The 140,353-nt window shown below is 43.2% G+C and overlaps 4 protein-coding genes and 1 pseudogene across 8 annotated transcripts in view; 3 read left to right on the top strand and 2 right to left on the bottom strand.

Moving 5' to 3' along the window:
* The window catches only part of NIPAL2 (NIPA like domain containing 2), a 114,868-nt gene extending 108,070 nt beyond the window's left edge, over positions 1-6,798 (top strand). Inside the window, exons 9-11 of one of the 2 annotated variants that reach the window (XM_058444162.1) lie at positions 1,440-1,503; positions 2,666-2,721; positions 4,354-6,798. In XM_058444162.1, coding sequence (XP_058300145.1) covers positions 1,440-1,503; positions 2,666-2,721; positions 4,354-4,466 — 233 coding nt within the window. In that variant the 3' untranslated portion in view covers positions 4,467-6,798. Of the gene's footprint in view, positions 1-1,439; positions 1,504-2,626; positions 2,722-4,353 lie in introns of both variants that reach the window. The other variant, XM_032760114.2, reaches the window with a different exon arrangement.
* On the top strand, positions 5,138-5,259 carry LOC116813960 (U6 spliceosomal RNA; annotated as a pseudogene).
* Positions 6,799-45,029: 38,231 nt separating the features above from the next.
* Positions 45,030-86,245, bottom strand: POP1 (POP1 homolog, ribonuclease P/MRP subunit). Of its 3 annotated transcripts, none has more exons than XM_032760111.2 (16): positions 86,140-86,245; positions 80,022-80,165; positions 76,104-76,271; positions 75,326-75,501; positions 73,339-73,587; positions 69,668-69,755; positions 69,045-69,232; positions 66,973-67,229; positions 66,751-66,850; positions 63,522-63,633; positions 62,824-62,943; positions 57,062-57,177; positions 54,737-54,928; positions 53,098-53,252; positions 47,036-47,398; positions 45,030-45,825 (listed from the first exon to the last, which is right to left on the bottom strand). In XM_032760111.2, the coding sequence occupies exons 2-16, from the start codon at positions 80,161-80,163 to the stop codon at positions 45,171-45,173; spliced, it is 3,081 nt and encodes a 1,026-aa protein (XP_032616002.1). In that variant the 5' UTR covers positions 80,164-80,165; positions 86,140-86,245; the 3' UTR covers positions 45,030-45,170. The 3 variants fall into 3 exon arrangements, with proteins under 3 accessions (XP_032616002.1, XP_032616003.1, XP_058300287.1); XM_032760112.2 differs by having other exon boundaries at positions 66,757-66,850; XM_058444304.1 differs by lacking the exon at positions 86,140-86,245 and adding an exon at positions 84,951-85,370.
* An 83-nt stretch (positions 86,246-86,328) lies between these two features.
* Positions 86,329-101,142, top strand: RIDA (reactive intermediate imine deaminase A homolog). The gene is made up of 6 exons (XM_032760113.2): positions 86,329-86,498; positions 94,759-94,864; positions 97,165-97,219; positions 97,485-97,553; positions 98,941-98,996; positions 100,578-101,142. The coding sequence occupies exons 1-6, from the start codon at positions 86,434-86,436 to the stop codon at positions 100,638-100,640; spliced, it is 414 nt and encodes a 137-aa protein (XP_032616004.1). The 5' UTR covers positions 86,329-86,433; the 3' UTR covers positions 100,641-101,142.
* Positions 101,143-108,315: 7,173 nt separating this feature from the next.
* ERICH5 (glutamate rich 5) lies at positions 108,316-137,186 on the bottom strand. 2 transcript variants are annotated; one of them, XM_032760109.2, is made up of 3 exons: positions 137,023-137,186; positions 111,729-112,682; positions 108,316-108,704 (listed from the first exon to the last, which is right to left on the bottom strand). In XM_032760109.2, the coding sequence occupies exons 1-3, from the start codon at positions 137,078-137,080 to the stop codon at positions 108,592-108,594; spliced, it is 1,125 nt and encodes a 374-aa protein (XP_032616000.1). In that variant the 5' UTR covers positions 137,081-137,186; the 3' UTR covers positions 108,316-108,591. The 2 variants fall into 2 exon arrangements, with proteins under 2 accessions (XP_032616000.1, XP_032616001.1); XM_032760110.2 differs by lacking the exon at positions 111,729-112,682.
* Positions 137,187-140,353: the final 3,167 nt, after the last annotated feature.

Raw genomic sequence — 140,353 nt, 5'->3', positions numbered from 1 at the left:
CATTAGATAGGACTCGCTGCAGGCTCAGATGATCATTAGATAGGACTCGCTGCAGGCTCAGATGATCATTAGATAGGACTCGCTGCAGGCTCAGATGATCGTTAGCATTTTTAGCAAGAAAGTAGTTTAAGGTATGTACTTTTTTAAGACATAATGCTATTGCACATTTGATAAACTATAGTATAGTGTAAACATAAATTTTATGTACACTGGGAAACCAAAAATTTAGTGTGACTTGCTTTATTGAGAGATTAGCTTTATTGTGATGTGATCTGGAACCAAATCCACGTATCTCCAAGATACGCCTGTACAAAGAAGTACATTGCTACTTTACTAAAGAAAAAAAATTGAAAAAATAAAAAGAGAAAAAAGATGTAGAACCAACTTGAAATGCTCTTAGAGAAATGAATATTATGGTATATCAGTTTAAAATAACATGAAAACATTAAAATGATTATAAGAAAGTATGTAATAACCTGGAGTGTGCTTCAGAAAGTTTCATTCATTCAACAAATATTCATTAGAACTGGACATGGCTTCTTCCTGTAAGAAGTTCATTCCCTAGGTAAGGAGATAAGGTGAAGATTGAGAAAGCTCCAAGAGGATAGGTCTCTGTCTTGTCATTTCTCCAAGACCTAGAGTAGTGGCTGACACACAGCAGATGTTCAATAAATATTTGTTGGCTGGCTAGCAAGGATAACACCACACACAACAAAATTTAATTCCAGGCAACATATAACTTAAAGATATCTTAACAAAAACTCTATGAAGGCTTTGGAACTTTACAGAAGAAATCATTGAGGCCAACAGGGAGAGAAGCAAAGTTCATCAAAGTAGATGATGCATCCTTGTTTACCTTTGGAAGACCAGAAGAAGATGAGAGGGGGCTTGGCAGTGGGAAGTGGAGCTAAGGTAGCACTTCGGCTGCTAGAGTGTGCTTCAGCACTTGAGTCGCCATGTGGCCAGACCAACAGATCACTGGGCATCGCCACAAGTGACAGCATGGGTGGCAGCAGCTGGCCCGAGGTGGACCTGCCATGTCAGAAGCCCCAGAGTCCACCCAGACTCTCAGGCCAGGCTGGCTGACCCCTGAGCTAAAACTCCAGATGGGGAATAGTCGTTAGATTGTTGTTTTCTTGTATGTTCCAGTTGGGTAATCCTGGACTGGATGAGAAATTTCTGCTTGCAAATATATATCAATTATGTTGATTTTATAATAATAATAATTATATCAGGTCTACAAACCGATGTTCTTTTTGGAATAATTCAGAATGTGTGGCATGCAAATTTTCTTAAACTAAACTGCTGAATGTGCATTTTAAGGATGACTAAATTTACTTTGAAAAAATAACATATTAACATAATTTTACAAACAATATTTAGCTATTATAAATAACTTTACTTCAAAATCAATTTTGTCTTCTTTTCCTGTGTTACAGGTATCATATTTTATCAGGAATTCCTTGGTGCTGCTTTTCTCACTGTATTTATATATCTTTTTGGGTGAGTAAATGTCTCAGAGGTAAAGTATGTGAAATTCTATTACTTTTACATAGGATTTTTGGCATTGTACCAGAGGTATAGAAAATTGGAAAATAATATAAGAAACATCAGTTTCCTGACTTCCTAAAAGAAACATATTTTTAAACTTAAGGCCCTACACAGGGCTCAGTGTCTTCGGCTTTGTGACTTAGGTATCCCTCTGCAGTTCTGAAACATTGGGGATTTTCAATTCCAGGCCAAAGACAAGGTACATCCACTGGCCCTTGTAGTTGCTCCACGACATTTCTGTACTGTATCAGACCTACTTCGCTCTTGGGAACCCCTAGATTAGATCTAAATTAGAGAATCATGATCCTCTAGGATCGCCCAAAATAAAAGGGCAAGATGGGCAGATCCCTTGCTTAGTCATGATAGTATCAGGTTGGTAGCATCCCTTTCTTGTGTTAGAGTGTGCAGCTTGAGCTCTCCCTAGAGATTTGGTGGGCATCATTGCTAGCATTGCTTGCAAACAGAGAGCAGAACTTTGACAATATATCGCCAGTGTATAGGAGCTTCCATGACTCCATGAGGCACTTCATTAAATGTTTAACTGCTCCTTGATCTAGTAGTAGTCAGCATGATCATTGTTATGCAAACTTGAGCCTAGGCTATTTTCGGTGGAGGAAGCCATCTATCTTGAAAATTCAATTTCATAAGATAATTGGGCAAGGCCAAACTTCTGAGGTCTGGAAATTTTGACTACTCTTACGGCCAAGGACAACTAGATTTCTTAGAAAATTAAAGAATAAATTATTTTTTCTCTTGTGTCACATGCCGGAAATGGATCTAGGCGTGCATGGGCAGAAAATGAGACAGGGTGTCTACCCAAAGGGTTTTGAGCCTGAATTAGCCCTCAGATGGTAAAAACCTGGGGCAGAGATCTACTGGAATCTGCCCAAGTCTTGGTTCTGGGTAGAACTATTGGCTGTGCTAATTAAGACAAATACTAGGAAGCTTACCATGAGAAACTGGATGAACAAAACCAATGGGATTTATGTCATCATGTAGAATATGGAGCTCAGTTATTTAATACCATGCATCTGTTTCAGTGTTCTTGTATTCTTTATTAATATTATTCTTACAGGTGTTTTCTGTCATTCCTTGGTGTATTTTTGGTCACAAGAAATCGAGAAAAGGAACATCTGCAAGAGTCTTATATTGATTTTGGAAACATTCCAGGTAAAATCACATATTCTTTATAGTGGAAAATTTGATCCTTATAAATGAATAATTATTGGTATTATTTTGGGTGGTAAGTTAATATAAAACATAATTCTTACCCTAAAAAATGTACATTTAATAATGAAACCAAAGGTGCTATTTTCAGTGTAAATGTTACTAATAATTTATTGAATGTCAGTTTTGCACAGAACTGGGTATATAAAAGAACTGACCATGTTTCCTCGATTTGGGTGATTTGGAGGATTTCCTTTTTGGGTTTCCTTAAATTGGAAAAGGTAGAGAAAAGAGTAGCAATGACTACCAGCAGCAGACCCCTGCCACTCTGAGAGCCTTGAAGGAATATCCAAGGACAAAGGGTAGGCAGCTAAGGAACATGTCTTGGGGGAAGCCTGGGGTGGCCTGTGCACTGTGGCTCAGGACAGTCGCCAAAACATGAGTAGTTTCTTCCCCGTTCCTCACTCTGCCTACCCAGAGAGGAAACACTCTTTCCCGTTCTCACTCTCACTGAGAAATAGCTCGCCTAGTCATGTAGACAACAAAAGCCAAGTCCAGGACAAAGGAAACTGTCTGCTGTGTCACCTCCTCCCCTGTCCACCCGCCCTCAGCACTCTCCAGCCTTACTGGGGATGTAGGGGACCTATAGCTTTCCAGGCAGGAGTGGAGATATTCTCACAGCTTTCTCCACCATTCTGTTAGCATCATGCCTGTGAAGCAAAAACTAGGGAAGCCTCATCCCTAAGACTGAGAAATATGGCCCCATGAATGAATTCTGTGTTCTGTTTGCCATTCAAGCCATCTTATCTGCTGGGAGCAGTCAATGAAAGAATTGGCATCAGTGGCAAAGGTGCGTGTGATAGAAGCCTTATATGGTTAGAGGTTCTTTGATAGGAAATAAAGTTTGATTTTTTTTTTTTTTGAGACAGAGTCTTGCTCTGTTGCCCAGGCTGGAGTGCAGTGGCACAATCTCAGCTTACTGCAGCCTCCCCCTCCCGGGTCCAAGTGATTCTCGTGTCTCAGCCTCCCAGGTAGGCACCACCATGCCTGGCTAATTTTTGTATTTTTAGCAGAGATGGGTTTTCACCATGTTGGCCAGGCTGGTCTCGAACTCCTGACCTCAAGTGATTCGCCTGCCTCGGCCTCCCAACGTACTGGGATTATAGGTGTGAGCCACTGCGCCCAGCCTGATTATTTTTAACTCTATTTTTTATTTCACAAAGCCCAATGCATAGACTCCACAGCAGCTTTAGAAGTCACTATCAAAGGCTATTTTTCTATGTTGTTAATATGCATTCGACATGGAAAAGAAGACACAACCCCGGAGAGAAAGGCTTGGAGATGAGTGAATGCTTCACGTGAATCTCCAGACTAAACCCACCTGATTTCCATGCCCAGCATGTAGATCCTGTGGGGTGGGGATAGTGGCTCTGACACAGACAGCTCGCTATCACATAGCTAGAGACATGGCGTTCCAAGGGCCTTTTCTTCCTTGACATTCATCTCTTCTGTTTAGAGAGTGCCCACATAATATAAAAGAGAGGTGATAAAATGTGGCCTAGATTGAGGAGAAATTATTAAGACTTATTTTTCTGTAAGACCTCAAAAGATTCTCTATGATTATTATCTCCACAGGGAAACAAACGTTGGACAAAATACAACCAGATTCAAATAGCTTATCCTATGGAACTTTGCCTGATGGAAGTGACTCAACAAAGAGCCAAGGTGGAGAGAAGAAAGAGGTCTAAATGCTGAGAGGGATGGCTGTTGGCCTGTTATTCCATACCACCTTTTTAAAAAATTGCACATGTTCAATTTGTATCAGCAGCTCTTTTATAAGCTGACATGTGCTAGCATTCACTTCAGTCCTTTCCCTCACCTCAGCGTCTATGGACAATCGGGGACTTCCTAAGCTCTGACAGTCTAATATTTCCATGGAATGTGATTTGGAGTGTTCCTCACACCCTGGACCTCTCCCTAGTGATTATCTAGCCAGCTGCACCTTACTCAGAGCCCGGCTGCTCTAGCAGGAATGTTGCACAGAAACGTACATTTGCGGTTTGGCCACAGGTCGCATAGGTGGCTTCTCCCACGGGTAGTGTCAGTTGCTTCACTTTAAAAAATCACTTCAGCCCCACAACCTGACTCCCAAAAGAAAGGTTTGAGAGTGCTCATTTTTTTTCTAAGACACCTTTTATAACCCTCCCTATAAAAATCTCACCTTTCAAGTCCTAAATTAGAATTGCAAGTCATCTTTTCTGAAAACTAATGCTATCAAAGTCCTCCTTTGAAAATTAAGGGTCTCTTCAAAATTAGAATTTATAAATGACATTCAGTGATGGTGTATACCAAAATTAAAAGACCTTGACTGGTGGGCTTTTTAAATGTAAGAAAGAGGAAGTTTAAGAAGTAGGACTCTGCTTGTTTCGGTAGCCCATGTACTAAAATAGGAACAATGCAGAGAAGATTAGCACAGCCGCCACACAAGGCTGACACATAAATTCACGAAGCATTAGAGACAAAAAGTAGGACCAATTTTTTTTTTATTTTTTAATAAAAATATAGAATGGTGACGTTTTCTTCAGCTGTATGATTCTATTATACTTGAAACTGAAGAAAAATTTAATATCCTATGTCTTTGTTTTTATAGATCTTATAATTTATCAAGTGGATTTATATGTCTTATTCTCCATATAAGTCTAAAACATCATATTTAAATTCTTAGTGATAGTTTCACTACACATCATTTCTTCCCAAAGTCATTATCTCAAGCTTTGTAAATTCTTCTAGATAAAAGGAGAGTTGTGATTAGAGAACTGAATTTCAGCCATTTAAATCTGTAGACATAGAAAACAACCCAGTGGTCAAACCTGAGCTTCAAGAGGAAGCCCAAGTCCTCCTGTTTCCTGAATGGCTTTTCCACTCCAATTCATCACATATCTACTAAGACATATTTGCAGGTAGAATCCATAATAATATCTGTTATTTATGATCTACCTAATATTTAAAGGAGAAGAAAAGAGGTAGCCTTTGTTGTAGCCAACATCCAATAATAAGTCCCACCCTTAATGACATTTCAAAGCCTTCAGATCACTTCTGACATGTCTGTCCAATATCATTCCAATCAATAGTCTTGCATTTAAATAGGTTGTTTAACTCGGTGGTATTGAGACTGTAACCTTAATGGCTCAGGTCTTTTAGCTTTGTTCTTTGTCATAATCTGCACTCCTGGCCAGACTGACCAAACCTGGCTGCAAAGGAAAGAGATTTGAATTGATCACCAATGTATGAAAAATACAGAACCCATGTCTGGCTCCTAAACTCCTGGTAATAATTCCCGCCATTGTAGCAAATGTCCCATGCATTCAGATAAAGCAGTCATAATTTATGGCGTATTTTACCGAATTGGTCCAGCATATTGGTACTACAAGGCTCAGCCGAGAAATGTATCTGGTGCCTTAAACTACAGATTTCTGGTGACTCTTAAAACTGGTTTCAAAGATTGAGAAAACAATTAGACTGAAGAGTTTTGCTTCAAGTAGACCTGCATTCATAGCTAGAGTGCATGAGGTTTTCAGCACTGTAGAATTTCACACAGGCACAAGCATAACACCAGTACTTTAGCAGCTGCCAACAGTTGCATCTATTAAACGTTTTGAGAAATGACATTGACTTATGCACATTTAAGCAATCAACAATGTTTTAGAAGTCCAGGTAACATATAAAATATATTCAGACCTAGTTTTACTTTCCCTATTGTTGCTCCAAAGTAAGGTAAATAGGAGTTTTAGTTGTACTGGCTTGTAGGATTTTTTAAATCACACAGTGCATGACAACAACTAAAGCCAACTCAGTCCTTCTCTTGGCATTGTGAGTTGAGGACCTTTAGCCAACTGTTAGCTCATCTGACTATTTGTCTAGACCAAGGGTCGGCAAAGTTTTCAGTAAAGACCCACAGAGTACATATTTTGGAGTTTGTGTTGTCTGTCCCAACAGACAGACATGGTGTCTGTCCCAACTACCCAACTCTGCCATTGTAGCACTAAAGCAGCCATAGACAAGATGTAAACAGAAGAGCATGGCTATACAAGATGTAAACAGAAGAGCATGGCTATGTTCCAGTAAAACTTTATTTACAGGCCAGGCATGGTGGCTCATGCCTGTAATCCCAGCACTCTGGGAGGCTGAGGCCAACAGATCATCTGAGGTTAGGAGTTTGGGACCAGCCTGGTCAACATAGTGAAACTCCATCTCTACTAAAAGTACAAAAATTAGCCAGGCGTGACAGTGGGTGCCTGGAGTCCCAGCTACTCGGGAGGCTGAGGCAGGAGAATCGCTTGAACCCAGGAGGTAGAGGTTGCAGTGAGCCGAGATCACGTCATTGCACTCCAGCCGGGGTGACAGAGTAAGACTGTCTCAAAAAAAAAAAAACCAAAAACAAGTGGCCAGTCTATGAGCTATAGTTCCCAACACCTGGTCTAGATTCTTCTGCCCTTGCTCTGCAGCTTCTTTCCTGTTGATTGGGCATTCAGGGAAGGAGTTGAAAAAGTGACACTCATGGCTCATGACAAATGAGATACTTGGGGAGTGTGGAACCATGGCTTGATATTTGCCTTCAGATATTTTTGCTTATATAAGTTCTAAATGGAAGTGATAAGTTCATTCTTAGGGTCCAAGTTGAAAGGCAGTGGTTCTTTTGTGAACACCACTAACTAAATTCGAAAAGCCTCTCCAATTCCACATTCCAAGTCTGTAACAGCTTTGGAAATGAGTAACAATGACCTCTCACGTGGTAGATTAAAGCAGAGGCCTTTGCCATATGATTGTTTTTTGGCTTAAATGTTTGCTTGCCCTGTAACTGCAATACTTTGATTACCAGAATCACTTGAAAACAAATACAATAAAAAAATTTCTCAAGCAGTGACCCAGAATGTATTCTTCCTCCTCTTCAATACCCCACACACTCCTAGAGATTCTGTTCTGTGGCAACGTAAGAAAGAGAAAGGCAGATTTCATAGATGAGTACAGTTTCGATGCTATGAAAGAGTAATGGTGGTAATGTGTAAGTTTGGCTCCGAAGGACGCAGGTGTAATGGTGGACATGACTCAAAGAGATAGAAATGTCGAGCCAAGTTCCCTAAGCCAAGCACCCTCTTTGTGCTCCTGTTTCCAAGCATGCAACTCATCCAGGAATGGTGAGTGTACACACTCAGCCACGCTGAAGGCTGCCTCAGTGCTTGCCAATTTAACAAACAGTGATATGATGGACATAAATATAGCAGTTACTAACATGAACCTTACCAACACTCTTCCAGACTGCTTTACTTAAACTCTATGGCTGGTTATAGAGGCAGTCTTTGCACCGGGCGGCTGCAAGGCTAATGCACATGTTTGGCACCAGTGAATGTGAGTCCTTTAGTGAGGCTGCTAGATAAACACCACACATTTTGAACTATTAGAACAAAATCTCAAAATTGAGCCCAACATGATTGTATGGGGAATTTAGAGGCTGCTTCTAATCGTTAGACTCATCAACAGTCTGGCTCTTATTATGACCATCTTGAAGTAAAAAAATAAAATAAAAGTCCACACATACACAGTTTCCATGCAAATATAGACCAGCCTTGGGCTATTAAACCTAGCATTTTAGCAATTGTGGTAAATGCAAGGAAGAGCCTTCCCACCCAGGAATTTTTGAGTCTGTTCCCTTTCTCACCAGCCTCAGGGTACCACACAACATGATGTCCTGTGCCAGGAGAGCAAATCAGTTACAGGAGCTGTGGCCCATCCAAGGAAGCTTTTTTTTTTTCCTGAGAGGGAGGAAACTCCTCCTTTAATGTTGGTCCTTATTGAGAGTTAATGAGTCCCAACCACAATGTAAAAGAGAAATATCAATCCCAATATCAAATAAATGTGGTGTTTCGGGGTGCACCCTGCTGGGCCAGGTGCTGCCAAGAGTTTCATGGAGTTCCAGACAAGATGTAAGATAGTCTCCATGTTCCAGGAAAGAATCTCCTTCCCAGGGAGCTGATAAATGCGTAGCCAAGAAAGAGCCCTCCATTCCTGGTAGGACCAGCATGCATGGACCGAAGCCACTTTGCACATTTGAGCTGCTGCTATCCAAACATGAGCAAATCCGTCCAGTGTGCACGCATCCCACTTTCAAGCCTTTCCCTCATGGTTCTAATTTGAAAACCAACCTCAGAAATGTTCTGAGGCTTGGGCTCTACTCCCTCTATCCAAAGCACCTCACCTAAACCTTCTAAACACTGTGCATGAACAAGGAGACGAATCAACTCAAGAACTCTTGACCCAGGGACTCAAAGCCTGGGTTATTTGCCTGATTATAGACTACTAGCTCAATTACCACATGCCTCAATCTTAGCAAATGTTCATTAATTCACTCAAACATAATTGATCACCTACAATTTTCAATGTAATGTGCATTTTTTTAATAGACTTTATTTTGTAGAGCAGCTTTAGGTCACAGCAAAATTGAGCAGAAGGTACAGAGAATTGCCATCTGCTTCCTGCGCCTTCACATGCGTAGCCTCTCCTATTAGCAACATCCCCCACCAGAGTGGTACATTTGTTACAATCAGTGAGCCTACATTGGCACGTCATTATCACCCAAACTCCCTAGTTGACATTAGGGTTCACTCTTGCTGTTATACATTCTATGGGTTTGGAAAAGTGTTTGATGACATGTACCCATCATTATAGTATCATACAGATCAGTTTCAAAAACCCTCTGTGCTCTGCCTAGTCATCCCTCCCTCCCTGCAGGCCCTGGCAACCACTGATCTTTTTACTGTCTCCAAAGTTTTGCCTTTTCCAGAATGTCATATGTTGAAATCATATAGTATGTAGCTTTTTCAAATTGGCTTCTTTCACTTAGTAACATGGATTTAAGGCTCCTCCATGGCTATTTACACTTAGTTGGTCATTTCTTTTGAGTGCTGAATAGTATTCCATTGCCTGGATGTACCACAGTTTATTCGCCTATTCACCTACTTGGTTGGATAAGTAGATAAATAGCTGTCATCTTGGAAGGACATCTTGCAATTGCAAAAACCTTCCAAGTTTTTGCAATTTAAAGTTATTGGGAATATGATGGTGAATTAGACCAGCTCTTTGGGAGTTGTCTGTCTAGTTAGAGAAACCATAGCTATCATTTATTGAGCCCTTACTGCTAATATTTTACTTGTGTTACTCATTTAATCCTTAAAATTCTCTATTAGAGAGGTCCTGATCCCCACTTTACAGATTAGAAAACTATGATAAGAGGCAGGGCAGGGACTAGGGTAAGTCAAGAGAGGCCCAAGGCACACAATTTAAGGAAGCTTATGAAAATCTGACTTGCAGGGTGGTGAGAGGACCCCGAGAGTGAGTGCCTCTTTAAATGTTGTGCCCTAGGTGCCTCACTGTGTCCCAGTCCTGGCAAAAGGAGTTAAGTGACTTGACCAATGTCATTCAGCTGGCAAGTGGCGGAGCTGGGATTTGAACCCAGGACATCTAGCTCTGTAACCCACACTCTTAGCACAAGTGGCCAAAGTACCTACACTCTGCAATTGAATGTCAAAAATGCCTTAAGAGACTTAAAGGGCATGGGAGCTCGGAGGAGAGAAAGGTCTAGGGCACAGTCTTCAAAGGGATTCAGGATTGTAGTGGGTTAAATGGTGGCCCCTGAAACAATATGTCCATGTCCTAAACCCTACAACCTGTGAATGTGACCATATTTGGAAACAAGTTATTTGCAAAAGGAATTCAGGATCTTGAGATGAAAGCAACCGGGATTACCTGGGTGGCACCTAAATCCAGTGACAAGTGTCCTTAGACAGAAGAAAAGGCAAAACACAGAGAGGGCCCTGTGAAGATAGAAGCAGAGACTGGAGTCCTGGAATCACAAGCCAAAGCAGACCTAGAGCCATCAGAAACTAGAGGAGACAGGGCAGGACTCTCCCCTAGCGCCTTCCGAGGGAGCACAGCCCTGACTACTTGATTTCAGACTTCTGACCTCCTTAGTGGTGATTTATTGTGGAAACTCTAGGAAACTAAAACAGGGATTGACCTGGTCTTTGAAGTGCACGTAGAATTTGGACATAAGGGGAAGCCCCATGAGCAAAGAAGAAACTGAATAGTTTAAGCCTGGTAAACATCTACAACGTGGCATCACACGAAGAGGAAGGCAACTCGGTAAGGCTAGAAAAGCAAGAAGGCCCTGAGTGGCCAGCTATAACACAGATTTAAGAGTTCAGGCTTGATTTGGGAAGTAAACGATTGCATTAACTTCATTTCCGGGGATGCAGACTGAACTTAACGAACATAATCAGTATCTTTCCAAAAACTCACCTATCCATGCACACTGGCAAATAACACTCAAAAACAACAACAATAAAACTCACCTATCAGAATTTAAGGGCCAGGCGTGGTGGCTCATGCCTGTAATCCCAGCACTTTGGGAGGCCGAGGTGTGCGCATCACGAGGTCAGGAGATTGAGACCATCCTGGCTAACATGGTGAAACCCCGTCTCTACTAAAAATGCAAAAAATAAGCTGGGCGTGGTGGTGGGCGCCTGTAGTTCCAGCTACTCGGGAGGCTGAGGCAGGAGAGTGGCATGAACTTGGGAAGCAGAGCTTGCAGTGAGCCGAAATCTCACCACTGCACTCCAGCCTGGGCGACAGAGTGAGACTCCGTCTGAAAAAAAAAAAAAAAAAAAGAATTTAAGGACATTCCTCCGTATCTTCCTTAGGCAGTCACTCTCAGTATAAGATGGTATAAAAGATAGTCAAGAAATAATGACTGAACTCTACCTTTGCATTTGTGGCTCATCACATCCTACCAGAAACAATCAAGCATAACGAGGCCATGAGCTGGACAGTGACCTCTGAGTTGGCCTTGAGCAAAACAGCTGTCTCCAGAGAAGAATGGGCTGGGCCATCCAGAATCTCACTCTCCAGAACTTGGGTTGAGAGGCATGGAGACAGTCAAGGAGGTAGGAGTGGGAGCTGATACTGGAAGGCTTCCCAGAGAGATATAAAGGTACAAGGGGACCAGAGAGGGCCTTGGCAAGCCAAGGTTAATAGTATACAAGGAAGAGGGAATCATGAGTGTAAATGAGCTAAGAGCCAAATCTGTTGGCAGAGACAGGGGAAGTAAGAAAATACTGCAAGGAAAACAAAGACTCTGAGAGAGGTGACCAGGAGAGCAAAGCCCAGGACCTGTTGCAGGTGTATAAAGTTCATGGCACACTTACAGTAACAGCCAACTCCCTCCAGCTGGCTGGAGAGACTCTTCTGAGCCACCAAAGGGCCTGAGTTCCATGGGAGTCATTGGGTTTCCAGAAGACAATAGACAGGTCACGCTGTTGGCACCAGACAGGGAAGGAATGAGTTCATTTGAGAAATACTTCATGAAAACCAGGAGGCCATCATTTCCAGTATTCACACTATGGTGCAGGACTGTTCAGCGAGAGTCCATAGTGGTAGGGGACAACCTTCGGATAGAAGATGGAAGAAAGTGGGCCGAAGAAAATGGTCAGGAGTCCCTGGTGGATCCCAGGCCTAATCTTAATGAGCAGTATACCCTTATTTTTTAAAGGTATGTAGAGTAATCTCAATGCATGGTCACTGGATGACGGCTGAGGCATCTGCTGAGTGAGTGTGTGTGTGTGTGTGTGTGTGTGTGTGTGTGTGTGTGTGTGTTGGGAGTGGGGCGCGGTGATGCATAAAAAGACGTTGAGGGAGCAGGGGACATAATGGGAACCCTTTTCAGTGTGGAGAGAAAGATCAACTCCCTCAGTCACAGACAGGATAAAAACAGGGAGCACAACAGCAAAAGAGCCCTTTAAACACCTCCTTCCTTGACTCTCTGTCCACCTAGGAATGCAAATCTGAGCAGGTGGCTCTTAGGGCAAAACCAGAGAAATGAACCGGGTCGCGGGAGGAGAGGCGCCTCCAAGTAGAACAACCCCATCCCCCGGGCTCTCACCACCCCAAGCTAGGAACTCCTGCACCAGGTTGCGGCTCCACTGCTGTGCCTTGGAACAGGGTGGGCACCCACATGGAGCCTGGTATGCAATGGCCACCTTTCTCCTTTGGCTTGGGGGTCTCGGGGTGGCAACCTGGGACACTGCTGCCCAGAACATGACAGGGCCCACCCTGCTTCTCAGTCGCTAACAGGAAAACAGGATTCTGCAGGGGAGGACAGAAATCTGTCACCCGGGGCACAGGGCTTGCCTTGCTGGCCTTTCCATGGGCCTTCTCTAAAGCAAACCACCTGTTTCCTGCCCAGCATGGGCCTGAGCCTTCCAAGATGTCCGCAAAAAAGAAACGTGTCCAAACCACTGCTGAGGAATGACAGTCTTGGCACTGCCTCCGGTTATATTTGTTGTTCACTAAGGAGTTTTGTGGAATCCAGACTCATTTTCCACTGAAACAAGGGAAAGTAAAGACGGCACCAAATAAAAATAGCTTCCCAGCGTTTCCTGTTTACTCAGCTCTGTGGGCTTCCCACGGCCTGGGGGCTTCACTGGACGTCTGCACAGAAAGCCCCTCTCCAAAGAGCACTGCAAGTGACGATTTGCTTTCTTCTTCTGTGTTTCTATTTCTCTTCCTTGTGTTCCATGGAAGTTGAGTTTGGGGGTCTGTTGAGTTAACTCCCAAGTCTCCTTTTCCCAGCCCTCTTTAGAGGGAGACAAGGTTGCAGGGTGTTTCTCTGCTTTCCACGGCCCCGTTCTCTCACAAAGTAGAGCTAATTATGTCCGGCCTGCTGGGCCCCAGAAGGAAGATGTAGGAGAAAGAGTAGGTGACACAAATATAAACGGACTGTGGAGAGAGCAGACCTGGCCAGGCACAGTGGCTCATGCCTATAATCCCAGCACTTTGGGAGGCCAAGGTAGGAGGATCACTTGAGCCAAGGAGTTCCAGACCAGCCTGGGCAACACAGGGAGACCCCGTTTGTGCAAAAAAAAAAAAAAAAAAATTAATTAGCCAGGTATGGTGGCACATGTGTGCCTGTGGTCCCAGCTACTTAGGAGGCTGAGGTGGGAGGATCCCTTAAGCCTGGGAGGTCGAGGCTGCAGAGAGCTATGATCTCGCCACTGCACTCCAGCCTGGGCAACAAAGCAAGACTCTGTCTCAAAAAACAAAACACAACAAAAAAAGAGGAGGTTTAGGCCTGGCACAAAGATTTCACATCCTCCTTCAGAATAATGTGCAGGAGAGAACAGAATTGACAGCAAAGACACAGGTGACAAGACAGGAAAAGCTCGTCCAACAGAAGAGCAGAGGTGTCCCAGACATCAAGCCTAATGGAGCTGTGTGCGACTCTAAGCTTTTGCTTAAAACCACGGAGACATCAAACATGTTTGGGGAGAGTTCCGTCTGAGGAGCAAGCAACTCCTGGGTGGGCCAGGAGTGACGGGTCTGTGCTGCAAATTGGTGTTTGGCCCCTGCACACAGCCCACGTGCTGAACATGTTTTTTCGGTCCAAAAGCAATGGGAGCAGCCTCACTTTCCCTACTGATTTTTGCACCACAACAATAAAGTTAATAATGGAAAAAACATACCTCATGGCCAGGAACACTCTCAGCGAGCACAGCAGAGTGTTGGATCTACCATCTATCAACAGAAACTGCTGAGAGCAAACCAAAGCTTGTTAACTGATTTTTATGAGTGATCGAAACAGCAAAGCAGATTTATTTGATTTCCATCATATAAAAATTGACAGTTATATAAATATATCTCTAAAACTATCAGGATGAAAACCATCCTGTTCTTGACAGGAAGCAAAGTCACAGAAAAAGCTAAACTGACACGGCTGTCGGGGACCTCTTGTGGATTGAACTGGGGCCCCCACCCAAAATAAACACTAAAGTCATAACCCCACTACCTCAGAATGTGACATTATTTGGAAATAGAGTCTTGACAGAGGTAAGCAAGTTAAAAATGAGGCCATTAGGGACTGAGCCCTGACCAGTTCAGCTGGTGTCCATAGAAAAAGGGGAAACGTGCTTACAGAGACACACAGAGTGAAGCCAAGGCTAGGACACAGTGAGACACCGTCAACAAGCCCCAGGGACACCTGTGACCACCTGAAGCCAGCAGAGAGGCATGAAACAGAATCTTCCTCGCAGACCTCAAAAGGAACCAACCCTACCAACACCTTGATTTTGGACATGTAGGCTCCAGACTGTGAGACAATAAATTTCTGTTAAGTCCCCCAGTTGATGGTACTTTATTACAGCTGATGTAGCAAACTCATACAAGGACTTTCATCTCCTTTGCTCCCAGACGCTGACACTCTGCTCTGTTCGGAGAATCTGCCACGGTGCAAACCTTGCTGGGAAGCACAGCCACCCCGCACCTCGCTATAAAAGCTGAAAGCCAAGATTTCCCTCTCCCCAACCCCTGGCAGATGATGCCCCGTTCCAGGGCACTGGGGCTAGAGTACTGGGCAGTTTAGAATGGATTCTTTCATTGCCTGCAGTGATGGCTCCTAACCTCCAGTTGTAATGATGCCAGGATGCCACCCAGCGTTTGCCAGAAACCTGACCTTGGCCGTTTGTCCGGCCATTTGGTTTCACTTGGTTCCTTCCCCTTTTCCAAGCCCAATCCTGCAGACTTCCCATGGATTCTGTAAGCACCTCAGCAAACGAGGACATCAGTGCAGATCAATAAAAAGCCGAGCATCCCACACACCTGTTCTGGCATTTTCCACCCCTGCTTGACCATGGTCTGTGGGACATCCTAATCTCAGTGCAAACAAAGGCAAACTCCCCACATTTACCCTCCGTCCTTTCTCCAGCCGCCACCAAACTACCTCTGTTCACAGCACCCCTGTGCTCCCCTGACCACCATGAGATAGGTCCCATACAACACACGCTTCCCCTTTTTCCCAGGCTCCCAGCAGCCACCCTCATGTCAGGTCCTCCCACCTGAAACACCACCCCAGCCCACACACTGGTCTGAGCCATTGTCTGTGTCTCAGATTCCCATGCATGCTGGTGGGGGCAGTGAGTCCTGGAGAGAGAGAAAGACCTGATCCTACCCCCAGCATGCATTTCCCCTGCTACTGCTCCTGGCCTCATCATCTGCTCACCTGCACTCCACTGGAGTCCAGCTCTCCTTCAAAGCCCATCTCTAATATGGATAAAGAATTTTACAATTTTTCTTCTTGAAACAAGATCTGGGCCTGTCACCCAGGCTGGAGTGCAGTGTCACAATCTCGGCTCACTCCAGCCTCAACCTCCTGGGCTCAAGCGATCCTCCTACTTCAGGCTCCCAAGCAGCTGAGACCACAGGTGAAGGCCACCGTGTTCTGCTAATCTTTGTATTTTTTGTAGAGACGGGGTTTTGCCGTGTTTCCCAGGCTGGTCTCAAATTCTTGGGCTCAAGCAATCCACCTGCCTTGGCCTCCCAAGGTGCTGGGATTACAGGTGGGAGCTACTATGCCTGGCCAATTTTATGATCCTTATCAGCCAGAGGTGCTCCTTCCCACCTTCAAATCCCCTTTACGTTCTTGGATGCAACTCAATGTCTTCCTCATTGCGTTACAGTCATCTACATGCTCATCTAGTTCCTGCTATTCAATTGCCACTATCTATGGGACAGGATTTGCCCTGGACTCCTCTCCAGCTCCACTACCACCACTGTCACTTCTCAGTGATGATCACTCACAGCCCCCTAACTGATCATTCAGTAGAAAAGCCCCAGTCAAAAGACTAGACGTGATCCAACCTCCATGACCTCTCTGCCCAGAAAGCCTCCTCCTTGCTCCATCCTTCCCTACTCTCCAGCTTCACTGCTTCCTCCCTGTTCGCTGAACACACCAGGCACACTCCTGCCTCAGGGCCTTTGCACAGAGTAAGTCCCTCAGCTTTTTTAAGTTTTTGACCAAATGTCACCTTCTTGAGGAGGTCAGCCCTGACCTCCTTATTTATAATCTTGCAACCCACCCCACCTCCAACCAGTACCCTTAGTCCTGTTGCCCTGCTTTCTTTCTCTCTGTAGCAGGGATAACCTGCTAGAATAATGAATAAATTTTTATTATGTTTATTGATCATTGTCTGCCTCCCTATCCCCACCTGCCACAAAGTGAGCCCCTCAAGAACAGGGATCTTGATCTGTTATGCTCACTGATGTATCCTGGGTGCCTGGTACGTGGGAGAGACCCAATAAATATTTGTTACATAAACAAATCTCTGAATTCTGCATACTCCTGACTATGACAGTCACTAGGTTCCCAAATCATGCTACTTTTCTTTTTAAGCCTAGCTGCCTGGTTGCTTGGCTGCTCTTCCCTGCGCTGCCATGGAAACCAACAGCCTAGGGACAGGTTACTTTTCATGAAGCCAGGCAACGTGCATCACACCCCGCAGAACACACGGACCTGCACCATGTCCTCCACAGCCAGAGGACGGGACGCTCTGGCCAGTCAGCTGGAAGTGTAGGGGTGCAAATGGCCCTGGGGCCAGCACCACCCCAGCTCAGGCAGTCTCGGGTCCCCATGCAGTGAGCGGTGGAGGCTTCCCAGGAGGACTCACCCCTGACTGATGGATGCCCACACAGACCACACATTCTGTTCTCAGGAGAGGCTCAAGTCAGAATGTTCCCATTGCCACCCACAGGCACTTTCTTTCTATCCCCAATAATAGCAGGTATTTATGGGGCACCTACTATGGACGAGGCACTTTGCATATATTACCTCCAATCCTGGTGACACTGAAAATTCATAGTTATTATGACTTTCACACTTGAGGGAACTGAGGCTCAGGGAGACTAATCAGCTTTGCCTTGGGTCACAGCAAGTCAGTGAAGGAGGTAGATTGGAATCCAGGCGCGGAAATGTGTAGCCTCTTCCCACGCCACGAGCTCCCACCTGCGCTGCTATCTGCAGGCTCCTCTGCTGTGATTGTCTCAGACCCTGTGCCTGAAGAAGGGCGGACAGAGAGCAAGTGGTGGGGGCAGAAATCACTGTAGAAACCCAGCGTGTACACATCACATGCATGCACACACACACACACACGCACACACACAGATCAATGACATGGCCCCAGCAACATTGTAACGCCAGAGTAGGTTTCTGAAGAAGGGGGAGCTCTAAGCTCTCTCTGGAGCCCTTTAAAAAATAACAACAAATAAAAGATAAATCCATCTCATTGGAATGACGTAGGTGTGGTTGTGTCTAAAAGCAGAGATCAGCTGACCCCTAACAGTCCCATTTAGCTTTATGACTATGATAAACCATTACTGAGCAGGCGGACTAACTACTTGGAGCATTGCTAAATCTGTTTTTAATAATGTCACCATCCCAGGACCAAACGCTGCCCTGTTGCTGCAATAAAGGTTCATCATCGCTGGAGAAAGAGCACTGGGTCACAGAGGGCAGAGGCGGGGAAGAGGGGACAGCCTGTTTGTTCTCAAGCATGGGGCTTCATGAGTCATAGGCTCACTCAGGCGGTGGGGGAAGAGCTTGAAGATTTATCTCAGCTGAGGTCTGAAGAATAAAGATGAAAACAATAGCAAGGAGACCATATCAGAGCAGCAAGGACAACAGCCCTGCTTGAAAACTGCTCAGCAATGGGACATGCGGGCTTTGTCGGTGTTAGCATGCACACAACTGTGTAACGTGCACATTGCAAACACACGAAGACACCCCTCGAAGCTGTCTAAGATTGTCACGTAACATTTGTCTCAGGCTGTCTCCAGAAGTGGCCAAGCACCTACTACGTGACTCAGGTGGTAAACATTACACTGAAGTGCCATCAAGGGCAAAAACTCTGGTCAGCGCTGGAGAAGCAGAAGGGGCCCGCAGAGGAGAAGAGGGCCTGGCAGCCACCCGCAAGGAGTTGCCAAACCAAACGTGGTGACATGAGAAGTGACCAGAGAAGATGAGTGTGAAGGGATCTCAGAAAGCAGTGACACCAGTGTCCAAATGTGAGCATCCTAGGCATTTGGCCACCTGGCCCGGGCCCACAGATCCTACTAGTGTTGACAGCTCTCATCGCCTTCTGCACCCACCAGAATCCAGGCCTTTGTATCACATGAGGAGGGTGGAGTTCATGCTGGGCAAAAGAATAGCAAGAATGAGCAGGGGACGCCCTGGCTTCTGTGCCTGTGTGGGCTCACAGGTGGATGAGAGCCATCTCTGGAGGTGCTTCTTGGTGGAAAGATGGGGTTAGCCGGGTCCCACAGCAGTGTCCATGGGCACAGAGGTGACACAGGTGTCCCAGAGATGGGGGGAGATGGTCTCTTTGCTGCCCCTGCACAGAATCTACACTTTGCCAGCTCCCTGGGAGAAGGCGACTTAGGAGCACCCATGTGGGCTCCAGCACAAGGGGTTCCAGCAGCGAGGCTCTGGTAAGGCTGCTCCATATGGCTCTCAGAGGGTGGATGTCAGGGATTAGAAAGCCCAACCTGGCACACCTGCACATCTGAGTGCCCACACACTTGCATATCTGCTACCTGCAACCTTTGCCAAGGTCCTACTGTATAAATACACCTGAGACTCCATGGGCAGGGGAAGGGTGGAAGGCCCGGCATGAGCAGATGAGAACTGAAACTTTAGGTCCCTGTCTGCATCTAACAGGAAACATTAGGGTAAACAAGACACAGGCAGAATGTGTTCTGCCACAAAACGCTGCTGCCAAGACTCTGCACTCCTCCCAGCTCACTGCAAGTAAACGCCCACGTACCACATCTTACCCCCCCGCCACCCTGTGACCCCAGCCCCTGCTACTCTGACAGTCGCTCACAGGGCTCCAGCCACAGAGGCCTTTCACCAGCTCTGGAAAACTTCTGGGTGCTCCCACCTCAGGGCTTCTGCACGAACTGCTCCTCTGCCTGGATTCCCTCAGGAATCACAGGACTTTCAGGCCTCACCACGGTCAGCCTGTCCTCGATGTCACCTGCCCAAAGAGGACTTCCCGGCTCACTCACTAACACGGCAGCCACCCCCTGACACTTGCTCTCCACCTTCTCTTCTTTATTTTTCTTCGCAGTATGCTTTGCCAGCAAATATTCAACTTGAGTATATTTTACTTATTTTTTTGTCTATTGTAAGTTCCCCCAAGGACAGAAACTATTAGCCGTTGCTGTCTCTCCAGTGTTTATCATTGTGCCTGATAGCTAGTACTTGCATGCACATTGTTGAATGAATGAATGAATGAATGAATGAATGAATGAATGAATGAACAGGTGGACAAATGAGTGAACGAACGAGAGAAAGGGAGAAGACACACAGTGCCTGCCCTCAAGGCCTTTGCTCTCTGGTTGAGTACGTCTTTTTGCTTAGAATAACTTAGGAGCAAAATAAGTTCATTGGTCATATAAGATTTAAAAATTTTTTCAGCATTTTCAGCTCTTCTTCCCTCCAGATTCCAGCAGGAAATTATACCTAACCTGGTTTTTTTGTTTTTTTGTTTTTTGTTTTTTTTTTTTTTTCAAAATAATCATGGAAACTGTGACTGAGAATCTGAAGGGATTCGGGAGGAAACTCATCTGTTGCACTGTGGTCCTCACCCAAACCAGCCTGGCCTGGGGGCTAGGAAGAATGTTGACAGCAAGCAGAGACAACCATGCTGACAGCGCCAAGTGCTGGGGCAGAGCCTGAGGAATCCAGGCACAGGGAGTGGAGAGCAATGCCAAGGCTGCCGAAGCAGGGGGCAGGTAGGGGGGCACCGATACAGAGCACATACAGCAGCAAGATGACTGTAGCCCACTCTCAGACCACACAGCCCCTGCCTTACTCTGGAAGCGGGCAGTTCGATTCTGGGAAGGGTCTTTATATCTGAAATTTTACTGTTAGAGTTCCTGTCTGTCTTAGCTAATGTTGCATAACAAATCACACCAATATTCAGAGACTTACACAATAACCACTGATGATCTCTCATGATTTCTGTAGGTCAGGAATTCAGGGACAGCTTGGCTGGGCAGTTCTGGCTCAAAGTCACTCATTAAGTTGTAGTTGGATGTCAGTTGAGGTTGCAGTCATCTGAAGGCTGGACCGGGACTGGAGGTTCCGCTCCCAAGGTGGCTCACTCATGGCTGGCAGATTGGTGCCCGCTGTTGATCCGTGCCTGGTGTCCCTGGGGCTCCTCCACAGGGCTACTTGAGCATCCTCATGGGATGGCAGCTGGCTTCCTGCAGAGCAGCTGATCCAAGGGCCATGTCAGAAGCTGCAATGCCTTTTTGACTTTGCCTTGGAGGTCACCACTTTCACTTCCATCATATTCTATTCATCACGCAGGCCAGCCCGGATTCCATGTGGAAAGGGGCTACACGGGGTGTGAATCCCCAGAAGTGAGGATCACTGGGAAAGTGTGTGTATGGGGGCCCATTATCACACACTGTCTTTTGTGACATCAAGTCACTGACACAGTTGGGGTGCAAGGGCCTCTGGGAGACATAGCTGCTAAATCTTATCAATCCAATTCACATCTTATTGGGACTAACTTCATGACACCATCCTTTCCAACTAGGTTTTGCCTCCCTTCCCCCATCCCACTCCAGCCCCCCACCCCTTACCCCGACCCCCACCCCCACCACAGGCAGCAGAGGAAATCAAAGAGGAGAGTGAAATGACATAGCAGTAAGAGTGAGGTGGGGGCTGGGAAGGGAAGTGAGAAGAAAAGCCAAACGAGGGTCTTCTTCCCTCCACACTCAGGACCCCCTGTTGAATTCACCTATTGAATAAATATTAATTGCATTAACAATGTGCTAGGGACCCAGCAGTAACCCAGACCTCCTGCCCAAAATTGATTCTGTATGGCATACGTCCTCATGGAGGTATGTTCTAAGGTCCACCAGGAGCACAGAGGAAGAAGCGCATGAAGTCTGTGCTGGGGAAGATTGGGAGGGCTTCACAGAGGAGGTGTCACTCCACACCCCCATGAAGTAAAGCTTCCCAGCCCTTGCACAGTCAGAGACAGAAAGAGGCTGAATATCTTATTCCTTGTCACAGATAGGAGCATCACAGCCTGATCTTCTGCCCTCAGCGCCCAAACAGCACATCCCACAGACTATCATGTTCGACACAGCTCTCATGCTGTGGCAAGGAGACGAGGCTGGAGCTGCGTGGCCACCACCGCCATTTACCAACAGTAGGCCCAGGACTACAGGCTGGCGGCTTTCTATCCTATCACAAAAATAACCAGGGAGAGAAACCCTGGCAGTATGCCCACCCAACTTCGTCTAGGCAAGCAGCCGCCACTCACAGGAAATCCTCGCAAAGGCTCAAGTCCAGTCTCTCCAGCTAGATGTTCAAGGCGGTTCCTTTTACCATGAGAATTCTAAGAGTTATTACACAGCGTTTGTCTTTTTGACTGACTTATTTCATCTTGACTTGCATCCTCCAGGTTCATGCATGTGGCAGCAGGCATCAGAATGTCCTTTCTTTTTAAAGTCAAGTAATATTCTATTACATGTATATACCACGTTTTGCTTCTCCATCGATCTGTCAGACAGACACGTGAGTTATTTTCACCTGTTGGCTATTAAAAATAATGCTATGAACATGGGTATACAAATACCTCTTTGAGACTCTGCTTTCAATTCTTTTGAGTGTATACCCAGAAATGGAATTTCTGGATCAGATGATAATTCTGTTTCTTTTTTGAAGGACCATCATACTGTTTTCTGTAATCGTTATTATATAATAGTTATTAATAATTTAATGATTTGTGAACAGCAGCCATCCTGCAAAGCCCTGTCATTCATTCTGGGTCTTTCTCATCCAATCTCGTTGTCTAAGGCAATACCCCAACAGACAGCCTTCATTTGCTGGTACTCAGTGTTGTTGTTACACATTAACCTTCCCAAATTACGCATATTTCACAGATGAAAATCCTGAGTTGCACTGATGAAAGGGAACTTGCCAAGGCCAACAGAGTGAAATGTCAGAACTCCAGACTTGAAAACAAGCAGCCAAGCTTCTCATCTCCCCCCAGGAGGCGTGTTTCAAAGCCTGGAATGGAACTGGGGCTTACAGACTAGGCGTGGTGGCTCACGCCTATAATCCCAACACTTTAGGAGGCCGAGGCGGGCAGATCACCTGAAGTCAGGAGTTCAAGACCAGCCTGGCCAACATGGTGAAACCCCTTCCCTACTAAAAATACAAAATTACCCAGGCATGGTGGTGGGTGCCTGTAGTCTCAGCTACTTGGGAGGCTGAGGCAGGAGAATTGCCTGAACCTGGGAGGTAGAGGTGGCAGTGAGCCAAGATCATGCCACTGCACTCCAGCCTGGGTGACAGAGCAAGACTCCATCTCAAAAAAAAAAAAACAAGAATTGTGACTTGGATACCTGTGTCACCTATATCATGTGACTTAAACTCCCTTTGCCTCAGTTTCTCATCTTGAATATGGGTCTAATGACGATGATCTGGGAGTCATTTAAGGATTGAGTTAGGTAACTGCCAGTCGGCCTGGGATGCCATAATTAAATACCACAGGCTGGGTGGCTTAAACAAAAGAAATTTATTTCTCACAGTTCTGGAGGCTGAGAAGTCCAAGATTAAGATCAAGGTGTCAGCAAGGTAGGTTTCATTCTGAGGCCTCTTGCCTTGGCTTGCAGGACGCCACCATCGGGCTATGTGCTCACATGACCTTTTCTTTGTGCTTACACTGGGGGTGGGGGACACAGCAAGCTCTCTGGTGTCTTTTCTTATAAGGGCACTAATCCCATCATGAGGGCCCCACCCTCACGATATCATCTAACCCTACTGCCCTCCCAAAGGCCCTACCTTCAAATACAAATACCATCACTTTGGGAGCTGGGCTTCCTATGAATTCTTGGGGGCATACTGAGTCCACAACAGTCCATAACTTACCAGAGGAGTCTCCATGTGCCAGACTATGCTAACTGCTTTACCCCTAGCCCAGGCTCACAGGGCAGCGTTAGGGAGCAGAGCTTTGTGACTAACAGCACAGGCTCAGAAACCAACTGCCTGACATATGGTAAGTGCTTAACGAACAGTTGCTATTACTTGCTCCACTTTGCAGATGAAGAAACTGAGCTTTAAAAACATCAAGAAACTTGCTGGAGGGGTAAGCTGGGCTCCCTGATCCTCGGCTCCCTTGGGAGAGCCTTTGGTACAGTTCCTCACACAAGGTAGACACTCTGAGGGGCAAGCCTGGCTGCTGCTGCCAGTCATGATGTTTCCTTCTCATTCAAGCAGCTGCCCCTGCTGCTGCTGCCTGGATTCCAAGGGAAGACCCCAGACGGATGAACCCCTGTCCCCATCAATCCCCACTGCAGCCACGCCCACTTCCCCTCTTAAATTCTTGTCTCAGCTTCTGATCCTTCCTCGCTCCAGTCAGCCATGGCCCCACTACAAGATGCAGCTTCCTAAACAGCTGATGTGGGGGCTTCTGATGGTACAGGGGACGTTGAATGTCATGGCAGGCAGAGCCGCCAAGGTGTGGCTCCAGCCTCCCTCCCAACCTTTTCATTGACTTCTGGAGTCAGCTGCACCCTGCAGCACTCCCTGGACAACTCCTGGATGCCTTCATGTATGTTATTCTCAGGTCCAGAGGAGTGAATCCTACCCACTTTCCAAGACCTCCTTTGGAGACTTCTGAATCACTCCCCATTAACTCCGCCTCCCCTCGCCCAACTCTGCGGAATTCCCCACTTTCTTCTGGCTTACAGATATTAAAGCACATGTGTTCTCTCTCTTGCCAAACCGCAAGCTCCCTGCAGGCAGAAACTACAAGAACACTGGTGGCTGAGCACCCAGAGAGGTACCAGGCCCACAGGAGTCACTCCACGAATATTGATCAAATTGGGTTGAACTGTTGAAGTGAAATCCAAAACTCCCAGGGAACCTCATTCTCCCTGAGCAGGACCAGAAATGCCCCAGCAAAAGAATGCCTTTGTCCCCCACACTCACTCTAGATCTCCTGGAGAGAGAGAACGCGAGATCAATCAATGCCAGGGGCTGCCAATCTTTGCTGTTTTTCCTCCTTTTAAGTCATGTTTATTGATATAATTGGTCCAAATATTTTAATTCCCACACAAATGTGTCACCTCCAGTCTCCACAATGTCAAAATGTCATCAAGTAACCTTCCCAAAGTCGCGTTTAACCTCTGTGGCGGCATCAACACCCACACAGCTGCGGCGCCACAAAGCGGCGGTGAGGCAGTGGGTGTATCATCCCCTCTGCCTGCCTCTCTTGTTTCTATATATATATATATATATGCAAAATAGTTATAAGAAATAAAACAATTGTCTCTGGCTCTCAAGCTAAATCTTGCAAAGATTATGTCTCACTGCTCTCTATGTGAACCGCCCAAGAACTGCTTGCCTCCGGAACTCTATTATCCTCAAAAACAGAGAGAACATTATCATCTCTTCTTTGTTGCCATTGCTTTTGCCTGCTGTTCTTTAAGTTTTCTCTCAAAACATCTTTTTTTTTTTTTTTCAGTCCTAAGCATACAACTTTGCCAGTAATCGTGAAAAGAAAATCTTCTTTAAGAAATGCAGCCCTTCTCACATGGGGATTATTTTGTATGTGCTTTTTGTTGGACACATGATGTTCTGCAGGCTCTGTGTGTCTATGTAGGTCATTGTAATATTTATTACATGTGTTTGGGCATGATTGATAGGTATATACCCTTGTGTATGCACATGTATGTGGATATGTGTGCATTTGTGGATACAGGCAGGTATGCACAGGTGTGTGTGGCTTCGTGGCAGAGTTGGATGGTGCCCACCCACTATGCCTGTGCTTCTTATGTTTCTCAGCCCCCTTGGTCTTTATATTAGGGCAGTATGGCTAGTTTTGGCCAATGAATTGTGAACAGAAGTGACTTCTGGCCAGGGCAACTTAGTGCCCACATGCCCTTGTAGTGGCAGCTGTCATGAACTAAATGTTTGTGTCCCCTAAGATTCACACACTGAAGCCCTGACCTGCAATGTGATGGTATTTGGAGGTGGGGCCTTTGGAAGGTAATTAGGTGTAGATGAGGTCATGAGGGTAGGGCCCCATGATGAGATTAGCGGGTAGGGCCCATGACCGGATTAGTGCCCTTGTAAGACGAGAAAGAAAGACCAGAGTCTTCTCTCATTCAGCCATGTGAGGACACATGCAACCCAGGAAGAGGGCCCTCACTAAGAATTAAATTCACTGGCACCTTGATCTTGGACTTCCCAGCCTCCAGAACTGTGAGAAATAAATGTCTGTTGTTTAAGCCACCCAGTCCGTAGTATTTTGTTACAGCAGCTCAAGCAGACTAAACCAGGAGCCTTGGAGACATGCATGCTGGATGAATTAGCATGAAGATGGAAGAAGGTGCCCAACTCACGCAGGCTGTGATGTGAGATAGAGTGTGTTAAGCCATTGAGATTTCAGGCTTTCTCTTTTGCAGCAACTAGCATTGCCTCATCTATAAAATAATGCAGATAATCTTCCAGGATTACAAAAATATCAATAATAATGTAGATAATACCAAGTACATAGGGTTTTTGTTAGAACTGAATTAGGTAATAACTTAAAAATCATGCGTGCATTCTCCAAGTAGTGTGGGGTAACTGCAGTAAACAACAATGTATTCTATATTTATTTCAAAAGAGCTAGAAGTAAGGACTTGAAATGTTCTCAACACATTGAAATGATAAATACTCGAGGTGATGGATAGCCCAGATACCCCGACTTGATCATTACACATTCTATGCATGTAGCAAAATAGCATATGTATCCCACAAATATGCAAAAATACTATGTATCAATTTTTAAAATTGGACAAGTGCCTAATAAGCACGCTCTACTAGCCTGGCCCTGTGCCAGGTGCTGGGGATACAAGCCCAGGGACCCTGTCCTCAGGGACATTTTATTCTTGCAGGGCAGATGTGGAAACTGACCTACATGGTAAATGCACACTTCCAGGAGCGGGAGCATATACAACACCAAGGAGGCAGCAGTTCATTCCGAAGGATTCAGGGAACGCAACACTATAAAAGGGTGGGATGAGCAGCATTTTGAGGAAGAAGTAGAGCTTGCCAGGTTAAATGAGCCAGGGTGCCCCAGGGGAGATCGGGGGAATTGGTTATGAATGGTGGGATGTGTGTAGCAGGGCCCTTTGCTGGTTTTTGGAACCTTCAAGGAAGGCCTGGGATTCTCAGATGCCACATTCTGTTGAGGCTCCGTCACTCCGAGTGGCTCCAGGGATAGGGTGAGGGTCTGGGAAAGCGTGAAGGTGTCATTTACTCTCGGTACAGAAAATGCGAGCTTCCTTTTCTTTTTTAAGGCTATGGCAAAATGCCCTGCTTTCTTCGTATTCATCTAGAAGGGAGCGTGTGTGGGGGCGTCTGCCACCGTCCCCCAAGCGAATGTGCGCTCCCAGAGGCAGAAACAGACCTGGTCATGTAGCACCCTGGGTTTCCTGAGCCGAGGGCCTGGGCCGCGCCTGGAGCCCCCACAAACGCCTGTTGGATGGAAAGGAACACAGATCTCATGCTGGGCTGCAGTTTGGAACAAAGAAAACTGAATACCCACCTCAGGGTGGCATCCACGTCAGCCCCAGGGCTTCACAGAGGTTTCTCTCCCGGGAAGTCTGCAAGCGCCGGCGCCGGTGCACCGCGCCACCCCGCGGTCACACCTGGGAACTGCACCTTCTCGGACTGCGCCGGGGAGCCCTGCTCTCCCGCCATTGTCACCCCTTACGGGGCTGGCATCCTCAGCCCACCTCCTTCCCTCTATAAAGTCTCCGACAATGTCCAGGCACTGCTTCACCACGGTTACTGGGGTCCTGACATCCTAAGCCCCGCTTGTCAGATTATGAGTGGGAGGTGACAATGAGAATTCAAGGCACATGTGAGAGAAAGGGACAAAGACAGGACGTGGTAATCCCTTACTGAAGAGCATGCTGGTGAAGAATGCTGGCAGAGAGGGGTTTGAGCCCAACCCAACCACTTCCTAGCTCGGACCCTGCAGAGCTACTTCACCTCACCGGGCCTCAGTTTCCCTCTCTATAAAATGGGGATGATAGAACCCAGAATCGCTGTATTAAAAGACACGATTCATATAAAATAAGCTAAGGCTCCATGGCTGGCACATAGCAAGTGTTCAACAAATACAAATTCAAAGCAGCTATGCTTCTGTTACTCCATCAGAGTGTTGCTTCAGGTTAGTGAGGTGAACATTAATATTTCCATTTTATTGACAAGTACACTGAGGCTCAGAGAGTGGAAGGGACTGGCCCGAGGTCTTTCAGCCAGGGAACGGTGGGCTTGAAGCCGAGCCTTTTTGTGCTTGCCGGCATTCCAGGAGCCCCCTGAAAGAAGATGCAGAAGGCAGAATGCTGAAGGAAAGCTGGGAAGGTCAAAAGAGAGAAGAAAGAGGAGACACAGTGCAAGTCCAAGACAGCAAACTGCTCTTTTCCCTTATGGATGTTAGACCCTCTTTCTGGGGGGGGAAAAATGCTTTATTCAAAAAGTTCAGCCCGGCATAGTGGGAGGCTGAGGGCGGGAGAATCCCTTGAGCCCCAGGAGTTGGTGACCAGCCTGGACAACATAGCAAGACCCCCATCTCTACAAACAACAACAAAAAACTAAAAAACATGGTGAAACCCCATCTCCACTAAAAATACAAGAATTAGCTGAGTGTGGTGGCGCTAGCCTGCAATCCCAGCTATTCGGGAGGCTGAGACATGAGAATTGCATGAATCCGGGAGATAGAGGTTGCAGTGAGCCAAGACTGTGCCACTCCCCTCCAGCTCGGGCAACACAGTGAGACTCTGTCTCAAGAAAAAAAACAAACAAACAACCAAAAAAAAACTAAAAAGACAAAAAGTTTGTTCTGAGAAGCACCCAGCACTGTTAGGAGGCCTGGGCTCTGGTCCTGGCCCTGCTACGAAGCAGTGGTGTGACTGGGTGACTTTGGACACATGATACCCCCTCTCTGGGGCTCAGTTTCCTTCTTGACAAAACGAGGGAGAGGGTGGGTCAAGACGCCTGCTCAGGGGCCTTTCAGCTGCACACCGGTCCCTCCCCATGCTTTTCAGATGCCCTGTGGGGAAGCTGCCCACTGCCACTCTGTGGACGTCCATGGCCAAGGGGTGTCACCATTTGCCCTCACAGACCTCCAAGGAGGAAGTAAGGACTCAGAACTGTGCCCCAGGGCGTGACAGATGGAAAGAATAACTCTTAACTCGATCATATGAACAGGAGATTAGCATTAATCCCCAGTGGGGACTGAATCACTGTGCCCAAAACGCTGCACGCAGGGCCGGGAGCTGGGCAGGCGCAGAGCACGGCGGGCGGGGAGCTGGGCCGTTCACTAGCCAGATTAAAAGAATTCAACCTGCAGAGGCTCCAAAGGCCGACCCAGGGCAGAGCGGGAGGAGAGGTCACTGCTCCCTGCCACCTCTCAGCTGAGAGGAGAGCACCGTGTGGTGTACCCACGCCTTTCTGGGTGCGGGACGGCCGTGCGCCAATGTTTCATTGTTTTGCTTTTGGCTGATGTTTTGAACAAGACCGGGCCAATTGGTAGACGTAATCACGGGCCTTTCATAGCTGCCTAACTAGGCAAAGATGAATGGCTTGGGTGGTGCTCTAGTCGAAAATAACAGCAGCATATCAGGGCAGAATTAAAGAGAGAGAAAAACAAATGAAATAAATCTATCAGGACTCCAGGGCCATCTTTCTGAGGAAAACGTCAGGATGAGAAAGACCAGATTCCTCTGCCAGACCAGGGGTCAAAATCCTCGACACTCTACACGTGGCCCTGATGCAGGGAGTTGTTGTTGCCCTTCAGCTGCCTAAGGACAAGTCGGAGCCCGTGTAGGGAAGACTCAGCCAGCGTCCCTGTCTTCTATTCCTAATGACTGATTAAAGCCGTTGAAAATGTTAAAAGCCATTCCAAATGCCACGCTGCTAGAACAACTGTGTTTTCTGCACACTCAGGGAGATGGAGGCTGATGAAGCACTGGTGACTATGAGGAAGGGGGTCTCATGCTGGCATTTGGGGAACCCTAGCTGTCCCTGTTCCCAGCTTGACTCTGTGGTCACCACAGTAGGGACAGACACTCCCCTCCAACCACTCTCCAATGCCCTCCAGACTTAGGGGAGGGTCCGCAGATTCTGCTTGGGAGCGCGGTGGAGGCCCAGACCGCAGCCATCCCTGCCCCTGGCCTCGGGGTGGAAGGGCAGAGCCAGGCAGCTCTGTGAGTGATATAGGCCCCAGGCTGAAGGTCAGCTTCCCCTTGCCTGCCACTTGCTTCGCCTTGGGGGGTGCCCCTGAGCCAGTGACAAGTGTTTGCGGGAGCCACACTCTGCCCTGGGTAAGAAGAAATTTCTACCTTTTCTCCCTGCTCCACAAAGAGAGCTCTACAGCCCCTCACAGGCAGAAAACAATTAGCGACTCAAAAAGGAAATGTATGGGATGAGACACTTACTCAGGCTTTGCAGGGGACCCGCCGCTTCGGGAGGACCTTCTAAGGAAGGCTTTCTATTGGTTTGGAGCCTCTGATACGTTCTAACACCTCAGCTTGGTGGGGGTGCCCTTGAGATCTTCATCCTCTCTCTGCTCACCTGGAAGTGCCCTGTGCTCCCTCGGGCCAGTTAGTGCCCCATCCGGCAGGTTTTTCTCCCCTCATGATGCCCAGCCATGGGGGGTGCCTCCAGATGCCCCAGCCAAGGCTCCCAGGGCAAAGAATCGAGGTTACTTTCTCGAAGGTCACTCAGGCTTGTGTGGGGTGACGCAGCGAGACAGGAATGACTCCAAGATGCCAAGACCGGAAGAAAACACACTCTGACCACCCCCTGCAGTTCCCCCAGGCCTCATCTCTCAACAGCCACACAGACAGTCAGGACAGAGTGTCTCAGAAACATCCCCTCCAGTGTCTAGCAGCTGAATAAGGGTGGCAAAATGCCATCCCAGACTCCACCAGAACTTATATGTCCCTGCAGAAGTGTGATGCCGTGGGAGCTTACGGGGCATGGTGAAATACCCAGAAGTTACGTAAAGGGGCAGCTGCTAGATGTCAGAAGAAAGACAAGTTCCTTGCCAGAATATTCAATATTCAGCAACCAGAAGCTAGGCCCCACTGTTTAAGGAAAGAAAAGAAAGAGAGAAAGAAGGAAAAGGCCTACAGTGATCCAGATCTCAATGTTAAAAAAAAAAAAATTTAAACATTTGTGCCCTAATTCATAACACCCAAAAAGAGTGACATTCAAATTTGTGAACAGTCAATTTTGGCAAAAATATCAGAATCTTACAAGTGGAAAAAAAATTCAAAAGATTATCTTTCCTGGTGATTCTCAAACATGATCCCATGAAATAATATGGGGAGCCTAATAAAAATCACAGTTTTCAGGGCCACCCTACAGAGCTAGTCGGGCTGCAATCTCTCGGGGCTGATGCTAAGATATTTGTGAGTTTAGCAAGCTTCCCAGGTGCTCTGATGATTATGAAGTTTGGAAACCACTGGTGGCCCACTTCTCCTGAACCTTTCCTGTGCATGCGAACCACCTGGTGATCTTGTTCAAATGCTGATTCTATTCCAGGTCTGAGTGGAGCCCGGGATTCTGCATTTCTGTTGCTGATGCTGCTGGTCCTAAAGCCATACTTGAAGTATCCAGACTGTTCTCCAACCTCCCTCACTTGACTGAGAAACAGATAAACTGAGTAGCAGATATAAGGGAAGCCGAGAGGAGAACTGCTGAGTTAAAAGAGAAAAAAATGATGTGGGTGGGAGGTGAGCGAAGAGAAAAAAATGACGTGGGTGGGAGCTGAGCCAAAAGGAAGCTGCAAGCTAATTGATCAAGAATGATAGTAATCTCAGCACTTCGGAGGGAGGCCAAGGCAAGAGGATTACTTGAGTTAGGAGTTTGAGACTAGCCTGGGCAACGTGGCAAAACCCTGTCTCTACAAAAAATAAAAAAATTAGCCAGGCATAGTGGCTCATGCCTATGGTCCCAGCCACTTGGGAGGCTGACAGAGGAAGACTCCTTGAGCCCAGGAGGCGCAGGTTGCAGTAAGCCAAGATTGTGCCGCTGCTGCAGCCTGGGTGACAGAGCAAGACCCTCCTCCAAACCCAAAAAAAAGAGAATGATGGAAAAGCTGGTTTCAAAGCCAGCCCCAGAATCTCCACTTGGTCATTTTCTTACCAGACAACAGTCTTGGGGCTTGTTTCCTAGTGATCATTGCAGGTGTACAATGGGAACTAGAACTCTGCACGGACCCCTGGGACTGAGGGCTTGCTGGGCAGCTGAACCATAACTACCCCACTCTTTGGCAAGATCAACTTTAGAGTCTACATGCCAACCTCTGGCATGTGTTCCAGGGTGCTCATCAGGCACTCCCTGACACCCCACCACCCTGTGTTATACAAGTGTGCATGTGCGCACACACACAGAAATGTGGTTCCAGACACCCCTCCACCCGGTGTATACAGTGTGCACATGCACATGCTCCACAAGTTGCAACAGGAAATAATCACCCTGTCTTCTGAGGGCCCTGTGCTGGACATCTATCCCGTCTCTCATTCCCTTGACCCACTTTGTGCTCAGCCCTTGCTGCAGCAACTGGCTGGGCACAGGTGTAGGCCAAGAGCACCTTGCCTTAGCCACCCCTGGTCTTCTGCCCCTGGGGCTTCTTGGCCTGCCTTCCGTGAGATGCTCACTGAGCAGGCCAAGCCATTCTAGCACCTGTGCAAACCTGGCGGAAATGAACAGTCCCTGGGGGAACTGTTTATTTAGGCAATAGGAATGGGAGCTGGTAAATAAAGATTTTCCTCTCCCGGGCCTCATGTAGACAAAGCACTCCATTCATCAGACTGTCCCCAGGGATGGAGCCCCAGCTGCCTCCAAGGGTAACCAGCTTACAGTGCACACTTGGATTGGCTTTCCTCCTTTCCTGGTTCACTTTCCCAGCCTCCCTATAATAAACTCCCTGCATGAAAACCATGCCAGGCTCTGTTTTAGAGAAAAACCTGACTAACCCATGCCCTCCAGTGGTAGTGGCTAAATCCTGCAGAACAAGGAAGGAGGAGGCTGCAGACTTCAGAGAGGGCTGGCCCACAGTGACAAAGAACACCAGAGGCTCTCCCTAAAGCCACAGCCCCTGCCTGAGGCTCACTGCAGCTGTGCAGGTTTCTGAGAACAAATTATGTTGAGTCCAAAAAATAATTTAAGGTCCTCTGTGCGACGCTGGAAACAAGAGAAAGAAAGCTAAAGAAACAAGCCTTGTTTAGCCTGGAGAAAAGGTTAATAACCAACTTCATAAAAATAAATGGGTGCTTCTCAATGTTAGCTGATGTAAGAATGTAGGGAGATAGGACTGACCTGGAGCTGAAGGGCCATTTCACCCGTCGGTATGCTGCCATAGTGGAGATGGCATCTCCTGGTGAAGTAACGAGCTCCCCATCATCGGCGGCATTCAGCTTGTGATGGAGAGGGGTAGACTTACTGGGGATAATGTGGATGGGATTCATTCTTTGGATAAAGCTTTCAAAGTTATTCCTTTCTTTTTTTTTTAAGATGGAGTCTCACTCTGTCACCCAGGCTGGAGTGCAGTGGCACGATCTCAGCTCACTGCAACCTCCGCTTCCCAGGTTCAAGCGATTCTCTTGCCTCAGCCTCCTGAGTAGCGGGGATTACAGGTGTGAGCCACCACGCCCAGCCTAAAGTTATTCCTTTTCTAGGCACCTCTTTAAAAATCACGGATCCTTTTCAAACTAGGATTCTGTTAGTATGAGTCTGCCCCAAAAAGGGGTAATGTTGATTGATAAGTGACCTCATAAACTCCCCCAGTCCAAGGGCATTGAACTGTGCTTTCCCGCTGTTTTTTTCTGAGTGGGCTGTTTACTCATGAGGTCTTGGCACCACCTAGTGGGCTCTTTTGTTCATTACAACATGTGCCTGGCCAACAAGAGTATTAACTGTAAAGTTTAATACATACACCCTTTTTGATTAAAGCATCAATTCAACAAAAATGTATTAAATACAAGTTACGGGTTAAGCATTGTGCTATCACCTGGGGTGCAACACTAATCAAACAAGACATGGTCTCACCTTCACGAGGCTCATATTCTAATGGACTAGACAATAAACATGTAAACAACAAAAGAATTAATTGTTATACATTGTGATGTCAGGAAGTAAACCCATTGTGTGATATAGAGTAATGTAAGCAGGAAGAGGCTATTTGAAGTAGGATTGGCAAGGCCAGTGCGGTGGCTCACGTCTATAATCCCAACACTTTAGGAGCCCCAGGTGGGCGAATTACTTGAGGTCAGGAGTTCAAGACCAGCCCGGGCAAAATAGTGAGATGCCTGTCTCTACAAAAAATATAAAAATTAGCAAGGTATGGTGGCACCTGCCTGTAATTCCAGCTACTCAGGGGGCTGAGGGGGGAGGATCACTTGAAACCCGGGAGGCGGAGGCTGCAGTGAGCCGAGATCATGCAACTGCACTCTAGCCTGGGTAACAGAGTGAGACTGTCTCAAAAAAAAAAAAAAAATAGAAAAATTAGCTGGGTGTAGTGGCATGCATGTGTGGCTCCCAGATACTTAAGAGGCTGAGGCAGGAGGATCGCTTGAGCCCGGGAGGTCAAGGTGACAGTAAGCCATGTTCATGCCACTGCACTCCAGCCTGGGAGACCTAGCAAGACCCTGTCTCAAAAAATAAAAAATAAAATAAAATAAATGGTGGGCAGAGAAAGCCTCTCCACGTGGACAATCGTGGAGGAGCCAAGAGCTTGGCCATTCAAGGAGCTGAGGCCAGCATGTTCAGAGCCCAGTGGACGAGGCCAGAAGGGCACAGTGGGACTGGAGAGAGAAACGAGGGGAGTTCCATGTTTGTAAACATTTCCTCAAGTGAAAGCACACAAATGGTTAGGGTGGGCTCCTCCAGAACAATATCTAATTAAATTTAAATTTTCAAAACACAGGGAGAGGGAAAATGCCTTGACATGAACTTGGCCACGTGCCCAAGTCCAGCAGGCCCCTACCAGGGCCATGGGTCACAGCTGTGTGCCCCACTCAAGACAGCTGCATCTGCTTCCCACACCCTGCTTCTGGGTCCCCATTACTGATAAGCTGCATCTTTGATTACTTATTTGGAATCTCATTTTTAAAGTCTGGAAGAGTGGTTCTCAACGTTGGCTGCAAATCACCTGGGAGCTGTTAAAACCCCCAAAGTCTAGCTCACACCCTTGACCAGTTAAAGCTTCATCCCAGGAGGGTAAGCCCTGGGTACCAGTGCTTTGAAAGCCTGCAGGTGATTCCCATGAGCAGCCAAGGCTGAGAACAGCTGATCTGGAAGTATACTCACCAAAAGAAAAACAAGAGACCTCATTTGATATTCTTAAGTAGAGAAGGCTACACAAGTAATGAGGCTGTTTTCTTTTTCAAGACCAGGCCTCTTCCCCAGGTGGAAGCCCCAACTGTGGGCCACCCAGCCCTCGACACTACGTTCTCATTACGTTCCCACCTGGATGCTTCGCTATGCAGTCAACAGACCCTGTGAGCTGACGTTGCAGACATGTACTTTTTCGTAATGGCAAGCAGGCCTGCTACAGGCACAGGAGTTCTTGGGTTTCCATGGCCTTGTTACTCAGTCACACTTCCCCAAGGTGCAGAGGGTCCAAGAGCCAGACCTCCTAAAGTGGCGATTCTCAGCTGAGCAGCACATCACAACGGCCTGGGGAGCTCATAAATACTGATCCTTGGGCCCAACCCAAGATTGATTTCTGGGCTGCAGCTTGGGCTGTTGGGTGATTCTAAAATGCAGCCAAAGGCCAGGCACAATGGCTCACACTTGTAAACTCAGCACTTTGGGAGGCCGAGGTGGGCAGATCACTTGAGGTCAGGAGTTCGAGACCAGCCTGGCCAACATAGTGAAACCTCATCTCTACTAAAAAATACAAAAGTTGGCCAGGTATGGTGGCATGTACCTGTAATCCCAGCTACTCAGGAGGCTGAGGCAGAAGAATCACATGAACCCGGGAGGCAGAGGTTGCAGTGAGCCAAGATCGTGCCACTGCACTCCAGACTGGGCAGACAGAGTGAGACTCTGAAGGAAAGGGAAAGGGAAGGAGAGGGGAAGGGAAGGGAGCCAAGACTGGAAGCTGCTGTTGCCAAAAAAAAGGCAGCGCCTGTATTCCTCTGGGTCCTCAGGAGGCCTATAATAACCAGAACTGCCGTGAAACTGGGGTTGATGCTTGAGTGGCCCACAGTTGCTACAGGCTTTGTATTCTCTGCTAAACAGCTCAATCCTGGACCTATCTCTGTGCTCCCCAGGCCTCAGATTGGCTGGCTACGAGTAGGCCAGTTAAGACTACGAGGCGGGGAGCCAAGATGGCCGAATAGGAAGAGCTCTGGTCTACAGCTCCCAGCATGAGCGATGCAGAAGACGGGTGATTTCTGCATTTCCATCTGAGGTACCAGGTTGATCTCACTAGGGAGTGCCAAACAGTGGGTGCAGGACAGTCGGTGCAGCGCACTGTGCGCGAGCCGAAGCAGGGCGAGGCATTGCCTCACTCGGGAAGCGCAAGGGGTCAGGGAGTTCCCTTTCCTAGTCAAAGAAAGGGGTGACAGACGGCACCTGGAAAATCGGGTCACTCCCACCCTAATACTGCACTTTTCCAATGGGCTTGGAAAACGGCACACCAGGAGATTGTGTCCTGCACCTGGCTCAGAGGGTCCTATGCCCACGGAGTCTCGCTGATTGCTAGCACAGCAGTCTGAGATCAAACTGCAAGGTGGCAGTGAGGCTGGGGGAGGGGCGCCCGCCATTGCCCAGGCTTGCTTAGGTAAACAAAGCAGCCAGGAAGCTCGAACTGGGTGGAGCCCACCACAGCTCAAGGAGGCCTGCCTGCCTCTCTAGGCTCCACCTCTGGGGGCAGGGCACAGACAAATAAAAAGTCAGCAGTAACCTCTGCAGACTTAAATGTCCCTGTCTGACAGCTCTGAAGAGAGGAGTGGTTCTCCCAGCACGCAGCTGGAGATGTGAGAACGGACAGACTGCCTCCTAAAGCGGGTCCCTGACCCCCGAGCAGCCTAACTGGGAGGCACCCCCCAGTGGGGACAGACTGACACTTCACTCAGCCAGGTACTCCTCTGAGACAAAACTTCCAGAGGAACGATCAGACAGCTGAATTTGCGGTTCACGAAAATCTGCTGTTCTGCAGCCACCACTGCTGACACCCAGGCAAACAGGGTCTGGAGTGGACCTCTAGCAAACTCCAACAGACCTGCAGCTGAGGGTCCTGTCTGTTAGAAGGAAAACTAACAAACAGAAAGGACATCCACACCAAAAACCCATCTGTACATCACCATCATCAAAGACCAAAAGTACAAAAAACTACAAAGATGGGGAGAAAACAGCAGAAAAACTGGAAACTCTAAAAAGCAGAGTGCCTCTCCTCCTCCAAAGGAACACAGTTCCTCACCAGCAACAGAACAAAGCTGGACAGAGAATGACATGGACGAGTTGAGAGAAGAAGGCTTCAGACGATCAAACTACTCCGAGCTACAGGAGGAAATTCAAACCAATGGCAAAGAAGTTAAAAACTTTGAAAAAAAAATTAGACGAATGTATAACTAAAATAACCAATGCAGAGAAGTGCTTAAAGGAGCTGATGGAGCTGAAAGCCAAGTTTCGAGAACTACGTGAAGAATACAGAAGCCTCAGTAGCCGATGCGATCAACTGGAAGAAAGGGTATCAGTGATGGAAGATGAAATGAATGAAATGAAGCAAGAAGGGAAGTTTAGAGAAAAAAAAATAAAAAGAAATGAACAAAGCCTCCAAGAAATATGGGACTATGTGAAAAGACCAAACCTACGTCTGATTGGTTTGGTGATGGGGAGAATGGAACCAAGTTGGAAAACACTCTGCAAGATATTATCCAGGAGAACTTCCCCAATCTAGCAAGGCAGGCCAACATTCAGATTCAGGAAATACAGAGAACGCCAAAAAATACTCCTCGAGAAGAGCAACCCCACGACACATAATTGTCAGATTCACCAAAGTTGAAATGAAGGAAAAAATGTTAAGGGCAGCCAGAGAGAAAGGTCGGGTTACCCACAAAGGTAAGCCCATCAGACTAACAGCTGATCTCTTGGCAGAAACTCTACAAGCCAGAAGAGAGTGGGGGCCAATATTCAACATTCTTAAAGAAAAGAATTTTCAACCCAGAATTTCATATCCAGCCAAACTAAGCTTCGTAAGTGAAGGAGAAATAAAATACTTTACAAACAAGCAAATGCCGAGAGATTTTGTCACCACCAGGCCTGCCCTAAAACAGCTCCTGAAGGAAGCACTAAATATGGAAAGGAATAACTGGTACCAGCCACTGCAAAAACATGCCAAATTGTAAAGACCATCAAGGCTAGGAAGAAACTGCATCAACTAACGAGCAAAATAACCAGCTAACATCATAATGACAGGATCAAATTCACACATAACTATATTAACTTTAAATGTAAACGGGCTAAAAGCTCCAATTAAAAGACACAGACTGGCAAATTGGATAAGGAGTCAAGACTCATCAGTGTGCTGTATTCAGGAAACCCATCTCATGTGCAGAGACACACATAGACTCAAAATAAAGGGATGGAGGAAGATCTATCAAGCAAATGGAAAACAAAAAAAGGCAGGGGTTGCAATCCTAGTCTCTGATAAAATAGACTTTAAACCAACAAAGATCAAAAGAGACAAAGAAGGCCATTACATAATGGTAAAGGGATCAATTCAACAAGAAGAGCTAACTATCCTAAATATATATGCACCCAATACAGGAGCACCCGGATTCATAAAGCATGTCCTGGTGACCAACAAAGAGACTTAGACTCCCACACAACAATAATGGGAGATTTTAACACCCCACTGTCAATATTAGACAGATCAACAAGACAGAAAGTTAACAAGGATACCCAGTAATTGAACTCAGCTCTGCACCAAGCAGACCTAATAGACATCTACAGACCCCTCCACCCCAAATCAACAGAATATACATTTTTTTCAGCACCACACCACACCTATTCCAAAATTGACCACATAGTTGGAAGTAAAGCTCTCCTCAGCAAATGTAAAAGAACAGAAATTATAACAAACTGTCTCTCAGACCACAGTGCAATCAAACTAGAACTCAGGATTAAGAAACTCACTCAAAACCGCTCAACTACATGGAAACTGAACAACCTGCTCCTGAATGACTACTGGGTACATAATAAAATGAAGGCAGAAATAAAGATGTTCTTTGAAACCAACGAGAACAAAGACACAACATACCAGAATCTCTAGGACACGTTCAAAGCAGTGTGTAGAGGGAAATTTATAGCACTAAATGCCCACAAGAGAAAGCAGGAAAGATCCAAAATTGACACCCTAACATCACAATTAAAAGAACTAGAAAAGCAAGAGCAAACACATTCAAAAGCTAGCAGAAGGCTAGAAATAACTAAAATCAGAGCAGAACTGAAGGAAATAGAGACACAAAAAACCCTTCAAAAAATTAATGAATCCAGGAGCTGGTTTTTTGAAAAGATCAACAAAATTGATAGACCGCTAGCAAGACTAATAAGAAAAGAGAGAAGAATCAAATAGACGCAATAAAAAATGATAAAGGGGATATCACCACCGATCCCACAGAAATACAATCTACCATCAGAGAATACTACAAACAGCTCTACGCAAATAAACTAGAAAATCTAGAAAAATGGATAAATTTCTCAACAAATACACCCTCCCAAGACTAAACCAGGAAGAAGTTGAATCTCTGAATAGACCAATAACAGGCTCTGAAATTGTGGCAATAATCAATAGCTTACCAACCAAAAAGAGTCCAGGACCTGATGGATTCACAGCCGAATTCTACCAGAGGTACAAGGAGGAACTGGTACCATTCCTTCTGAAACTATTCCAATCAACAGAAAAAGAGGGAATCCTCCCTAACACATTTTATAAGGCCAGCATCATCCTGATACCAAAGCCTGGCAGAGACACAACCAAAAAAGAGAATTTCAGACCAATATCCTTGATGAACATTGATGCAAATATCCTCAGTAAAATACTGGCAAACCAAATCCAGCAGCACATCAAAAATCTTATACACCATGATCAAGTGGGCTTCATCCCTGGGATGCAAGGCTGGTTCAACATATGCAAATCAATAAATGTAATCCAGCATATAAACAGAACCAAAGACAAAAAACACATGGTTATCTCAATAGATGCAGAAAAGGCCTTTGACAAAATTCAACAACCCTTCATGCTGAAAACTCTCAATAAATTAGGTATTGATGGGATGTATCTCAAAATAATAAGAGCTATCTATGACAAACCCACAGCCAATATCATACTGAATGGGCAAAAACTGGAAGCATTCCCTTTGAAAACTGGCAGAAGACAGGGATGCCCTCTCTCACCACTCCTATTCAACATAGTGCTGGAAGTTCTGGCCAGGGCAATCAGGCAGGAGAAGGAAATAAAGGGTATTCAATTAGGAAAAGAGGAAGTCAAATTGTCCCTGTTTGCAGATGACGTGACTGTATATCTAGAAAACCCCATTGTCTCAGCCCAAAATCTCCTTAAGCTGATAAGCAACTTCAGCAAAGTCTCAGGATACAAAATCAATGTACAAAAATCACAAGCATTCTTGTACACCAATCACAGACAGAGAGCCAAATCATGAGTGAACTCCCATTCACAATTGCTTCAAAGAGAATAAAATACCTAGGAATCCAACTTACAAGGGATGTGAAGGACCTCTTCAAGGAGAACTACAAACCACTGCTCAATGAAATAGAAGAGGATACAAACAAATGGAAGAACATTCCATGCTCATGGGTTGGAAGAATCAATATCGTGAAAATGGCCATACTGCCCAAGGTAATTTATAGATTCAATGCCATCCCCATCAAGCTACCAATGACTTTCTTCACAGAATTGGAAAAAACTACTTTAAAGTTCACATGGAACCAAAAAAGAGCCCGCATCACCAAGTCAATCCTAAGCCAAAAGAACAAAGCTGGAGGCATCACGCTACCTGACTTCAAACTATACTACAAAGCTACAGTAACCAAAACAGCATGGTACTGGTACCACAACAGAGACATAGATCAATGGAACAGAACAGGGCCCTCAGAAATAATGCTGCATATCTACAACTATCTGATCTTTGACAAACCTGACAAAAAGAAGCAATGGGATAAGGATTCTCTATTTAATAAATGGTGCTTGGAAAACTGGCTAGCCATATGTAGAAAGCTGAAACTGGATCCCTTCCTCACACCTTATACAAAAATTAATTCAAGATGGATTAAAGTCTTGCGTGTTAGACATAAAACCATAAAAACTCTAGAAGAAAACCTAGGCAATACCATTCAGGACATAGGCATGTGCAAGGACTTCATGTCTAAAACACCAAAAACAATGGCAACAAAAGCCAAAATTGACAAATGAGATCTAATTAAACTAAAGAGCTTCTGCACAGCAAAAGAAACTACCATCAGAGTGAACAGGCAACCTACAAAATGGGAGAAAATTTTCGCAACCTACTCATCTGACAAAGGGCTAATATCCAGAATCTACAATGAACTCAAACAAATTTACAAGAAAAAAACAACCCCATCAAAAAGTGGACAAAGGACATGAACAGACACTTCTCAAAAGAAGACATTTATGCAGCCAAAAAACACATGAAAAAACGCTCATCATCACTGGCCATCAGGGAAATGCAAATCAAAACCACAATGAGATACCATCTCACACCAGTTAGAATGGCCATCATTAAAAAGTCAGGAAACAGCAGGTGCTGGAGAGGATGTGGAGAAATAGGAACACTTTTACACTGTTGGTGGGACTGTAAACTAGTTCAACCATTGTGGAAGTCAGTGTGGTGATTCCTCAGGGATCTAGAACTAGAAATACCATTTGACCCAGCCATCCCATTACTGGGTATGTACCCAAAGGACTATAAATCATGCTGCTATAAAGACACATGCACACGTATGTTTATTGCGGCACTATTCACAATAGCAAAGAGTTGGAACCAACCCAAATGTCCAACAACGATAGACTGGATTAAGAAAATGTGGCACATATACACCATGGAATACTATGCAGCCATAAAAAATGATGAGTTCATGTCCTTTGTAGGGACATGGATGAAACTGGAAACCATCATTCTCAGTAAACTATCACAAGGACAAAAAACCAAACACCGCATGTTCTCACTCATAGGTGGGAATTGAACAATGAGAACACATGGACACAGGAAGGGGAACATCACACTCCAGGGACTGTTGTGGGGTGGGGGGAGGGGGGAGGGACAGCATTAGGAGATATACCTAATGCTAAATGACGAGTTAATGGGTGCAGCACACCAACATGGCACATGGATACATATGTAACAAACCCGCACATTGTGCACATGTACCCTAAAACTTAAATATAAAAAAAAAAAAGACTACAAAGGAGTCCATATAGCTTGTCAACTGGCCCCCTCACCTCCCACTGGCTGGGAAGAAAGAACTCACGCAAGCCATGTGGCCACCAAGACGGCAATGCTACATTTAGTACATGATGGGTGGTTACATACTAACTTCCCATTTAAAAAAAAAAAAGGAGTATTATCCTTAAAGATCTTGCCAGTCAAGCACCAACAAAAAAACTGATAACATGCACTTTGCTGCACTTGTATGATATAGCTCTTTATATAAGCAATGGCTTATGTTATTAAAAGAAAACTACCCACATACATCTTAACGTCTAGGATACATACCAGAAGGTAACTAGTTACCATTGGATGGTGAAAATCCAGGTGATTTAAATTTTGTTATTGTTGCTTATCTTCATTTTCTAATTGTTTTATGATGAATATGGATGACTGATATGAACAATATGACTAGAGCATAAGCACCAAAAAGAATCCATTGTTCCTACAGAACTCAAGTGCATAGCTGGTCTGTAAGTGTTCAGCTCACAACTCTGCCTTTTTCCTTTTCTTTTCTTTTCTTTTTTTTTGGAATGGAGTTTTGCTCGTTACCCAGGCTGGAGTGCAATGGTGCGATCGCGGCTCATTGCAACCTCCGCCTCCTGGGTTCAAGCAATTCTCCTGCCTCAGCCTCTCAAGCAGCTGGGATGGCAGGCATGCGCCACCATGCCTGGCTAATTTTGTATTTTTGGTAGAGGCAGGGTTTCACCATGTTGGTCAGGATGCTTCAAGAACCCTAAAAGCATTGCTCCCTCAACAAGAGGACAAGGGCCACATTGTACTTATTTGGTAGCTATGTGGCTCTAGTACAGCATGGCAGGCACTTGGAAGGATCAAGATCAACACACTAATCAATTCAACTGCCAGAAAGTAAGCCATTCCCCTATCAGTCTTTTGCATAAGGAACATGGATTCTTCACTGCCTCTGCAGAGTCTGTTAGTTTTTCAAAGTATCTTCTGTGAAACTAGTGTTCTCTGGACAACAGGTATGCAAAAACCAAAAAAGGTACGTGTGTGGGAGTCTGAAAGACAGATTTCTTTCCTAAAGAGCTTTGCAGAGCTTTGACTCTGCAATTATTCATTGTGAATCACAATAGGAGGATTCCATATATAGCTTTTCCCATATTTATTTAGCCATAGAACACTTTTCTCCAGGAATAGCTGCAGGGACTAGTACTCCCAGGAATACATTTAGGGAAATGCTAATCTATCTTTCTGGCACGCAGGTCTTTGACCTACCACCCACAAGGCAGAGTGGCTGCAAACGTGCCCTGTCCCCTATAATGAGGGCAGGGCAGCAGGCCCCAGGCAGGGCTGTACAGAATGAGGTTAGGTGACCATGCAGCACACTCAGACTTCTGTCATCGAGTGAGCTCAGCCACAAATGAGGTGACTGAGGGCCCAGAAAACAAATAAGGAGTGGTCCAATAAATATTCACAACTGAACATCAGGTGACATTTTCATTTATTCTGTTTACAGATGCCACTTAGTTACACTGTTTTTTTTTTTCGGTCTCATCTGGGTTGGATCCAAAGACATTCAGAGGCATGGTGAGAGGCAAAGCATCAGACATCTCATTGGTGGCAGGTACTTCCTGACTACTGTACCACCTGCCGTATCCTTCCCCACCTCATCACCCCCAAAGCCAATTACTGCCAAACGCTACAGTAAAAACCCAATGCATTTACATAAAATAATGCCTAACTGCACATTTACATTTTTTAGAAAAAAAAATCCCACTTAAGCTCTTCTAGAAAGTTACGGCAGGAAAGGTAAGGACCAAGGCTATGAGTGAGCCATATGTGGCAACTAAAAGTAGATGAGCACTGAGTTTCTCCATACGTGGAAAAAAGCCACACTGAGCCCCACTCTTCCTGTGGGGCAAAATGAGACCTTCCTTTTATACCCTGTTGAGAATCTCAGGTGGACAACGTGACTGCATGAGTGTTGAAAGGCAGCTTGCTGGCTTAGTTATCACCTTGCAGAGGTAGCTATGCACTACACAGCCACACTGCCCAAAGTGCGCTCCTAAGAACACGGGTCCTACAAAGGGCTCCTTGTAAGAGAACTTTAGGAATCACAAGTATTTAGAAAATACTATACACTATCATTTCCTTCCTAGAGATCTGCAATGCACATTATCACATGGAAGTTTCCAGAAGTCCTTTCATAAAGAAATGCTTAACTTTATTTAACCCAGAGTTTCCATATCAACCTGACCTTGGAATCTCTTATGTTTTTAGGTGAGACATATCATAGAACGTATTCTGAGAAATGCTCCTCTATGGCTTTGAGAAATTCTTTGCAGAAACAAAATAATAATTTTTTACTTAAAAAAATTAAGTAACTTTGTAGGTCAACAACAAAGAGATCAAAGAGTCAGGAAGTCCACGTCATAGACCCCCCCTTTCTAATTCCAGCCTAGCACTGACACCATAAACTGTGCCTGCCTGAAAACAGGCAGCAATCAGTTGTCCATGATTTATCTCTTTAAGGCTTGAGTTGTTCGGCATGGTAATCACAGTACAGAATTGAATGTGGTCCATCAGGAGCCCATATTTCATGTACAGAGACCAAGCGTCTTGTCTTGTCTTGTCTTGTCTTCTGCTATAACAGTGAAATCATTAAACATACTATTGTTGCTTATCACATGACTACGAGGTTTTTCAAATAGACCTGACAAGCCCTTTGTTTCTAACAAAAAAAGAGGATGATAACTCGTAGAGCTTCTAATTATTTTCAGCCACAACTACACAGACCAAGAGATCATAACACAAAGCTTTTGGCCAAATAATTTAAAAGTATTACAGCAAGGACAGGGAAAGATGAAAATCAATGACATTACTGGAATGATGTAAACATTTCATCATCCGCATAATACATAATTTTTTATTCTTGTTTCCAAGGAGTTTCACATGATATTTTAAAGCAGAAGCAGATTCTCCACATGTGGAACTTAGCAGACAATAATAACGTATTATCTATGCCCTGCTGGGATATAAGCGCGCATTCACACCTCAATAGCAATCCTCGCAAATCGATACTGCAGAGAGGCGGGAGGCCTCAGTAGCACTAAGCCCCTCTGCGCTGCCGGCTGGCTGGACAGCATATCCAGCAAGCCTGTCAAGCTAACAAATCCCAGGGCTTCTCCACAGCCAACAGCCATGGAAAAATCTCCCTGAGTCACAAAGCCTAGGAGAGTTCTGGAGCAGTGCAACGTCACACACGGCAGAGGGCCTGACCACAGCCCCAGAGTCAGAGCTTCCTGCCCAGCCACGGGCTCTTCCCCCGCTGGGCCATCAGAAGAGGCACGTCCCGGCTTCTGCCTCTTCTCCCTTTTCTTCTTCTCTTTCTGTTTCAGGATCTGGCTCCTGAATGGGTCACTGTGTTTGGATTCCTGGGGCCCACAGTAATGCCAGTCCTCACGGAGCTGGAGGACGTCCTCCTTGGCTGGGACGCAGATCATGGTGTGAGGCTCGGGGCTGCCCTTGCTGAGCAGGGACAGGCTGACCCAAACCAGGGCCCTGGGGAAGTGGCCCAAGATGGACAGGCAGGCCTCTCTGGTCAGTCCTTGCTGGCCTCTGCCAGGAGCTCGCCGGGCTCCCCGACTGTCTTCAGAACTGGCCCCACACCAGGCTGACAGTTGCTTCAGTAATTTTCTACTCCTACATGAAGTTGGAGACATACGTTTGAGGATATTTTGTTCCAGAAAAAAATATGCAATCAGAAGATTAGACACTGCTAGAATTAATTTGATTCTTTTATACTATATAAGAATCAAAACTACAATTTTTTAAAAATTAGAAATACACTGTAGTACATTTTAGTACTGATATTTTTCTTTTTATGTGTTTGCCATTCTGAAACTCAGGGACTAAAGATTTAAGAAGTTGAAGGCAGGGAAAACAAGACAGTGAGATAGCATCTAGGATTGTAATCACAGTGAGAGTGAAAATAAAGAGCCACTAAGATTTCAATGAGTAAAGGAACTATAAGGGACAGTTACATGTAAAGTAAGAAAGAATGATAGGAAATTATGAGGCTACTATACAGAAAAGTAAGCACAAGGCTAGAAGGATAAGCACTTTTTAAAAATCAAAGCACAGGCCGGGCGCAGTGGCTCACACCTGTAATCCTAGCACTTTGGGAGGCTGAGGTGGGCGGGTCACCTGAGGTCAGGAGTTCAAGACCAGCCTGGCCAACCTGGTGAAAATTAGCCAGGCGTGGTGGCATGCACCTGTAGTCCCAGCTACTTGGGAGACTGAGGCAGGAGAATCGCTTGAACACAGGAGGTAGAGGTTGCAGTGAGCCAAGATCACACTACTGCACTCCCGCCTGGGCGACAGAGCAAGATTCCATCTCAAAAAAAAAAAAAAAAAAAAATCAGAGCAAAGCACAGAATGCAGGGTCGCTGATAAGCAGAACCTGGCCCGCAGCAATACTGAGAGGAGAACATAGTGTATCTGGTAGCCTCTCTGGCTAGGACTATATTACATCTAATGGGTTGCTACTCTATCACAAATCCATATAATTCAAAAGGAACTAGAAGAAATCTAATTTGGTGATTTAAAGCAAAGAATCCTTGCTCAAACTGCATAAAATATGTCAGAAATAAAACTGCCTTGGCTTAGATCTATTGATGACAATACTGTAAATCATTTCATCAATTAGCATCATGCCTTACATCAAATATTATTAAGCTGTTTCCCTGAGCCCTCTATGAAATACAAAAGACTGGCTTTCCCTTCCCTTCCAGAAAGTCTATAAATTCACTTGGATTTTGCATAAAGAAACAGTGATGACGCTTACATCCTGTAGCCTCTTCAATATTAAAATAAATAATCCAAAATGTACCCAGAAGTCACAGACACTTACCTGAGAACGCAGAGTTGACTCCCCGTGGCAGCAACATGGTTTTCACTGGCCTCCTGGTCTGTGATGCTCTCAGGCCCTGCCGATTCTTGACACCCTGCATCCATTACCTCCTCTGCCTCCCTGGGGTGCTCTATGGATGTGCCCACTTCATCAGATGGCTGATGAGTTTTTTTAGGCATGGGAGCACGAGGCATCTCAGATCTTCTTAGGTTACTCTCCTTACCATTTGGAGATGAAGCTACAGAAGGTTCTTCGTGGGCCTGGCCTCTAGACTCCCAGTCTTGAGTTAACTGCTCCCAGGGACAGCAGAAAGGTGCCAGAGTGCCAAGCTTAACGTAGTTGGGCCGTTTTGCAGGAGGGCGTCTAAAGAAAAACATAGAGGAGAACCAATGTTGAACAATTTAGTATTGGAAAACTAAAATAATTATAACCATTATAATGCATCTCTATCTTAAAACACACACAAACACACAAAAGCTTTCCAAGAAACATATGATAAAGAATAATAGGCTGGGCTCAGTGACTCATGCCTGTAATCCCAGCACTTTAGGAGGCCGAGGCGGGCAGATCACCTGAGGTCAGGAGTTCGAGACCAGCCTGGCCAACATGGTGAAAGCTCTACTAAAAATACAAAAATTAGCCAGGCATGGTGGAGGGTGCCTACAATCCCAGCTACTTGGGAGGCTGAGGCAGACGAATCACTTAAACCCAGGAGACAGAGGTTGCAGTGAGCTGAGATCGCGCCATTGCACTCCAGTCTGGGCAACAGAGTGAGACTCCGTCTCAAAAAATAATAATAATAGGCCAGGCATGTGGCTCATGCTTGTAATCCCAGCACTTTGGGAGGCCCAGACGGATGGATCACCTGACGTCAGGAGTTCGAGACCAGCCTGGCCAACATGGTGAAACCCTGTCTCTACTAAAAATACAAAAAAATTAGCCGGGTGTGGTGGCACGTGTCTGTAATCCCGGCTACTAGGGAGGCTGAGGCAGGAGAATCGCTTGAACCCAGGAGGCAGAGGTTGCAGTGAGCCGAGATCATGCCACTGCACTCTATCCTGACAAGAGTGAAACTCCATCTCCAAAAAAAAAAAAATAAAATAATAATAATAACCAACTCTACTGGCCAAGCTTTTTTGTTTTCTTTGGTCTTCAATAAACAATGTAGCCCCATGTGGCCACTGAACCACACCAGGGGGTCCATTCCTGAAAGCTACAAGGAACTGGTGCCCCTAGAGTTGTGCCACGATTTTCCTGTACACTTACGAGGTTCTAAGCTCAAGGCTACATGAAGTTTCTGTCTTACTCTTGACCTCTAGTGACCCAGCTACCCTCCACAAAGGTAATAAATATCATTATCAGTTTCTTACATAGCCTTCCGGAGACATTTTATGTACACACAAGCAGATATGTACATATTTCTTTCTTTTTATTTATTTTTATACAAATAGCAGCATACTAGGTACAGTACTTTTTGCTTAACTTCACTTTTTTCATTTAACAAAATATCTTGATTACTTTACACCAGTACTGAAAGCTCCCTCATTCTTTCTTTTTAAAAGGCTGTGTATCTCGTATCTTATTCTACTGAATGAATATGCCCTAATTGATTTAGACAGTCCTCTACTAAAGGACATTTTGATTGTCTTCAAGCTTTTGTTCCTCCAAACAAGGCTGCAATTAATGACCTTGACGGTCACGCTGCCTTCCCCTGTACCACCATGACTCTTGTTGTCACTCCCAGTGGCTTCAGCATCTGCCTAAATCATCCTTCCAATACCCCACCAGTCACCTTCCCACCCTCACTTGGCATCTCTTACTTCACCCCACCTCAAGCACCCACTCCCTGCTCATACCTTAGGTGTGGTCACTGCCAACACCTGCTCCAGCTTCAAACCGAGATGTCAGTATCCTGCTCTCAGAGCCATGTCTCCTGTTTTCCACCCACTTATCCTCCCGCAACAATGCCCCAACCGTCCATTTACACTAGCACCTCCCCGCGGCTCACAGCAGCTGCCTTGCTCTTCCTCAGCCTAGACTCCATGGCTCACACCACCATTCGTCCCCTACAAACACCCCCACTCCATCCACTGGAAAGCCAACCTGGGCATAGCCGACTCTTCAATGACCCCATGCCAGCCCAAGTGGCAGAGCACAGTGGAGGAAGAACTCACAATGGTTCTTAACAGTCTTCCTTTATAAACACAAATCTCAAGTAGGCGCCCTCTACATCTTACAGATCCCATGTTTCTCCTCTCAATTCCATCTTCCACTCTCCCAGAAACTGCTTACAATTCCTCTCTCCTCAAATCTCCAACAGCCTCTCTCCCCTTCTTACTGCTGGCTGATAGCTGTGCCTCTTTTATCATGAAGACAGTCACAATCAGGAGTGTGCTACTTAATCCCCCCACCGCAGAATCTAACCTAGCTAAATAAATCCATGTTCAGATTTCAGTGGCAGTCTAACAGCCTTATATTAATTTTTCTGAGGAAGGAGAACTAGCCAACTTAAGAATTACACAAAGAAAGTGGTTTGGAAAATAGGATTAAGAGTCAGGGCCGGGTGCGGTGACTCACACCTGTAATCCCAGCACTTTGGGAGGCCAAGACAGGCAGATCACAAGGTCAAGAGATCGAGACCATCCTGGCCAACATGGTGAAACCTGGTCTCTATTAAATATACAAAAATTAGCTGGGCATGGTGGCAGGCACCTGTAATCCTAGCTACTCGGGAGGCTGAGGCAGGAGAATCGCTTGAACCTGGGAGGTGGAGGTTGCAATGAGCCGAGATCACGCCACTGCACTCCAGCCAGGCGACAGAGCGAGACTCTGTCTCAAAAAAAAAAAAAAAAAAAAAAAAAAAGTCAGAACTGTTTGTAAATCTAGTTGGAAGATAGCCAAAGAAATAAAAGCAGATTAAACTGTATCAGTGGCAGTCTAACAGTCTTATATTCAGAAGAACTGAACTCAATCCCAACAGATGCTGCCTCCTCCACATGTGCCCTGAATCCCACCCCTTCTTCCTTGTCCAAGGACTTATCTCTTACATTTTAGCCTCCCTCCCCTCTCCTGGGTACCCCCAACCAGCCTAGAAACTTGTGCCTCCATCAAGAACATAAGCTACATGGCCAGGTATAGTGGCTCATTCCTGTAATCCCAGCATTTTAGGAGGCTGGGATGGGAGGACTGCTTGAGGCCAGGAGTTCAAGACCAGCCTGGGCAACAAAGCGAGACCCTGTCTCTACAAAAAAATTAAAAAATTAGCCAGGAGTGGTGGTGCACACCTACAGTCCCAGCTACTCAGGAGGCTGAGATGGGAGGATTGCTTGAGCCCAGGAGTTGGAGGCTGCAGTAAGCTATGATTGCACCACTGCACTCCAGCCTGGGTGACAGAGTGAGACCCCGTCTCAAAAAATAAACGAATATAAGCTCCATGAAGGCAGAGACAGACTTGTCTGCCTTGTCCCTGCTGTCACCCCACCGCCTAGAATGGTGTTTGACACACAGTAGGCTCTAAAGAAATGTATGTTAAATGAAGGAATAAATAAGACAAATATATAAAGATGCACACAGGAAAATGTTCACAGAAACACACAGCAAAAAGTTAGAAATAACCTCAAGAGCCACTGATAAATTACAGGACATCCACACTGCAATTGCATGTGACCATTCAAAGTGACATTCTGAGCAAAGCTGGCAGGCTGACTCACAAGCCAAATGTGGCCTGCTGTCTGTTTTTGTATGACCCATGAGCTAAGAATGGTTTCTACATTTTTAAATGGTTGAAAAAGCAAAAGAAGAATATTTCATGACACATGAAAATTATATGAAATTCAAATCTGAGTGTCCATATATAAAGCATGATTGGAACACAGCCGTGCTCGTTCTCTTACATGTCATCTGCAGCTGCTTTGGAGCCACAGTGGCAGAGTATAGTAGTTGCCATGGAGATGGAAGGCTCCACAAAGTCAAAAATATTTATCATCTGGCCCTCTACCAAGAAAGTTGGTCAACACTTGGTTTAGAGTCATATTTTTTGATATGGTAAAACTATACATACCATATTGTTAAACGAAAAAGACAGGTTTCAAAATAATGTATGTAATACTATTCTTTAAAAAAATATGTATATCTATGGAAAATTTGCATGCATAAAAAGCTCTGAAGAGTAAGAAATAAGTATTATTTTCAACTATTATTTAACAAACACATAGAAGCCTCTCAACTATGTACTATGGGAGGCACGAGGATGTGTAACATGTGATTGCTGCCCTCAAAGAGCTGGTAAGCTAGCAATCCAGGAATATATCACTAGTCACTCATTCATCTACCACTCAGCAAATAGTTTGAAATGCAGGCACAGGCCAGGCAGGGTGGCTCACACCTGTAACCCTAGCACTTTGGGAGGTAAAAGCAGGTAGATCACTTGAGCCCAGGAGTTCAAGAACACCCTGGGCAACATGGCAAAACCTCATCTCTATAAAAATTAGCCAGGCGTGGTGGCAGGTGCCTGTAGTCCCAGCTACTCAGGAGGCTGAGGTGGGAGGATCACCTGGGTCCGGGAGGTGGAGGCTGTGGTCAGCCATGATCATGCCACTGTACTCCAGCCTGGGTGACAGAGTGAGATCCTGTCTCAAAAAAAAAAAAAAAAGCAAGCTAGGCAGACTGCCTGTCTCTACAGTTATGGTTGCAGCAATGAACAAGAAAACACAATTCTACCCTCATGAAGCTCACCATCAAGGAACTACAATATTCAACCAGTCATTCATCAGACAACAAATAAAGGTTATTAAGACCTACTGTGCACCAGGCACTGGCTAGACACTGCAAATGCCACAATAAAGAGAGACAGCTTCTGTGCTTCTGGGAGCCTACAATTTAGGGGGCAACAAATTCCCAATGTTAGAATATATTTTGTAATATAAAGGAAATCATGACCCTCATCGGCCACACTTCCAATGAAAAAAGAAAAGTCTAAATGGATAGGTACTAAGATATAAAAACAGTGCTTGGCCAGGCACAGTGGCTCACACTTATAATCCTGGCACTTTGGGAGGCCGAGGCCAGTGGATCTATGGAAAATTGGTATTGAGACCAGCCTGGGCAACATGGTGAAACCCCGTCTCTACAGAAAATACAGAAGTTAGCCAGGCACAATGGCACATGCCTTTACTCTCAGCTACACGGGTGAGGTGAAAGAATCGCTTGAGCCCAGGAGGCGGAGGTTTTAGTGAGCCAAGATCATGCCACTGAACTCCAGCCTGGGCAACAGAGCAAGACCACCATCTCAAAAAACAAACAAACAAACAAACACACAGTACTTATCTCTCTGGATGGCAGGACTATACCAATTTATCTTTTTATATATTTTCATAGTTTAATTAAATTTTGATGCTATATATTACTTCTATAATAAGTTTTTAAAACACAATTTCCATTTTGGAGGGAGAGAGGGGTTGGTAGTAGAAATCTATTAACAAGTGTCTGAGACTCATGTCCAAGTTTAAGTGTACATCATTATTGATAGAACTAAATAACAAACGCCTGGTGTGGTGGCTCACGCTTGTAATCCCAGCACTTTGGGAGGCCAAGGCGGGCAGATCACGAGGTCAGGAGATCGAGACCACGGTGAAACCCCGTCTCTACTAAAAAATACAAAAAATTAGCCGGGCGTGGTGGCGGGCGCCTGTAGTCCCAGCTACTCGGAGAGGCTGAGGCAGGAGAATGGCGTGAACCCAGGAGGCGGAGCTTGCAGTGAGCCGAGATTGCGCCACTGCACTCCAGCCTGGGCGACAGAGCGAGACTCCGTCTCAAAAAAAAAAAAAAAAAGAACTAAATAACAAACAGAAGGGTTTATAACCAAAATGGGCCTATAAAAGCCAAATAGATATAAGACAATCTCCTCACTTAGGTAATATCTTCTTAATTATTTCTCAGTAATGCTGAGCTCACTGAAAAGTCTATGAAATTACCAAAGCCATCCTAATGTTTGGGATACCAATATAAGCAGGCACTTCTCTTCTCCTTAATACATTATCAAACTAGAGAAGCCAGTTTCTTACCTTTTGTACTTTTCAAGAAGATTCTTAGCTTGCTCTTCCGCAAACAGCATCCCGGCAGGGCAGTCTGGAAAATCGCCTGGGACATTAGGCGACCTCTTATACTGAGAATGCACTGCAGACTCTTTCAACCCTCCGACTCTCACACCTCGATAAATCTAAAAGAAATGTCAAAAAGATACTGTCAGTCTACCAACTTAAAGTGAATTGCTTAATGTTTATATGGGGGAAAATGGGAACAACCTAAATGCTCCTCAAAAGGAGAATGGATAGAAATACACACAATGGATTACCATGCAATAGTAAAAATGAATGAAATCGAGCTTCGTCATGTTTCATTAACCAATATGGAAAAGAATCTCAATGCCAAGTGAATACAGCAAGTTGCAAAATCATATATACGGTAAGGTATATACTTTAAAAACATGTTGAGTCTAAATAGTTATTTTATTGTGGGATACAAACATACTTTAATAAAGCTATAAAAATATGCATGGTAGTAGCAAACACCGAAATCAGCAGACTGATTATTTTAAAAGGAGGGAGGGAAATGAAACTGGAGAGAGGTACACAGGGTGCATCGATGCATCTGTAATGTTATATTTCTTAAGCCAGATGGCGGGTAAATGGCACACAGGCATTCACTATATCAGCATCTATTCTTTTTTGTATGCTTGAAAGCATCTCATAGGAAAAAATTAAGTGGGATTATTTTTAAATATTCCTACTCCTGAATGTTTAACTGGATATCCCTTGCACTAGGCATGCAAAAATTAATTACCGGCATGAATCTAAAAAGTCTCACATGCCTTTTACACTCTCTAGAATCGAAGTAATATTTATTTACTAATTTTATTTATTTATTTATTTATTTATTTTTTTTTTTTTTTGAGACAGAGTCTCGCTCTGTCGCCCAGGCTGGAGTGCAGTGGTATGATCTCAGCTCACTGAAACTCCGCCTGCCAGGTTCAAGGGATTCTTATGCCTCAGCCTCCCAAGGAGCTAGGATTATAGGTACATGCCACCACACCCAGCTAGTTTTTGTATTTTTAGTAGAAATGGGGTTTCACCATGTTGGCCAGGCTGGCCTCAAACTTCTGACCTCAAGTGATCTGCCCACCTCAGGCTCCCAAAGTGCTGGGATTACAGGAGTGTGTCACCACACCCGGCCTTCAAAGTAATATTTAAAATAACCAGGAAAAAAAAGACACATTCGATTCTAATAAAATTTTTAGCTACAGTTGATAAATAGGAGTATATGGTTATAGTTAACATTTCAAAAACAAAAAAAAAAGGTATTCTATCCATCCATCTGTAAAAGTTAAGTCCTTTGCTTTTAAACTTATAACAAATTTCTTCAAATCAAATACCTCAACATTTTTGTTGCCACTACTTCGAAAATCAGGCCACTTTAAAAACCTCAACAATTGATGATATGTCAGCACAGGTCTTATAATGAGAACCTGGCTCCAGGGACTATATGTATGAAGTATCTTGTATCCAGGACTATAGCTCTAAGGGCAGAAATATACCACTCAATTCTTCCTAAGTTGTACATAAAGTCTGGAACATTTTGAATACTTAGCATTTATTTGGAATGTATTTTAAATATTGCAACTGTTAGAATCAAAAAGTAACTTACAAATGGAATCCAGAAAGCCATGCCCCAGCCCTTTGGGAGTAGGACATCCCAGCCACTTCCCCAGCCTAGTCGGTCTTCACCAGTCACTTTTCCTGGCTGCTGAATCAAAAGTATAGGTATCTTGGATTCATGGGGACCTAAAATAAGCTGTGACCCAGGCACCAGCAATTCACTCCTCATCCGGTTTAAATCCTAAAGTGGAAGAAAATAATTCAAGACAAACAGCCCTAGTCTTCTGGGAGATCCTCCTGGGTCTCCCTATAAGCAGCTTTAGAAAGTTAAATGCTCTTTTAAAAAAGCAAGAGAAAAACGTTCTCAATAAATAAATGTGAGCCATTTTAAGTATAAGGTATCCTCCTACAGATATTTTCCTCTATACAAGTGCTTAGGTAGAAATGCGAAATTATCTTATATCATTCATTATCAGTATTCATTCTGCTGATCTCTTATATCAAGATTAATCTTGTATGTTGATATTCTGTCCTTACATTGATTTTGATTAAGATTTGGTGTCATGAAGTAAAAAAGGTATAAACAATTAAGTGACACCTTCTCAAGGATGGGCAACTAGAGAAATGCACTGGCTCTTGAGAAAATTGCTCATCAGATCTTAAAGAATTAAAATAGAAGATGTTTAAAATTATTGTTAAGGGGAATGTAGGGGGTGGATAGCATCCTTTCAAACTTTTCTTGGAGCTGTAAAAAGAGATTAACAGGCAGGTAAGAGGACTATCACTCAGTTTAGAAAAACTATGCAAGAGACTGCCTCCAGGCCATAGTCAAACTGCTACATCATGAACGCTCTTCAAGCCAGGTCCAATCCTGATTCTTCTTTTTCACTTTCGGAGTTTCCACTACCATCTATGTGTTAGTAATTCCAAACTATATCTCTTTAGCCCCAAATTTTCCTCCCGGGATCGAAACCTGTCTCCTGGACCTCTGCTCTTGGGAAGTCCCACAGCCCCTCAAGCTCAAGACTGAACTCATCACCCTTCCCACTGTATTTGCTCTCTTCCTATATTCCCCACCTAGCTGAATGACACCACAATTCACACACTCCATTCATTCAGCCATTCAAATATTTACTGAGCACTTCTATGTGCCACACACTTTTCTAGAACCTGGAAATACATCAGTGAGCAAGTAAGACATGGCTCTGGCTCTCTTTTAGCTGAAATCCTAAATCCAAGCTAGAATATCAGGACCTAATCGACACACCTCCTCATTTCTTACCTCCCATCTGCCAACCAACCACCAAGCCTTGTCAATTTCACCTTCCAGGAATATGCGTTAAACAACACCCTCTCCACTCTAGCCACACTGCCACAATTCAGGCCCCCATTATGTCATACCTAGAATATTTCAAGGGTCTTTTTAAGGCCATCCAACCCACAGTCTCTCTCCAGCTCCCTCACACCCCATCTCCAACCCCACACTGCTGCCAGAGTGAAATCTCATCATGTCATGGCCAACCTTAAAACCTTCAAGGGTGTCCCACATCTCCAGTCCAAATCCTGAAAAGGCTTCAAGGTCTTTCATGCTGTAGCCCCATTTGTGTCTTCAGCTTCCTCTCTCACCCCATTCCTGATTCCTAGCTCCTGATCCACTTGTAGAGTCTTCCTGGTTTTTGCCTGGGCTCCTGCACATGCTTTTCTCACTTCCTGCAATCTTATCTTCACTGAAACCTTGACCCTGCCCCCAAGAAGTCTGGTGACTTCTGGCTCCCATCTGAGAGTAAGTTCAAATGCCTGCTCTTCCATCAGGAGGTTGGCCTCATTTTTCTCATCTGAGCTCAGTACCCCTTCTAGAGGTTTCCTGAGTGCCCTGTACTTCTTTGACCACATCTAAATCATCTATCCCAGCATCTCACACAATGTCTGGCCTTGGAAGGTCCCCAATCATAGTAAAATTAAAGATAGAGAACATTTAAGGGAAAAGAAAATGATAAAAGAAAAACATATTTAAACCATGAGATAATCATTTCAAGAAAAAGTCTTTGTATTAACATTTTCTAGAGATTATTCTTACTTTATCTCTAAGAACAGAAAAAAATCACAGTATGTATCTTTATTCTTAGATTCTTATCCTTGGATAATAGACAAGATACTTATCTTATTCTTAGATCCCTATCCTTATTCTTAGATTATCCCTAAGAACAGAAGAAAATCATAGTACATATCATGAGTCAGGGATCAACAACTTGTTTGAAAACAAAAGAAAGTCTGTGGAATTCTATGAAGTATTAATAACTTTTTATGGTCTCTAGAATGATATATTTAACCTGTCATTCATGACTTTACCAATAACCCTTACACTATTAGTTACCTGATCCGAGATTTTATTCTCTGTGACACTCTTACAGATATCTTGGTTCCAGATAAAGCTATGCGTACATTCCACAGGCACACCCTCCAGAAGCAGCTGTCTAACTTTCTCATTATCTAAGAGGGAAAAGAAATAGCCTTCAAACCGCATCCTTCAGATCAATGAAGTCAAACTCCAAACATTGGCAGTAGGCCTTTTGTTACAAAACAATATTTCATAGGCATTTACTTAACTTAGAAGAGTTCACAAGAAATTAAGTTATTCTTATAGTCGGTTTTACAGTCTATGACACAGCAAAAGCTCCTAAGCAGTTTTCTTTGGTATTGATTTTTCATGTATAAGATGCAAATATCACAATATTAAATTGCCTCCAAATAACTAATTCCACATGCAAGATAATAAAATTCTAGGAGCCACTGCAAAGGCAAATAATACAGCACATTAAGCCAGGCATGGTGGTGCACACCTATAATTCCAGCCACTTGGGAGGCTAAGGGGGGAGGGTGACTTAAGCCCAGGAGTTTAAGTCCAGCCTGGGCAACATAGCAAGACCCCATCTCTAAATGATAATATGCCATATTATAAATACATGTCATATTTCAACTACTGGCTTCTGGGTTTTGTGTATCATTCCTCATCCAATGGTGGTGAGCCAACAGATATCATCATCTTCTCTTCTGTCCATTATTTTAAGTCTCTGATAACCTATTTATATTGAACTATTTATTCATTTCTGTAAAATGTATTTTTTCATCCTTTTTTTTTTTCTTTGAGACACAGTCTTGCTCTGTCGCCCAGGCTGGAGTGCAGTGGCGCAATCTTGGTTCACTGCAACCTCTGCCTCCCAGGTTCACATAATTCTCCTGCCTCAGCCTCCCAAGTAACTGGGATTACAGGCGCATGCCACCATGTGTGGCTAATTTTGGTATTTTTAGTAGAGACAGTATTTCGCCATGTTGGCCAGGCTGGTCTTAAACTCGTGACCTCAAGTGATCCACCTGCCTCGGCCTCCCAAGGTGCTGGGATTATAGGTGTGAGCCACCGTGCCCAGCCTCATCCCTTTAAAATAAACATATTTTCAATGATACATAGTGTTTTATCCCTTTAAATAAGCTGTACCATGCTAGAAAGTACTCAAGCAGGAAGGGGAACAAATTTTATCAGTGACAAACTTCAATATTGATAGAAGAAACTTCCTACATGCAGTCATTTAATCCCCAGGGAAAAACATCTCCCAAATCTTATTTTGTTGAACTGAAGAATTTTCATTAGAAAAAAAGACAATTTGTGAGTCTGGGTTATGGTTCTAAACCGTCCACACAGAAACATTACTCAAAGGCACATACCTGCCTGCATGGGTCTGATGGCTAGGAAAGAATAAGTTGGAAGCAATTGGGCCATAGTGTGACAGATTTTAGGGGAGAGCAAAGTTAGAAAAAATTAAGTTGATGAAAAGATCTGAGATTAAAACTGTTTAAAAGCCACAACAGGCCAGGTGCAATGGCTCATGTCTATAAACCCAGCACTTTGGGAGGCCAAGGCGGGCAGATTGCTTCAGCTCAGGAGTTCAAGACCAGCCTGGGCAACATGGCGAAACCCTGCCTCTACAGGAAAATACAAAAATTAGCTGGGTGTGGTGGTGTGTGCCTGTCGTCCCAGCTACTTGACAGGCTGAGGTAGGAGGATGGCTTGAGCCCAGGAGGCGGAAGTTGCACTGAGCTGAGATCGTGCCACTCCACTCCAGCCTGGGTGACAGAGCCAGACCCTGTCTCAAAAAAATAAAGTAAAATAAAAAATTTTTAAAAGCCACAGCAGCTTCATTACACTGCTCTTCCTCACGGAGATAACCACCATCAGATCCTCAAGCCATAGTGCTGTGTGCTGCAAGTTCACATGGCCCGTCTAGGAGCAGTCAAGCTCCACTTCCAACAGCCTGGGTACCCAGAGCACTTTCCTGTGGAGCACTGCCACAGATTTTGGGGACATGATTGGGATTTTAGTCAGACTAAGCTGCAGACAAAAGAGATAGTTGATACTTACGGTGTAAAGACACAGGAAAGTACTACCTCATCTTCAAATATTCTAAAAGATAATAATAGATAGGTCTGGCAAAAGTGGCTCATGCCTGTAATCCTAGCACTTTGGGAGGCTGAGATGGGAGGATCACTTGAGCCTAGGAGTTTGAGACCAGCCTAGGCAATTTAGTGAGAGACTCTGTCTCTACAAAAAGTTAAAAATTAGCCAGGCATAGTGGTACGTGCCTGTAATCCCAGCTATTTGGGGGGCTGAGGTGGGAGGATCACTTGAGCCCGGGAGGTCAAGGCTGCAGTGAGCCATGATTGTGCCACTGCACTCGGGTCTGGGCAACAGAGTGAGACTCTGTCTCAAAAATAAATAAAATAATATTAATAATAATAGATAAAACAAAGTAGACAGTATGTCCAGACAAAGGACTATTACTGAGTTAAAAAGATGTGCTATTGAGCCATGAGAAGACACAGAGAAAATTTTTGTTTTTTTTTAGATGGAGTCTTGCTCAACTGTTGCCCAGACTGGAGTGCGGTGGCACGATCTCAGCTCACTGCAGCCTCTGCCTCCCAGGTTCAAGCTATTCTCCTGCCTTGGCCTCCCAAGTAACTGGGATTATAGGCACCCACCACCATGCCAAGCTAATTTTTTTTTTTTAGTAGAGACAGGGTTTCACCCTGTTAGCCAAGCTGGTCTCAAACTCCTGACCACAGGTGATCTGCCTGCCTCGGCCTCCCAAAGTGCTGGGATTACAGGCGTGAGCCACCATGCCTGGCCTACATAGAGGAAATTTAAGTGCATATTACTAAGTGAAAGAAGCCTATCTGAAAAGGCTATGTATTGTATGATTCCAATGATATAATATTTTAAAAAACACAGAACTATGGAGGTAGTAAAAAGATCAGTGGTTACCAGAAGTTAGGGGGGAAAGAGGGATGAATAGGCAGAGCACAGAGGATTTGGAGGACAGTGAATCTATTCTGTATGATGCTATTATGGTGAATATGTCTTTACGCCTTTGTCAAAATCGATAGAGTATATATACCACCAAGAGTGAACCCTAATACAAACTTAGTGTATATATACCACCAAGAGCGAACCCTAATACAAACTAAGGACTTTAGGTGATAATGATGTGTTAATGTTGGTTCATGGATTGTAACAAACGTACCACTCTAGTAAGGACATGGACTGTGTGGTGGCGGTGCATGGAAGGGGATGGAGGTTCATGGGATCTCGGTACTTTATGCTCAATTTTGCTGTGAATCTAAAGCTGCACTAAAAAATAAAGTCTATTTACAACAAAGTGGAGTACGTCTGAAGGCTAAGGGGAAGGCCGTTTTAGGTCAATAGTCTTTACTGGGAAGAGAAAAACAATATCCCCAGCTGAGTCAGCACACACATCAGTGTGCCTAGAATGACTGCCTCTTCTGAATGTAATTCTAAGTCCTTCCCCCAGACTCAAAGCATGTTTTCTTTCATACACAGACAAAAGTTCTTGAATTGATTATATTAACTCCAGAATGTGACCTGAAGACTGAAGGAAGGAGCTTGCTTTCTCCTTTCTTAAACGTATTTAAAGATCACCAAATGTTAAATTAAACTTTCTTTTAATGAGTTTTACTCAGAGAAGCAAAGGTAACCAGTAAAAGGCTTTCTCATTTGGAAATCAAATAAAACCAAAGTTACAGCCTTCAGATTAAACTATTTTAAATAAAATATGCAAAACAGTTCAAACGGCCCAGGGGAAGCAGAGAACATGACTGCTAACTGGGCACTGCTCAAGTCCACTGCAGATCAGTGCTCTCAAAGTGCTTGCAAGAGCTATAAAATATAAAGGGATGACCTCTAACCTGTCACTCTAAAGGCAGCTGTCCTCCTTGCATGTTTTGGGTAGTATGGGAAAGTCATATTACCAAAGAGTGTTTAAAGGGAAAGATCATAAGCCCACGAGCACAACGTAAATTCAGTATTTCCTAAAGGAAATTGATCTCTCACAGATAAGAACTAATCAAAATAATCCATCAAAGCAAATTGGCAAATACTAAGGATAGCAAATAAAATAACAGCTAGTATGGCAGAAACTATATTTTTAAATCTCATCTAGAAAACCAGTTACTTATATAGTGAAATATTGTGTTAATAAAGTTGAAAAGATTTGCAAAAACACATTATTAATATTTAATTCAAATTCTAGAACCAGCTATCAAGCAAACTTTTTCAAAGCATCTAAGAATATGCATTATCACTTCAGGTTCTTCATGTACCTTCCCTTTTAAAAGCTCTCTAGCTGGGAATGGTGGCTCACGCCTGTAATCCCAGCACTTTGGGAGGCCAAGGCAGAAGGATTGCTTGACTTCAGGAGTCAAATTAAATCACGTTTTTCAAGATAGACTTTAATTTTCTTTGAGCTGATTCATATTAAAACAAAAGCCTTAGAGAGGATTTAATAATCACCTCATTCCAAAAAAGGATTTGAGGTAGCAAGAGAACCTAAGCAGAGTTCATAGCTTTAAGGTGATTATAATAGTCAACATTTAATGGTGCAGTAAATGCTGCAACTTTTACGTTGCACCAGACCACATTGGTATCAAAAAAGAAAAGAAAAGAAAGAGGCAATGACTCATTGAGTAAAGTCTTAGGCTTCATAATGAACTAACTTACCTATATATCTTCAAACTCCTCTCTTATCCAATCCACCTTTTATGTGAAGTTCTGACAGAGTAATTTATTGAACCCTCAATAAGCTATCTAACTACATTAAAAAAAAAATTCTGGGCCAGGCGTGGTGGTTCATGCCTGTAATCCCAGCACTTTGGGAGGCTGAAGTGGGTGGATCACCTGAGGTCAAGAGTTTGAGATCAGCCTGGCCAACATGGTGAAACCCCATCTCTACCAAAAATACAAAAAAAAAAATTAGCCAGGCGTTGTGGTGGATGCCTGTAATCCCAGGCTGAGGCAGGAGAATCACTTGAACCTAGGAGGTGGAAGTTGCAGTGATTACGCCATTGCACTCCAGCCCGGATGACAAGAGCAAGACTCCATCTCAAAAAAAAAAAAAAAAAATTCTGAAGTCGTTACAACACAAACCTGTACTTTATCTCCAAAGACTCACATGGTAATTTTAATTATTCTTCCAATTAATCATGTTTAAATGATAGTAAATACAATGAGACATTACCAAAATTGCTGCCAATCTCAGATCAGAACAAAATTTTAGCCAGCCCCTTACCCACCTCCTGTGCCACCCCAGCCAAACAACTTTCTCAGGCCACTCTACTTAGTCTAAACCAAGACATCTTATACCTCAGCACCTGGGATGGCCTTGCCAGGATTCGAACCTGGATCATCTGTATGGTCAGACAGAGGCTTCCACTGAGCACAAGACCAGCTTCGGGTGCAGATCCCTTCCTCACAATTAAAATTCTGAAACGCCAGACATTTTCAGAGAACGTAGTTTGCAGAGAGACAGGTTTTACTAGATACTAAAAAAAGAGAACTTGGAAAATAAAATGAACATAAGTATCAGGCTACGTGTTTTGCAGCTAAAAGACACTTCCACGCATACCATTTCCTCAGATCATAATCAGTTTGTAAAGTGGGCAGGTAAGAAGACTGCCCTAATTTTTTACAGATGAAGTTACTGGAGAGGTGTCAGAGAAAGAACTCTTCTTCTAGTAAGACTGGACTGCTCAAAATGGTAAGGAAAACCTGGGGTGTTTTTAGAACTTTACCTTGGCATTTTTCTGGATTGGGCAAAGCTTTAGACTTCTTTTGGGGCAAATTTATTCGAGGATCCCCAACTGTCAGTCCCAGAATAGTACCTGCCGGAATTTCTGCTGGTGATGTTATTCCTTTAACAACAACAAAAAGAAGTTTACAGAAAGTCATTCATAATACATCTATATTTGCTTGTATTTTTAAATCTTTCAGATTTCCTAATGAAACGTTTTTCTTGGACTAATTACTTAAAAACATGTATTCCCTCTCTTCCCATTGATACTTTTAGAGAATAAGTTAACATTCATAAAGAATGAAGTTTCTTGCAAAAAACATGAGGCCAACATAAAAAAGGGTTCTTTTATGAAATGAACACATACGCTTCTATCAGTGATAACTATAGCAGCTATAAGCAAAAATGCAGTTGTGTGCAGGTAAGCATAGAGTTTAGGTCAGTACCTGGCATATGCATCTATCTCCACTATCAGAATGCCAGTTACTTAGAATATGAACATCTCATTTGTTTGTTGTTTCATAACCAGGCATGAATATGGTGTTTATTCACTGAGTTCAGTCCCTCTCTTACTTGGTTCTCTTGCTGGTCACAATAGCAGCAGGTTAAAAAGCAATACTACATGTTGGAGGCCCAACTGCAAAAGGCTCTTTTAGCCCCCTTCCCTCCCCAACACAACCCAGTCTTCCCTTTGTATACCTCCCAACAACTTGAAAATGGCTTCTTGTCTGCAATGAAGGGAAACGCTGCCAGGTTTCTTACAGGTTTCTATCCACCAGCGGTGAGGTGTCTCCTCTGTGTCCTCTCCCACCTGAAAAATAACAACTACTATTCACTGGACGAACAATGAATCCACCTTCATAATTTTGTCATGGTTGTGATATCAGCCCCCACTCTTTCTTCTTCTATGTGTGGAAATGAATGTGTTACGGGGTGAACCAGGGAAGCTGCCACTATACTTAACATAGTAATTAATGCCAGACTAACTACTCTTTGAATTAGCAGCAAGGATACAGTATTACACTTCTCTCAAGATTTCACATATGAGGAAAATCATCTATGGTTTTCATAGACTAACTCACTAAGATACTTCACACTCAAAGTCTCTCCAGAGTGCAGTACCAACAAAGGAGGCCTCGCTCCTCTCTTTTTTTTTGACACAGTCTCACTGTCACCCAGGCTGGAGTGCAGTGGCCCGTCATGGCTCACTGCAGCCTCAATCTCCCAGGCTCAAGTGATCCTCCCACTTCAGCCTCTCAGGTGGCTGGGAGATGGAACTACAGTCACACGCCACCATGCCCAGCTAATTTTTTTTAACTTATTTTTTGTAGATATATGGTCTCACTATGGTGCCCAGGCTGGTCTTGAATTCCTGGGCTGAAGAAATCAACCCACCTCAGCCTTCTAAAGAGCTGGGATTTCAGGTGTGAGCCACCACGCCTGGTCCTCTTCCATTAGAGCTAACTTCATCATCTCCAATGTAAGCAATAAAATGTTCCTCACCAAAGGAAAATCAAACCAGTACCTTTTGAAGAACTTTCCAGATAAAAGATAAACTACTACTATAGTATTCCTAGAAATGTATATTTTTTCCACATGGAACTAGGAATTGAGGAAGATTTCAAAAGGTCCTTCAAGTATCATGTGAATGGCAAGAAGGGAATCTATAGCCACAACTCATGCTGAAGTTCATTGAAGTAGGATGTGCACTTACAGATCTTAAAGAAGCAATCATGGCTGGGTGCAGTGGTTCACGCCTGTAATGCCAGCATTTTGGGAGGCCGAGGCAGGCGGGTCACTTGAGGCCAGGAGTTCGAGACCAGCCTGGCCAACATGGCAAAACCTCTACTAAAAATATAAAAAATATTAGCCGGGTGTGTTGGCTGGCACCTGTAATCCCAGCTACTCGGGAGGCTGAGGTATGAGAATTGCTTGAACCTGAGAGGTGGAGGTTGCAGTGAGCTGAGATTGTGCCACTGCACTCCAGCCTGGGTGACAGAGTGAGGCTCTGTCTCAAAAAAACAACAACAACAAAAAAAAAAAAAAAAAAAAAAAGCAGCAATTATAACAAAGGTACTATTTACTCACAGAAACTCAGGTAGCACAGCTTAGTGGTTTACAGTACAGGCTCTGCAACCAAACTTCATAGGTTCAAATCTTTGCTCCACAACTTATTAGCTACTACGGGGCACCCTCTCTGTGCCAGGCATTGTGCTAAGCACTGGGGAGAGAGTAAAAAACAGGACCAACCCTATCCTCACCCTTATGAAGCTCGCAGTCTCATAAGAGACATGGATATTACATAAATACACAAATCTATATATATAAATTGAGGAAATTTGCAAGATGCTCTCTCTGAAAACAACAGGAGGGATCTAGTTTAACTTGGGGGATCAGGAAAGGATGCTAGAGGGAAATGCTAGAGAATGAGGAAGGTTCAGCCAAGTAAAGAGTGGTGGAGACAGAATGCTCAGTAGTTGGAAGAAAAAACAGGTGCAAAGGCTCTAAGGGAGACAAGAACTGACATTCCAGAACCTGAAAGAAGGTCAGGGTGGCTGAAGTGTAGAAGGTGAGGAGAAATGAGGCCTCAGAGGCAAGAAGGCACAAGATCACATGGGTCACATTGAGCACTTTGGACTTTATCTTAATTACAATGAGAAGCTATTCAAAAACTTTTCATCAGGAAGCAACAAGAGGTGAATAAATTATCAAAAAATCACTCTGCCTCCTGTGTGGAGAATGGGCTGAAAAGGAGGAAGGATGGAGGAAACTTAAGGTTCCCTCTAGAATCCCTTCCTGATCCCCCAATTGTTCAGGCAAGAGACAACAGTGGTTCAGAGTACAGCAGAAGCAGTGAAGACGGAGAAAAGTAGCTTTTGTATTTTAAAGCATCTTTCTTCTAAAAACTCAGAATCTGTTCAGCTCTATCATCATATTTGACCACATCAAGTCAGTGAGAGGCACAGGCATTGAAAAGTTAACTGCACTAAGACCAGAAAACAAACACGATTTGAACCCAGGGTGCGGATTCCTAATCTAGTCTCTATGCTAGCCACTTGCCAATAGAGCTACTCAAATTTAATTTTTAGTAATTAAAGTTAAGTAAAGGGATAAATTCAGTTCCTCAGTCACTCCAGCCACAATTCAAGTATTCAACTGCCACATGTGGCTAGTGGCTACCATATTGGACAGCACAAAGGAACATCATCCTCACAGAAAGCTCTACTGGAAGTGCTGCCCTAGACATAGTGCTCTTAAACTTTTTAGGGATTCTAGGCCCCTAAAACTAGCCCCAGAAAACCAGCCAGGCGTGGTGACTCACGCCTGTAATCCCAGCATTTTGGGAGGCCAAGGTGGGCGGATCACCTGAGGTCAGGAGTTCGAGACCAGCCTGGCCAACATGGTGAAACCCTGTCTCTACTAGCTGGGCCTGGTGGTATGCACCTATAGTCTCAGCTACTCGGGGGGCTGAGGCAGGAGAATCGCTTGAACCCGGGAGGCAAGGGTGCAGTGAGCCAAGATCGCACCACTGCACTCCAGCCTGGGCGACAGAATGAGACTCCATCTCAGAAAAAAAAAAGAAAAGAAAACCTACATGGCACAAGCATACATGCACAAAATCTGGCACACAATTTCAGGGATTTTAGAGACTCCCTACCTATGAAGCAGAAGTTAAGACCCTCTACAAAACTCACAGATACAAGAGCAGTCTGTATTTAAATAAGAACAGTCAGTTTACTGATCATATCCACTTAGTTGTGGTCTTCTAGGAGAAGTGAAAGATAACAAAATCTTTGATAATAAGCATAATAAGCAGGGAAATAAACATCTAAAAGCCATGGCCCAAAATGTTACCAAATTATATATTAGGTTTCACAAATTTGACACGAAAAACATGATTAGAATAAAACACAATAGTCACTTTTACCCTTACAGTGTGGACAGAAGCAGCTTTTATTGCTTCAGTTAGGATGGAGTGGGAAAGTGGCCCAATCAGCCGGAATCTGTTCATTTCCATCGTCAAATCGCTGAAAAAGAAAGAAGATCTTAAGATGGAAACTTCCATCACACAACATCTGTGCCACTGATAAAAACGGAGCAGGTCTTCACTGAAAACGTTCAGTAGGTTCAAAGCAAATTCAACTCATACCTGATTATAATGCCTGTGGTTGGAGAGATCCAAGAGTATGGTAGACACAGATCTCTAGTTCCATCACCGATAATTTTTTTAACTGGTTTAGCATTTTCTCCATCATCTTTCCTTTTTCTTTTCTTGCCAATTTTCTCATCAGGCAATTCAGTTTGGCTTTTTTCTTGGGATGGTGTCGGAAGTGGGTCAGCGATGCAGACAGCTGATTTGATGGGTTCCACGCACTGGCATGCTGCTTTTATCTCCTCTAAGATATCCTAAAAATATATTTAAACATTCACTTTAAAATCTTGAAATTTAAATATATTATGACAAATTTAGCTGGGTTATGTTTTTTTTATCTCTTTAAAAATTAACATTTTTGGCCGGGCACGGTGGCTCATACCTGTAATCTCAGCACTTTGGGAGGCCAAGGCGGGTAGATCACCTGAGATCAGGAGTCTGAGACCAGCCTGACCAACACGGCAAAACTCTATCTCTACTAAAAATTACAAAAAACAGTTGGGCGGCAGGCACCTGTAATCTCAGCTACTCAGGAAGCTGAGGCAGGAGAATCGCTTGAACCTGGGAGGCAGAGGTTGCGGTAAGCGGAGATCGTGCCATCGCACTCCAGCCTGGGCAACAGAGCAAGACTCTGCCTCAGAAAAAAAAAAAAAAAAAAAAAAAAATTCACATTTTTATCCCTTCACAAATTAACTTAAATTAAATTTATCATCAAAAAGCTTTTTTTGGCCAGGTGTGGTAGCTCACATCTGTAATCCCAGCACTTTGGGAAGCTGAGGCAGGAGGATGGCTTCAACCCAGGAGTTTGAGACCACCCTGGGCAACATAGGGAGACCTTGTTTCTACACAAAATAAAAAAATAATAGCTGGACATGGTGGCGCACCCCTGTAGTCTAAGCTACTCGGGAGGCTGAGGTAGGAGGATCATTTGAGCCTGGGAAGTAGAGGCTGCAGTGGGCTATGACTGCACCACTGCACTCAAGTCTCAATGACAGAGAAAAACCCTGTCTTGAAAAAAAATTTTTTTAATTTAATTTTAATTTTTTAAAAAAGCTTTTTTGGGTGTTCTGAGTAATGCATGCCACTTTAACCCAAAAAAATTTTTGAAATTTAAAATTTCAAATGGGTTAGGTAGGGCTGGGGTTAGGGGTAGGGTTAGTCAAATATTATGAAAACAACATGATCACTCTGACTAAATTTTTTTTAAGTAGTGAGTATGCTAAAGAAGGGAAGCTAAGCTAAATTCAGTGTGAAAAATCATTAGAATTACTAAAAAATAGCTTTTCATTATCAAATAGCACCTAGATACTAGTGAACCACTTCAGTCATGGTAGAAACATTAGTTCAAATTCAACATTTCAAATAATTAGCATAAGGCTGGTTTTTATCTCTACTTCTGCTTATGACTTACTAAAAATAGGAGAGGTCAAGATTAGTTTCTTTTTTTTTTTTTTTTTTGAGACAGGGTCTCACTGTCACCCAGGCTGGAGTGCAATAGCATGATTTCATCTCACTGCAACTCTGCCTCCTGGGCTCAAAGCGATCCTCCCGCCTCAGCCTCCCAAATAGCTGAGACTACAGGCGCATGCCACCAATCCTAGCTAATTTTTGTCTTTTTGCAGAGACGGAGTTTCACCACGTTGCCCAGCCTAGTCTCAAACTCTTGGATTCAAGCGATCCAATTGCTTCAGCCTCCCAAAGTGGTGGGATTACAAGCATGAGAAACCATGCCCCGCCCTGACTTCATTATATTTGATGAACAAGTTCTGGGGATATAATGTACAGCATGGGTCGTGATGGATGTGTTATTTGATTGTGGTACACAACATGTATATCAAATCATCATATACTTCGAATATATTTGCTTTTTGTCAATTAGACATTTTTAAATACAAATTCTTAAAGTTTTTTAAAAATTCACTTCATTCAATATTCACAGAGCCCCCCTATATACAAATATCAGACTATCAGACAAACCTTTACACTATTTACATTTCTACAGTATTGACTTCCAGCAGTAATTAAAAATGCAGTTTCAGAATGATGGGAGATAACCTGAAGGATTATACCTGTTTAAGGGTTGGATGTAGCCAGATCCACAGCTGCCTGCTCTCAGAAGTGTCACCCAGGGTCCTCTGGGACTTCCAGATAAACGTAACAGGCCCAAGCACTTCTCTGGGATATTTATTCGCCCGATAAAGCACAAGGCTCCCTTGGCGCTTTCCAGACAAGCAGTGAACTGCTGCAAACGTCAGCCCTGACATCAACAAAAGCAAAATTCCATAATTCCGGGTATTGAGACTGCAGTCCTATTTCCTGATAACCACACTGTCATTTACTGTCTGCCTCCATGAGAGGTGAAGTTTTGGTTGTGAGGATTGCTCATATCAAAGCCTGGCACACAATAAGTTCTCAACAAATATGTGTTAAATGAATAATAAAGGCTTCAAGTTTCTTTCTGTCAAGTTCACTCCACCAGAAAAATGACTCTATCACTTTACACTTGACAATGTTAGAAATGATTTAAAAGCCAACCCAACTGTTTTTAAATTAACATTTTCATCGGGAATGATTAGTGTCTCACATATTTTTCTACATGTTTGAATTCCAAAATGCTTACAGTAGATACTTCTTTATGAAATGAATAAACATACAAAGACTAAAATAGAACTCAGCTTTAAAACAAGTTTACCTGTGTCTATGCTACACATTCCAGAAAGTGCCTTTAGTATTTCTTCCTCTTTGCCTTTTAACTCCAAACAACAGTAATAGGATAAATCCTGCACAAAGCGGGAGACACAATTAAGTACTTAGGAATTTACACAGGCAAAACTGCTAAGAAGACAAAAGCCATATCACAAAACCTTTAGAGGCCTAAGACACAAAACAAATTGCTAAAGCTATGTTCTCATAAGTCAAAATCTAAACCTTCTCCTGCCCGATGGTTTAGGGGAAAAAATATCTAAACCTGTCCATTCCTGTTACCTTAACAAATATTTTTAAACCAATCCGAACCAAAATAAAAATGAATCTCCATTTAAAATGTAAGTTACGGTATCCTACTTTTTAGATAATCTATGTTTTATCCCATATTCATAGACAGGTTCTACGGAGGGTATATAACTGTTGCTTCTAAGTAAAGAACCATTCACCCCCAAAATCTACCTAAGGTAAGAAACCAGAGTAAAATAAGCAAAACAGTAATGAATTCTGCAAAATTATGCTCAGGTTGCTCAATTTGGTTAGATAATTCAGGACCTCAAGATTACTTAACACTAAGCCTAGAGACACAATATTGCAATTAATCCATCCCATATTTCTCCCATGCTGTCTTGACCATGATATGAACTTTAAGCACAGTACAAAGAAAGTAAAAGTAATAACATACAATTTCAAGTAAGATGAAGAGAGATCAGACTAAGCTAATGAAATCAATGTTAAAAGTTTCAGTAGTTACAGTATCCATAATAATAATTATAATAATTGTTCTAATTGTTTTGTTTTGTTTTGTTTTTGAGACAGGGTCTCACTCTGTTGCCAGTGCTAGAGTACAGAGGCACAATCACAGCTCACAGAAGTCTCAACTTCCTGGGCTCAAGCAATCCTCCTGCCTCAGCCTCCCAAGTAGCTGGGACTACAGGCACGAGCTACCACACCCAGCTTTTTTTTTTTTTTTTTTGCAGAAACAGAGTCTTACTATGTTGCCCAGACTGGTCTTGAACCCCAGGGTTCAAGCAATCCTCCTGCCTCAGCCTCCCAAAGTGGTGTGATTCTAAGCATGAGCTGCCATGCCTGGCCTGTAATAGTTAATAGTCATTGAAGGGTTACTGAGCGCCAGCAATGAGTTAACTCCTTACATGAACTGTCATTTAGTCTTCCTGACAACCAGATGTACCTAGTATGGTTATCTTATCTGATAGACAAGGACACTGTGACACGGAGATTGTTACTTGAACAAAGACACAGTCATTAAGTGGAGAAGCCAGCATTCTGATCAGGCTTGGTGACCTGCCAAACCAATCCTTCTGCTATAGCATCTTTAAGCAATTTCAGTGCACTCAGTAACTAGAACTAAAAGCCAAATTATAGCTATGATTCTGACAACACACATCAATCAATATGATCACTCACACAAAGAAATCTTCCCATCCAGTGCCCAGCTCCCAGCTGTCAGTGGCCAGAGGAACCTCATCCAAACAACTGACAGCAGAGAATAATGGTTCAGAGTGCGGAACCCTGGAGTCAGGCAACTGGGCTCAAATCCAAACCTCAACACTCATTGGCCATACGATCATGGGTAAATTACCTAACCTCTCTGTACCTCAGTTTCCCCATCTGTAAAATGGAAATAATGGTAACTCCTTACCTCATACTATTGTGAGGATTAAATGAGTAAACACATGCAAAGCATTTAAAACAGGGTAGGGCATATATTAAGCACTCACTAATATTTGTTATTATTAGCTATTAGTTTTATTACTTAGAGCTGATCAAATTTTAGAGAAAATATCTGATAACTTCAGCAAAAATTCTGCCCAAAATGAAAAGTAACTCATTGGCAGAGGACAGTGGAAAAAGCACAAGCCAGGGGAATCAGCCACCCAAGTGCTATGTAGGCCACCAACAAGCTGTGTGAGCCCGGGCAAGTCACTTCATCTCTCCAGAACCCAGCTTCCTCAATGTGAATGAGGAACTTGACTATCATCTATGATTTCTGCTGCTGAGTTCTCAAATCAAAGACTCCTAAAAGGTCCTCTTATTATTTACTTCACACTCATTAGAATGACTGTAATCAAATAAATAAATAAAGTAGCAAGTACTGACAAGGATGAGGAGAAATTGGAACCCTTGTGTATTGCTGGTGGGAATGCAAAATGATACAGTTGCTATGGAAAATGGTAAGGCAGTACCTCAAAAAAATTAAACATAGAATTAACATAGAATTATCATATGATCCAGCAATTACACTTCTGGGGATATATTCAAAAGGACTGAAAGCAGGGATTGTAATGATATTTGCATATCCATGTTCACAGCAGCATTATCTACAATAGCCAAAAGGTGGAAGTAAGCCAAATGTCCACTGACAGATAAATGGATAATCAAGATATGGTATATACCTACAATGCAATACATCTTCAGCCTTAAAAGGGAAGGGAATTCTGACACATGCTACAACAGGGATGAATTTTAAGACATTACGCTGAATGAAATAAGCCAGTCACAAAAAGACAAATATTGTATGATTTCATTCCCATGAAGCACCTAGAGGATCAAATTATTGGATAGACAGTAGAATGGTAGCTGCCAGGAGCTGAAGGAATGGGGAGTTAGTGTTTAATGAGTCCAGAGTTTCAGCTTGGGAGGATAAAAAAGTTCTGGAGATGGATGGTGGTACTGATTACACAATGTAAGTGTACTTAATGCCACAGAACTGTGCACTTAAAATGGTCAAGTGGTTTTGTTATGTATATTTATTTGACCACAATTTTTAAAAAAGATTCTTGTATTGCTTATTCTACCACATTACTCTCAAGGGGTATCAAAGGACACCAACAGTAATGGCTTTTAAAATTTGGCCAAGGCCATTCTGCCATTGAAAGATAGGCCCTTCTGCAAAGAACAAATGTCTAAGTATGTATTGGAAGAAATAGAAAGCAACTGAATTAGCTACTGAGAGGAGGGAGCAATCAGATAAATACTATTAAGAGGCTCTAAAATAATCTGCCCTCTCAAAGCGTTTAAAATTTAAAACATCCTTCCCCGCATCCCACTGACCCATAAACACCTAGACCAGCATTTTGAACCCTGTTCAGGGTACACAGTAGATTCTCAAATATCTGTTACTGATGAAAGACTGTTAGATTAATCTATAGTGAATAAAGCTTGACATGATCAACAAGACCTGCACAACCTGGTTCCTACTCTTTTCTCTAGCCTAACCTTGCCCTGATGTTGCTTGCTCTCCTTCTCTTCATCTCTGTCACACAGAATTGATTCCAGTTCTTCACTCTCACCTGGCTTCCTTCTGCCTTCCCCCTCTCCCATCTTATCCCTGAGAGCTCAGCTCAAGCAGCACTTCTGGGGCACGCCTTCCAGTCAGGTTAGAAATGCTCATCGTACTGTATGCTTTTCCCTTACAATCACATATCTGATAAATCGTTTGATTAATGTCAGTCACCCCCCTAACTTTAGGTTGCCTGATCTCCAGCATCTGGCAAAGGACCCGGGCTTCATGCTCAGGAATCATTTTTAAAATGAATAACCACATAAACGGGGCTTGGCATACCATAAACTATTCTAAAGGTCTCTATGGAAAAGGATCAAACAAAAATAACAAGAAAGCCCACTGGAAAAGCTCACCTGCAGGAGGCACCGGTTCGTCATGGCTCGATAGCAGGCTCTGTGGCTCTTCACTGTTGGCCTCTCCCCAAGGCAGTAGCCCCACTTCTTGACCATGTGAAACCGCTTGGCGTGCCAGATGTGAGTTTCTAACCAAATGTTCTTCTTTTGTCTACGGTTAAATTCTAGCGTCCGGTTCATGTGACATCTTCGAGCTTTATGGCATTTATTTTTTGAATGTTCTTTTTTCTGATGTACGGCTTTCTCCGCCTATAGTTTCAAGAAGAGGGACATATCCCAGTTTGTAAGAATCTCAAAACAGAGTTAATGGTCAGGAATGCAAACAAATAACTTTAGATTAAGTGGAATATTTTATAGATTCCATTAGTTTGCTTAAATTGTTAACTTAGTTTCTTCAATGTAAGTAGAGAAGGAAGACAATGGAAAGAGTGAATGTTTCAGAGCTAGGAGACCTAGGAAGGAGGCACAGTTCTATCACTCACTAACTGGGCAAATTTAATGGAATATGAAGATCAGAATACTTATAAAATGTTCAACACAGTAACACAAGCTTAATATGGCTATTAGTATTAGAGGGCAAGAAAGGAGAAATTAAATGCTAGCTTCTTGTTGTCATTTTAACCTGTAGAATTGTAACTAAAACCAAAAACTTAAGACCAAAAATAATACAAGTGAGGAAAATCCACACATTTCATCTCAGTTAAGCTACAGACAGACACATGCTGAATGCTATCACTGGGAAACAGATTTTACATTAAATCTAGAAAGTATAAAATTCCTTGTTAGGCCGGGTGTGGTGGCTCACGCTTGTAATCCCAGCACTTTGGGAGGCCGAGGCGGGCGGATCACGAGGTCAGGAGATCGAGACCACGGTGAAACCCCGTCTCTACTAAAAATACAAAAAATTAGCTGGGCGTGGTGGCAGGCGCCTGTAGTCCCAGCTACTCGGAGAGGCTGAGGCAGGAGAATGGCGTGAACCCAGGAGGCGGAGCTTGCAGTGAGCCGAGATTGAGCCACTGCACTCCAGCCTGGGTGAAAAAGCGAGACTCCGTCTCAAAAAAAAAAAAAAAAAATTCTTTGTTAGTTTTCCCTCTTGAACTCAAACCCCACCACCAGCGTAGCAATGGTACATACAAGGCTGCTCAATAAATAGGTTTTAAACCAATTAGTAAAGACATGGGCTTAATCTTAGAATGTTCAAGTCTAGAATTCTGGTGAAGCCAAAACACAATTAGACTTGTACAAAAATTAAAACCCAGTTCAAGTTTTCAACTTTGAAAAAGTCAGAAAGCAAATGCTAAGCATTGACGTTGCTTTTTTTTAACCTTCCTACGCCAAGCTGGCCATACACCAAAAACACAGATCCAAAACCACTTGGTAAGAAGGTCAGAGTTTTTTTAAACATCTGGGAAGGGAACATCAACTATTCAACAACCTTACAAGAGAGGAGTATCAAATGCTATATTTCAAAGCACCCATAATAGCCAATTGCCTGTTAATTTGGTTTGGAGGGAAGAAGTTTGGATAATGATTAAATCAAACACATGCAAAACAAAAACAAAAACCATAAGCGTGTTGTTTTCTGAGTTTTTTTTTTTTTTTCTTTTTAGACAAGGTCTCACTGTGGCCCAGGCTGGAGTACAGTAGTGTGATCACAGCTCATTGCAGCCTCAACCTCCTGTGGCTCAGGGGACCCTCCTATCTCAGTTTCCAAGTAGCTGGGACTACAGGCACACATGCACCACCATGCCCAGCTCATTTTGGGATTTTTTTGTAGAGACGGGTTTCGCCATGTTGCCCAGGCTGGTCTTGAACTCCTGGGCTCAAGCAATCTGCCCACCTCAGCCTCTCAAAGTGCTGGGATTAAAGGCGTGAGCCACCATGCCCAGCCTTGGTTTTCATTTTTAATAAATTCTATTAGATCAATACTTCTCAATTTCTTCTAGGAGCTACTAATCTAAACATTTACACTAAGTGGAACTCCTACCTCTTTCTGGGCAATCTCCTGTAACCGTCTGGGAAGGCGTTTGACGTTGTGGCTCATGGCTCTTCGTCGCATGTGCCGTGGCAGAGTCTGAAAAACCAGTGAATTCGAAGACTTCTGGGTCACAGCTTTTAACATAGCGCTGATTTCAGCAGCTCGTGCTTGAGCAAAAGTAGAAGCTGTTGAAGGAGATGACAACATCATTAAACACCAATCTTGAATTAACATTGGAGAATAAACAGGCTGCTGGGGAAACTTAACTGAATTCCTCCACCAAGAAGGCGTAAAGAGAGACCAGAAAGCCCACCTAAGGTATAGGTACAAAGTACAAGGAATATAGGGTTTAATTGTGGTAGTGTGGATGGGGATCACAGGGTGAAGAATAGAAGAGGCTGGAAAGGGCCTGGAGACAGGCCCTTTAAATAAAGGTTTGGTTGCCATTTGTGTGTACTCAATTTTCCATCCTTGGAGAATGCTGTGCTGAGTGTGGATGGCATATTTAAAACAAGAGGGGCATAGGGGCTAAGACAAAGAGGAACAGTTCACAAAGACTTGTAAGAAGACGAGTAGGAGACAGGGAGAGAAACTGAAGAAGGGAGAGCCATCAAGCCCAAGGAAGCTCTGGCCAAAGTCCAGGTTAGAGGCGAGAAGGGTCTAAAGTGGGAGGAGGAGAGGAGAGGTAGGGGAGGCAGAGCCAGGACCACAAGGAGGGCAGTTTGTTGCTGCACTAGACACGAGAGCTCAAAATACAAGCAAACTGCACCTCTTTATGAGTACTCACCAGTTATATACTTGGGGATCTCCTGAGACATGCCCTCGGGACCTGCTTTCCATCCTCCCTTTTTTCTAAACATCCCTTTGGAGGAAGACTGCTCATTCACTTCAGGGTCAGGCAGAGAATGGGGGTTGACTCTGGTTTGCCGCTGTCGTGAAGTTCCAGGATGAGGCTCTAGTATATTTTCAAAAAGAAACATGTCACCTTTATCAGAGATAAAAATTATAGCGGAGAACTAATATTTGTTGAGTGGCAACACTGACCATGTTTTTAATCCTATAGTCACCCTGTAAGGTGGCTATTACTACTTATTTTTAAAGAGGAATCTTACACAGGAAGGTGAATTAACTTGCTCGAGGTCACAAAGCTAGTAGGTAGCACACAAGGTAATCATGTCAGGATGACATACAAAGGACCTTGGATATAACAGATACAGGCGAAATTTTCTCCTATAAACAGTGCAACATGAATTTCAAATCTAAGCTCCCTGCTATGGTCTGAATGCTATGTCCCCCCCCAAATTCCAGTGTTGAAATCCTAACCCCTGAGGTGATGGTATTAGGAGGTGGGGCCTTTAGGAGGTGATTAGGTCATGAGGGTAGAGCCTTCATGAATGAGATTAGTATCCTTATAAAGGAGTGTTCACAGAGACCCTCGCTCCTTCCACCATGTGAGAACCCAGTAAAAAGGTGCTGTATATGAACCAGAAGGCAGGCCCACACCAGTCACCAAACCTGCCCGCTCCTTCATCTTGGACTTTTCAGACCTCAGAATTGTGAGAAATACATTTGTTATTTATAAGCTACCCAGTAAGATACAGGTTGTGTATCCCTCATCTGAAATAACTGGGAGTGTTTCAAATTCCAATTTTTTTGGATTTTGGAATATTCATATATATATACAATGAGATATCTTGAGGATAGAACACAAGTCTAAAGACAAAATTCAATTATGTTTCTTTCACCTTATCATACATAACCTGAAGGTAATTTTATACAATATTTTTAATAATTTGTGCATGAAACTTTTTGCACATTGTATACTTGAACCATCAGAAAGCAAAGGTGCCACTATCTCAGCCACCCTGTGCACAATCTGTGGTTGGCTGGCATCAGCATCCTTCCTGACTCTGAATCTATATGCTACTGATAAGCAATCACTTTCTTACACTTATTCACATGTAAGTATTTAACAGTAAAAATTACATGCATTTTATTTGTCTTTGTGGGTGTGCTTAGGTGGTGAAATCTGGGAGTGCTTGGAAATATTTATATCACAGCTGAAGGGGGCTGGGAACATCTTTTTCCCATGGGAATGCTGAATAAACTGTGTGTTATATGCCTTCATTCTGACTGCGACCCATCACATGAGGTCGGATGTGCAATTTTCCACCTATTATGTCATATCAGCGCTCAAAAAGTTTTGGGTTTTGGAGCATTTCAGACTTCAGATTTTTGGATTAGGAATGCTCAACCTGTATTTTGTGACAGCAGCCCAAACGACACTCCCTTAATACTATAATCCACATGATTGTGTACAGTCTTTTATCCTAATTCTCTGCCACACTCAAATTGAGAACCACTGTACTAAATAAATAACTAAAAGCAAAGTTCCAGGATGGATGTGGTGGCTCACACCTCTAATCCCAGAACTTTGAGAGGCCAAGGTGGGCGGATCACTTGAGTCCAGGAGGTTGAGACTAACTGGTCAACGTGGCAAAACCCTGTCTCTACAAAAAAAAAAAAAAAAATTAGCTGGGCATAATGGCACATGCTTGTAGTCCCAGCTACTCGGGAAGCTGAGGTGGGAGGATCACCTGAGCCCAGGAGGTCAAGGTTGCAGTGAGTCACGATTGTGCCATTACCCTCCAGCATGGGTGACAGAGTGGGACCCTGTCTTAAAAATTTAAAAAGCAAAATTTCCAGCCAGGCACAGTAGCTCACGCCTGTAATCCCAGCACTTTGGGAGGCCGAGGTGGGTGGATTGCCTGAGCTCAGGAGTTCAAGACCAGCCTGGGCAACACGGTAAAACCCTGTCTCTACTAAATACAAAAAATTAGCTGGGTGTGGCAGCATGTGACTGTAGTCCCAGCTATTCGGGAGGCTGAGGCAGCAGGAGCGCTTGAACCCAGGAGGTGGAGGTTGCAGTGAGCCGAGATCGCACCATTGCACTCCAGCCTGGGTGACAGAGCAAGACTCTGTCTCAAAAAAAAAAAAAAAAAAAAAACTGTTTGTAAATTAAGGGAGAGATCAGTAGAGAATTTTATAGTGTTTCTGCTTATTTCAATCGTGGTGTTAATTATTAAGCCACTGTAAATCTTAGAACATTGTGAGGTTTAAATGAGATAAAAAATGTGAAAGCCTTATCATATGGCATGGTAGGCATCAACTGTAGGATCTGAATCTAGACCTTATGAACTTGACTCTAAAATTTACTTATCAGACCCAATGCAGTTTCTCAAAGCATTCCAAACAAGTTCTTGGCCACTTGCTTTTGCTGTCTTCCCAAATTAGCACTTTCTACCGCTGCCCTAATGAACAACTGTGATCTTCCTATCACTTCATAAGGTTCTAAAATCAGCACACCAGTGAAATACAGATATGATGACTATACTGCACTTCTCTTAGAAAATACAAAAGTGTAATAATCATTGATGTTAAGGTAGAAATAAAATATACCAGCTCTAAAATATGCATAGCCAATTTTCATTATTTATAGTAGTTATGTTTCATACAGTCACTGAATTATGTCAATGAATTAGTGAATACTGAACCATTCCTCCTAGTGGGGATACATATATATCTTCATCTCACACAGATTATAATCCTTTTTTTTTCCTTTTTTTTTGAGACAGTCTCACTGTCACCCAGGCTGGAGTACAGTGGCACAATCTTGGCTCACTGCAACCTCCACCTCCCAGTTCAAGCGATTCTCCTGCCTCAGCCTCCCAAGTGGCTGGGACTACAGGCATGCACCACCATGCCTGGCTAATTTTTGTATTTTTAGTAGAGACGGAGTTTCGCCATGTTGGCCACTCTGGTCTCGAACTCCTGACTTCAGGTGATCGGCTTGCCTCAGCCTCCGAGAGTGCTGGGATTACAGGTGTGAGCCACCGCCCCTGGCCATATTATAAACTTAAATCCAAAAAACAACTCCTCCTGGTAGAGTCTATTTCCTTTATTTTATAAAAGAGAAAATGAAGTCTAGAAATGCTAAGTGACCTGCATGAGGCTGCCCCAGGGCTGAGATTCAAACCCCAGTAGAGCTGGAGCTTCTTGCACTGTACTGCCCTGCCCCTGTACTGCCTCCATCCTCTGCCCATTTCTGCATGAAAGCTGGGAAGCTCGGCTGGGAACGTAAACACAGGGCAACTGAAATTTTTCCTGCTCTATATATGTCCACAAATGATAGCCAAAGCTCCATGGGTATTAATATTGGGGTTACAAATAAGCTTTGGCAAGTAGGCAAACTTGCAAATAGGAAATTCAAAAATAATAAGGGTCTACTGTATCGGCTTTTAATTCAGCTCATTTACTATTTAGATAATCACTATCAAAAGAGCTGACAAAAGCAATTTGATCAAAATGGGAGTGAAGAGAGCATCATGTGTATCTTTTTTTTTTTTTTTGAGACAGAGTCTCGCTCTGCCTTCAGGCTGGAGTGCAGTGTCACGATCTCAGCTCACTGTAACCTCTACCTCCCGGGTTCAAGCAATTCTCCTGCCTCAGCCTCCCGAGTAGCTGGGACTATAGGCACGCGCCACCACACCCAGTTAATTTTTGTATTTTTAGTAGAAACGGGGTTTCACCATGTTGGCCAGGATGGTCTTGATCTCTTGACCTCATGAACCGCCCACTTCAGCCTCCCAAAGTGCTGGGATTACAGGCGTGAGCCACCATGCCTGCTCTATTATGTGTATTTTACCTTGTTTTTGAGCTTGGGAAGGTTTTTCACCTCCATTGTGGTGCTTTACGCCTCTGTCAGCCACAAAGCCAGAGGACAGAGTCACGTTGGTGGGCTGGTTTCTCATTTTCTTGGCATGTTTTCTTTCTTTTGCATTAGACATTTCTGGAAAGGAAGTAATACATTTAATACAGGGAAAGGAAACTTCCACTCAAAAATAAAAATAAATTTAATGAGCAAATATTCATGTGATTCAAAATAAGTCTGTTGATGGAACAGACCCTATTAGTATATTCCAGTTTGCACTGTCAAATAATTAAATCATATACAACTGTTGATACCACATAAAGTCTGTTAGAAGAATGAAAAATGAGATAAGATTGCTATGGATGATAAAAAAATTAATTAGGTCAAATACTTTATCTTGATTCTTAGATGAAATAAGAGCCACCTGAATCGATGAAATATAGAACACCCTATTCCAAAAGGAGACACTCTATTAAAAACAACACAAATTACTGACGCTTTCATTTCTGCTACTCAGATGAGGCCAGCTATATATTTAATTTATAATAGCAATAGATAATGATTTCAATTTGAAGCAAGATAAAGGACAAAAACAGTGGGATCCCGACTGATTTACCACTCAGCAGTTCCCAACTCTCAAACTCAACATCCCCTATTTTTACTGATTCAGTTTGAAGGAGCTGTTTTCTATTTTTAAATGAAATGAATGTTATAACCTATTAGACACATATCAAGACATACCTTACAAGAGATGCCCTAAATGCAACATAAAGGAGACCTAAGAAGTAATTTTAATAAAATAATATGTATTTCTGTATGTAACTGTTTCACCACAACTACACTAGATGATATTATGAAATAGATTTTGAACCCAGGGGATAATGACATCCACAAAGGCACCAGCACAGGCATTGGCACAATCCATAAAGCTGGAGAATGGGCCTGGAAGCCCTTCAACCCCGAGGTACCAGTGATTAACTCTTTCATTGCTAACTGTAGGAAATCCGAAGGGCCCTATACATGGACACACTAGGAGACAGGGCAGCTCAGAGCAGCTGGTATTTACCAAGCTGTTCTCGAAGTAGTTCAGTATTTTAATACCAGTCTTTACTTCTACCTATACATAAAATTACCATGAATTCAACAGCTACAAAGGCAAAGCAGCACAAATGTGTTGTACTAGTGCCTCAAAGAGAAGGTAGCAATGCCACTAATTACATAATTTTCCAAATTGGTGAACACTCCTTAGTAAACTACCCCACCCCCACCACCCTGCCGACAAAAGTACAAACTTGCTTTGATTTACTGCATTACTGGAAAACTCAGTGCATATTAAAACTGTGTAACCAGGCCAGGTGCGGTGGCTAAATGCCTATAATCCCAGCAGTTAGGGAGGCTGAGGCAGGCGGGTCACTTGAGATCCGGAGTCCGAGACCAACCTGACCACCATGGCGAAACGCCATCTCTACTAGAAATACAAAAATTAGTTGGGTGGGCCGGGTGCAGTGGCTCACGCCTGTAATCCCAGCGCTTTGGTAGGCCGAGGTGGGTGGATCATGAGGTCAGGAGATCGAGACCATCTTGGCTAACATGGTGAAACTCCGTCTCTACTAAAAAAATACAAAAAAATTAGCCGGGCATGGTGGCGGGCGCCTGTAGTCCCAGCTACTCAGGAGGCTGAGGCAGGAGAATGGTGTGAACCCAGGAGGCAGGGCTTGCAGTGAGCCCAGATCACACCACTGCACTCCAGCCTGGGCGACAGAGCAAGACTCCATCTCAAAAAAAAAAAAAAAAAAAAAAACAATTAGTTGGGTGTAGTGGCGCACACCTGTAGTCCCAGCTACTTGGGAGGCTGAGACAGGAGAATCGCTTGAAACCAGGAGGTGGAGGTTGCATTGAGCCGAGATCACACCACTGCACTCCAAGCTGGGCAACAGAGCGAGTCTCCATCTCGAAAAAAAAAAAAAAATACCCGTGTAACCAATAATTTTACATAAATTAGGTACTGGGCTACTGTGGGGCTTTTCTGCACATAGCAGGCTGTCTAATATCCCTGGTTCCTGCCAAATAAATGCCAGCAATGTTAGCCCAATTATGCCAACCAAAACACATGCACAAACTTCCAAAATGCCAGCCACATCAGAATTTGCCCACTTCCACTGAGAGCCACTAAATTAACTACCCCCCATTCACTTACTTGCCTTTCCAATGCAAGACCTCACACAAAATTAAGACTTGCCTATGTGGTACAGTATTTAAGGGCTTTCACTATGGAGTTTGAAAGATGTGGGTTCAAATTCCTTCTTTACACTTTTTAGTTACATAATCTTAGGAAAATTACTTTCTCACTTTCAGCCTCAGCCTCTTCCTCTACAAGTTGCTGTGAGAATTAAACATTATATACAGGCCAGGTGGGATGGCTTACACCTGTAATCCCAGCACTATGGGAGGCCAAGGCGAGTGGATCACTTGAGGCCAGGAGTTCAAAACCAGCCTGGCAAACATGGTGAAATCCCATCTCTACTAAAAAACACAAAAATGAGGCCGGGCGCAGTGGCTCATGCCTGTAATCCTAGCACTTTGGGAGGCCGAGGTGGGAGGATCACAAGGTCAGGAGATCAAGACCATCCTGGATAACACGGTGAAACCCCGTCTCTACTAAAAATACAAAAAATTAGCCGGGCGTGGTGGCGGGCGCCTGTAGTCCCAGCTACTCAGGAGGCTGAGGCAGGAGAATGGCGTGAACCCGGGAGGCGGAGCTTGCAGTGATCGGAGATCGTGCCACTGCACTCCAGCCTGGGCGACAGAGCAAAGACTCTGTCTCAAAAAAAAAAAAAAAAAAAAAAAACCAAAATGAGCCACGTGTGATGGCATGCACTTGTAACCCCAGCTGCTGGGGAGGCTGAGGCACAAGAATCCTTTGAACCCAGGAGGCAGAGGTTGTGGTGAGCCGAGATCACGCCACTACACTCCAGCCTAGGCAACAGAGTGAGACTCTGTCTCAAAATAAAAAAATGAACAAACATATACATACTGTATATGGTTTTGGCTTTGCAAAATGCATATACACAACTCACTTAGCATGGGGCTTTATGCTAACTAAATGCTCAGTTTACGGTAGCTATTATTCTTAAATAATAAATGAAATAGCAGGGATTGATGCCATTTCACTGTCTCACTCCACTAATTTCAACTAAATGAAAGACAACTATATCTACACGCAAAAACATTTTTCAAATTAAACGGTATGAAGGAAGTAAATGGAGTTCTGCAGAACTGGCTGGCTAGTGAAGCACATGATTCAGACCAGTCTGCATTAAAAGCCATTCCAAATATTTTACAAAACAACTTAGTTAACCTACTGTTACCTGCTTGAATCAGAACTCACCAGCAAGACCAGACAAGAACACCATAGGAACTCTAGCTCCCCTCAGTATTAGAATGGTCCAAGAAAAGGTTGGTGCTGGAGGATTCGGATAACCTTGGGAACATCCCTGAGCTTTGGGTCCAGACTGAAATACGAGGAAATCAAACTAGCAGTGGTCCTCTAACAGCAGAAGGGAATGAATATAGGATGCATCTTTATGAAGTCTAAGGATTTAGTTTAAAAGTTTCCAGAGGCCTGGTGTGGTGGTTCACACCGATAATCCCAGCACTTTGGGAGGCCAAGGTGGGAGGATTGCCTGAGCTCAGGAGTTCGAAACCAGTCTGAGCAACATAGTGAGAACTCATCCCTACAAAGAAATAAAAAAATAAGCTGGGCATAGTTATGTGTTTGTGGTCCCACCTACTCGGGAGGCTGACATGGGAAGATCGCTTGAGACAGGGAGGTCAAGGCTGCAGTAAGTGAGCCTTGATCACACTACTGCACTCCAGCCTGGGTGACAGAGCAAGACCCTGTCTCAAAAAAAAAAAGTTTCCAGAAGGAATCTTAACTCTTACCTTCACCTTCAAGTCAATTTTGTCAAACTTTAATAAGCACTAAATATGTGCTGCCTTTATAAAAATATTTTCCCCAAATCTTCAATAAAATGGATACGTTATGTTTTCTGATACAGCTTAGTATCCTCTGGCCAGACACAACCTTTGGTGTTACTTAGTTCCTAGTTTGAGATCCTGGAAACTAACTAGATGATGTCGATTTTCTTCCAGGTCTAAAAAGTTGGTGATTCAGACTTGATATAAAATTTGCCTTAAGAATAAAGGTACCTCGTTTCACAAGAAATATTTTACACAAGTTGAATCATTTGTAATGCTCCAAGATAGCTTCTTATTTAAAAACTTAAATGGTGAATTATTTTGTAATAAAAACATGTCTTAATTATCTAGTTTAATCAAATTTAATAAACTTTTGGGCACCTACTATGTGCCCAATAGTTTCAGGCTGTGTATAATTCCAAAGTAGAATAAGAATTTTGTCATCTTAGGCAGCATTGAGAACTTGCTGTGGCAGGCACTATTCTACATGACTTATTCATTTAATTCTCACAACTTTGTGGTCACTAATATTATTCTCATCTTATAAATGAAGAAATCGAAGCACGGAGATTTTATATACCAGTCCAAGGCTACTAAGCTTGTGATTGTGCTGATTCAAACCAGGCAGTCTGACTCTCTCCACTATTCTTTTTTTTTCCCGCCCCTTCCCTTTCCAATCCACTATTCTTGAAACACATAACAATTAGAAAATAGGACCTCATATAATAAAATACTAAATTATGCGGTACAGCACAATAGGAAACAGGACAAGGGAAAGAAAAAAAACGAGGCCGGGCATGATGGTTACAGCTGTAATCCCTGCACTTTGGGAGGCTGAGGTGGGAGAATTGCTTGAGCCCAGGAGTTGCAGACCAGCCTGGCCAATATGAAGAAGCTCCGTCTCCACAGAAAATACAAAAATTAGCCGAGCATGCTGGTGTGCACCTGTAATCCCAACTACTTGAGATACTCAGGCTGGAGGATTACTTCAGCTCAGGAGGTCAAGGTTTCAGTGAGCCAAGATCATGCCACTGCACTCCAGCCGGGGTGACAGAGTGAGATCCTGTCTTGAAAGAAAGAAAACAAAGAAAAGGAAAGGAAGGAAAGAAAAAAAAGAAAAAAATGTGAATTGGTAGGAAAAGTCAAAGAGAAAATAGGATTTCAGTTAGCTGGAATTTGCACAGATAAGGAAGAAAGAGTACTCAGGAATCTACTGTGTGAATACAGGAGGACTCCAGTGGGAAAAGGGAGTAGATGACAATGAAACTTGAATAGGCAAGGGGAGGCCAGACTGAAAGGTCTTTTATTCCAGGCCCCAAACCAATGAAAAAGATCAGAAGGTTCCTAAGCCGGAAGTAGGAAGGCCAAAACCTTAGCAGTATGTAGGACAAAATGAGAGGGAATAAAGCAGATTTTCTTATATTATCTTTAGGAAGCAGGGAAGGCAGAGATTTTCCTTTTTTTTTTTTTTTTTTTTTTTTTTTTTTTACCGTTGCATTCCTCCCAGCATCTAGCAGAGTGCCTTACACAAAGTAGGGACTCATATATCTGTGAGTGCCTGCATAAATGAAGAAATGAAGCGTACTTACAATGCAAATATTAACAGGGTAAGAAATATTTAGCCAAGTACCATCATCCCTTCTGACACAGCAGAATACTCACAAGGGATCTGGGCCATTCCAGATCAGTATCTTTCTGAAATGATATCCCAATCACTAGGGCTCTGTTCAGACAGTGACCTTGTAAAGCCCGAGGAGCACCCTAGAGAAGGGAACACAGGAGGAGCAGGAAGGGGAACACGGGAGGACCAACGCCCAGATCTCAGCGTGGTCGCCTGAATGACCCATCTTAGTCCTTTGGGGTTGCAGAAGAGGGGATGCAAGCCCATTCCCAGGATGGCCTCCGCCCGGCGGGGCAATGAAGGGAAATGACTGACGTAGGGGGCTCGAGCGTAGGGGCCAAAGGAGATGCGACACCAGAAAGAGGGGCCCCGGGCACAGGCAGCAAGGAAAGGAGGTCAGCGGAGTCTGAGGGAGAAAAGATGAAGAGGGGAGACGGACGCCGGGAGGGGGGCCGCCACATACAGTCCCCCCGACACTCGCAGCCTGGAAGGCACCAGCCCCTCACGACCAACCTGCCAGACGCTCTGAGGACTCCCCGGGTCAGAATGACAAGCCTCCGCTACAGTACCCACCGAGCCAAAGCGCCTGGGGAGCGCGCTGGAGAGCGCATGCGCCAGACCGGGCGCTTCCTCCACGTGGCCTGGAGCGTCGCCGAAACTACAGTTCCCAAAATGCAGCGCGAGCCCGCCCCCAGCGGGAGCTGTGGGGCAGAGTCGCTGCTGTGGTTGGTCGGTTCCGTGAGAAGCGAGCAGGGCCGGTGCTGGGGCTTCTTCTCCTGAAGGGGCTGCAAGAGGCAAGGCTTAGCCATGTCGTCCTTGATCAGAAGGGTGATCAGCACCGCGAAAGCCCCAGGGGCCATTGGACCCTACAGGTAACGAGGCTAGTGGAAGCATTGTCGGACCCAGGGCGTGCGGGTTCGGGGATTCGGGGTTGGGGCCACTCCGGGTTGGAGCCCCAGCTAACACGGGAGGAAATTGAGCCTGGAAAGCGAGCAACGCGCCCGAAGACCCACAGAGAGTTGGGAGCCACGATGGGACCAGGAACCTGCACTCCATGGGACTTTGCTCGTTCTGGGGCTGCCTCGCTGCGGAGCCCAGCCTGCCAGAAAGCTCTCCCTGGTTAGAAGCCTTTAGACCCTGTGTTTTGTTTGGGGGAGGGGGTCGTTTTTGTTTTCTTGGTAACAGGTTTATTGAGATATAATTCACGTACCATAAGATTCACCCCCTTTAACATGTACAATTCAGTGGTTTTGACCATACTCACAGAGTTGTGCAGCCATCACCACTTTCTTCAGAACATTTTCATCACCCCAAAAATAAATCCCATCCCCATTAGCATTCACTCCCCATTCTCCTCTCCCCCCGGCCCCTGACAATCTACTTGCATCTTCATGGATTTATTTGTTGTGGACATTTCCTATAAATTGAATCATAAAACATGCGGTCTTTTATGACCAGCTTCTTTCATTAGCTTCATACTTGGTCCTCCCCTCTGTCAATTGAAAACAGCCCCATCAACAGCTCCCTCCTTTAAACCTACTGCTGTGAGAAAAGGCACTGAGATGTGGCAGAACAGGAATTATTATAGAAAACTTGGAAATAAAATGCAGTGGAAGTGAGAGGGCAAGTGGGATAGGGAGTAAAGGAGAAAAAAGACAAATTGATTTTAACTTGGCGTAGAAGAGGAAAAAGAAGATTTAGGAAGGTTCCTTGTGAAAGGTAGTCCTTTGGTTTTGAAGGTTGGTTTTGTCATTTATAGTAGTGTTGTAAAGTTTGATTTTTAAATTAATTTATTAAGGATTTCAACAGGAAGTCATTGAGTGAAGGGCATGGAGGTAGAAGTCAGGTAGAGGGAATGGCTTGAGTGAGGGCATGGAAGTAGAAGTCAGGTAGAGGGAATGGCTTGAGTGAGGGCATGGAGGTAGAAGAATGCATGGTATAAAGATTTTGGGGAGAAAGTTTTCATAATTCAAGTGCTACTTCTATCTTTTTTGTTTGTTTGTTTGCCAAATCTGTATATCACTTATAATTTACTTAACCTATTTCTTTGAGATGGCTCACTTCATTTTATTTAACAAGTTAATTGAAAAAGGAAACTTTACAACAGTACACTAAATAGAAAACAATTCAATACAAAGTAATAGTAAAAAATAAACTCAATTTAAAAAAGGTATTATTAAATTTTAGCTAGATATTGCAGTTGGCTCAAAACCTGAGGCCTGCTCTCTCTTTGTTAAGAGTGATGTTTCTTTAGCTGGGTTCTGTGGTTCACGCCTGTAATCCCAGCACTGTGGGAGGCTGAGGTAAGAGGATTGCTTGAGGTCAAGAGTTCAAGACCAGCCTGGGCAACATAGTGAAACCCCATATCTATTTAAAAAAAAAAAAAAGTTTAATTAAAAACTTTCAAGTGATGTTCTAATTTGTTTTCTAAAGATGATTTTTTTTCTCCTTAATATAATCAAACGGGGTAGAGTCATCATTGCTAACATTTACTGATGCTTACTCAGCAGCATCGGGAATTTTTTTTTTTTTGAGACAGAGTCTCGCTCTGTTGCCCAGGCTAGAGTGCAGTGGCACAATCTCAGCTCACTGCAACCTCCACCCCACAGATTCAAGTGATTCTCATGTCTCAGCCTCCCGAGTAGCTGGGATTACAGGCAGGTGCCACCACACCCGGCTAATTTTTGTATTTTTAGTAGAGACAGAGTTTCACTGTGTTGGTCAGGCTGGTATTGAACTCCTGACCTAAAGCGATCCACCTACCGTGGCTTCCCAAAGTACTGGGATTACAGGTGTCAGCCACCACGACTGGCCAGCACCAGGCACTGTTCTAAGTGATTTATGTGCATGGTTATATTATAGTCCCCATTTTTCAGATGAAGAAACTGATGTGTGCAAAATTAAATAATTTGCCAAAAGTTACACCACTAAAACGTGATGTAACAAAATTTAGGACATGGGTACTAGAGCCTAGCCTTAATCATTTACTTCGTTGTCCCTGGTGTAGATAGAAAAAAAAATTGGAAAAGGAATCATTTTCTTACTATGTTTTACTGTGTATAACTGACTCCTTTGAGAAATACTGATTAAGAGTTGGACTTTGGATTTGAATTTTTGTTTTGCCTCTTTTTAATTATATGATCTTGCAGAGTGACTTAACCTCTCTTAGTTTGCTTCTTTGTCTTCTAAATGGGCATAAATAATATCACTTGATAAGATTATTGTGGGAATTAAATAAAAGTGACCAATAAAAATTAGATTTTGGCCAGGCGCAGTGGCTCACACCTGTAATCCCAGAACTTTGAGAGGCCGAGGCAGGTAGATCACAAGGTCAGGTGTTCAAGACCAGCCTGGCCAAGATGGTGAAGCTCCGTCTCTACTAAAAATACAAAAAAAAAAAAAAAACAAAATTAGCCGGGCATAGTGGCGTATGCCTGTAATCCCAGCTACTCTGGAGGCTGAGGCAGTGAATTGCTTGAAACTGGAAGGCAGAGGTTGCGGTGAGCCAAGATCGCACCACTGCACTCCAGCCTGGGCTACAGAGCGAGACTCTGTCTCAAAAAAAAAAAAAGAATATTTTAGCAGGGTACAGGTTGTGATGGTTTCCAATACTAAATGGAAGAATATAAACTTTATTTTGTATATAATGAGGAACAATCAAATGTGTTTTTTTTCTTGTGGTTGTTGTGGTTGTGTGTTTGTATGTGTGTATATTGAGACAGTGTTTCTCTGTGTCACCCAGGCTGGAGCCAGGATCACTGCTTATTGCCTCCTCAACCTCCCGGGCTCAAGCCATCCTCCCACCTCAGCTTCCCAAGTAGCTGGGACTACAGGCTCAGGCCACCATGCCCAGATAATTTTTGTATTTTTTATAGAGCTGGGCTTTTACCACGTTGCCCAGGCTAAATGTTTTTAAGCAGGGTGGAACATGATCAGATCTTTTAAAAAGAATTCTGATAGTTATTCTGATAGAAATTTGGAGGTAAAGAAAGTGAGAATAGTTAGGGGATATTATAAGTAAAAATTTGTGATCTTTTTTCTCCTTCTGCCCTAATGTCTTTCTCTCAATCACACAGTGGTAGCATTTAGAAAAAGACTTTTGCCTCCAAACAAGAGGGACACAACCAAATCAAAGTGATTATTAGAGACACTTTGTCCTGGAGCCTGCTAAAGGGCATACCCCTTCCTTGACCTATTTAGAGATACTCTGTGGACTTTGTTCAAGAAAGAAAGCATAACAGTAATGTGCCTGGTTGACTTGAAGGTAGGTGGGAGTCAACTGTCTTTATTAAGCTGAAAGCAAAAAAGAGGGGAATCATCATATGAATGTGCCAGTATGACAAGGAAAAAAAGCCACCAACCAGCTTCATGGTGTGGAGACTTCCAGGACATTGTGCCTCTTGTGCACTAGGTGACTAGAAATAGTGCTTATTTTCAATAGTTAATGTTTAAGAAAAAAAACAGACTGCAACTAACTACTTATATTCTGATAAAGTTAATTGGACATGTTTTAGGAACCTTTTGGAAACAAGAGTTTTTGTGCGTGGAGTGTGTAGTGAGTACACTTTTTGAAAATCCTGAGTCCTCTCCAGGAAGAATTCAAATGTGTTGAACTTTCAGTCCCTGGCATTGGGATGGATGGGGTGTTGTCACTAATTAGCCAATCAGCTCAGCACATTTCAGGAATACTTCCAGACAGAACCTTGAAAGATTTCAACATTGCATTGCTTTGCGTCGCACATTTTGCACACCATCCTCATAATTTGAAGCGGTAGCTCGTGTGGCATAGACTATGATGTGAGAATTATTAGAATGCTTTTGAAGGTGTGATTACCCTTTAACCTGGTAGTAGAACAGTACACTTTTAAATTTTCTGAAGTCCAACCACTTGTCTTTGGATAGTAGGATTCTTATGCTCAGAAAGTGTCAACTAGCCAATTATTCTTATGAACAGACCTCTTTAGATCTATAAGAGATAACTCACATAGCTCAGATGGTCTCAGCTCCAGTGCTTGCTTTTTATATTTTGAAAATAAAAGAGTTTCTTTTTACTATCATGAAGTTTCTGATAAATAATAATCCATATGGTCTTAAAGTGTGTTTCAGATATGGGGAAAGCTGAAGGCACTTTGCACAGGACCTAGGGCAGACGGCCTAATTCTACACAGGACAGTTAATAAAAAACAGTGTTTACTGATGGTATTATTTAACCTGAGAAAAGATTACTAATTAACAAACTCAGTAGTTACCTATTTGTGGGCCAGTTTGAAAGCCAGATAGTTGAGAAGACTTTCTAGACTTTCTGAATCATGTTACCAAGTTTAAACATACCTCCTTACCTCTCTCCAAAGCATTCGCTATAAGTCGACAAGTCCTGCTAAAAAGAGATTCACTGACAACCAAAATTGTTTATGCTAGTAAGTGGTTAAAGAGCAAAACGTCAGCAAGTAGTTATAGTGTGCCTACTGTATGCAAGGAATCACCTACACCCTACACAGCTACAGAGACATGATAAGACATTACCCCGACCTCAAGGAGTTTAGAGTCTAAGATACCTTGGGAGACAGGATAATAACAGGATGAGTTACAACACGAGGCAGGATCCTGTACATAGTATAAGGAAGATACAACCAAAGCACTCCTGGGATCCAGGGGAAAGAAAAGTTACTTAGGGAAAGTGTGTGTGTGTATGTGTTTAGTGCAGTTTTATTTATGATAACAAAATATTGGAAGCAATGGTGACTAATTAAATAAAGTACATCCATATTGTAAAACATATGTAGCTGTTAAAAAAAATAAGGAAGCACTCTACATATACTTATGGAAAGATCTTCATGATATTCTGTTGAGTGAAAAAAACAAAGTGTACAAGAATGTTTAATATGCCATATTTTATGTAAAAGAAGAGAGAAAATATATATTTGTTTTGGTTATCTGTTCATTAAAGAAACTGGATGAATACATAAAGAAGAACAATGGTTCTGGGCTGGGAACTGAGCAAACAGGGAACAAGAATGGAAGAAAGACTTTTCACTGCAATTCTTTGTATATTTTCTGGATTTTTGAACCGTATGAACTCCTATTCAAAAATAAATTATAAAGGAAAAAAAAAGATGTGGTCAAGAAGGCCAGGGAAAACTTCATGAAATAAAAGAGGAAAGTTTGGAGCATGTTGGAAAATGGAAGAATAGGGAACTAAAAGAAGATGATTAAAATGAGACTATCTTAAATTTATAAATAAGCATAGAAATTTTAAAACAAATTTCACTTTTTTTTTTTTTTTGAGACAGAGTCTTGCTCTGTTGCCCAGTCTGGAGTACAATAACGTGATCTTGGCTTACTACAATCTCCACCTCCCAGGTTCAAGTGATTCTCACGCCTCAGCCTCCCAAGTAGCTGGAATTATAGGTGTGCACCACCACTGGCTAATTTTTGTGTTTTTTAGTAGAGACAGGATTTCCCCATGTTGGCAAGACTGGCCTTGAACTCCTGGCCCCAAGTGATCTGCCCGCCTCAGCCTCCCAAAGTGCTGGGATTATAGGCATAAGCCACCATGCCCTGCCACATTTCACTTCTAAATTAAAATTACATTAAGGTTTCTTTCTTCAACATCTTAAAAAAACAGACTTTCTTCATCCCAAAACTAATATGATTCCTATAAAATGTAGACTTGTTTGGCTTTTTTTCAGGTATCAATGTATTGTATTCTTTTTCCTGTGATTTTATCCTACTTCTGAAATTTAGCATCCTCATAATAGAAAAAGTCAGTTACGGAAGTAAGCACTTTTCAGAAATGAAGTTGTATTAATTCGTTTTCGCACTGCTATAAAGATACAACCCGAGTATTTATAAAGAAAAGGGGCTTAATTGACTCACTGTTCTGCATGGCTGCGGAGGCCTCAAGAAACTTACAATAATGGCGCAAGGGGAAGAGGCACATAGTATATGATGGGAAGCAAGAGAGAGTGTGCGTGTGTAGGAGAAACTGTCAGACACTTATAAAACTGTTACATCACGTGAGAACTCACTATCACGAGAACAGCATGGGGGAGACTGCCCCCATGGTCCAGTCATCTCCCACCATGTCCTGCTCTCAACTTGTGGGGATTATGGGCATTACAATTCAAGATGAGGTTTGGGCAAGGATACAGCCAAGCCATATCAGAAGTGGACCCTCAAAAGTATATCCTTAATTGATCCTTCAGTAAGCAGTGACTAATCTTGTCTGAGGATGACTACTTATGTTTTTAAAAGTGCCCTTGAAATTGCATTTTTTTGCTTTACAGCTATATTGAGGTATAAGTAACTTATAAAAGTTACCCATTTTAATGGCCGGGTGTGGTGGCCCACGACTCTAATCACAGCACTTTGGGAGGCCGAGGCGGACGGATCACCTGAGGTCAGGAGTTCAAGACCAGCCTGGCCAACATGGCAAAACCCCATCTCTACTAAAAATGCAAAAATTAGCTGAGTGTGGTGGCTCACGCCTGTAATCCCAGCTACTTGGGAGGCTGAGGCAGAAGAATTGTTTGAACCCGGGAGGCGGAGGTTGCAGTGAGCCGAGATTGCACCACTGCACTCCAGCCTGGGCGACAGAGTGAGACTCCGTCTCAAAAAAACAAGTTACCCATTTTAATTAAGTGTAATGTTCCATGAGTTTTGGTAAATGTATAGAATCATGCATCCACTATAATAGTCAAATTTTAGAATATTTCCATCACTCCCAAAAAATTCCCTTGTACCCATTTATGATCACCCCTGGCCCCAGACAACAATTAATCATCTTCTGCTGCTATTGTCTTTTCTAAGGTTTCATTTAAGTGAAATAAGACAATATATAGTCCTTTGTTGGATCTATCAGTGGGTGCATGTGTGTGCGTCTTGCTTTTTTGCTATAAATAATGCTGTTCTGAACATTCACATAAAGTCTTTGGACATGTGTTTTCATTTCTCTTGGATAGTTGCCTACGAAAGAAATTGCTGAATTGAGGCTCAAGCCTGTAATCCCAGCACTTTGGGAGGCCGAGGCAGGAGGATCACTTGAGTCCAGGAGTTTGAGACCAGCCTAAGCAAGACCTCATCTCTACAAAAAATAAAAATAAATAAAAAATAAAATAAAAAATTAGCCAGGCATGATGGTGCACACCTTTAGTCCCAGCTACTTAGGAGGCTAAGATGGGAGGATCGCTTGGGCCTGGGAGGTCAAGGCTCCAGTGAGCCAACATCCTACCACTGCACTCCAGCCTGGGTGACAGAGCAAGACATTGTCTCTAAAAGAAGAGTTTGCTGGGTTGTATGCTAAGTATATGTTTAAATTTTTAAATAAACTGCCAAACTATTTTCTAAAGTGGCAGTACCATTTTGCATTCCTACCAACAATGTATGAGGGCTGCTCCCCATCATTGCCAATGCTTGCTTTATCAGTGATGTCTTAGTGTGTGGTTTTGCTTTGCATTTCTCTAATGACTAATAATGTTGAGCAAATTTAGTGTACTCTAACTCTTTGTATATTTTCTTTTGTGAAGTATCCTTTGCTTATATTTTATTGGGTTATCTTCATATTATTGACTTTTAAGAGTTCTTCTTATATTCTGGATATAGGTACTTTATTAGTTATATGTTTTGCAAATATTTTTCTCCCAATCTGTGACTTGCCTTTTCTTCCCCTGACCCCTTTTTTTTATTTTGGGTCTCTCTGTCACCCAGTGCTACTGAGGCTGGAGCGCAGTGATATACTCATGGCTCCCTGCAGCCTTCAACTCCTGGGCTTACGCAATTCAATCACCCTAGCCTCCTGAGTAGCTGGGACTGTGGGTCCCATACCATCACCATACTCGGCTGTTTTTTATTGTTTTTTGTAGAGACTGAGTGGTTGCCCATGCTGGTCTCAAACGCCTGGTCCCAAGCGATCCTCCTGCTTCACCCTCCCAAAGCACTAGGATTACAGCACCCAGCCCCTTTTCAGTTTCTTAAAGATATCTTTGATAAACAAAAGTTTTTAATTTTCATGAAGTCCAATGTATCTTTTTTTTTTTTAGAATGTATACTTCTCTGTCCTATCAAAAAAGTCTTCTAGCATTGAATTTTATGTTTTATACTTATATAAATACACTAGCTTTCTGTTTATTGCAGTCAAGCTGTATTAGTCGACAGGACCATTTACATTTCAGGACAGATAGGCATGGACCCTTCAAGTGGACAGCTTGTGTCAGGAGGGGTAGCAGAAGAAGCTAAACAAGTAAGTCATTTTCCACATTTGAGGTTCCCTTTTCTACTACCTTTTTAATGTTGAAGAGTATTAAGAATCCACTTGCCTGATTTGTTTTATAGAGATTAACAGATAAATGTTTTTTAAACTACTTACTGCTTGATTTAACATAGTTTTTTATCTAAGAGTTGGAAATTTGATGGATCGTGAATCATCTAACAACCAAAAGAGAGATTCCACCTCCTTAACACTAAATTGACCTTAAACCTGAATCATTGACGTCAGATGACATGTTGCCACTTCCACATGGATTGGGAAATTTTCTTGTCAGGGCCACTGATCTGCCCCTCTTCAAAAAAAAAAAAAAATACTACTACAGAAGTAAAAAGTCAACATTTTTAAAAATAAGAATGGGGAATATAATTTTAATCCAATAAATATAACTAAACCATAATTTAGGCCAGGCACAGTGGCTCATGCCTCTAATCCCAGCACTTTGGGAGGCCGAGGCTGGCAGATCACTTGAGGTCAGGAGTTCAAGACTAGCCTGGACAACATGGTGAAACCCCATCTCTACTAAAAATACAAAAATTAGTGGGGGGAGGCCAGGCACAATGGCTCACGCCTGTAATCCCAGCACTCTGGGAGGCCGAGGTGGGCAGATCACCTGAGGTCAGGAGTTTGAGACCAGCCTGGCCAACATGGTGAAACCCTGTCTCTACTGAAAATACAAAAATTAGCTGAGTGTGGTGGCATGTGCCTGTAGTCCCAGCTACTCAGGAGGCTAAGGCATGAGAATCATTTGAACCCAGAAGGCGGAGGTTGCAGTGAGCTGAGATCGTACTACTCTACTCCAGCCTGGGCGACAGAGCAAGACACCATCTCAAAAAAAAGTAACCCAGTCAGGTGGCACATGCCTGTAGTCCCAGTTACTCAGGAGGCTGATCCAGGAGAATCGCCTAAACCTGGGAGGTGGAAGTTTCAGGAAGCCAAGATTGCGCCACTGCACTCCAGCCTGGGACACAGAGCAAGACACTGTCTCAAAAAATAAAATAAAATAAAACAAAAAACTATAATTTAATGCATTTACTGAGTCATATAATGCTGAAAGTTTGTTTTGTTTTGTTTTGTTTCTTGAGACAGCCTTGCTCTGTTGCCCAGGCTGGAGTGCAGTGGCGTCATCTCAGCTCACTGCAACCTCTGTCTTCCGGGTTCAAGCAATTCTCTTGCCTCAGCCTCCCGAGTAACTGGGACTACAGGAACGTGCCACCACACCTGGCTTATTTTTTGTATTTTTAGTAGAGATGGGGTTTTACCGTGTTAGCCAGGATGGTCTCAATCTCCTGATCTCATGATCCACCCACCTCAGCCTCCCAAAGTGCTGAGATTACAGGCATGAGCCACTGCACCCTGCCTAGCTAAAAGGTTTTTAAAAACCTAAATGTCCACTCATAAAGAACTGGTTGAATAAATTATGCTAGATCAATACAACTAAAGTAATGTGGAAAGATCTCTGAGGTAAATTGTTGCATGGTAATAAAACCAAGATGCAGAACAACATGCACAGTATGCTACCATGTGTGCTTGTGTGTTTAAAAATATGTAACATAAGCAATTGACTGTACCTAGAAGGATATACAATAAATCAGGAACAGTGGTTACCTCTGAGGAGGGAAACTTGGGAGAGGGAGAGGGGGTGAGAGATATCTTTACACTGTATATGCTTTTTTAATAGCTTTTGAGTTTTTTGTTGTTGTTGCCATATCCATGTATTACCTATTTAGAAGATTATTTTAAAAGACATGAGAATATAATGAAATATTACATTGTGACCAGCAAAGTGGGAAGGAAGAGTGAATCCAAAAAAAGATAAATGTTTTTCCAGAAGCCAGTATCTCCAACTGTTATATAATTTACTAATACTGTTTTTTGAGAAAAAGGAAAAAGAACTCTTTAAAGTCAAATATTGCTTTAAAAAAAAACATGTTTTAATGCTTACTAGCTCATCCTTATCCTTGAAGTGATATCAAATGAAGAACCCCAGAAATTATTTCTGTGGACATTGGCTGAACAATTAACACATTTTAGCACTGAAGAAGGAACTTCAACCTAGTCTTTTTATGCACAAAAGGAGACAACCTTTTCACCATATTTCAGAAAGACTCATTCTATTAAAGGAAAGCCAAGAAACACACTTGTAAGCAAGTAGGGAGGATTCTTCTGCAACATAAGCTATTTAAGGAGGTATTAGTAAAAGATGATTAATTGAATTTAATTAAAGCTTTAAATCTAACATCAGTGACTTAGGCCTTTCTTGGCTGGGTTCACAGGCTCTTAAAAACATGGGTGAAATTCTGAAAGCTGCAGGCTGTGACTTCACTAACGGTGAGCAATTTGATACTATTTCACATTTCTTTTTGATATTTCTTTGGTCTTTTTGAAAAATATATGGTGTCCAGTAAGATGCCGTGCCGTATCTTTGTTGCTATTTAAAAGTTGTTTTAAATAGCAACTGTTCTACTTCACTTCTTTGGTCCCATTTCAGTCCTATTTTAATCAAGACAGTCTCAGAATCATATACTCTTTTTCTAAGTAATGTTTTGGGTCAGACCAAATAACTAAACCTAATGACAATGTTTATATCTTCCAGTGGTGAAAACAACTGTTCTTCTGGCTGACATAAATGACTTCAATACTGTCAATGAAATCTACAAACAGTGTAAGTAATTTGGCTTTATTCCTATTTTCCATTTTTAAAAAGAAATAAATCTGGTCACATTAACGAATGTGCATTATGAATTAAGAGTGGTAGGAGATGCTAAAGAAATGGTCATAGATCTTAAAAGAATTAATAATCTGATTGGAAATATGTTGTATACCCCCCATGAAAAAGTTCTAAGACATTTCTGTTGCATTCCCTAAAACAATATACTGAAACCCTACATATCCATTTTTCAAAAGCTTAATTTCATTAAACCCTTCTCAGGCTCTTTAAACTCTCCTAAAGAGTTTTTTACGCATAGATTTTATTTACTGTTGCTGTGTGGTCCAGCCACCATCTTTATCCCGGCTCTCTCAGACTCATTAGTTAGTTACTTAATATTTCTATGCCTTGGTTTTCTCATATGCAAAATGGAGATAATATACTCCTACCTTATAGGGTTGTTGGAATGATTAAATGAGTCAGTACAACATGTAAAGCACTTAGATGCTGGTGTGTTATAAGCACTGAGTAAATGTTAGCTATTACTAACATTGATGTCATAGTAGGGAAAATTGGTGTCCCCAACACCTAGTGGGATGAGGCAAAGGTATAACATGGAAAAAGCATCATTACTTATTCTCTCCCGAAGAAATGACTAGAAAAGACCAAAGTTGGCAGTGGAAGTACTTGCCAAAATTGCTGGAGATGGGCACTTGTTCCCTATTTGGATAAATAGTTTATAAATATCACTTTAAAAACAAAACTCCATTCACATCAAACAAGATCAAAATGTTAGGGTATGTATTTCTTTTTTTTTTTTTTTGCCAGAAAGCTAAGAGATTTTAAAAAGTATTAACTATCATAGGAATCATATGGCAAAATATTTTATCAAACAGATCTGATACTGAGCCTCTGTTTTAAAATGTTGCTTAAGGCCGGGCGCAGTGGCTTACACCTGTAATCCCAGCACTTTGAGAGGCTGAGGTGGGTGGATCACTTGGCATCAGGAGTTTGAGACCAGTTTGGCCAACATGGTGAAGCCCCGTCTCTACTAAAAATACAAAAATGAGCCAGGCATGGTGGTGCATGCCTGTAATCCCAGCTACTCGGGAGGCTGAGGCAGGAGAATCTCTTGAACGTGGGAGACAGAGGTTGCAGTAAGCCGAGATCACACCACTTCACTCCAGCCCTGGGCGACAGAGCGAGACTCTGTTTCAAAAAAATAAAAATAAAATATTGCTTATATCTAAGAACTGACTAGTATGTGAAGCATTTGCCAGATTATTAGTTGTAGAGTATTGAATAACAATAGAATATCTGAAAACTAAAATAAAATTTTTCACTTGACCTTTATTTTTTCAACTCTTCTCTATTAAAAAAAATGAAATTCTTTTAAATTCAGATTTCAAGAGTAATTTTCCTGCTAGAGCTGCTTACCAAGTTGCTGCTTTGCCCAAAGTAAGTACACTTCAAATGACTAATGTACAGTTTTCAATTTCTACATTGTTTTCCTTCTATAAGTAAACTAAGCACTGTGAAAGGAAACTTAAAAGAAGTAGCCTGGGCAGGGTGGCTTATCCCTGTAATCCCAGTGCTTTGAGAGGCCAACACAGGAGGATCGCTTGAGGCCAGGAGTTCTAGACCAGCCTGGGCAACCTAGCAAGACAGCCATCCCTACAAAAAAAAATCTAAAATTAGCCATGCATGGTGGTGGTGCAAACCTATAGTCCCAGCTACTTGGGAGGCTGAAGCGGGAGGAACACTTGAACCCAGGAGTTCAAGGCTGCAGTGAGCTATAAACAAACCACTGTGCTGCAGCCTGGGTAACAGTAAGACCTTGTCTCTAAAAAAAATTAAAAAGAAAAGAAATAGACCCTGCTTCCCCAGGGACTTAAAGTCTGAAAGGAAATACCCCATATTACATGCATGAAAAAAAATTAAGAAACTTTTTAAGACAACACATGAACATAGAATCAAAATCAAAATACTTAAATTGTGAGAAAAGGCCAGGCGTGGTGGCTCACACCTGTAATCCCAGCACTTTCAGAGGCCGAGGCAGGTGGCTCACAAGGTCAGGAGATCGAGACCATCCTGGCTCACACGGTGAAACCCCATCTCTACTAAAAATACAAAAAAAAGTTAGCTGGGCGTGGTGGCGGGCACCTGTGATCCCAGCTACTCGGGAGGCTGAGACAGGAGAATGGCGTGAACCTGGGAGGCAGAGCTTGCAGTGAGCCGAGATCGCACCACTGCACTCCAGCCTGGGCGACAGAGCGAGACTCTGTCTCAAAAAAAAAAAAAAATTGTGAGAAAAAATAAAATAGCAGCTGTACTGTTGTAATGTTACTTAGGGGACTATAAATTTGAGCCAGGTTTGTTTGTGAGTTCTGCAGTAAAAATTTCACCTGGCTATTGTACAATTAAAAATCTAAGCCTTCCACTAGAAAAATAATCTCTAAACCAGGGGCACACATGTTTCTCACCATTTTGATTTTGCTACTCTAACTCGAAGCTTAGCAGCACAATATTCCTACCTATAAAAAAGCAGCTCTTACTGACTTCCACTTGCAGTTTCTACTAAAGAAAATTTATGTTTTAAGAGTGTCATCTGTATTGCTTTAATTAGTTGTTACTTGGAATGATCATTATCAAACCTATTAAGGTACTGGGTGTAGTAGAAAGAGCTCTGAACTTGGAATCACAAGACAAGGGTTCAACCTCTGCTATCTAGCTTGTGACTTGGGATGATTTAATTACTCTTTCTACACTTCAGCATATTATTCTGTGAATTGGGGGGAAAATATCTCTCTAATAGGGCTTCTGTGAGAATCATATAAGCTAATATAGTATATGAATATACCTAGCATAGTAACCTGGTCTATTATAGGTTCTTGGTGAATATTTCCTTCTCCTTTCCTTCCTTGAAGAGTTTAATGTTAAAAATGTTATATTGCTGTTGGTTGCATGTTTTTAGTAGGTATTGTAGAGTTTGCAATTTGTACAAAATGATTACAACAAATTCTTTCATTTTCCTCACAGGGCAGCCGAATTGAAATTGAAGCAGTAGCTGTCCAAGGACCACTGACAACAGCATCATTATAAGTGGGCCCAGTGCTGTGTAGTCTGGAATTGTTAACATTTTAATTTTTACAATTGATGTAACATCTTAACCTTTTAATTTTCACAATTGATGACAGTGTGAGTTTGATGAAAATATCTGAAGCTATTATGGAAATACCATATAATAGGTAGAATTGAACATGAAGATTAAAGAAGGAATCCAGTTACTGTTTTAAATTACACCTGTGTACACCTGTATTACTGAATATAGGAAAGAGATGCCCATTACATAGTTACTCAATAAATAAAAGAGAAATACCAGGTAGGAAAGAAGAGTTATTATTCTTGAGAAATAATCAAGAACATATTCAATTCAAACTAATGATGTGAACTATTTAGTTTTGATGTCAGTTATGTGATTGTGCTTTTACTTGAGTAAAATTAAAGTGTTTAAATTTGAGGTCAAGGAGAAGATAGTGGAACAAAATTTTATATAGATAATATTTTTCTAATGGAAATAAAATAGGCAGATTTCCTTTGGTGAGATTTTGTTCACTTATTTCTTAACAGTTTATATATTAAAACGTATTGCCTAGTGGGGGCGGGTAAAGTTAAAATCTCCAACTATTTCATTTTTCAAAGCCTACTTCTGACTTCATACACTTTTTTTGTTTGTTTTGGTTTTTGTTTTTTGTTTTTGAGACGGAGTCTCGCTCTGTCTCCCAGGCTGGAGTGCAGTGGCGCGATCTCAGCTCACTGCAAGCTCTGCCTCCTGGGTTCATGCCATTCTCCTGCCTCAACCTCTTGAGTAGCTGAGACTACAGGTGCCCGCCACCACGCCCGGCTAATTTTTTTTTTTAATATTTTTTAAAATAATATGCTTATAGAATGGCAAATTTGTACTAGACTTAGGGGAGGAGAATGAAGTTTGAACTAACTTTCCTTCCCTCAGAAGAGCTTACTATTTTTCTCACTTCTGCCATGTGTTCCAGCAATTGGAAAGCGTGAAAAATAACTCCAAATAAAGGATTCCATTTCAGTGAATTATTCATCTAGCATAAATCATAAATTGTGGTCCGCTAAGTGCTAATGTACTTAGGCAGAGTTGCTTACTCTGCAGCACTAATCGATGTTTATGAATATAGCAAGAATTACTGGAACATTCTCTATGACCTATTTCTCCAATGGATTAAGTGCTGGCTCATTGACTCAACAGACTCAAAGTTCTATTGATAGTTGTGCTTTGACTAACTTGTTATTGCAACAAGTTTTGCAATTAAAAAAATAATCCCTCATGTACATCAACATACTAACAGTGATCATCTTTGATGAATTATGGGTAATGTTTCATCTTTTAAAGTTTATATTTTCTGAAGTTTCTACAATGAACATGTATTGTTTTATACTAAGAAAAAAGTAATTATTTTAATAACATCCTTCTTTTGTAATTATTGCCTAAAACAGTCATTCTGCTACATATAAGTACCTAGGCAGAAAGTGTTATTTCTACCCCCGCCAAGAAAACCAAAAAAATGTTGTTTAAAAACTCTTATATCCAGAAACTTGAAGATAATCTATACTGATCCACTAAATAACTGCTATTTGAAATCACTATTACTTTGTTCTCCACTGAACTGCTAGGGGTGTGGTGGTGGTTGGAAAAGTCACCATTGGGCCTTGTGACCTCCTAGTGAGGTGCTGGGCCCCAAACCCTCTCTCCAACCCAAAGCTACTCTACAACAGTACAGCTGCCATGGAAAGCCTCTTCTCTTGTCATTGAATGACTCTTTTTTTTTGAAATGGAGTCTCACCCTGTCGCCCAGGCTGGAGTGCAGTGGCGCATCTCAGGTCACTCCAACCTCTGCCTCCTGGGTTCAAACGATTCTCCTGCCTCAGCCTCCCGATACAGGTGCTCGACATCACACCCAGCTAATTTTTGTATTTTTAGTAGAGACGGGGTTTCACCATGTTGGCCAGGCTGGTCTCGAACTCTTGACCTTGTGATCTGCCTGCCTTGGCCTCCCAAAGTGCTGGGATTACAGGAATGAGCCACCGCGCCTGGCCAAAATGACTCTTTTAAAAGTGTTTAGAGGCTGTAATCCCAGCTACTCAGGAGGCTGAGGCAGGAGAATCGCTTGAACCCGGGAGGCAGAGGTTGCAGTGAGCCGAGATTGTACCACTGCACTCTAGCCTGGGTGACAAGGGCGAAACTCCATCTCAAAAAAAAAAAAAAAAGGGCCGGGTGTGGTGGCTCATGCCTATAATCCCAGCACTTTGGGAGGCCAAGGCGGGCAGATCACCTGAAGTTGGGAGTCCGAGACCAGCCTGGCCAACATGGTGAGACCCCGTCTCCACTAAAAATACAAAAATTAGGTGGATGTAGTGGCATGCACTGTAGTCCCAGCTACTCGGGAGGCTGAGGCAGGAGAATGGCTTGAACCCAGGTGGCAGAAGTTGCAGTGAGCCAAGATCACGCCACTGCACTCCAGCCTGGGTGACAGAGTGGGACTCTGTCTTAAAAAAAAAAAAAAAAAAGTGTTTAGAATCAGGGTCACACAAATCAATTCAATACAACATGCATCATTTTAAATTTATGTGATAGTATGAATCGCTATACTTACTTTTATTAAGAAATTTTAAGGCCAGGCATGGTGTCTTATGCCTGTAACCCCAGCACTTTGGGAGGCTGAGGCAGGCAGATCACTTGAGGTCAGGATTTCGAGACCAGCCTGGCCAACATGGTGAAACCCATTTCTACTAAAAATACAAAAATTAATCGGGCCTAGTGGCACATTCCTGTAGTCCCAGCTACTTGGGAGGCTGAGGCAGGAGAATGGCTTGAACTCACGAAGTGAAGGTTGCAGTGAGCCAAGATCGTGCCATTGCTCACCAGCCTGGGAGACAGAGCAAGACTCTGTCTCAAAAAACAACAACCAAAGAAAAAAAAAAAAGAAATTTTAGAAATGTCCATATTCTATGAGAAAACAAAATGAGGCAGCTCTCAAAACAAAATTGGTATCCCCAGTTGGTTTCTCAGAACTCTTTTTCTGGAAATTAGTGAGGTTTGCAGACCTCTGTCCCCAGTGGTGGATGGAAGTAGCATGTTTATTAATTTCAGTAGCACATTATTAAACTGAAAGAGTATTTTAGAATAATATAGGTTGGCCTTTCTTCTACCTTTGGGAGTTATTAAACCCTGGCTTTGATGTCCAGAGACCTCTTTCATTAGGCACAAGAATAATGATATGGTTGTTAACTTTTAACAATTCAAATGTTCCCCCAAAAATGTGCTGAGTGGTGGTACTGACCAGTAAATCAAAAAGCCTGCAATTTGCCTGTGCATGGATTACTAATGCCAACTTTTGTTGATACTAAAAGGAACTGGAAGAGAAATTCCATACTTGTCACCTGCTCTCTGAAATTACACCGATTCTACATAGGCAATTAAAGCCTTGAGATTATAACCAAACACTCGTAAGTTTATAAGCTCTGGAGAGGTGAGAAGCTGACGTAGTTTTAGATGTAATGACATCTTATAAGCAAACGCTTTCAACATTTCAAACACGGCATGGCTTGCTATCTGGTGTGGGGAGAAAGAAGGGAAGGGTCGTTCTCCTTTTACCTTACAAATGTGTGTGGGCAAATGAATGGCTTTATGATGTCCACATCGCTGGCCTTTGTGAAAGAGAATTCAGAATTGGATCACCAAACTATCTTCATAAAAATAGGATACTCAGCCAGGTGCAGGGGTTCAGCCTGTAATCCCAGCACTTTGGGAGGCCAAGGCAGGAAAATTGCTTAAGCTCAGGAGTTCAAGACCAGCCTGGCCAACATAGGAATACCCTGTCTCTCCTAAAAATGCAAACATTAGCCAGGCGTGGTGGTGCCTGCCTGTAATCCCAGCTACTCAGGAGGCTGAAGCAGGAGAATCACTTGAAACTGGGAGGCAGAGGTTGCAGTGACCAGAGCACACCACTGCACTCGAGCCTGGATGACCAAAAAAAAAAAAAAAAAGATATTCGCCATCTCTAACAAGCTATTGTATTTGCCAAAAGAGTACAATGTAAACAACGTAAACCCTACTAGGATTATTTGACCATGACCATCCAACATTCTTTGATTAGTTAAGCGTGGAAAGAAACATTTTCTTAATTAAGCAATTCTTAATTCAAGGCCCAATGTGGAATAAACCATTTGTTCAGAGTGGTGTGGGTGTTTTGACTGCTCAAAATATGGAAAGAGCTTTTACTCCACAGTCTAAATGGAAAAAGCAGTAAGGTAATAGGTTGACCGCACATTTCTTCTTTTAAAAAAAATAAATAAATAAAATTATTTATTTATTTATTTACTGTAGAGACAGGGTCTCCCTATATTGCCTGGGCTGGTCCCGAACTCCTGGGCTCAAGCGATTTTCCTGCCTTGGCCTCCCAAAGGGCTGGGATTACAGCTATGGGCCACCACACCCAGCTGTTGACTACACATTTCTACCCTGTGGGTGCCTCAGGGGGTTGGCACTTCTGGCCAAGAATTTGAGTCTGGTCTGGGTATTTCCTAGCTTTGCCAACTGGCACCCCCTGCTGGTAAATGCAAATGTTCACTCCCAAGAATGAGAGTTGGGAAATTTGTTCATTTCCATCCCAGTTAGGTATATTAGGTACAGAAATAATGAAGTTATCTTAATTAAAAGAACACAACTGGACTACAAAGCGGTTGCACAGCACCCCAGGGATAGAAAAATCCAGCCCTGCTGGCAGTTTCTCTATGAACTACTCAAGCCTTTTGTCCATCTTGTGCATTTTGAGTCTGGGGGCAAAAGCGGTCATCTCCTTTCAGGGTCTGGGGACCTATGATCAGAACACATCTTGCTCTGTTAAGACTCAATCTTAGGCAAAAGGAAAAATTTCTAACATAGGAAAGGATCAAGCAGTGGTTTTACATGCAGTTTTCACAGTACAAGGTCTATGTAAATTGTCATTTCTGTCTAAAATGTGGATATGTAGGCCGAGCGTGGTGGCTCATGCCTGTAATTCTAGCACTTTGGGAGACCCAGGCAGAAGGATCATCTGAGGCCGAGAATTCGAGACCAGCATAGACAACATAGCAAGACCCCATCTATAAAAAAGTCAAAATGTAGATATGTAAATATACACTTATATTTTAGCATAGACATATAGCCTGGTATATACATATACCTTTTTTTCTGGATGTATACATAAGATATATTATTTTTTCATGGAAGGACTAAAGGATATGGGAAGGAAACTTCACTACCTATTTTATACCCTTCTATATTTGACTTTTACCATAGATATTTATTACTTTTTAAAATTAACAGGTTATTTTGATGGAATATTTAAATTTTGGAATGTTCAGATATTGTGAAATATTTAAATTTTCCTTATAGGTTTTTAATGTTAAAACTGAATATTATCTAAACGAATAAAAAAAAATTTCCAAAAGTGTTTTAGTTACCACCTTAAAGGATAAAGACAAAAGTAGAGAAAGTACCAGAAATTTTTATAAATTTCCAAAATTTTATGAAAATAAATGATTTGAGTCTCAGCCTCCTGAGTAGCTGGGACTACAGGCACATGCCATCATGCGCAGCTAATTTTTTATATTTTTTGTAGAGACGGGGGTCTCACCATGTTGCCCAGGCTGGTCTTGAACTCCTGAACGCAAGAGATCCACTGCCTTGGCCTCCCAAAGTGCTAGGATTACAGGAGTGAGCCACCATGCCTGGCCAAATTTATATTTTATATGTATTTTTTTTAAGAAATTAAGTATAAATGGGACTGCTTGGTATTTGTTATTCATTTACTGATTCAACAAATATTTATCAAGTACCTACCACATTCCATTAAAGGAGCTAAATGCCTGAATTCAAAAATACATAAAACACAGTGCTTGCTCTCAATGCAATCACAATCCAGTACCTTTACTTTGCAGAAAGGATGATGTCCTCTCCTCAGGGAACTCCTTTTATTGTCTTCCTTGGCACTTTACAGTCAGAACATAAATTAATGTTAAAATCAGAATCAAGAGAATATATTTTTCCCTGTATCCTATATTCTTATAATTAATTATAGGCCATCTTAGTAGTTATTTTAATGTAGAAGCTAAAGTAAGAGACTAGTTAGGCCGGGTGGCTCACGCCTGTAGTCCCAGCACTTTGGGAGACTGAGGCAGGTGAATTGCTTGAGCTCAGGAATTCGAGACCAGCCTGGGCAACATGGTGAAACCCTGTCTCTACTAAAAATACAAAAATTAGCCTGGCATGGTGGCACATGCCTGTAGTCCCAGCTACTCAGGGGAGGTGAGGTGGGAGGGTTGCTTGAGCCCAGGAAGTCAAGCTTGCAGTCAGCCATGATCACACCACTACACTGCAGCCTGGGCGACACAGCAAGACCCTGTCTCAAAAAATAAAAAATAAAAATAAAGAGACTAGTTAATTCATCTGAGCAGTTACCTTAAAAAAACGTATTTACTTAGGAAATAGTAGGAATTTTTTTAAAAAAGAAAAATACATATTTACAAACAAGATAAATAAACGAAATGTTTCCAGAATTCTATTCTGATACTCAAAAACACAAGGCACTCACTGGTGGGCAAGTTAGCTATTATTTTTATTACTTACATACAATCATTTGCCAAAATCCCTTGCCAACTTTAGAAGAATTCTCAAAAACTGACTCTGTGGTGCATCACTAAAGAAATGTCATAAATGCTTCTAAAATCTTGATTTCTTAGCCTTTTTCCATCGCTAAAGCCTACCATTAAATTGCAGTCATCTAAAAAAGAATAGAGTGGCCAGGTGCAACGGCTCACACCTGTAATCCCAGCACTTTGGGAGGCAGATCACGAGGTCAGGAGTTCAAGACCTGCCTGGCCAGCATGGTAAATTCCCGTCTCTACTAAAAATACAAAAATTATCTGGGCATGGTAGCGGGCACCTGTAATCCCAGCTACTAGGGAGGCTGAGGCATGAGAATTGCTTGAACTCAGGAGGCGGAAGTTGCAGGGAGGCGGAGGTTGCAGTGAGCCGAGATCGTACCACTGCGTGCAGCCTAGGTGACACAGCAAGACTCCATCTCCAAAAAAAAAAAAAAAAAAAAAAATAGAGTCCAGGAATAGACTCTACATAAGCAACAATCTAGGTTTTAATCCTTGCTGTTTATTGCCTCCAAAATACATTTAAAAGTGAATTAATTAAAAATACTTTTATTCAAAAGGATAACACCAACTGGAAAACCTCACGTGAGTATAAAAACAACAGCTGATTCAAAATCGCACATGGAAAATGTGTAGCCTTTCATCATGAAAAATGTCTAACCTTGTGATAGCACCAGAGTTTGCAATCCTTTGCAAAGGATTCTGTTAATGTACTTAATATTCCATGATAAATAAGGATCTGTGGTAGCTGACAACCTTAAAGGAAAGCAAGTGTGTAGATGCCATACTTCCTAAGGTTCTTATCGGCTTGAATTCTATAACAAGACAGAAATATTTGATATAGCTCATCCTATTATTTTTGCTGTTGTTCATTCTCATTACATCATGATTATAACTGTGTGACTTTATTACTGTGAGTTCCCTAAAATTTGCTAACTCCTTTCTCTAGCCACTTGTACCTAAAGGTTTACACTTTCTTTTTAGGGTCTCATTTTCTATACTGAATGGTCCCATGGCCACAATGAAGAAAGTCACCCTCACACTCTTAAATAATCACATAATTTTTATTGGCTTTGGTTTTTATACTTTTAAATGTATAACCATTCTAAGTAGCTAAGAAAACTGTTCATGGCTTAGCAGTTTTGTAGAACAATATAATCAAAAACATGGAAACATCTTTCTCATGGTTCCAACAGTCTCTCTATAACCACACTCCTTACAGAAAACATGTAAATGTAGAAAGATAAGATACATAACCACAAGCTTCACTACCATTTTTGTCTTCTCTATGATAATACGCTGTGTCGGTTCACTCTTCTATCTATGTGGCTGCTGAAAGGTCCACTGCTTCTCCTGTTTCTTCTTCTTTGGTTTCAGCCCCTTCACTCACTTTCTCATTCTCCATCTCTGTTGCCACCTTTTCCCCTGTCTCACCTGGAAAAGTAACCAAAGGAGATACTAAGAGACATTTATTTCGAATTAACATAAATTATCCCACAGTTTGTCTTCAATGGGGGCAGTTCTTGATCTTCAGGTCTAAGCAGTAAGTTTCTCTGGGGGTATCAAGAAAAGTAATCATCTCAGCTGGGCACAGTGGCTCACACTTGTAATCCAACACTTTGGGAGGCCGAGGAAGGCTGATCGCCTGAGGTCAGGAGTTCAGAAGCCTAGCCTACCCCAAAGTAATGAAACCCCGTCTCTACTAAGAATACAAAAATTAGCTGGGCATGGTGGCACAAGCCTGTAATCCAAGCTATTCGGGAGGCTGAGGCAAGAGAATCACTTGAAGCCGGGAGGCAGAAGTTGCAGTGAGCTGAGATCATGCCATTGCACTCCAGTCTGGGCGACAGAATGAGACTCGTTTGTCTAAAAAAAAAAAAAAAAAAAAAAAGGAAAAGTAATCATCTTGATTCTCTCAGAGCCTCTGAATGGCTGAAATGTCGAGTCAATTAACATCTCGAGTCTTGGCATACTCTTATGAAATAAATTCTCTCTATAAAATCAGGATGCAAAATTACCAAAGAAATTGGTGGTAGAACAGATTATAATAGAAAGTTCATGGCCAGGTGTAGTGGTTCGCACCTGTAATCCCAATGCTTTGGGAAGCTGAGGCAAGAGGATCACTTGAGGGCCAGGAGTTCAAGACCAGCCTGGGCAACAAGACCTCCTGTCTTTACAAAATATTTTTCAAAAATTAGCTGGACAGCTGGGCGTAGTAGCTCACGCCTATAATCCCAGCACTTTGGAAAGCTGAGGCAGGCAGATTGCTTGAGTCTAGGGTCTGAAAGCAGCCTGGCCAACATGGTAAAACCTTGTCTCTACAAAAAATACAAAAATTAGCCAGGTATGGTGGCGCCCAGCTACTCAGGAGGCTGAGGAGGGAGAATGGATTGAGCCTGGGAGGCAGAAGTTACAATGAGCTAAGAATACCACTGCACTCCAGCCTGGGTAACAGAGCAAGACTCTGTCTCAATAATAATAATAATAATAATAATAATTTTTTAAAAGAAAAAAATTAACCAGGCATGGTGGCACATTCCTGTAGTCCTAGCTACTTGGGAGCTGGGGCAAGAGGATCCCTTGAGTCCAGGAGTTGGAGATTATAGAGAGCTGTGATTGCATCACTGCACTCCAGCTTGAAGATCTTGTCTCGAAAGGAAAGAAGGAAGGAAGGAAGGAAGGAAGGAAGGAAGGAAGGAAGGAAGGGAGGGAGGAAGGAAGTCTAATTTGTATCTAAATCAAAGGGTGGTCCAGGGGTGCCCCCAAACCAGTCTGGCTTGGCCATTATGTGTTTAAAAACAATTGTTAAACATTTACAGACAGCCAACACTGACAAGTCTGGACATTGCACACACAACCCTGTTTCCCTGAGAAGTTGGCTTTGGCAACATTGGCCCTAGCCTGGAGCTGTGCAGAGCTTCCTCTTTTGACAAGGCTGTGCTCTCCTATTTGCCAAGGTCCCCCGGGCTCCCACAGTATGACGTGTCCTTCGCCTCACTCATTTTCAGTATCCTAGTTCTAAAGACTTCTGAGTTTGCCAATCCTGGTGTAAAAATTACCTGCTTTTATTTGCCTCTCCCAAGTTGTTCCCAGAGCCCTTCTTACACATTCTTAGGAAAGCAGTTCCCACAACAGACTATGGTGATGCACACACGTCCTGCCTTCCCACGCTAGACAGTGAGCCCCTTGAGGACAGAGACTCCCTCTTCCTCAGACTGCATCTCGGCACCTAGCATATGTTTAGGCACACAAAAAATGCTGAGTTAATAAATGAAAGAATTGGCCAGACGCGGTGGCTCATGCCTGTAATCCCAGCACTTTGGGAGGCTGAGGCGGGTGGATCATGAGGTCAGGAGCTGGAGACCAGCCTGGCCAATGTGGTGAAACCCCATCTCTACTAAAAATACAAAAAGTAGCCGGGCATGGTGGTGGGCACCTGTAGTCCCAGCTACTCAGGAGGCTGAGGCGGGAGAATCGCTTGAACGCAGAAGGTGGAGGTTGCAGTGAGCCGAGATCACGCCACTACACTCCAGCCTGGGCAACAGAGCAAGACTCCATCTCAAAAAATCAATAAATAAATAAAATAAATCAAAGAATTTTAAAAAAAGGATGATTATAATGAATGCTTCACTTAAGTATACTGAACTATGAAGCTAAAATTTACCAAAATGTAAATCATGCCACAGAAGAAAATATTTTCTTTTAATTATAACACCAATAAAGAATACTGTAAACATCATTTGTTTTATGCTGGTAGAATACATTTAAAATTTTAAAACACCATATGCTAAGACATAGTACATTTTCTCTGGTCTTCTCAGATTTTAAAACTACAGAAGAACAAGAGCAGACTGACAGTCATTTTCTTTTTTCTTTTTTTTTTTCTGGAGAACGAGGTCTCACTATGTTGCCCAGGCAGGTCATGAACTGCTGGGCTCAAGCTATCCTCCCACCTCTGCCTCCTGAAGTGCTGGGATTACAGATGTGAGCCACTGCACCCTGCCCTGACAGTCATTTTCTAAGATAAGCTTCACAAAGATGAAAATAACATTCTAAGATCCATTATGTATATATCATTTCATTGGAAGGTGAATTCCTCCAGTAATCATCTATTCACCTTTACTTTGGATCCTGATTTCATAAATGGGGCCTGATGAAGTGTCAACTTGGAAAAGTTCAGAAAGTTTCACATGTTGCCTTCAATGTTAGATACTATTTAAACAGTAGGTTAAAATTTTGGACAGAGATGATGTTTCAGAAAAGTTTTGCTGACAAACTGAGCATTAATAGAATGCCTCTTTCCCAGGCATAGAAGCCTTTTTGGTTTGGTCCAACGAACTTCAACCACCTGAAAGTGACTTCAGGGACTGTGTGTCAGTCACCCCATCCCATTCCCCAGAGCTGGTCTCCTATGGAGCACATCTAAACATCCAGAAGGTTTGCCAGCATAAATTTTACCTTCAATGCATTGGTCCTCTTCATTAGTATGGATGTTCCTGACCATTTCCACATATGCTCCTGTCTCTACATTTCGTGCTGGATGCTCCATGCTTCCAACTATTCCTTCAGGTTGAATCTGCTCCATGTTGCCTGGACCTTCAGGAGTTTTATGGAGTGGATCATTCATAACAGGCTTTTCCACAAGCTGACTTCTGTCCAATACTTCTAGTGTTACATTCTCTTTGGGAATTGTTTCTAGAAGCTGGGGCTGCTCCTCTTTTCCCAGTGTTGCCTGAAGTTGCTGCTCTTCAGCTGTTTCCACAAACTGACTTCCTTCCAATATTTCTGGAGATTCATTCTCTTTGGAAATTGTTTCTAGAAGCGGGGTCTGCTCATCCTTTCCCATTGTGCCCTGAGGTTGTAGCTCTCCAGCTGTTTGCAGAGTCAGAACGTTCTCAGTTGTTCCTAGAGGCTTCATCTCTGCAGCAGTTTGTGAATTCTCAGTGGCCTCCACTGCTCTGAGGGAGTCCTTCTCTACTGCTGTCTGCAAAGGCTGACCCTTGGCTTCTGGTCCTAAAGGCTGAGCTTCAGCATTTCCTTTTAGAGGCTCAGCCTCTGTCCCTGCTCTTGCATCTTTCTTCTTTCCTTCTGCTGCTGGGGCATCCTCTTTGCCACCTGGTTGAGGCGGCCCAGATTCCTCCAGTCCCTCTGCAGGCTGAGTCTTTTCTGTGGACCCCGATTGGTCTGTGGCATCCCTTCCAGGGGCTACGTCCTTGGCCAGGGGCTGTTCTTGGAGGGGTTTAACACCATTAGCTGTAGGCTCTGCTGAAACCTTGAGCTTTTGTAAGGGAGGACGGCTTTCCCTTTGTACGTTGCCATCAACAGTAGATTCTCTTCCCAATGTATGTGGCTTTGGTTGGGCAAAGCAGGACTCACTTTCTTCTGCGGTTGAAAAATGCTCATTTGAAGTTACTTTTGGTTATTCATTTGAAAAATAAAAAGAAAAGAGAAAACACAAATTATTGTTTAGTTTTATCTTGAAAAGTGAATTGACATCACAAAGTAGATTTAACAGTTCAAGACAGTTCCAAATATATCTGAGTACAGAAAGGCCATACCATGACCCTAACACTCTCCAAGTCACATCCCTTTATTGTCTTCAGCTCAAACATTTCATCTTAAGCTCTGAAGTCCTCCAAAACCACAGTTTTCTCCTGTTTGCTCCTTGTGCATCTTTTCATGGCTCCTGTCCCAGATTCTAACTGAGCTTACTTCACTTTGTTTCTCTCTTCTTTTCCTTGTCTCACACTTTCTCCTCTTGAAACTTACAAGGTTTCCTTTTTTAAAAAAATTTTTTCCATTTTTTTTTTTGTGGGGGAGGGCAATAGAAGATTCCCAAACTTAGAAGGTTTCATGATGTGAGGTCCTTGGGCTGCTAGAGAGGTCTTACTTTCCTTCTAACACAGAAAAGCCCCAGCAAATGGAAAAGGGACTGTGGCAGAGAATCCCTAACAGGTAAAGGCTAAGATGTCTGGGAAGGGAAGTAGCAGAGACAGTTCAGCCTGAGTTTCATGTCATTTGGGTGGCACAGTGGGAAAAGAAATCAACAGAAAGCAGGGAAACATGCATTTTACTTCTGGCCGTTGTTCCAACTGTATGAGCTTGGAAACTTAGCTCCCAATGATCTTGTCTCTAAAACAGCAGTGAATCTCTCTTCTCTCCTTCGTATTGATCTCAGAGTTGCATGAGGCATGATAGTTTAAAAGATGCAAAATTGCGTTGGATAGTTTAAGATAAGCAATTTGTATAAGATTGGCAATATGTTAATACTCTTTGACCCAGCAGTTCTACTTCTCGAAATTTTTGTTGTTATTATTTTACTTCTTGAAAATTTATTCTAAAAGCATAAACCTTATGAAGATGCTTTGGGAGAGAAGATAGATAGATAGATAGATAGATAGATAGATAGATAGATAGATAGATAGACAGATATATGTATATAATCCCAAAGTTCTTCCATTTTTTTATTTTTGTTTTACTTTTCTATTTAGAGACAGGATCTCACTATGTTGCCCAGGCTGGTCTTGAACTCCTGGGCTCAAGTGATCCTCCTGCTGCAGCTTCCCAAAGTCCTAGGATTTATAGGCATGAGCCACCACACCCACCCCACATTGTTCTTTATAGCAGCAAAAGCTAGAAAACAACTTAAAAGTCTAATAAGTTAGAGAACAGATAAATATTCCATGGTATGGAATATTATTACACCATGAAAAGATGATTATGAAGACCATATGCTAAAATAAGAAAATAATTATGATACAATAAGTTTAGAAATCACTCATGATTGAGTTGATCAAATACAGTAGTGCATATAAAGTACTTATTAACCCAAAGTCTACTGTGCGATTAAGTGCTCAACAAGTTAGCTATCATTTTTATATAAAGTATGATTATGGCAATGTTGAAAGAAAGGCAGGGAGGGGAGGGAGGGAAAAAGAGGGAAAACAAATCACAAATGACGGGGGAGGAAAACTGGAAGAAAATAAGTCAAAAGTTAAAGTGGGTCTCTAGGGGATCTTTTTCTTCTTCTTTTTTTTTCCCCAAAGACTGTTTTTCCTCTTTTCTTTTTTCCCACTAAGTTACCGTCCACCTCAGTTATATGTGCATGCAGTTTATAGAGTTATCTGCTTATCTAGTGTAAGCTAAAAACAAGTAATACTCGGGTCTCCTCTCCCATTTCCCCTTCTAAAAAAGAAATATTTGCTTATAGAAGCAAACATTTTAATTCTTTTAGCTGTTTTGGAGGAATTTTTTTTCTATGTTGCTAAGTGAATTGTGCTTCAGGATTTTTCAATTTGGGCCTTTCAATTAACTTTCTTTATTTTTTAAATAGAGATGTGGTCCCATGTGGTTCGAGTTGACCAGGCTGATCTCAAACTCCTGGGCTCAAGTGATCCACCTGCCTTGACTTCCCAGAGTGCTGGGATTATAGGCATAAGCCACCACGCTCATCTCAATTAACTTTTACTATGGAAGATAAAAACTTAGCTCTTTTCCTATTCTCCTCGACCACCAGCCACTCTCTCCAATTACACGTTCACATTTCCTTTTATTTTTTTGAGACGGAGTCTTGCTTTGTCGCCCAGGTTGGAGTGTGGTGGCGAGATCTCGGCTCACTGCAAGCTCCGCCACCCGGGTTCATGCCATTCTCCTGTCTCAGCCTCCCAAGTAGCTGGGACTACGTGACATTCTCCTGCCTCAGCCTCCCAAGTAGCCACCACGCCTGGCTAATTTCTTTGTATTTTTAGTAGAGATGGGGGTTTCACCGTGTTAGCCAGGTTGGTCTCGATCTCCTGACCTCGTGATCCACCTGCCTCGGCCTCCCAAAGTGCTGGGATTACAGGCGTGAGCCACCGCACCCGGCCCACATTTCCTTTCAGTTCAGTGATTGTATATTAATTATTTAAAATAGTAATGCTGTAATTTGGATTATATCAATATTCAAATGTATGTCTGTATAATGACTGTGTCTTCTGTGAAGAACTGAGCCATATATTAAGCTATTACAATTTTTTATTTTTCCCCGAGTTAATAATTATCATACTTTTTCATTTCCTAGGAGTTCACGTATTATCATTTATTCAACTCACTGCCATTTTTCTCTCTTTTGAACACATGTATTCATATCAAACAGCCTATCAATTTAATCTTCATGAAGATGAAGGACTTACTGAGGTACCAAGCCACCAGCTCCAGAGCATTTTAAGGATCCTGTGGTATCCAGGGTGGTTCTAAGTTTTCTCTACTGCTAATCAAATTGAGCTTTCCTTGGCATGTTAAGTGAGTTATCACATGTCTGTCTGCTTCCTAAAATCCAGTATTGTTCTATTATTGTCTTTTTTTCTGTTCTTCCTATCTCTGTGGGTTTAAACTATTTTTTAAATCTCTTTACTGTCATTTTAGTGGTTTTTCAGGAAGGCACAAAATTAGATCCATATCTTCAATCTACCACCTTCACCAACACCTCCGAAGATGCTTTAATGATTATTTATAATGAAAAAAAAGAAAACTTTCCAAATGAAAACATGGGATGTACAAAAGCAGTTTACGTACAAAGATGAAAACTACAGGCTCTGCTCTCTGGTACCACAGGTGAAGCCATCAGAAGCAGTAATCTAACAAAAACAATCCCATGCGATAAACGCTGTGTGACCCCTGTGTACACAGAGTGGCAAGAAGTCACACATGAGTTGAGTGTGCTGAGATAGTTTGCGAGTTCCAGGAGAACACATGGGGAAGCCTGGAGGACTCAGGAAAGGATAGTGCGGCTGGAGGCTGGCACAGAAGCCAGGTCATGGAGGGCCCTGCAGGTGGTGCTAAAGAGTTTAGATTTCATCCTCGAAGCACGAAGAACAAGAATTTCTAGCAGGACTTTTAAAAAAAGTTAAATAAATATACATGCACCATATAGCTCAGCCATTTAACTTATAGGTATTTTCCCGAGAGAAAAGAAACCACATGTCCATACATTTATACACAAATGTTCATAGCATCTTTAACAGCCCAAACCCGGAAACAACCCAAATGTCCATTAACAGGTGAATAGGTCAAAAAATCTGTGGAACAGCCGGGCGCCGTGGCTCACGCCTATAATCCCAGCACTTTGGGAGGCCGAAGCGGGCGGATCACGAGGTCAGGAGATCAAGACCATCCTGGCTAACACGATGAAACCCCATCTCTACTAAAAATACAAAAAAAAAATTAGCCGGGCGTGGTGGCGGGCACCTGTAGGTAGTCCCAGCTACTCGGGAGGCTGAGGCAGGAGAATGGCGTGAATCTGGGAGGCAGAGCTTGCAGTTAGCCGAGATCGCGTCACTGCACTCCAGCCTGGGCAACAGAGTAAGACTCCGTCTCAAAAAAAAAAAATCTGTGAAACGTTCACACCAGGGAATACAACCCAGTAATAAAAAAGAAATGAACAATTGATAAGTGCAACAACATGGATAATTTTCAAAATAATTATGCTGAGTAAAAGACAAAAAGATTACATAGCATATGATTCCATTTATATAAACTCTAGAAAATACCAACTTATCTACAGCGATAGAAAGCAGAACAGTGGCTCTTTGGAGACTGAGATTGGGTAGACAGGAGGGAGATTTCAAAGGGGCATAATCTTGATTGTGCTGATGCTTCTGTGGTGTACAGATAAACCAGAGTTTACTAAAATGTACACTATAAATATATACAGTTTATTGTATGTGAATTATACCTCCAAAAAACTGATCATTTTTCAAATATAAAAATAAAAGATAACCAAAAAAAAAGAATTGTGAGCAGAGAAATTAATCAATCCAATCTGGATTTTAAAAACCTCCCAGCTGGGTGCAGTGGCTCACGCCTGTAATCCCAGCACTTTGGGAGGCTGAGGCGGGTGGATCACCTGAGATCCGAAGTTCGAGACCAGCCTGGCCAACATGGTGAAACCCAGTCTCTACTAAAAATACAAAAATTAGCCGGGCGTGGTTGCATGCACCTGTAATCCCAGCTACTTGGGAGGCTGAGGCAGGAGAAAATTGAACCCGGGAGAGAGAGGTGGCAGTGAGCCGAGATCACGCCATTGCACTCCAGCCTGGGGGATAAGAGCGAGACTTCGACTCAAAAACAAACAAAAAACTCCCGCTGGAGAATGAATTAGAGGCAGGCAACACAGAAGTCAATGTGTCCAGTGACACAGGGCCAATAGGACTCAGAAATGAGAAATAAAAATGACTGGACATAATGACAGTTCAGTGGCTGAAAAGAGGGAGAGGGAGGGTCTAGAGAAACACTGGTTCATAGCTCTGATGCTGGAGATAGAAAATATAGGATAGGCCGGGCACAGCATGCCTGTAATCCCAGCACTTTGGGAGGCTAAGGCGGGAGGATCACTTGAGGCCAGTAGTTCAAGACCAGCCTAGGCAATATAGCGAGACCTGATCTCTACAAAAAAAATTAAAATTAGCTGGTCATGGTGGTGTGAACCTGTAATATCAGTTACTTAGAAGGCTGATGGGGGAGGATCACTTGAGCCCAGGAGTTTGAGGCTGCAGTGAGCTGTGATCATGCCACTGCACTCAGCCTGGGCAAGGGAATGAGACCCTGTCTCTAAAAATATGTGTTCTGGGGAGGGGGAGAGGGATAGATGGATTTAGGGCAGTGAGAGACACATGCATTGCTCAGGCTGTGGCATGGTATCTTGGAGATGGTTGTAGATTGTACATCCTGGTGGCAAATCCGGGAGGCTCTTGGACGTATAAATCTGGGCTGGAAATATATGTAACAGCCTGGAGCTGAGCTCTCTATCTTATTAACAAATTTGCATTTTGAGAAAGGGGTAGTTTTACATAGAGGTTCCTGTGAGGAGGGGAAATGAGGAGGGTAGTGGTGTGTGTGTGTGTGTGTGTGTGTGTGTGTGTGTGTGTGTGTGTGTGTGAATATCTGCATCCCCACCCTGCCTCGGAGACTAGGTGTGAATCCTCCTGCAGAGAGGGAATAGAGCTGGAAGTAGAGAAGCAGAACTCAAGAAAAACCTGACGAGACTTAGGGCTCAATTAGAGTTGAGGAGAGGGCTATTTTTCACCTCCCCCTCCTGCCTCGTCATGAATGAAGCCTTCAAATTAATTGCAAGTAAGGCGACTTAATCAAGGTGATTTTTCAGGTCTAAAAAGAAATTCATCCTGAGAAAACAATGCATTTAGATATCACACAAAGGATGGTCTGGTGATAATTGCCTTAGGGAATAAACCAGGAAATGTGTTAATGTACTAATCACATATGTCTGCCAAATTATATTTTCTGCTAAAATAGTTATTACAGTGATTAGTATTGTCGGTTAAATGAGACAAACCATTTTCATCCACCTGTGCCAATCGTGAGTACATTCGAAAGGCATCATTCTCCTAGAGCAAAAATTGTGCAGAAAAAAAATGTGCCAACACACCCAAAACACAGCCACACAATTTTACATTCTGAAAAACATATTATGCTATCAGTCTAAGTTTTCTCCCACAATAAAAAGCTTTGCGAAAGTTTGAGAAAACTGATTTCTCCACAAATGGTGTCATAAGTGTCCAAGTGATCCGTCAATTTTTGCCATAGCTAGAATATTTATACCCATGATCACAATATCCATTCACTTTCATTCTTTTATTGTTGTTGAGACAGGGTCTCAATCTGTCACCCAGGCTGGAGTGCAATGGCATGACCATAGCTTACTGCAGACTCAACCTCTCAGGTTCAAGTGATCCTGCCACCTTAGCTTCCCAAGTAGCTGGGACTACAGACATGTGCCACCATGCCAGACTAAGTGTTAAATATTCTTAGAAACAAGGTCTCTCTATGTTGCCCAGGCCAGTCCATTTTCATTCCTTTTTTTTTTTTTTTTTTTTGAGATGGAGTTTTGCTCTTATTGCCCAAGCTGGAGTGCAATGGTGTGATCTTGGCTCACTGCAATCTCTGCCTCCCAGGTTCAAGCGATTCTCCTGCCTCAGCCTCCTGAGTAGCTGGGACTCTAGGCATGTGCCACCACGCCCGGCTAATTTTGTATTTTTGGTAGAGATGGGGTTTCTCCATGTTGGTCAGGCTGGTCTCGAACTCCTGACCTCAGGTGATCCACCCACCTCCACCTCCTGAAGTGTTGGGATTACAGGCATGAGCCACCGCGCCCGGCCAGTTCTTATGTAACTTTCCCAATTTTACTGGTACACTGGAAGTAGACAAGTGTCCACAGCATATACTTTTATAAAACACAACCTGAAAATAGTCAACCAAGTTGGGAAACTTTACAAAAGAATGTCATTGTCTTTTAATATTTTTTTGTGGTAGCCCAAAGGACATATAACACCTTTAAAATGACCATACACACACAAAATAGAGAAAATGCTAGAAGGGCAGGGCCACATTTACTTTGTAATTTATATTGATTAATTGCACTCTAAATTTTGAAATGGCTGTATTTCAGAGGCAGTAACTCTCAAGGAATAGCTCAGAAGTTGTTTTTCCTATGTGATAGAAGAGACAGGCTTAAGCCACGGCACCCGGCCAGTGTAGTGGATTATAACTCCAGTTCCTGCACTTACTAGCCTCTCTCTGCCTCAGTTTCATCACCTGTAAAGTGGGAATAGTGTTATTACTGAACGAGGGAACTGACATGAGGATTACATGAGATAATACTCAGAAAGAACTAGTACAGAGACTAGCACCCACTAATCTTGTCAATCTTAGCATCACTATTGTTATACCTCCCATAGTGGCCCAAACAAGGGTGAAATTAGATGCACAGTGTCTGGGTGTGGTGGCTCACACTTGTAATCCCAGCACTGTGGGAGGCCAAGGCAGGTGGATCACTTGAGCCCAGAAATGTCCATGCCTAGACAACATGGCGAAACCCTGTCTCTACCAAAAAATTTAAAAATTAGCTGGGTATGGTGGTGCAGGCCTGTAGTTCCAGCTACTCAGGAGGCCAAGATGGGAGGACAGCTTGAGCTCAGGAGGTTCAGATCACAGTGAGCCACGATTGTGCCACTGCACTCCAGCCTGGGAGACAGAGCAAGACCCTGTCTCAAGAAAAAAGAAAAAAAAAAAAGAGAGAGAGAGAGCGAGAGAGAAAGAAATTATGATGCACAAACAGAAAAGTAAGGTGGTTTCATTCATTCCAATATTGGTACATTTCTGTGAAAGAAGAAAGATTAGGCTGGGCACGATGGCTCACGCCTGTAATCCCAGCACTTTGGGAGGCCGAGGCGGGCAAATCACTTGAGGTCAGGAGTTCGAGACCAGCCTGGCCAACATGGTGAAACCCCCATCTCCTCTAAAAAAAATAAAAAAATTAGCTGGCCATGGTGGCGAGTGCCTGTAATCTCAGCTACTCGGAAGGCTGAGGCTGGAGAATTGCCTAAACCTGGGAGGCAGAGGTTGTAGTGAGCCGAGATCACGCCAGTGCACTCCAGCCTGGGCAACAAAGGAAGAAGGAGAAGGAGAGGGAGGGGGAGGGGATAGGGGAGGGGGAGAAGAAGAAGAAAAAGAAGGAGAAGGAGAAGGAGAAGAAGAAGGAGAAGAAGAAATGAAAAGATTAGAAAACAAATAGTTGTTTTGAACCATCTCTCAGAGAACACAATAAAGTCTACAATTACCACAAACTTCCTTTCTGGCTCCAGATTACATAACCCTCAGCTTATTCTTACTCTTGTGCTGCTGAAGGAAGTTCAATTTTTAATGCGTTTGATTTCCCTCCCTTCCCTCTAGCCTAAAGCAGAGCGTTGAGACTGTTCTAGCACTGGGTGTGAATCCTGACTCCGCCATTTACTTACCTGTGCAATCTGGACCAGTCAGTTCCTAACCTCTCTGGATCTCAGTTTCCTTATCTGTAAAATGTGGATATTGTTTGCCTTTCAGACTTGTTAGGAGAATTGACAGTGTGGATAATGTGTGTAATTTGCCCAGCATAGTATCTGACATGAAAAAGTAGCCACTAAATAGGGACGCAGTGCACAGCTGTACAAGCTCCTCACTGCACGGGGCAGAACTGCAGTCTGGGTGCATCTGCAAGGGTGTATGTGTTGTTGGTGGGGAAGGCCTCTTTCTAATTGTACAAAGGTCCCTTGAGTACCAGGAGTGACCTGTCAATAAACTATAGCTAAATTAGCAACAGAAAATCTAACTTGCAACATTAAAGGGCTTAGATACACAGTCCCCTAAACACTATGAAGTTGTCAGTGTTGACAATAAGTTGTATTGTTATCAGGGTACAGTTTAAAACATGATTATTGATAAATAATGGAAAACTAGGCCGGGCACGGTGGCTCACCCTGTAATCCCAGCACTTTGAGAGGCTGAGGCAGGTGGATAACCTGAGGTCAGGAGTTTGAGACCAGACTGGCCAACATGGTGAAACCCTGTCTCTACTAAAAATACAAAAAATTAGCTGGGCTGGTGGTGGATGCTTGTAATCCCAGCTACTCGGGAGACTGAGGCAGGAGAATCACTTGAACCCCGGAGGTGGAGATTGCAGTGAGCCAAGATTGTGCCACTGCACTCCAGCCTGGGCAACAAGAGCGAAACTTCATCTCAAAATAAATAAATACATAAATAAAAGTACTCATAATGTTAGCAATGATTTAACTAAACTTGATTAGTGTCAATAAAGGCCATTCATAAATTATATAGAAATAAATGTTTCATTCTGTTTGCTGGCTTTGATTTCACTCATTCATCACATTCTCATCAAGCGCATACTACAGGCAAGGTCCGGGTGGGCACGGGGTTCTAGCAGGTAACAAGATTTGGATTAGCTGGGCATGGTGGCATGCACCTGTAGTCCCTGCTACTCAGAAGGCTGAGGCGGGAGGATTGCTTAAGCCCCAGAGGTCAAGAATGCAGTGAGCCATGATTGCGCCACTGCATTCCAGCCTGGGCAACAGACAGAGACCCTGTCTCAAAAAAGAAAAAAAAAAACGAGGAAAATGTGGTCCCTGGTATCCTAGGGTTTACTGTCTTCGGGGAAATTCAAATAGCTACTCCATTCATTAAGCACAACTTGGTGGCTATACATTACCTCTTACCCAAGTATTTCCATACACTCTGTCCATAGGATTTTGTGAATCCTCGCCATACCTCCTCAAGGTAGAAAAAGGGACTACATCATTTCTTCTATCAGGCTAACTTGAAAAGCAATTAGATATATTTTTGTCCACAAACAGGAAACATTCTATGCCTAAACTATGTTATTATATAATAAATATTGTAGACAGATGCATTATAGACAGACTACAGAGGCAAGTCTGAATTTGTTCGAAGATGTGTCTGTTTTCTGAACTCCACATTTCATCAAATCATACACTGCTCTGAGCCTAATCCTTTGGTGTTCATTATCTCCCTTGATTCTGTTGTAAATTGATCCATGCACAAATTTATTGTGACAGCTGAACTAACAGAACCCTTGTCATAAGCACCGTTGTGATAGGCACACAAAGAAACTAAATACCAGGCAACATTACAGAAGGGATTAGAACTAGAGCTAACATACCTGAAATTCACATTATGGTGAAAGCTTTTCAACTCAGTTCATTACCCTAATCAGAAATGAAAAGTTTCTACCCAACAAAAAGAAAATCTTGTCAATATTTCCTATGACTATGCCATATCAGACATCCTAAAGACTTCACTGGCCTGTCTGCTGGGTTTTTAAGCGAATTTGTAAGGAAGGGGGTCCTGGTGTTTTTCCTTGCTGTCATCATTTCTAGGTTCCTGGAGCTTTTGAGGTTTTGGAACCAAGAATGTAGCATGAGTCAACTCCAGAGGAGTAGTCCACTCATCTTCCTTCTCATTTTCTTACTTTGCTTTTGCCTCAATTCCATTCTATCCTTCATCCCTCCATCCAATCAACATTTGTGGAGCAGCATTATTCTGATGTTTTTTCCCTTTTCCGACATCAAAGCATGTACAAACACTGTCTTCTGTGCCACGGCACAAATGCTAATCCCCAAGTATGCATTCCATCAGCTGGTAGATGCTAACAGGGCACTCATTTTGAAGAAAGTTGAACTTAGGCTATATTCTATGTAACTGACATATAAAATTATCAACCAAAAAAGTATTTGAGGTTAAATAAAAATCAGTCAGACCACTTTTCTTTTTTAATAAAAGCACCTGAATTTACATATCTAGAATTCGTTTTGATCATCACAAAGTAAATGCGATGAAGTTGGATGACAAACTTAATGTTGAAATTTAAATATAGAGAAACAAGAATAGGCTAGGCATGGTGATTCACGCCTGTAATCCCAATACTTTGGGAGGCTGAGGTGGGAGGATTGCTTGAGCCCAGGAGTTTGAGATGAGCCTGGGCAACACAGTGAGACCTCATCTCTACAGAAAGAAAAAGAGACAGAGAGAGAGAGAAAGAGAAACAAGAACATAATTAGTAATTAGAAAGGTACTCTTGGAACAATTGTTGAACTCACATGGAGATGTGGACGCCTGCTTAGGGGAGAGGCTGACCTTTAAGAGCTACAGAGGCAAGTCTGTCATCAAACCATGACAAAGAGTTGTCTCCTTCAGATATCCTTTTCCAATTTTATTTTCTTTAATTTCTTTTCGATTCCTATAAGATAAACTCTGATTTCAAAAACATGAAAGCACAAAACATCACTTTAGAAATTATCGACAGCATTCATCACTGAAAAAAAGAGTTTCATTGATGGATGGTCATTATTAGCACAAGGGAATCCAACATTTGCATAGAAGTCTAGTCTATAAAATCAAAGCCATCTCACTGAACAAGGAAAGGAGACAGGAAGGAAGATGATGTCTCTCTCTGTATATATAATGACACTTCACCAACCCAAACAGGACCTGCTGCCATGCTTCTCTGAGAAGGGGAACAGTGGTTGACATTCATTGGGGCACTGAGCCTGGAGCTTTGTGTGGATTATCTCATTCAATCTTTCCAACAACTCCATAAGATAGGACTATTGTTATCCCCATTATATAGTTGAGGAAATTATAGCATCTTTTTTTTTTTTTTAATAGAGACAGGGCCTCGCCATGTTGCCCAGGCTGGTCTCAAACTCCTGGCCTCAAGAGATCCTCCTGCCTTGGCCTTTTAAAGTGCTGGGATTACAGGCATGAGCCACCATACCTGGCCATTATAGCATCTTTATCTAAGAGGCGCACACAGCTAGTGGGTGGCACAGCTTAGGCTTAACCCCAAGGAAGTCTGATTCCACTTTGAAGATTTAGCTGCTTTTAAAAGCAAATTGTGGTCCCAGAGCCTGCACCATCAGCATGACCTGGGAATTTTTTTTTTCAGTGCCGAATCTTGGGCTCTACCCCAGAATCTGAACCAGATTCTTCTGTATTTTAACAAGATCCCCAGATGATTAAGTTACCTATGGAGTCACCAGGGAAGGCATACAGGAGCTACTTGGAGAGACTGAACTGGATTGAACAATCCTATATGAATACACAGGATTGCTGGATTGGGATGTCCTTCATTCTCCACAGGGGTTGCTGCCTATCTTAGTGTGGTCTCTGTCCTCATACTAACATGCCATGGTCAGCACGAGAGATAATATAAGGATATTGATTTAGCCATGAATCAAAGGCCTGAGCTGGTTTAAGTGAGCTCCATGCTGGGGAGGGAGATTTTTCCCAAGCTTCCTTCATTTCACAGAATTAGCTGGGTTTGCTAATCCTCTGCCTTGGCTAGATCAGGAGAAAAAAAAAAAAAAAAAAAGAGGCCTTCTAATTTCTCTTCTGAAATTAAGGTTAATATGGCTGGGCACGGTGGCTCGTGCCTGTAATCCCAGCACTTTGGGAGGCCAAGGTGGGCGAATCACTTGAGGTCAGGAGTTCGAGACCAGCCTGGCCAACATAGTGAAATCCCGTCTGTACAAAAAATACAAAAATTATCTGAGCATGGTGGCGGGCACCTGAAATCCCAGCTACTGAGGAGGCTGAGGCAGGAGAATCGCTTGAACTCAGGAGGCAGAAGCTGCAGGGAGCCGAGATTGCACTATTGCACTCCAGCCTGGGTGACAGAGAGAGAGACTCCATCTCACAAAAAAGGTTAATACTTGCTCTGCTTTGCACTCTAAGAGGGGCGGACAGACCCACCTCACCAATGCAATGTGGCTGCTTGCCAGGCTTGGTCACTGTGTCTACGTTTCACTCTGTCTGAGTACAGAGTACAAAGGCCAATGGTCAAAAGAAGGTGTCTGTGGCTGGGCACGGTGGCTCACATCTGTAATCCCAGCACTTCGGATGGGTGAATCGCTTGAGCCCAGGAGGCTAGCCTGGGCAACATAGCAAGATCCTGTCTCAAAAAAAAAAAAAAAAAAAAGGCAAGTGTGCTTGAGATGGGAGTTAGCAGTTAGCAACTGTGTGGCTGGGATAGAAGACTGAAATTTTACAACAGAGCAGTCCCCCACCAGACATTTGGGCCTCAAGCATGGGGGGGTCTGTGCACCCTGAGAGCCACTGGCACCAGAGAGAGCACTGGGGAGAGCCAGGAGGAGAAAGATCTAAGGTCTTTCTGCTGACTGATTGCTGCTTCTACTCTCTCAAGTTAGGCACCTACATGCAATTCAGATGACTTCAGTTCCATGCTTAGGAAAATAATAGATCATATTAAGCAAAGGGGGGATTTTCTTTTCCAGAATGAAAAGCCACTTGTAACAAAGCACAGGTTGTCCACTCACAACCTGATACACCTTTGAGGCCAGCATTAAGCCTCCTGGCGTAAACATTTGAAAACTGAATTGAATGAGCTTCTTCATAAAGCAAAGCATAAGAAAAAGCTGCAACTTAGGAAGAAGTAGGTTTGACCAAAAATCATGAACATAATTAAACTGGAAGCTTTCAATAAGATTAGAACAGAAAACAAAAATCTGCCTTTTCACCCATCATCAAACTTCAGAGTCTCCAGGAGGAATATTAGAGAAGTTTAGGGGGCAGTGAGAAGTCAAGTCAACCACATGTACCCTTGAGATGATGTGATGAGAAGGGCAGTTTATCTCTGTGGTCTTCCTCCCAAAAACCCGTAACTCCAGTGTCATCATGAGAAAAATACCAGACAAATTCCAGTTGAGGAATCTTCCACAAAATACCTAACCAGCGCTCCTCAAAACTGTCAGAGCCATCAAAAACAAGGACAATCTGAGAAACTCTTAGCCAAGAGGAGCCGAAGGAGGCATAATGACTACATGCAATGTGGGATTCTGGATGGGACGCTGGAAGTGAAACAGGACGTTAGAGAAAAACTAAGAACGTCTGACTAAAGCATGGACTCTACTTAGTAATCATGTAACAGACTTGGTTCATTAATTGTGACAAACATATCCTACTAATATGTTTAAAAAGAGAAAAGTGAGTGTGCAATATGTGAGAACTCTCTGTACTAACTTCATAATTTTTCTGTAAATTATTTTAAAATAAAATTTATTTTTAAAAATTATAGCAGGGAGGCCGAGGCAGGAGGATCACTTGAGGCTAGCAGTTTGAGACCAGCCTGGGTAACATAGTGAGACCTTGTCTTTACAAAAAATAAAAAATTAGCCGGGTATGGTGCTGCACAGCGGTAGTCTCAGCTACTCGGGAGGCAGAGGCAGGAGGATCACTTGAATCCAGGAGGCTGAGGCTGTCCTCAGCCTGGGTGACAGAGTGAGACCCTGTCTCAAAAAAAAAAAGTAAATTAAAATAAAAGATAAAAAAATTATAGCAGCAAAAATATAAGAGCAAGTAATCTAGCTAAATAAGAAGACCTGGTAGCCTTAGAAAAACTGTCCCATAAACTGTGGCCATTCGCATACCACTTTTATGATTTTTGAATATTTCTTTACCATTTGTGCTATTATTGACTTAATATTTTTGTCACCATTTTTCTTTAAATAAATTTACTTTTTTAAAAAGTGAGGAAGGCCAGGTGAGGTGGCTCACACCTATAATCCCAGCACTTTGGGAGGCTGAGGCAGGTGGATTGCTTGAGTCCAGGAGTTAGGGACCAGGTTGGGCAACATGGCAAAATGTCAACTCTCCAAAGAACAAAAAAAAATTAGCCAGGTGTGGTGGTGCATCCCCATAGTCCCAGCTGCTGGGCTGAGGTGGGAGGTTGAGGCTGTAGTGAGTTGTGATTGTGCCACTGCATTCCAGCCTGGGTGACAGAGTGAGACCCTGTCTCTAAAAAAAAAAAAAAAAAAAAAAAAAAAAAAAAAAAAAAAAAAAAAAAAAAAAAAAAAAAAAAAAAAAAAAAAAATGAACAAAGAAAAATTTAAAAAGTGAGGAAATCAACAAACTCAGGGATCTAGAACTTGATCTAAACAAATAAAAAAAGCTGGGTGCGGTGGCTCACACCTGTAATCCCAACACTTTGGAAGGCCGAGGCAGGTGGATCACCTTAGGTCAGGAGTTCGAGGTCAGCCTGATCAACATGGTGAAACCCCGTCTCTACTAAATATACAAAAATTAGCCGGGCATGGTGGCACACGTCTGTAATCCCAGCTACTCCGGACACTGATGCAGGAGAATCACTTGAACCCGGGAGAAGGAGGTTGCAGCAAGCCAAGATCACAGCACCGCACTCCAGCCTGGGCGACAGAGCAAGACTCTGCCTCAAAAAAAAAAAAAAAAAGGCCGGGCACGGTGGCTCACGCTTGTAATCCCAGCACTTTGGGAGGCTGAGGCGGGCGGATCACGAGGTCAGGGGATCGAGACCACGGTGAAACCAAACAGGGGATGGCTGAACCGAACGGAATGCTGAGCGAGATTCCATGAACCAACCTGGGGACGACGGGACCCGTTGTCTCACTATGTTGGTTAGGCTGGTCTCGAACTCCTGGCCTAAAGAGCAAGCTTCCTGCCTCAGTCTCCCAAAGTGCTGGGATTACAGGCATGAGTCACCATTCCTGGCCCAGACTATATTCTCAGTGCATTATACGTATTAACTTATTTATTCCTCAGCTCTATGAAGTACTATTATTGATCCTATTTTGTAGATGAAGCAGCATGGAGAGGGTCAGTACCTGGCTCAAAGTCACACAACTAATAACTGATCCTGAACGAGGATTTGAACCCAGTCTAACTCCAGGCCCACATTCTTAATCAGCACTCTATACTGTCTTTCAGTTGAAATGAAATGTTGAAATTCATACCCACACATTAATGCAAGGTGTACAGGTAACCAGAACCTCCCATAACATCTAGTCTACAGGTGCTATACCTGTAGACTAAGTACCAAGTAAAGGAAATTAGCAAAAAAGAAACTGTGGTTTATATCAGAGTTTTGAGAAAACGGGAAGAGGCAGAAACAGGTACACACACAAAAATCACCTTACAGAAAAAAAAAAGAGAGAGAGAGAAGGTTCATTATCATTATCATTAACAGTGAGGAAAAGAAATAAGCAAAGAGAATGTTTTAGGGAGAAATTTCAGTGAAAGTCCTTGCTGGGGTGGCTGAAGGCAGATGTTATCCCTAAGCAAAAGAAACTACTAGTGAAAATGACAGAGCAGCTGGAATGCACATCCCAACACTTCCTTTTTTATTTTAATTTTAATTTTATTTATTTTTTTGAGATGGAGTCTCGCTCTGTCACCCAGGCTGCAGTGCAGTGGCACAATCTCAGTTCACTGCAACCTCTACCTCCCAGGTTCAAGTGATTCTCCTGCCTCAGCCTCCTGAGTAGCTGGGACAACAAGCACGCGCCACCATGCCCAGCTAATTTATTTTGTATTTTTAGTAGAGATGGGGTTTCACCATGTTGGCCAAGCTGGTCTCCAACTCCTGACCTCAGGTGATCCTCTTGCCTCGGCCTCCCAAAGTGCTGTGATCACAGGCATGAGCCACTGCACCCAGCCACCAACACTTCCTGATCTTTTCAATGTCATGACATACACAGAATATGATATTTGTGCATCACACTGCAACAAATGGAGGAAGCTGCTTCCAGATGGCTCAGGCTGTCAAGATCCCACCTGGCTGCCCTAAAGTCTAGGAGAAATGCTGGCATGGCTATAATCCATTCTCACAGGCTGGGAAACTCTGACATAAACAACTTAGGTAATACTAAATCATGCACACCAGCATTGCCTGTCTTATTTCACCCACCTTCATAAGAGGATTTAGCTGCTAAAAACCATGTGGGGCTGGGCATGGTAGTTCATGCCTGTAATCCTAGCACTTTGAGAGGCTGACTGAGGTATTAGGGTTGCTTGAAGCCAGGAGTTCAAGACCAGCCTGGGCAGCATAGTGAGAACCAGTCTCTACCAAAAAAAAAAAAAAAACTTAAAAAATAAAATAAAAACAATGTGGATTGTTGTTGTTTTCAATCTTCATCCTTAAAGGACAAAGCTCAGACACCCTTGATTATATACAATGAATGAACTTGAGAGCCCAAAGGCAATTCCCAAGAAGTGGTTCAAGGACTGTGAACAACAGCAATAGCCCTGAGATGGGTGAAGAAACTTCTGAGGTCATTACAGTACTTTCAAGACATAAACACACCTGGAGAGCTATAGTCTGGCATTTTGCTTTAAAAAAAAATTACGGTGAGGCACAGTGGCTCATGGCTGTAATCCCAGCACCTTAGGAGGCTGAGGTGGAAGGATAATTTGGGCCCAGGAGTCCAAGCTGCAGTGAGCTATGATTGCACCATTGCACTCCAGCCTGGGCAACAGAGCAAGATCCTGTCTCTAAAAAAGAAAAAAAATTACCTAGTACTTCTCACACTTATACACTCTAGGATTAGAAGCCTTGTCAAGTTTTTTTTGTTTTGTTTTTTTTTTTTTTGAGACAGGGTCTTGCTCTATTGCCCAGGCTGGAGTGCAGTGGCGCGATCTCGGCTCACTGCAAGCTCCGCCTCCCAGGTTCATGCCATTCTCCTGTCTCAGCCTCCTGAATAGCTGGGACTACAGGCGCCTGACACCGCCCCCAGCTAATTTTTTTTGTATTTTTAGTAGAGACGGGGTTTCACCGTGTTAGCCAGGATGGTCTCGATCTCCTGACCTCGTGATCCTCCTGCCTCGGCCTCCCAAAGTGCTGGGATTACAGGCTTGGGCCACCACGCCTGGCCTGCCTCGTCAAGTTTTTATCAGCTTTGGTGAGACTTTCATTAACCCCCACACATATTCAGGGTTTCTTTCAACTTGATATTGTAAAACATTAACATAGAAGTGAAACTGTACACATGAGCTGGATGTGGGGCCACCTTACAGAAGCATGATTTTTTTTTTTTTTTTTTGAGAGGGATTTTTGCTCTTGTCACCCAAGCTGGAGTGCAATGGCATGATCTCTGCCCACTGTAACCTCTGCCTCCCAGGCTCAAGAGATTCACCTGCCTCAGCTTCCCGAGTAGCTGGGATTACAGGTCCTAGCTACCACCAGCTGCAACCACATCTAGCAAATTTTTGTATTTTTAGTAGAGATGAGGTTTCACCATGTTGGCCAGGCTGGTCTTGAACTCCTGATCTCAGGTGATCCACCCACCTCGGCCTCCCAAAGTGCTGGGATTACAGGCGTGAGCCACTGCCCTCAGCCCAGAAGCATGATTTAATGGTAGACAATCAAGCGTTGTTTTACAGTGTTAACCTTTTCCTGCATAGCTAGGAGGCTCTCTTCACAACCCAACACTCTCTTCCCAAGCCCATCTTGGCCAATATTACCTTTCAGTTTCTGGTATTCATTAGGTTCTGATTCCTCCTCTGCTTTTCTGAGTAATACTCTTACCTCCCTGAATCCCCATCTCTGTCAATCACCCATTCGCCCATCCAACTACTCAACAGTTACTATTGCTTGCCTTTTTCTTTTCTTTCCTTCTTTTTTTTGAGATGGAGTTTCACTCTTGTTGCCCAGGCTGGAGTGTAATGGCGCAATCTCGGCTCACTGTAACCTCCACCTCCTGGGTTCAAGCGATTCTCCTGCCTCAGCCTCCTGAGTAGCTGGGATTACAGGCATGCGCATACCTGTAAAAAATTAGCCACCACACCTGGCTAATTTTTTGTATTTTTAGTAGAGATGGGGTTTCTCCATGTTGGTCAGGCTGGTCTCGAACTCCTGACCTCAGGTGATCTGCCCACCTTGGCCAACCAAAGTGCTGGGATTATAGGCGTGAGCCACTGCGCCGGGCCTCTTTTTTCTTTGCTTTAGAGAGAAGTCTCACTGTGTTGCCCAGGCTGGAGTATAGTGGTGCTTGACCCCCTGATTCTCCCACTTCAGCCTCCCAAGTAGCTGGGATTACAGGCTCGAGCGTCCACACTCAGCTGATTGCGTGTGTTCTATGTGTAAGGCCACACTACAAGTTTCTTGCAGAACTAGGACCAGATCCCAGATGGAACTGGAAGTTGTGAAAAGAACAGGGGCTTTGGAGTCACACACATTAGCCATGTACCCCAGGTCCATCCATCCATGTACTAAGTAGGCTTACTAGACCTACTAGCTCTGAGACCAGGGCAAGTGACTTATCTGCACTAAGCTTCCGTTTTCTAGCTGTATTTGGTGCAACTAATGTTTGCATTTTAAGGCTGCAAGGATTAAATGAGATCACAAACTAAAGCACCCGAAACCAAGTGCGTGCTCCCTACCTTGTCTCCTTACTTCTGTCCCACGTGTATGGTTCGATGTGGCTGTACAAATGTCTGAAAGTTTTCCGTTTTAGAAAAAGATTTACTTTGTTGTTGATGACTGTGTAAACTGCTTCAACTCTTACAGAACACATTTAGACAATTATCTATCAAAATTATCAGTGCGTACACCCTTTGACCTAGTAATGCCACTCCTGGGAAACTGTCCTACAGATACACTTGCACACATTCAAAATGACGTAGGCACAAAGGAATTCATGGTAGTCTTGTCTGCAACAGGAAAAGACTGCAAACAAATTAAATGTCCCTCAATAGGCGGACTGGTTAAATAAATCAGGGAACAGATTATTATGCAGGTATAAAAAAGGATAAAGAAGTTCTCTGCGTATCAATATGGAAAAATCTCCACAGTGATAGGTGAAAAAAACAAAGTAAGGAACAGTGGGTATAGTACACTACATTTTATAAATAAAGATGAGAGAAGGAAATAATATTTGCAATGCATAAAGAAACTTTGAAAGAATATATAAAAAAAAACCCTAAAATAATAAGTGTTCATTCATGGGTGTGATTCGAACTAAATAGATGATGAGGAGGGGGTGGAAGGTGTACTTTTCAGGCCTGCCTTTTCCAAATATTTTCACATTTTTGAACGATGTATGTAGTTTTTTTATTCCATTTCAATTAGCTGTATGCAATCGCCAGGCCTACCACAAAGACATACCAAATGCTATTTAAGTGCCAGGCTCCAGAAAGGACACAAAGGCACACATTTGAAAGAAAAAAAAATCCCATTTATATAGTTTCTATATGCAAGAAAAGCCTATACAAATTAAATTTAATGTTAATGATGTTTCTTCTTCAATTCAAAAGGAAAAAACTTTTGTCTAGTTAGGACCAGATGACCTAACTAGATGTCACAGTGTGAAATACTGGGTGAAAACCGAAGGTATGACTGCAGTACAAAGAACAATTCACATAACTGTGTGAAATTCAAGCTTCATCTGATTGCCTAGGCAGCATGGACAGCAAGCAGCTAGTGAAAGTTCAGGTTAGAACAAACAAATGATTACAGCTGTCCGTGGAAATGTACACATTAACCTAGCAATGAACTTGTCAATAATTACCACCTATTTACCTTGTCCATGTTTGGTGCTTGGGCTGCAACACCTTGGAAAGAAGTCTGCCAAAACAGATCCCATTTATATTAGGAAAGAATGGAGCAGTGATTATCCATGTTAGCAGAGGGCTAGAAACACTGGGAGGAGGGTTTGGATGTGAACGTCTAGACACCTTCAGGCACATTAAGGTCTGTGGAGTCAATAAAACCTTTGTGTTCAGATTGCATCGGATCCTCAGGACACTCAAAAGAACAGAAATTGTCCTAATATTTAAAACTTGCTTCCACAAACACAAGAAATTCCAAACTCAATTTGTCTAATTATCCTTTGGAAAGAAAAGTCTCTTTCCTCACACATTTCAGGGCATGTTATAAAAATCGATGTGACTACCACATATTAGGCACTGTTCTACGCTTTGAGGAGCACTGAATAATTGTTTACAATCAGAGTCTTCACCTCTGTTCTCCCCAACACACACACCTATCTGGTCAGTCATCTTGGGAGGTGATAGGAAGAAGCTCTATGAGATTCAATGTCTAATGGGTCAGGGCAAATGTCCCCACATAATCAGTAGAATAGATTATTCCTGTGCAACCTAATGTCTACCTACTAGTAGCTGCTGTCTGATTTAAACTTATAAGATAGGCTGGGCACAGTGACTAATACCTGTGATCCCAGCACTTTGGGAGGCCGAGGTGGGAGGATCACTTGAGCTCAGAAGTTCAAGACCAGCCTGGGCAACATAGCAAGACCCTGTCACAATTTTTTTAATAAAAAATAAAATATATAATATTTGTATAACATATTATACTATATATCTTATTTAGGGATTAGACTAATATTTAGAATCATAATAAGGGATTATTCTATCCCTAAAAAATATATATAGTATAGGCCAGGCACGGTGGCTCACTCTTGTAATCCCAGTACTTTGGAAGGCTGAGGCGGGTGGATCACCTGAGGTCGGGAGTTCGAGACCAGCCTGACCAACATGGAGAAACCCGATCTCTACTAAAAATACAAAATTAGCCGGGTGTGGTGGCACATGCCTGTAATCTCAGCTACTCGGGAGGCTGAGGCAGTAGAATCGCTTGAACCTGGGAGGCTGAGGTTGCAGTGAGCTGAGATCATGCCATTGCACTCCAGCCTGGGCAACAAGAGTGAAACGCCATCTTAAAAAAAAAAAAAAAGATATATATAGTCTAATGTGTTTATCGTATTGATTTCATTGTTTTTATGGTGGGTGACCACACACACAATGGGGATCCAGAGTGATCTGAGTCAAAAAAAATATTTAAATCCAGTTAGCAGAAGTTGGTTTAAACATATAGGTTCATTTTTTTTTTTAATTGAGTCTCACTCTGTTGCTCAGACTGAAGTGCAGTCGCTCAATCATAGTTCACTGCAGCCTTGAACTCCTGGGCTCAAGCACTCCTCTCACCTCAGCCTCCTGAGTAGCTGGGACTACCGGCCTGTACCACCAAGGGCTACATTCCCTGAAATACATGTTTTAATTTTTAAAAAAAAAATTTTTACATACAGGGTCTTACTATGTTTCCCAGACTGGTTTTGAACTCCTGGCCTCAAGCAATCCTCTCACATCAGCCTCCAAAGCCATTGGGATTATAGGCATGAGCCACTGTGCCCAACAAAGCATATGAGTTCAAAGCCCAGCTCTGATTCTTAGAAGCCCTGTGACCTTGGGTAAATTATTTACTTTTATCTATAAAAACAGGACAACCATAATATTTAGTCATAACATTGTTATAAGGATTAAATGAAGTAATTCATTCAACAAATAATTACTGAGGACCTATTATATGCCAAGCATTGTTAGGCACTGAGAGTACAGTGAATAAATGCATGTACCAGACATGTAATAAACTTGGACTGTTTTTGTCTAAAAGTATGTATACACAAGCTTGGGGTTGTATATAGGATTTAAAGAAGTTTCAAGCTGCAGAAACAGGAATGAATTATTTATCGGGCCTAAGATCATGAAGCTGAAATGCTGACGAACACAGAATAGTATCTAATTACAAGAGAGTATTGTTTGATCGAGGGTTAGAAGCAAATAGACCTGTTGATTGATTCAACGTGTGTGTTGAGCAATTTATGCCGCATATTAGGTTAATTTTCTAAAGGCTAGAACTGGTCGTCAGGCATTTTAACATCTCTTCCATAACAACATCTATGAAAACTCAGAACAGCAATGAAAGCAAGAATAAAAAATGGAAGAGTGTAACTCACGTGGAATAGTTATCAATATGGATGATAAAATATTTTTAAAGACAAAGTTATTCATTATTTCCTGAGAGGATTAAAAATTGCATTCCACCTATTGAATACTTTTGCCCCAAGAGTTACATTCCCTGAAATACATGTTTTAATCAGTTTAAAACTATGTAATGGTGACTCAGTACTCTGCTTGTTAAACCAGGATGCTACTCCTAGGATAACTGAAGCACAGCACGGGGTAAGAGAAGTCAGAATAATAAAATGTATCTTCCTGAAGCATCCGTTTTCCCTCAGCTTTTCATATTGAAACCCACAAAAATGTATCATAGTACAGAATGCAAAACTCTACTTAATTTCATAACATAAAACACAAAACATTGGAGAAACTCCTTGCTCTGTCCTCTCCTTGGGGGTATGGAAGCTCTGGGCTCTTTAGGAGAATAGTTAGTGAGCACTGTGCATTAGAAATGAATTTTTCCATCTTTTCACATTGTTGTCAGTGAGAAGGGGTTTGGAATCACTTTTATAATGTTTTTAATTTTTTTGTTTACTTCCTGACTTGTCATTGCTTTCTGTTATCTATGGAAACTAGAAATAAATTCTCATACACCACAAAAATAACAGCAACACAACATATTTCTGACTAGGACACAGCGGCTGAGCTTTGAAAAGCATTCATGACCTTCTGGTGCGCTCTACCAACAACATCAGAGAGGAAGACATTGCTGTTACTGCAATAACACAAGGTGCTAAGAGAAAACCTGTGAAAAGGAATTCACTCCAGTACAAAATCCCCGCTAAAGTTCGCCTTGCAGAAGACTGTAAACTAGCTTGATGGAGTTTGCTTAACCTCCATAACATTGTCCAAAATGTTAGCCATACAAAATCTAAGAAAAGTGAGTCGGCTGTGAAACCCTGTCATTCTCTAATTCGTGTATCTGCGTTTACACTTTTCACAGTACTTATCACTGTCAGAAACGATCTTAGCCAATTGTTTCACGTGTTTCTTTTCTGTCTCCTCCACCCTCAATCTCCACAAACAGGATCACTTGTATCTCCAGCATCTAGCCAAGCACCGGGGTATTATATAGCAGATGCTCAGCAAGTTTCTTGTTGAGTTTCTTCAGCAAGAGTCAGTGATGACCACTTTTGATCACACATACTTCTCAATTGATACTTAAGCCAAAGATAGGGGAAAGTGTGTCTGACCTATTCAGAGTGCAGGGACCCATTTGATGGAGTGAATGCTCCTCTGGATTCTCCGCATCTTTTGCCATCTTTGATGCTGAAACGCTAATGGGAGGGTAAATGGGGAAAAGTCTTTTTTGTTGTTGTTTTAGTAGAGACGGGGGAGCGGAAGATCTCGCTTTGTTACCCAGGATTTTCTCGAACTTCTGGTCTCAAGAGATCGTCCCGCCTCAGCCTCCCAAGTGCTGGGATTGCAGGCGTCAGCCACGGCCCCCAGCCTTGGGAGAAGGCCTTGATAGGACATTTCTCCTGTGTTTAAGGCAATGCCGAGGCTAACCGCCTTAGGGCTTCAACACCAACTCCCCGAGATCCCATCAGCGGACAAGGTGAGTCCAGCGCCCGGCCTCGGGCCCCGCGCGTCTGGCGGCGAGCGCCGCGGAGCGCACCAGGGCCGCCGCACCCGCGGTCACAGCAGCGCAGCTCCAGATTCGGGAGGAAATCGCGCTTTGTCCCGGGTTCTGCTCGCATCCTCCGGGGCGAGGCCCGGCTCCGGCCAGGCGGGGTGGCCATGGGGCACACCCTTTGGACCTCCCGGGGAGTTAGCCCACCCGAGTCCCCAGCCCGGGCGCGGGCGGCGCCGGTCCCCTGCTCACCGCTGGGGAACCTGCTGCTGTCGCCGGCCTTGTTGAGGGCGCTGCTGGAGCAGCCCATCGCGGGGAGCGCAGACACCTGTCTCAGCCCCGCGCGGGTGTCGGCCCGGAGCCGGGATCCGAAAGCAACCGCACCCGTAGCCGCGGAAGTTTCTCCAGCTCTGCAGCCCGGCTCCCTTGAGCGTAGAGCGCAAGCGCGCAGCGGGGCTAGTGGTGGGGGTGCGCACCTGGAGGAGGAAGGGAGCTGGCAGGAGGTGGAAGGAGCCTGGGAGGGCAAAGCGGAAGACAGCGGGAGGGCCAGGACGCAGAGGAGGGCAGGGACGAGTAGAGCCCAGGAGACAGGAGGGGAGACGGTGGAGGAAATGGCACAGAAAGGAAAAGCCCCTAAAGCAGGGATAGGGAGGATGTCAGGGGGCGAGGGCGAAGCGCTGGGAGGTATCATCTGACTCATCACTAAATAGCCAGGGAGGCGAGGCGGCCTTGGGACTACGGGCTATTGATTGGTAGACTAGATGTGCGATGACAGTCTTATTTTCTTACATAACTACAATTACCACAGGAAGTTTAACTTTGATACAGTACGATTTAATCCACCCTCCATGTACCCTTTTTGCCAATTGTCCAATCCAGGACTGCACGTTGCATTTAGTTGTGTCTCTCTTTAGTTTGCTTTAATCTGAAGTAGTTCCTCCAGTCTTGCTTTGTCGTTCATGACTTTGACACTTATTAAGAGAATAGATCTTTTTTTTTTTTTTTTTTGAAACCGAGTCTCTCTCTGTTGCCCAGGCTGGAGTGCAGTGGCGCAATCTCTGCTCACTGCAACCTCTGCCTCCCGGGTTCAAGCGATTCTCCAGCCTCAGCCTCTGAAGCAGCTGGGATTACAGGCGCCTGCCACGGCGCCCAGCTAATTTTTGTAATTTTAGTAAAGACGGTGTTTCACCATATTGGTCAGGCTGGTTTCGAACTCCTGACCTCAGGTGATCCACCCGCCTTGGCCTCCCAAAGTGCTAAATTACAGGCGTGAGCCACTGCACTCGGCCTTTTTTTTTTTTTTTTCCCGGAGATGGAGTCTCACTGTGTCGCCAAGACTGGAGTGTAGTGGCGAGATCTCAGCTCACTGCAACCTCCACCTCCCTGGTTCAAGCAACTCTCCCTGCTTCAGCCTCCTGAGTAGCTGGGATTACAGGCATGTGCTACCACGTCTGGCTATTTTTTGTATTTTTTAGTAGAGACGGCATTTCACCATGTTGGCCAGGCTGGTCTTGAACTCCTGATCTCAGGTGATCTGCCCGCGTGGGACTCCCAAAGCGCTGGGATTACAGGTGTCAGCCACCGCACCCGCTGAGAACAGGCTTTTTTTTTTTTTTTTTTTTGAGACATAGTTTCACTCTTGTTGCCCAGGCTGGAGTGCAATGGCACAATCTCAGCTCACCACAACCTCCACCTCCTGGGTTCAAGCAATTCTCCTGCCTCAGCCTCCTGAGTAGCTGGGATTACATGCATGCGCTACCACATCCTGCTAATCTTGTATTTTTAGTAGAGATGGAGTTTCTCCATGTTGGTAAGGCTGGTCTCGAACTCCCGACCTCAGGTGATCCGCCTGCGTCAGCCTCCCAAAGTGCTGGGATTACAGGCATGAGCCATCGCGCCTGGCCAGGCCTTTTTTTAGAGAGAAAGAGGCCGGGCGCGGTAGCTCATGCCTATAATCCCAGCACTTTGGGAGGCTAAGGCAGGAGAATCTCTTGAACCCGGGAAGTGGAGTTTGCAGTGAGCCGAGCCTGCCCTCCAGCCTGGGTGACAGAGAAAGATTCCATCCAAAATAAATTTTTTTTGTAGAGACGGGAGTGTTGCCATGTTGCCCAGGCTGGTCTTGAACTCCTTATCTCAGGGGATCCTCCTCCCTCTGCCTCCTCAAGGGATTACAGGCATGAGACACTGTGCCTGTGATTTTCTAATTACATTATTCCTTCTATATTGATTAGCTGCCATTCTACTATGAAGTAAGGAAGTGCTTTTCCTGCCCCGCATTTATTCACTTACATCAGTGAGCACTCATGAAGTCTCACACTATCCAATGTAGTATGTTACCATCTGTCATAGTTTGCTAGGGGTGCTATAACAAAGTACCACAGACTGGATGGCTTGAAGTACAGACATGTATTTCCTCATAGTTCTTGAGATTAGAAGTCAAAGATCAAGATGTCAGCAGAACTGGTTTCTTCTGAGGGCTTCTCTTCTTGGCTGGTAGGTGGCCATCTTCTCCATGTCTTCACTTGATCTCCCCCTTGTGCTTCTGTGTCCTAATCTCCCCCTCTTATAAGGACACCAGTCATATTGGATTAGGGCCCATATAACCTTATTTTACCTTAATTACCCATTTAAAGGCTATATTTCCAAATACTGTACAGTCACATTCATAGGTTCTGGGGGTTAGGATTTCAGCATATAAGCGTCCAAGAAGATAATTCAGCCCATAATAACATCATTTTAAAATATTTGAGACAGCGTCTCACTCTGTCACCCAGGCTGGGGTGCAGTGGTGCAATCATAGCTCGCTGCAGCCGTAAGCTCCTGAGCTCAAGCAATCCTCCAGCCTCAGCCTCCTGAGTATCTAGGACTGTAGGAATGTGCCACCATGCCTGGGTAATTAAAAAAAAATTTTTAATAGAGATGGGGTCTTGCTATGTTACCCAGGCTGGTCTCAAATTCTTGGCCTCAAGTGATTCTCTGCCTTGACCTCTAAAAGCTGGGATTACAACACCATAATTATTTACTTTGATGCTCAAATTGCCTAAAATTTGCCATATTTGTCTATATGCATCATTGGATACACAGCCCTGGGCTTTACTATATGTTTAGAAGTCCCTCCCTTCCTTCTTTTTTTTCTTCCCTTCCTCCCTCTCTCCTTCTTTCTCCTCCTCCTGTTCCTCTCCCTTTTTTACTTTCCCTGTCTTCCTCTCCCTCTCTCCCCTGTAATTCAGGCCTGAAAAAGTCTTGGCCACCCAGCAATTGAATCACTAATCCCTTTGAATGCAGGGAGACTGGGTACCTTTGAAGAAGTGTCCTTCATAACAATACCAGTATGTACAGTGATTCTACCTTCTAGCCTTCCACCAAGGGTTATTGTGCCTCAAGGAAAGAGAAATATGTTGAAAGTGGCTAATGATTTGGCCATATGGTTAGAGATGTGGAAGGAAAAAGATTACAGGATTGGCACAAGGAGTTTAGGGGAAAGGAACTAGATGGAACTTTCAGAGCAAGTCTAGATTTGGGGAGTATTTGTGTCTTATGTAAATGCTTACAAAAGGCCCTGTATTAGTCAGCTTGGACTTCC

The sequence above is a fragment of the Hylobates moloch genome, unplaced genomic scaffold, assembly GCF_009828535.3.
Source record: "Hylobates moloch isolate HMO894 unplaced genomic scaffold, HMol_V3 SCAFFOLD_9, whole genome shotgun sequence".
NCBI lineage: Eukaryota > Metazoa > Chordata > Mammalia > Primates > Hylobatidae > Hylobates > Hylobates moloch.
This window is presented reverse-complemented; position numbering and strand designations above follow the sequence as displayed.

Bases quoted from the DNA above. Each gene is read 5' to 3' on its own strand.
- POP1 (XM_032760111.2), bottom strand. From the start codon at position 80,163: ATGTCTAATGCAAAAGAAAGAAAACATGCCAAGAAAATGAGAAACCAG. The intron at 76,272-80,021 runs GTAAAATACACA...AAAATATACTAG, and splicing joins TTCCCAAGCTCAAAAACAAG to AGCCTCATCCTGGAACTTCA. The intron at 45,826-47,035 runs GTAAGTGTCTGT...AACTTCATGTAG, and splicing joins AGTCAACTCTGCGTTCTCAG to GAGTAGAAAATTACTGAAGC.
- ERICH5 (XM_032760109.2), bottom strand. From the start codon at position 137,080: ATGGGCTGCTCCAGCAGCGCCCTCAACAAGGCCGGCGACAGCAGCAGG. The intron at 112,683-137,022 runs GTGAGCAGGGGA...AATAACCAAAAG, and splicing joins CAGCAGCAGGTTCCCCAGCG to TAACTTCAAATGAGCATTTT. The intron at 108,705-111,728 runs GTAAAATTTATG...TTACTTTTCCAG, and splicing joins AGAGGACCAATGCATTGAAG to GTGAGACAGGGGAAAAGGTG.
- RIDA (XM_032760113.2), top strand. From the start codon at position 86,434: ATGTCGTCCTTGATCAGAAGGGTGATCAGCACCGCGAAAGCCCCAGGG. The intron at 94,865-97,164 runs GTAAGTCATTTT...CTGGGTTCACAG, and splicing joins TAGCAGAAGAAGCTAAACAA to GCTCTTAAAAACATGGGTGA. The intron at 98,997-100,577 runs GTAAGTACACTT...TTTTCCTCACAG, and splicing joins AAGTTGCTGCTTTGCCCAAA to GGCAGCCGAATTGAAATTGA.